The 126,951-nt window shown below is 38.9% G+C and overlaps 1 protein-coding gene across 2 annotated transcripts; it reads right to left on the reverse strand.

Annotated features, from left to right (window-relative positions):
* Window positions 1–18,875: 18,875 nt before the first annotated feature.
* Window positions 18,876–120,170, reverse strand: FRK (fyn related Src family tyrosine kinase). Of its 2 annotated transcripts, none has more exons than XM_032846423.1 (8): window positions 120,136–120,170; window positions 66,584–66,705; window positions 38,592–38,755; window positions 36,105–36,273; window positions 31,453–31,611; window positions 22,095–22,276; window positions 20,816–20,981; window positions 18,876–20,430 (listed from the first exon to the last, which is right to left on the reverse strand). In XM_032846423.1, exons 1-8 carry the CDS (start codon window positions 120,153–120,155, stop codon window positions 20,219–20,221), a joined length of 1,194 nt encoding a protein of 397 aa, XP_032702314.1. In that variant the 5' UTR covers window positions 120,156–120,170; the 3' UTR covers window positions 18,876–20,218. The 2 variants fall into 2 exon arrangements, with proteins under 2 accessions (XP_032702314.1, XP_032702313.1); XM_032846422.1 differs by lacking the exon at window positions 120,136–120,170 and adding an exon at window positions 118,184–118,558.
* Window positions 120,171–126,951: the final 6,781 nt, after the last annotated feature.

Here is a 126,951-nt window from a genome sequence, read left to right on the forward strand (position 1 = left end):
CGCCAGGTTTACACACTTCACAGCACTCACCATAGCACATACCCTCCCCAATGTCCATAACCCCACACCCCCTCTCCCAACACCCCTCCCCCCATCAGCCCTCAGTTTGTTTTGTGAGATTAAGAGTCACTTATGGTTTGTCTCCCTCCCAATCCCATCTTGTTTCATTTACTCTTCTCCTACCACCTTAACCCCCCATGTTGCATCTCCTTTCCCTCATATCAGGGAGATCATATGAGAGTTGTCTTTCTTCGATTGACTTATCTCGCTAAGCATGATACCCTCTAGTTCCATCCACGTCGTCGCAAATGGCAAGATTTCATTTCTTTTGATGGCTGCATAGTATTCCATTGTGTATATATACCACATCTTCTTTATCCATTCGTCTGTTGATGGACATCTAGGTTCTTTCCATAGTTTGGCTATTGTAGACATTGCTGCTATAAACATTCGGGTGCACGTGCCCCTTCGGATCACTGTATTTGTATCTTTAGAGTAAATACCCAGTAATGCAATTGCTGGGTCATAGGGTAGTTCTATTTTCAACATTTTGAGGAACCTCCATGCTGTTTTCCAGAGTGGTTGCACCAGCTTGCATTCCCACCAACAGTGTAGGAAGGTTCCCCTTTCTCCACCTCCTCGCCAGCATCTGTCATTTCCTGACTTGTTAATTTTAGCCATTCTGACTGGTGTGAGGTGATATCTCATTGTGGTTTTGATTTGTATTTCCCTGATGCCGAGTGATATGGAGCACTTTTTCATGTGTCTGCTGGCCATCTGGATGTCTTCTTTGCAGAAATGCCTGTTCATGTCTTCTGCCCATTTCTTGATTGGATTATTTGTTCTTTGGGTGTTGAGTTTGCTAAGTTCTTTATAGATTTTGGACACTAGTCCTTTATCTGATATGTCGTTTGCAAATATCTTTTCCCATTCTGTCAGTTGTCTTTTGGTTTTGTTAACTGTTTCCTTTGCTGTGCAAAAGCTTTTGATCTTGATAAAATCCCAATAGTTCATTTTTGCCCTTGCTTCCCTTGCCTTTGGCGATGTTCCTAGGAAGATGTTGCTGCGGCTGAGGTCGAAGAGGTTGCTGCCTGTGTTCTCCTCAAGGATTTTGATGGATTCCTTTCTCACATTGAGGTTCTTCATCCATTTTGAGTCTATTTTCGTGTGTGGTGTAAGGAAATGATCCAATTTCATTTTTCTGCATGTGGCTGTCCGATTTTCCCAACACCATTTATTGAAGAGGCTGTCTTTTTTCCATTGGACATTCTTTCCTGCTTTGTCGAAGATTAGTTGACCATAGAGATGAGGGTCTATTTCTGGGCTCTCTATTCTGTTCCATTGATCTATGTGTCTGTTTTTGTGCCAGGACCATGCTGTCTTGATGATGACAGCTTTGTAATAGAGCTTGAAGTCCGGAATTGTGATGCCACCAACCTTGGCTTTCTTTTTCAATATTCTTTTGGCTATTCGAGGTCTTTTCTGGTTTCATATAAATTTTAGGATTATTTGTTCCATTTCTTTGAAAAAAATGGATGGTACTTTGATAGGAATTGCAATAAATGTGTAGATTGCTTTAGGTAGCATAGACATTTTCACAATATTTATTCTTCCAGTCCAGGAGCATGGAACATTTTTCCATTTCTTCGTGTCTTCCTCAATTTCTTTCATGAGTACTTTATAGTTTTCTGTGTATAGATTCTTAGCCTCTTTGGTTAGGTTTATTCCTAGGTATCTTATAGCTTTGGGTGCAACTGTAAATGGGATTGACTCCTTAATTTCTCTTTCTTCTGTCTTGTTGTTGGTGTATAGAAATGCAACTGATTTCTGTGCATTGATTTTATATCCTGAACTTTACTGAATTCCTGTACAAGTTCTAGCAGTTTTGGAGTGGAGTCTTTTGGGTTTTCCACATATAGTATCATATCATCTGCGAAGAGTGATAGTTTGACTTCTTCTTTGCCGATTTGGATGCCTTTAATTTCCTTTTGTTGTCTGATTGCTGAGGCTAGGACTTCTAGTACTATGTTGAATACCAGTGGTGATAATGGACATCCCTGCCGTGTTCCTGACCTTAGCGGAAAAGCTTTCAGTTTTTCTCCATTGAGAATGATATTTGCGATGGGTTTTTCATAGATGGCTTTGATAATATTGAGGTATGTGCCCTCTATCCCTACACTTTGAAGAGTTTTGATCAGGAAGGGATGCTGTACTTTGTCAAATGCTTTTTCAGCATCTATGGAGAGTATCATATGGTACTTGTTCTTTCTTTTATTAATGTGTTGTATCACATTGATTGATTTGCGGATGTTGAACCAACCTTGCAGCCCTGGAATAAATCCCACTTGGTCGTGGTGAATAATCCTTTTAATGTACTGTTGAATCCTATTGGCTAGTATTTTGGTGAGAATTTTTGCATCTGTGTTCATCAAGGATATTGGTCTGTAGTTCTCTTTTTTGATGGGATCCTTGTCTGGTTTTGGGATCAAGGTGATGCTGGCCTCATAAAATGAGTTTGGAAGTTTTCCTTCCATTTCTATTTTTTGGAACAGTTTCAGGAGAATAGGAATTAGTTCTTCCTTAAATGTTTGGTAGAATTCCCCCGGGAAGCCATCTGGCCCTGGGCTTTTGTTTGTTTGGAGATTTTTGATGACTGTTTCAATCTCCTTATTGGTTATGGATCTGTTCAGGCTTTCTATTTCTTCCTGGTTCAGTTGTGGTAGTTTATATGTCTCTAGGAATGCATCCATTTCTTCCAGATTGTCAAATTTCTTGGCGTAGAGTTGCTCATAGTATGTTCTTATAATTGTCTGTATTTCTTTGGTGTTAGTTGTGATCTCTCCTCTTTCATTCATGATTTTATTTATTTGGGTCCTTTCTCTTTTCTTTTTGATAAGTCTGGCCAGGGGTTTATCAATCTTATTAATTCTTTCAAAGAACCAGCTCCTAGTTTCGTTGATTTGTTCTATTGTTTTTTTGGTTTCTATTTCATTGATTTCTGCTCTGCTCTTTATGATTTCTCTTCTCCTGCTGGGTTTAGGGTTTCTTTCTTGTTCTTCCTCCAGCTCCTTTAGGTGTAGGGTTAGGTTGTATACTTGAGACCTTTCTTGTTTCTTGAGAAAGGCTTGTACCGCTATAGATTTTCCTCTCAGGACTGCCTTTGTTGTGTCCCACAGGTTTTGAACCGTTGTGTTTTCATTATCATTTATTTCCATGAATTTTTTCAATTCTTCTTTAATTTCCTGGTTGACCCATTCATTCTTTAGAAAGATGCTGTTTAGTCTCCATGTATTTGGGTTCTTTCCAAATTTCCTCTTGTGATTGAGTTCTAGCTTCAGAGCATTGTGGTCTGAAAATATGCAGGGAATGATCCCAATCTTTTGATACCGGTTGAGACCTGATTTAGGACCGAGGATGTGATCTATTCTGGAGAATGTTCCATGGGCACTAGAGAAGAATGTGTATTCTGTTGCTTTGGGATGAAATGTTCTGAATATATCTGTGATGTCCATCTGGTCCAGTGTGTCATTTAAGGCCTTTATTTCCTCGTTGATCTTTTGCTTGGATGATCTGTCCATTTCAGTGAGGGGAGGGTTAAAGTCCCCTACTATTATTGTATTATTGTCGATGTGTTTCTTTGATTTTGTTATTAATTGGTTTATATAGTTGGCTGCTCCCACGTTAGGGGCATAGATATTTAAAATTGTTAGATCTTCTTGTTGGACAGACCCTTTGAGTATGATATAGTGTCCTTCCTCATCTCTTATTATAGTCTTTGGCTTAAAATCTAATTGATCTGATATAAGGATTGACAATCCTGCTTTCTTCTGATGTCCATTAGCATGGTAAATTCTTTTCCACCCCCTCACTTTAAATCTGGAGGTGTCTTTGGGTTTAAAATGAGTTTCTTGTAGGCAACATATAGATGGGTTTTGGTTTTTTATCCATTCTGATACCCTGTGTCTTTTGATTGGGGCATTTAGCCCATTCACATTCAGGGTAACTATTGAGAGAGAGATATGAATTTAGTGCCATTGTGTTGCCTGTAAGGTGACTGTGATTCTATATTGTCTCTGTTCCTTTCTGATCTACTACTTTTAGTCTCTCTCTTTGCTTAGAGGACCCCTTTCAATATTTCCTGTAGAGCTGGTTTGGTGTTTGCAAATTCTTTCAATTTTTGTTTGTCCTGGAAGCTTTTAATCTCTCCTTCTATTTTCAATGATAGCCTAGCTGGATATAGTATTCTTGGCTGCATGTTTTTCTCGTTTAGTGCTCTGAATATATCACGCGAGCTCTCTCTGGCCTGCCAGGTCTCTGTGGATAAGTCTGCTGCCAATCTAATATTTTTACCATTGTATGTTACAGACTTCTTTTCCCAGGCTGCTTTCAGGAAAAATGGGTGTATTCAGGAATAGCAGAGATTTGTAATCATTCCAGGGACCAAAAGAGAGGACCACTCTTTTATGGAGGAAAGGAGGGAGTTAGGAGGGGCTATTAGAAACTGAAAGTCTAGTTATCAAATTATCTCTCTGATATGAGGCATTTGAGAGGAAGGATGGGGTTTGTGGCAGGTAGGGAAAGGAAAAATGAAACAAGATGGGATCTGGAGGGAGACAAACCATAAGAGACTCTTAATCTCACAAAACAAACTGAGGGTTGCTGGGGGGGTGGGGGGATAGGGAGAGGGAGGTTGGGTTATGGACACTGAGAAGGGTATGTGTTACGGTGAGTGCTGTGAAGTGTGTAAGCCTGATGATACACAGACCTGTACCCCTGGAGCAAATAATACATTATATGTTAATAAAAATAATTTTTAAAAAGAGAAGAAAAAAGAAAAGAAACTGAAAGTCCAATGGAGTAAACTAGAGCTGAAATAGAGTGGCTTTTCATTGGCTGAATGTGACTGTCTCTCAGGGGCTGCGCTGTGGCCCAGCCAACTTCCTTCCTCCTACTGAGATAAAAAAGCTAGTTTCTTTCATATAAAAACTTCTGATATAATTAAACGAAATGTATCCTAAGCTGACAGAAGGATTTCCTTCATGATGGGACAATTAGGAAGAGAGAGAGAGACAGAGTGTGTGTGTGTGTGTGTGTGTGTGTGTGTGTGTGTGTGTGTGTGTGATTTTTAGAATTTTGCCTTTTTTTCCCCTCACTGTGGGTATCCTTGGTCTATAACCGTAGCAGTTGTAATCAGAAATGATGTATGGCCATAAGAATGATTGTATTACCCAATATGAAGTAAACTTTGCACTTTTCAAAAAAAGAAAAGAAGAAGAAGAAGGAAGAAAGGAAGGAAGGAAGGAAGGAAGGAAGGAAGGAAGGAAGGAAGGAAGGAGTTAGTTTCCAGAGCAAGGTCCCTCTCTTCCCATTGGCGCTGCAATTGATGGGAGGTAGGGGGATGAGAGCTCCCCCTACTGGCCTCCCGACTCCATTCTAAATGAGGTTTCTTTTTCTTAATTTTCGCAAAGGAGATGCTTCTCAACTTGGAGATGGAGTAAGCTATACACGGAGTCACTGTAAGGGAATCATATCTATGCAGTACAATTGCTATCTAGAGTACAATATTTACACAGAGTTAATTAGAATGTTTGCAAAGGTTTGAAGATCCACAACCCAAGGTAGGTTTGAAGTTTCTTGGCAACAAGGAGTCTCATAAGGTTCATCAAAGCTTTGGTCTACTGATCAGATATTTAAAAGAACACAAGAATTTTGTGGCTGTTGTCATTGTTGTTATAGCTACAGAAACGCTGCAACTGACAAAACTCAGATGGCTTTTCACAGCAGAACTGAGGGAAATGTTTGTCCAGACATCAACAGGATTTGTATTTTCAATTTGTCTTTAAAAAGATCTACCATTGCCAACCGTACCCTGTTGTCATTCCACTAATGTAAACTACGATAACCTAAGCTTGAAACATTCCATGTTTTTGCAAAAATATTTAAACGTAAGCGCCTAGATCATTTCATATAAATTCTACCTTAAAAGTTTTCTAGAATTAAAAAAAAAAAAAACCTAGGAATTATTTAACTAAGAGATGGGACTGTTAATTCTGTTTTCCAGACATGGGACAGTTGAGATTGGTTTCAAAGAATCATCAAGCCTTTGGAATTTAGTTTGAAAAAAAAAGCTCAACCATATGTAAGTGGACAATTGGAGTCTTCTGGAACTTTGGAGAATAACTACATAATTAGAAATATTTTAGCTCCGCTTCATTCTTATATACCCATAATATTGCCCTTCTGGTTATGGAAACTGCAGGATTCAGGCAGGAATTCTAGGTCAGAATAAGGCTAAGGGTGAAGTCATACTTAGAATATGGGACAGAGACCTATTCTATTTTGTTTGCTCCATTATCCCCAGAGCCTAGAAAATACCTGCTACATAAGTACTCAAGAAATAGTTGCTGGATGAAAATGAGTAAGTGAATGGTCACTTTAACCTGATCTAAAACATCTGTCTCCAGAATGGAGAGAAGAACTCATGGTAAATCATTCGGAACCTTAAATGAGGACTTAGCCTGAGGGTAGCTCAATTAGACTATAATATTAGAATCTGTGTGACCTGAAAATTTCCTTTATGGTTCAGGAAGCACTTCTTCTAGAACCAGCCCTTAGTGTGGAAACTTCTCAGTTCAAGATTTGCCAAAGCATTTTCTATGCTGACATTCAAGTTTTCTCAAATTATTAAGTCACAAGCCCGACAAACTGATATCAACCACAACAGGCTTCCTGTGGACTTAATTTTTGTCTTAGCACAGATAAAATTGAGACAATAAAAATTCGTCTTTTATGTGGTTTATATGAGATGATCCATCTTCGTACTAAATTTGGTCTCTATTGATCCCAACCACAGGTGACGTCTTTGATTCTACACTGAGAGTAGAGAATGGAGATAAAGCATTCCTAAAAATTCAGTCCTGAAGGAAAATGAATGTAATCCATTTGGTTTTGCTTATTCTGGAAGCAGGTATCCTAGTGACTCAATTAGGAACCCTATCCTGTGCTTCTCCTCAGAAAGCTTTCATGGAAAGTTTCAGCACCACGTGAGTTTTTGTAGAAACAGAATTGTGAGGAGATGACTAGTGGAGAATATCTTTGGACTTGGTTTCAGGCTCCTTCTTCCCATTTACTGTACGGCTCCCGCTGCATGATGGAGCCAGGCGGTTGGACGTCTGCATGTCTGCCTCCTAACCTGCCCCCTTGACCACTGGGCACCAGCCCATCTGGGTATTAGCAAACCAGGCAATCTCCAGTGTGCTCTTAGGGAAATGTTTAACTTGCCACCTGCTGGGAAGCCAGAAGCTGTGATTTTAGTTGTGGAGGTTCTGGTTATCCCATTCTTTTATCTGTTCATGCACATGATATATTTTAATTGCCAACTATGTGCCAGTGCTATGCTAACATTAAGTATTTGTGATGTAGAAGCCCGCTCCCCCTGGGACAAGCAAATCCTCGTAAACCCCAGGGTGGGTTCTGTTCATGACCATGAACTAGATTTAGCTTAGATTGTTCAGAATACTCTGTATGCGGTCTATTTCCATATTCATTATTCCATGGGATACCCATATTTTAGAAAGTTTTTTAAATGAGTTTGAGTAATTAATTAGGCAGTTCAAGGTCACAGAATGAAGGAACAGGCCTCCTCCTCCACATACAGAGTTCGCTCTACCAAACCCCATTATGCATTGCCGTTACTACCCTGGAACCAGCTCTCCTAAAACCAGTGCTTTCTCTTCTATAATACCTGCCAGACCTGAAGAAAAATGTGAGGCAAATAAACATATTTTATAAGGACCAAGAAATTCCAAAATTCTCTAAAGAAAGAGATTAAATTTTTAAAATAGGAATAAAGTGCAAAGAGTAGGTAGTAATTTGAGAAATATGGTTAATGAATAAAAAATAGGTTAAACGTAAAGCTAATTTTTAAAATTTTGACAACATAAAGAGATCCCTTAGAACAAAACCTAATCTCTGATGGACTAAAAGGGTCAAAAGCTAAAGATGTAAAACTAAGTTCTTCCATGTCTTAAGAGAAATGTTGATCCCAGGTTGAAAACCCTAATGAGTTTCTTGGGCAAAGATCTCCTGAGTTTGAAGCTCAGATTAGAAGCCTATACACTGCACCCATATTTCTTTTCAGACTACAGTACAGGACCTTGGCTTAGCATGCAATTCTCTTCAAAACCTGGTGTTGACTTCCTTTTCCAACCTGGACCAACCCTCCAGACTGATTTCTGTGTGTCTCCTGGGCCCTCATAAAGGCCCATGCAGATCTGGGTTACCATACTATGTTGTAGTGATTTATTCCTTACCCACAGTGCCCCTTAGATGACTGTCTTGGAGGACAGAGACCGGATCTTCACAGGTAACATGCCCTGAGTACACAGCCATGTGCCGGTATCTGACTCTTCTTGCTCTACTCACCTAATTTTCAAAACAAGTCTCTCACCTAGGTGATGTCCCCATTTTGCAGATAAGAAAACAGATGAAAGGGATTAAATAAATGCTCAAGGCTAGTCCCTAGTAACCCAAATCTAGAATTCAAATCCAGAAAGCCTAGCTCCAAAGCCTTATCACACGATGAAACAAGCTTTTCTCTATTACTTGTATTTTTATTTGCAAACCCTAATTTGGTCTCACGCGTGGAGCAGATGCCCAATAAGTGTGGAAATGATGATTGAATGAAAGCCCAAAGCAGTTCCTCGTCACCCCCCCCACCCCACCTCCTTCCATCTCAACCTTCACAGCAGAAGATTTAGTGTCCAGACTGAAATTAAATTAGATTGCTTTCCTTAACTACACACTGACAAACTTGTAAAAGGAGACAGCTCAGAAATATATTATGTGGCAAGAGGATTTCAGTCCAGAACTAAAGTTCTCCACATGTAACCCACTAAGTGGGATTTGAGAGTTGGCTGTCTTTGGTAACCATACTTAGATGGAAATATCTCAAGATCTTCATGAAATATTCATGGCTTTATGTTTCTGAAGCCCTGGTTGCAATTCATAAACACTAACAATAATATCTTTAAAAGAGCAAAAAAGGAGGGGGGAGGGCTTCTGGAATTAAGTGATTTGATTTGGCAAAGATCTGTCAGTAAATCTCTGGCTAAGGCTAAAATAGAGACTATAAATCTGACTATGTAGTCTCGGGAGGGAAGAGCTAGTTTCCGCCCCCTGGCTCACCATCTTGATGCTTCTCTGCATTATTTCTTCTTTCAGTTCCCTTTTTTCTTCTCCTTTCCCTTATCTCATTTGTACCCTCCACCAACCATAGGAAGTATGAAGTAGAGAAAAAGAGGACAACCCCTGTGGAATGCATAAAGAAGAAAATCCCTTAATTTCTCAGAGAACATTCCCCTTTTTCAGTTCCGCTCTCCCTGTCTTTTCCTGAAACCAGTTAGTATTTTATAAAGGTGTTACTGAAAACTTGCTCTGTAGGTAAATCAAGTGTTCTCTTAAATGGTCCCAGAGGCAAATTTTCTCTTAGCACAGCAGTCTGTCAGAACCATACTGGGATTCTAACATTCTATATTTTTCTCATCCATTTTACTGCAGAAACGATAAGACCAACCAGACATGAAGTCAACCTTCCAAATGGCATTTTTCCAGCAGTAATCAAGTAATGCCTTCCTTTCTTAAAACCTTCTCATTGTGTAAGAGACTGCCAGAATTTAACCAAGTAAGGTCAAAATGAAAAAGAAAATATAATTGTATCATTCACACAGAAAAAGTGCATGAATCTTTCTAAGTCTTCTTCACAGTATTAGAAATCTGATTATCATAACAGAATGAACCTGAAGGACATAATTCTTTTTTAGTCAACAAATGAACTTAAGATCATAATATCGAGCAGATAATAAAGTACACATCAACTGGTTTTCAGATCCACCAAAAAGTATCGGTGTGATTTAGATAGCCTTAAAATGTTAACATAAAATCAATACTTGACATATTAATATATTTAAATTTTTTGCTGAAAGTGCATTAAAGATTTAGTGGAAGAAAATAAAATTATTCTAAGGTTCCAAATTAAGTGGAGTTAATGCCATGAACAACATATCATTTTCACTGTTTCCTAAACTAAAAGTTCTAAAGCACAGTAGGGAGAAAAAAATGTGCAATTTTTCACCGGTATACAAATAATTTACCTCTCCTATGATTGAAAAAAATGAACTATGATTAGTTGTCAGTTTTGCAAGGTCGTATTGAAAATGTTTTACTTTTGTATTAATAACAATCAACATGCCTATAATTTTTAAAAATTCATTTCACAGAAGTTTACTCATACCTCTTTGTTATAAGAGTGAATAAGCAAAGAAAGCAAGCAACACTATATAAAGGGTATGTCAGTGCGTTTGTAATATAATTGGGCATGTGGGAAGATATTCAGGGCATATCATAAAAATACATATAAAAAGGAGAGCTAAAATATTAAAATCTATCCATCAAAAAGGGAACATTCATGAAGGCTACGTGCCATTAACTCTACTTTGGTGAGCACTCGAAGTTACTTTGGTAATTAGAGTTTGGGGAGGAGTGAGCTACGTGTAACTGTGCATTTCTTGAAACTGTGGGGCCCTGTGTTGTCATCCACAATTGGTGTCTTCATGCAGGTCTGAGCATAGGGACTTAGGATCACATGAGCATACTCCGCTATTTTTTATTACACAAACTAAATATGAGATGAGAATTTTAGCTTATTTTCAAGGTTCTTTTCTTCTCTTCCCCCCAGTCCTCAACTGGAGCTCTTCAGCTGTGATCTGGGCCCCCATCTGCTGGTGAGCCTGAGAACTTGTGGACTTCATTTTTCCTGGTGCTCGGTTTCTGCTGTTACTTGATGTTGGCACCCACTCCCATTTGCACAACGTTGCACATCTTGCGCGCTTTCGGATACCTTTAATGTGCAGCCACAAAATCAAATCTCGAATTTCATCTTTGGTTTTCTCTAAATTAAGTACCATAAGTTTCTCTAACACACAGGAGAAAGATAATTAACTTGAGGCAATCTTATTTATGCTGAGTCTTTTCTTGAAGATTTTCAAATAATTCTACAAGGATTTAAAGAGTCTAGGAAGCATTTTAATTTGAAGAAAACTATCTCTCAAATAACTAAATACCCCTTGCTTTTTATTATTTTTGCTTCTGAGTTTTCATTTCAAAAGAAGAAAAGAACTCCTGCGAGACCAACTATATGATCTCAAAGGTGCCTACCAGCTCTCCAATTCTGCGGTTTTATGAAAATAGGTTGATGAAGATAATGCCCAAGAAAGATTTTATTGTGAAATCACATCTGTCTGACTCAAGTCCAAAAACCTAAGGTTTGAACTAAGGCTATTTTAAAGCCAAATAAGTACATTTCTGCATTATTCATAAGCCGATTAGCAGGATAAATGAAGAAATATTTCTCCTAAGATTTTGATGATATGTTTTCTTAAAATAGCCTTGCCTTTCTTTGTTGAATTTTTCTTTTGTTTTCTCTTTTATTCTTTATGATTATCTTCTTTGGGTGTGGTTCAAATGCCTTCCCCCTGAAATATTAACCCTCCAGCTTTGTATCACCTCCCTGACATTACTGTAACGTGCTCTTAAATGGATTTCATAATTCATCCGCAATGAGCCATAGTGTTTCATTTTGAACAATTAGACCAGACATTCAAGGAAAAAGACATCCAAGGAAAATGAATAGATATTTTACTTGGGATTACTTGAAATTTTTTTTCCTGTCTCTCTAATCCTGTTAAAAGTTATATTTCTAAGAAAAGTCAATCTTGGAGAAACAATCAGTCTTGGAGAAACAGGTAAGAAAATTTCACCATGAAATTTTCATTCAAACAAAGTAAATTGTTCTGGAATAGGAGATATATTCATTCAAAGATGTTTCTACTACATTCCAGACTTTATTTCCCTTAAGGCAAGGATATTTAGCTTAACTAAATTAAATATCCATATAAATATCAATATTATAGAATCCATACAAATTTAGTGAGCAAGCCAGCAGTTATTCTTTAAGATTTATTTTAGTTGCAAAATGTTTCCAGACTACGTTCTCACTCTTGCTACAATAACCTCTAGAAGCCATCCTAACAGCACTCAAACAAGATCTAGTCTCTGATTTTTAGAACCGCCTCTGAGTCCCACAGTCACTGTTCGATGCTTCCTGTCATTTCCTGCGTGCACACTGCCCTATGGAGAAAGGCTGTCCAGGCCCTAAGTGTCCTCACCCATCTTGTGTTTGTGCCTCAGCTCCCTACAATCTCAGTTTTGATCCCACTTCTCTGGTGAACTTGCACTTTCAGAGGACTGCTGTGTTTCTAAGAGCTCAAGGAAACTCACCTCCCAGGTCTTTGACTCTCGTTAAGGTTCAGTACAATTGGCACTCCTTAATTCTTGGCTTCCTGTAATAACACACTCTTGATTTCCCACCCATTTCTCTGGCTTTTTCTCTACCCACATTTAAAGGCCCATCTCCTCAGAACGAATCCTCTTTGTTTCTCCTTCTCTGCTCTTTCTCTGAGGGGGTTTTCCTTTCCTGACATGGTTTCCTTATACCAAAGTCTTCCTAAGTTTACATTTGGCTTCGTACTTCACTTCTGGGCTCCGGGTCCAAATACTGAACTCTAATTAACATCTCAAGTTGGATGATTCTTCTCTTTATTTTTTTTTAAGATTTTATTTGTTTGAGGGAGAGAATGTTAGAGAGCAATGAGAGGGGAGAAGATCAGAAGGAGAAGCAGACTCCCTGCTGGGTGGGAGCCCCATGGGGGACTCGATTCTGGGACTCCAGATTGCTGAAGGCAATCACTCAACCAGCTGCACCACACAGGCTCCCTCAAGTTGGATGTTTCACGACAGCTGATCAGCTAACCAACTCTTCTGATTGTTGTTCTCCTGACCTGCTTCCTTTCCACTGTTTCACATCGAGCTGCTCCTAGAGGACATATAGGGTCATCCTTGATACGTAATTATTCCTTGCCCACATGCCCAGTTATCAAGAGCTCCTTGTTTTACCTCCAAACATCTCACGTGTTTTCAGTTTTCTAGATCCCCTTCCATCCACTCCTCTGGCCCACTATCATCTCCCTCCCAGACAAATGGACCTCCTAACTGTCTCCTCATAGCCATTCTCCATTCGCTAGTGAAAACAGTATTTTAAAAATCCCAAATAGGTCATGCTACCAATTTAAATATGTCAATGTCTGCCCATTAGGATTAAAAATAAGATTACTAACCTGTGACTACACAGCCCCCATTACTGGTAAAGAACTTGCCTGGCCGGTCTTGTGAACCATTCCCCCTCACTCCACGCATTCCAGGCCAACTAGATTTCTTTTAGTTCTTCAGTTGTCCCACACTCTTTGTCTTTGTTGTGCCCATTTCCTTCCTGGAGTCAATAAACACCTTCTTTTCCTTCAGACCACAGTAAGACATCATGTCTCTATTTCTCCCCAACTCTCCAGACCTAGTTATGGGGACATTTATTCATTGTCACAGCACCATACATTTCTCCTTCATGATCTCAGCACAACCACAGTCAAGTAGTTATTTATGTATTTTTTGTTTGTTTGTTTAATTTCCATGTGTGGCAGGATACTATTTTAAGATATTAATTGATATTTTTTCCCAGGTATTTTTATTATGCTTTGGTCCTGCCATATCAGGCAACTAGACCATGAGACATCTATTATCAAAAAAAAAAAAATTACGGTGGAAAACAAAAGTCAAATTCTTGTCTTTTAAAATTCAAGGCTTTTCAAATGCAGTCATCAGCCTTCTGGTCCACCCCACCCAACCCTACAACTCTAAAAGACTAAAGATATCAAGGACAAGGGAAGAATGGGGCCAAAAGGATGCACATGAGGTTTGTAAGGCCCCATTCTGATATGTGAGGAGGGAAAATAGGAGGAACTTCCAGATGGCTTGGGGAATCTGAGAGCAGAATTCCCAAGTAGAGCATGCAAGGGAGGAAAGCACTGGCGTATTCCCAACACACGTCCTGGTGAAGGAGAGAACAGCTCCTGCTATTAGTGAGGGGATCTGGACAGATGGGTCAAAAGTTTCTGTTGGACCCAGGGAGAGCAGAAAAATAGAGGAGAAAGAGCTGAGACCAAGAGGTCCCTTCAGATGGGAGAAAAGATATCTCAGGGGTTGGGCACATGGACAGCTGATGACCTGATATCAGCCCTAAACAATTAAAACTCTTCCCAAATCTAACCATATCATGAACACCCAGTACTTAGGCGAAAATCCTAGCAGTATCTGAGAAGTTATTTTCCAATACCTGGTGGAAGGGAAGTTTTAAGTAGACAACGTGCCATTCAGAAATTGTTCCAATCTCTAGAGAGAGAAATTGGAAATAACATCTGCTTGCATAATGTTCTCTCCCTCTCCTGTAGTAGAATTTCTGAGGTCAGCCATCCAAGGCAAGTATGACAGCTGCCCTCTTGTCAAGAACCCAGACTCTACTGATAAGTGATTTCCATCTATAATGCTTCTTTACAATCTAAGACAGTTATTGGATTTTAGGCTTAAAATAGTACAAGAGAGGAAAAGAAAGAAAAAGCCCATCCGGTTCTCTGTCCACCTCTTATGGAGGCTTCCTAGAAGTCCCTCGAGCAATTTTCTCTTACATCTCTTACATCTCCTTAGCTACAGAAAAGGCTGAGAAATGTGATCTTTTAGCTGGGTTCCAAGAAAAGAGGTGCTTCTATTTTAAGAAGCAAGGAGAGAACGGACATAGGATAGTAGCTTACCACAGGCTAGCAGCTTACAGACCTTAAGTTCATTCTTCGGGAGAATATGGGAAAATAAAATTGTGCACATAGATTTGTGAGTCACATACTCCAATCCATCTCCCCGGATAGATTGTAACCTGAGAGAAAGCAGGGTCCATTTCCCCCTTGTTCACAACTTTATTCAGTTATGTAGCCCAATGTGTGTTACTCAGTAGCAATCTACATTTGTTTAATGAATAAATAAAAGAATGAAGGGAAAGGAATGGGTAAATAAGTATAAGTGGCCTTCCAACACTCAGCTTCATGTAAAACTTTAGGTTCTAATGTAGTGTGATAGCGTTTAGTGTTGTTCCCTGAGTATTTCTGGTGCCCTCACTCTTGGTACATGGTAAGATTATACACCCAGTGCTCCTTGTGTCTCGGTAAAGCCATGTGATTATGGTCAATAAGTTAGTTGTGAGTAGAAGCAACATATGTATCTTCTGGGCCCAAGGATTCAGTTGTCAACATGAGACCCATTAGAGCTCTCATTCCCACTGCTACAGCAATGGACAATGTCAGAGCTGGGGTCTCTCCATCAGCTTGGGTCTCTGATAAAGGTGACATGAAGCAGGTGACCAGCAGTGAATGTGTAGCAAGGTCTCTTTCCTGGATTCACCAACTTATTTCACCCATCACATAAATGTAAGCCCTTTTAATGTAGTCAACCAAGGAAACATTTTAAATGCTATAAAATACATCAAATTTATGTCATGGGTCCACAACCAACTTGACCTCTGAAACAATGAAGTCAATTTTTAAAAGTTAAGTTAAAAGTAATTAGTTTGATATAACTGGCATAATGAAAACATCCAGCATAAATAAAGATAGAACACTTAGAGTAAAATGTATTTTCAAGAAAAGCCTTTGCCTTAGTATTTTGAAGAACCCAGAAGTAGAAATTTTTCAAATATTGGTTGCATTTAAGCCAAGATAAGGAATAGCGCTGTAACAAGTGGACCAATTAAAAGAAGTCTTTTCTTTTTCTTTTAAGTAGGCTCCACACCCAATGTGGGGCTTGAACTCACGACCCTGAAATACAGTCACATGCCCTACTAACTGAGCCAGCCAGGTGCCCCGGAAAGAAGTCTCTTTTATCTTTTTTTGATACATATATTAATCACGTGTAAATACATTTGCATGTAATCATACAATGTATTATTAAAGCATATAACATAAAAATACTCATTTTTTAGAGACAAATTTTTAGAGACTATGGTACCTTTAAAGTATAGAATCTGGCTAATTGGCTTTCTTTCCCACTTTCTGAATCTATAATTAAATGCAGATTCTGAAAAATGATTAAAAGCTCTAATATCCTTTACCCTGAAATTGTGTGGACCGTAAACATTAAAGCAATTTGGTTAATATCAAGCAACCTTATCTTTCACATAAAGTACAATCAAACCTCTATTCTAAAATCCCAGAGAATTATTACAAGACAATGTTTAGCTTCTTCCAAACCAAGCAATTTTAGTTGCTTTTAGCATTTTCCCCTAACATATGATTTCAGGGTTATTATGTTCTATGACTTGAATCCCCTGCACAGAAATATACATAACTAGATACTTAACACAGGTATGAGATTTGTTACCCTTTTCTGGAAGAGCTGATTATATTCCAAGAGGATGAAAAAGATGTTACATTGAAGTCTGTTACTTCAGATGACTAATGGATAAACTACTCAGGCAAGAAGAGTAAATGGAAATAATTGGGTGTTTCTGTCCTTATAACTGAATCTTGTAACTTCGATGTAGATAGTGTCATCCGGGTGCAGATCGAAGCTTAACTTGTAACAGGCTCTGAAATTCAGGGTTTGCATGCTATTTTTATTCTCCAGTTTATGTCCAAATGAAATAAATAATTTAAGAGATTTACCATCACTTCCTTCATAAAAAAAAAAAAAGGAAAAATCTGAAGGAGTTTAATGGTGTAGTGTAGGCAGTAAAAAGATGACACTATGAAAATTAAAATATTACTGGAGCCATGGATTTAAAAGATTTATAAGTTTTCCCTCACCACCAAACTACCCAGCCTTTTCTCTTTTTTTTAATGTTACAACATTAAATTTTTCGATCATATTGGAGACTATAGACCAAAACTTCTCCATAACAATGCCAAAGAAATACCAGAGAACTGAACATTTCCAGATGAGCCCACAGGCAATTCCAGTACCCAGGCATTCAACCCTCATTTACCATTTTTTTTTTTTTTTGAGAGTAGGTGTTTTCAATGGGAGAAAACGGTAACACAAGGTGAATAATTACCCATGTTATCACCATTCTGGTTTGCAGAATGTATCATTGCAGGGTCCTTAAAAATCACCACAGACACTCTATCAGACAGGCTTTTTGGTCCAGAAACCGTATGCTCAACTAGACTATGAAAAACCTTATTGCAGATAGGGCATGTGCTTGGCAAAGGCAAGGATCACCAGCAGGGTGCTGCTTCCTCAAGAAAGCTCCAGCTGGGGGACATGATGGCATCCTTCCAAGGGCAATGGTTCCCTTTGGGCCATCAGAGAGAGAATCAAGAGCTTTGGCCCCTTACAATTGAGTTGATCCATGCAGTCACCATGTAGACATATATTATGAGAGGATGGAAACGGGCTTAGCCTGATATTTCCCCATGCCTGGTCTTTGTTGTCCTTTGAGACACCCTGCCCACCATGGCCCAGTTAGCAGATTGCCGGTCACTTCCATTTTACTTAGTTTTCAATGATACAATATTCAGGTTCCACAGCTATTAGGAATCCACTCTATGCCTCTTTTGACCTTAGGTAATATATACCTATGTCCTTCCTAACCTTCTTAAAAGAGGCTTAATGGAATTTTGAATTTTTCCCATTGCAAAAATTCTTAGGTTTTTGTCAAAAGAGATTTAAAATACCACATGGAATGATGTACTCACATCCTTCACCACCACCTCCAAATAACTGAATTACATAAATAAAACATTACCTAGAAAAGAGCTTTGCTACAATTTATGGGAGGTAAATTTAACAAGAACTGGCTCATTGTAGGAAAATTCAACTTATCTTTTCCCGATCCTTTTATTCTATACAGGGAAAGAAATTTATGTCATCTTAAAAAAAATCTATTACTGCTTCTCATAACTGAATCCATTATTTTTCTCTATGATCCATCAGGCAAAAACAAGAATAATAGATTGCTTTGACAAAACCTTGAACATAAACGTCTCCAAGAACCAAACGTAGTAAGTTAAACTGGTTTCAGGTGTTATTAAAACAAGAAAGGATAGCCTTCTCTATACATTTCAAAATCAGATCTTACTAAGCAAGTTATTATTATCAGCTTCTACAAAAAAGATTATACAGTAGTTGAATTTTCACAATTAGACTCTGACTTTACACAAATAAAGTTGTCCTATACATAGGCAACTGATTTAAACAATTTGTGTGGACTTTATCTTGTAAGTCTTTCCCGTTTATAAAAAAAAAGTCAAGGCGCTCTATGATCAATAGCTCCACATGACCCATTTCAGTTTCAGAGAAGTCTGAATGTATGTACACACACCAACCTACATCTGGGATTTTCTCCTTAATGGATACCTATCCAGCATCTAATTTTATTCTGATAAGCCAACCTTCCAACTGTCTCCGGGAAGAATCGCCACATTTCCGGCTTCAGTGGCAGAACTTATTCTAAGCCAATTGGCACATAACATTACAATAAGTCTATTATGTGTCAGCATATGCCCCAACTTGCCTACAGAGAAAAAAGAATGATGTTCTTTAAAGATTTATTTATTTATTTACTTGAGGGAGAGAGAGCAGGGGGAGAAGAGCAGACAGAGAGGGAGAGAGCATCTTAGGCCGACTCTGCGCTGAGCACGGAGCCCGAGTTGGGGCTTGATCTCATGGCCCTGAGATCACGACATGAGCGGAAACCAAGAGTCGGAGGCTTAACTGACTGCACCACCCAGGTGCCCCCAAAAAGAATCCTTTATGCCAGCTGAAAATGCAGAGAGAGAGGTTTCCCATTTTCTGCTACCAGGGAGCCCCAGCTGCTACTGAGCCATCTGTGACTTTGAGAATGAGGACAATGCTGGTGACAGAGAAGACAAATGGAAAGAACGCAGGTCCCCATGACTACCAGTGAAGTGGTGATGGTGTGGAACCAGCCTTCCAGGTAGAGCTCAGACACTTTCTTCTTAGCCCTTCCTCTACTTTGGATTTCGGTTTCCAAAACTGTTCGGATATGTTCCTCTTTTCCTTTAAAGATGAGAGAATGTACTCAGAATCTTATGCTTCCTTGTGGTTTGTTTCATTCATATTGCTTTACAGCAGAGATCTCTGAATATATACTTGATTCTGAAACTGCCTCTGAGAACCCTCCCTAATCACCTAATGGGGCACAAAATTTTATCTACCCATTGCTTAAGAAGACAGTAACATTCTTACAAAGGTTAATGCACATATAAGATGAGTAAAAACCCCTTTTATCGTGCCAGACAGAAAAATACAGCTTCATAACCCAAGTCAGACATTATTCCTAGCCTCTAGATCTAAACTGACCTTGACCTGTACCATAATCAATTTAAAACTCTGGCCTATAAGCCAAAGGTCCATCTTCTTAAAATTATTCAGAAATCCAAGCCATAGCAATCCTACTGCTCTCCTCTCATTTTCCTAAACGATTTTATAGTTATTTCTCAGATTTTTCAGGCTATTAGATGTTTCTCACATATTTCCAGAGATAATAACTCATCCGCTTTGCAATCTGATTCTTAACATTAGGAGATTAAAACTAATGTAGATGATTCTCAGATGACACATACTGAGGTACAGAAAAATCCCATCATTTCCTTCTACAAAATGAGAGAAATTCTAATTCTTTTTCTCAACAGCTGCTTCATTTTTTTATGCATAGGAAAAAAATATGTGCAATTACTCCAAGTACAATCAAGTCATTTCACATGGCTTTACCATCATTGTAGTTACAGGATATTTTAAAAGAGAAAAAAAAAATCTCAAAGCACAGGTCCTGCTGTGCAGCAAAGCAATCAGATTCCTTCATAATAACAGCCTGATGGGATTCAGCAATCCGAGGAATAATGAATAACTACTTTAATCAGTAAACAGGAAAATGCTACAACAGTCACTGAGTAAAAATTGACTATCATCTGTTGATCCTCTTGATCAGTATTTCAAACAATAAATAGAAATGTATTTTTTTAAAAAAGAAAACTGTGTTTATGTGTTTGATTTTTTGCCAGACAGTGATAAAATATCATCTTAGACTGTCCTGCAGTATTGCCCAGTCAATGAAGTGCACATATAATCTTCATAATACATGGCCAAGTTGACCCTCTCACTTGAATATGTCAAGGTAAGCTCTTCTGGCAGTCGATTAATAAGGTTATTTCTGGACTGATTATTGAACTCTTTTGTTACTTCATTATTGAATGTTCTTCTTCAGTGTTCATCTTACAAAGTTGTTTGTATCCGAAAATGAAAAGTCTGTTTCAAAATAGTCTTCAAGTTTCCAATGCAGTTTCTCAAATGTTGGCCGTTCCTTGGGGTCTGCGTTCCAACACTCCCACATGATGTTGTAGAACTGTGATGGACAGTTAGGTGGTTGAGGGAGTCTATAGTTTTGACCCAATATCTGGATTACCTGAGCACCTGTCATGCCTAAATAGCATAGAACAGAACAAACAAAAAATAAGTTAAAGATCAGGGTCTTAAATTCATCGATAATTATATTCAAGATTACAAAGCAAACTGATTTCCTTGGTGAAGATGTGAGGTCTACCATCCCCTTCCCTGGCTGCAGATATTAAACTAAATCTTGCAGCAAGTAATGGCTATAAGACCACAATTCAAGAGCAAAGGAGAAAGAGGCAATAAACTACCTCATTAATGCAAATCATCATCATCAAATTTTATCTATTATGCTCCCACAGGCACATGGTGTGGTCAGCCCCATAACTCTGCCCTCTAAGTCTGGGCAAAGCAGTTAAAGTCACACCTAAGTAAGTGACCTGCAGAAAAGCCCACTTCAGAATTAATTACTCACCACTATAAGGCATTTTGCCATAAGTAATGATTTCATAAAGAAGGATTCCAAATGACCACACATCAGACTTAATGCTGAATTTATTAGCATGAATGGCTTCAGGCGCAGTCCACTTCACTGGCAGCTTTATTTCATGTTTGGGTTCATAGATGTCTTCATTACCTACCTGTTAATGCATTGAGGAATCAAGCCAAGTTCAAGTGAGATATATATATATAGATATATATAGATTTTTTTTTGCTACCCTCGTTCATCTCTAACCTGCTTCACATTAAAATTTAGAGGGAAAGCATTCAAAATGATCTAGTTCAATAGATAATTATAGTAGCAAATTCCAAATCTGGCTTATAAGACTGAGAAATCTAGGAGAAAACATTAATAAAATATTATTTAAGAGCCTACTATGTGCTAAACATAGCACTGACAGGAGCACGCTGCTACACATGGTAGAACTCACATGTGATGGTCTTTGGCATCTGGTCTTCAGCAAATTAAAAAAAGAAAAAATGAAGGCAAAGTCTGCTTCCAGACTTACTGCTGTTATTGGAGAGCCACTGACTTTAATAATTACCATGTTTCACTTTCTAACATTGAAAAGTAGAATCCAAATGATTTAAATTAATATATCAAGTCACTGGGGTTCTAATTAACTTATTTAAAAAAGAGATAATGAATTCATGAAGATCAAAAGAGAATCACTTATACGTTGTGTTTCGTGTTCCACACCCCTATTTGTAGGGCATGATGTAGAAAGTAAAAATTAAATTCAGAGAAAAACACCTAATACTATGTCACTTATGTCAGTGTCTTTTGGCCTGATGTCATGACACGGGGTGAGGGCCAGGAATTAAAAAGTCAGTGATTGCAAAGAATTCTGGCAACGTGAATATTAATTTGGCAGAAAGTGAGCAAAGGTGGATGGAGTGACTATACAAAATGTACTGCTTTTTGTAAGGAAAATCGAGGCAAACCAAGAGAGGCTACTGCACTGAAAGGCAGATCATTAATCCAACCACAAACTTAATCAAGTACTTTCCCATCTGGTTAGGCATCATTTTCTCTGTTTCTCCTTGGTGAAGAAAGAAAAACAGGAGGTGGTTTATCTGAAAGGCCTTGGGTTACCGAAGTGTTCTACGGACCACCGAACTTGGAGAAATATTATTTTTTGGATAAACTTGGATAAACATTATTTTGAGGAACAACAGTAAATCTATCAGTCTGCTGATATGTTAGACTTTTGACCCGTGACAAAACCTAATTAAAACAAAACATGATTCACCTTAAAAACTCTTGCAAGTCCAAAATCTGCAACTTTGTAGATATTATGTTCACCAACCAGGACATTTCTGGCAGCCAGATCTCTATGAATGTAGTTCTGGGACTCCAGATAAGCCATCCCAGAGGCAACCTGTGCGGCCATGTCCACCTGCTGAGTCAGATGGATTTTTGTTCCAGCATCATCTGAGCAGTAAGAGAAAGTAAAACGTTGACTTTGGAAATCAAGTGAATTATTGAAGTGAATTTTGAGAATTTTGATGAATGAGCTGTCGGTGGGATTAAGTGTCATAGCACTGATCTGTTGAGCAAAGAAACATAATCAATACAGACCATTCATTTACTTTAAAGGGTTAATGAGGCAACACTTTTCAGAGTCCAAACACAGCTGTGGCCCTCACTCCCTTGAAGGAACATTCCACAGAGAAGGAAACAACAGCAACACATAATTCGAAAACAACTCCAAAGATCTGAAGAGTCCAGGTATTACCATATTTCCACTGCACGCATCCCTGACTCATCTCTTTGTGGAAATTGTTTACTTGGTTGCCTCTAGATTTCCTTCAAACATTTCATAGTTTGTTCTAGTCTTTAGGGCTATAAGATGATACCAATTTGCATAGTGGAGCTGATGAAAAGTTCTCATTCTTCCATCATATTGGTATTTTTTTTCTATCATATTGTTCTTAAAAACTAGCTCACTAACAAAAATGAAAGGTCTAGCAGTAGTTATAAAATGAGTATGTCACATTTGTACTCCATTAAGCTTGATACACATTTTTTTTTTACTTCCCTTTTTAATCCTGTTATTCTTAGAAATAGTTCACACATCTCTCCAGGCATGGACATGACTTTAATAGACATAGTTTTGGGTGCCTGGGTGGCTCAATCATTAAGCGGCTGCCTTGGGCTCACATCATGATCCCAGGGTCCTGGGATTGAAGTCCACATCGGGCTCCCTGCTCGGCGGTAACCCTGCTTCTCCCTCTCCCACTCCCCCTGTTGTGTTCCCTCTCTCTGTGTGTCTCTGTCAAATAAATAAATAAAATCTAAAAAAAAAAACAAAAACCCTTTAATAGACATAGTTTTTACCACCACTACTCATCCTATATAACTAAGTATAGGAAAGTTAGGCAGTAGACTCAGTTTGATCATTAGTAGAGAGGTTAGTGTTATTCTGGGCTGACTCTGTGAGGCGGGGTCAGCCATCCCTGGATACTTGTTAGCTGCCATACTGTTAGTAGATGTCTTCAGATTTCTGGAGAATTAAAAAGGTCTATAAATCCAAACTACCAGCACCCCTGACTCAATAAGCCAAATATTACCAAAAGTATATTGAATTCACAGTCAAGAGTCTTAGATACAACTTGACTTGAAAGAACCAAGATGCCCTTCAATGGACGAATGGGTAAGGAAGATGTGGTCCATATATACAATGGAGTATTATGCCTCCATCAGAAAGGTTGAATACCCAACTTTTGTATCAATATGGATGGGACTGGAGGAGATTATGCTGAGTGAAATAAGTCAAGCAGAGAGAGTCAATTATCGTATGGTTTCACTTTCTTGTGGAGCATAAGGAATAACACGGAGGACACTGGGAGATGGAGAGAAGTGAGATGGGGAAATCGGAGGGGGAGATGAACCATGAGAGACTGTGGACTCTGAGAAACAAACTGAGGGTTTTGGAGGGGAGGGGGGTTGGGTGAGCCAGGTGGTGGGTATTATGGAGGGCACGTATTGCATGGAGCACTGGGTGTGGTGCATAAACAATGAATTCTGGAACACTGAAAATAAAATAAAATAAAATTTAAAAAAAGAAAAGAAAAGAAAGACAACTATTGCTCAGGGGTTAGAAAACTGACTTGAAGCTAGAGTGCCAGGATCTGGATCAGAGCTTTGTCTCACATTTCTTCCTGACCTCAGGCAAGCTGCTTAACACCCCTGTGCCTCCGTTTCTTCATCTATACAGTGGTCATTGTAATTTCCTTATGGTATCAGTTGTTAAAATGAGTTAATTCATATAAAGCACTTAAAGCAGAGCCTGGCACCTAGAAAGAACTGAGTAAATCTGTTTTTATTTATCTGACTACCTGTTTTTACTATCATTGCTGCTGCCTAAACAGAACTAAACAGTTTAAGAATTGTTAAGGTAGAGATGCATATGGATTGCCTAAATGGAAATGCCTAAATGAAGACAAACATATGGGTCTGGAGCACACATGCAGGGGAAGATATCAACTTAACAGTCATAGTTTGTGGGTAAGAGTTAAACATTAAAAGTGAATAAGACTGTTAGGAAGTGACAGAATCATGACAAACACCAACATTTAGGGTGGACAGAGGAAGATAAACCTATGAGAAGACTGAGAAGAATCAGCCAGAAGAATGAAACAAAAACCAGAAGACAGCATCCTAACAAAGGTTTTGAGAAAGTCACCACCATTGTCAAATTCCACAGGTCCAGCAAGATAAGGTCTAAAAGGTATTTATTAAATATTACTAGGGAGTCATTGGTGACCTCAGTGGCAGGAAGAGCATTTTCATGGCAGATGTGGGATAGAGGGCAGAACGGGAGCTGAGGATATGGAGACAGCAAGAGGAGATGTCAATTTCCAAACCCTGGTTAAGAAGGGAAGGCAACAGGGAGTTGGCAGAGGAGAGTGTAAGTCAAGGGAAAGCAACTAGCAGGAAATTCACGATTGTGAGGGGCTGTCAATGATATGGTACTCAGGGAGTTTCTGGATCGCTAGCCACATTCGCATTGTTGGTTTGTACAGTGGCTGTCCCATTGTTCACTGGCTCACTCTGAATTAACGATAAATTATACTAAATGACGTATGTTATTTATGTGTGCCGTCTTTTCGATTAAAAAATGAAATAAATAAGGGTGCGTGGGTGGCTCTGTAGGTTAAGCATCTGCCTTTGGCTCAGGTCATGATCCCAGGGTCCTGGGATCGAGTCCCGCATTGAGCTTCCTGCTCAGTGCTTCTCCTCTGCCTGCGGATCCCCTGGCTTGTGCTCTCTGTCAAATAAATAAAAATCTTAAAAATAAATGAAATAAATAGAGTTGAGTCCATTTTTTAAAATGGTATAGATCTAAGCACTGTGTGTGTGTGTGTGTGCGCGCACGCGCATGTGTGTACATACATGTATATTTGTTTTTTTAACACAAGCAGCACATTTAAGTACAATGTGTGGTGAAACTAAGTACTCATGGACCTATCTGTCCTTTTCTTCCTGGGCAAACACTATGTTCCCCATCTTCCCTAGAAGTTAAATTGGGCCATGTCACTAATTCTGTGCCCTGCAACATGTGTAAGAGAGGACTTTTGTCACTTTAGGCCTGATCCTTAAAATCTCTGTTTTTGTAGCTAGAAGAAATAAATTTTGAAATGGCAGAACCACATGATGAAAGGAGTCTAAATCCCTATGTCACTATTTAAAGAGAGTCATGTAGAAGGGCAAGTCTGATGCATATCAAAAATGCATATATTTGTTATGTCACTAAGATATTTGAATTGTATATTATAGCAGCTAACATCAATTATTCAGTTTAAAATGAAATGTAAGCAAAAAGACAAAACATAACTTTTTTTTAAAAGACTTTATTTATTGGGGCACGTGGGTGGCTCAGTCGGTTAAGTGTCTGCCTTCTCCTTGGGTCATGATCTCAGGGTCCTGGGATCAAGTCCCAAGTCGGGCTCCCTGCTCAGTCAGGAGTCTGTGTCTCCCTCTCCCTCTGTCCTTCTTCTCTGCTTGTGCTCTCTCTCTCAAGTACGTAAAAAGATTTTATTTATTTACTTATTTACTTATTTATTGAAAGAGAGAGAGTGCACAGGGGGAGAGGTAGAGGGAGAGAGAAAATCTCAAGCAGACTCCACCCAAACACGGAGCCCATTACAGGCTCGATCTCATACCTGAGATCATGACCTGAGCCAAAATCCAGAGTCAGATGTTTCACTGACTGAGCCACCCAGGCACCCCAAAGACAAAGCATAACTTAGTGTGCAGCATAATGAGAAAGCATTGCTACTGTGTTAGCCAAAATAGCTATGTCTTTCGATACCAGATTAACTCAATATGGAAAGAAACATTAAAAAGTCAAGATACACTGGTGACCAGTCCTACACCAAGTGACAGTTTCTAAAATGGTTTCTCATATTCTCTATCTCCTGGTATTTGAGCTTTTATGAAATCCCCTTCCATTAAATATGGTTTGGAACACCAATTCACTTTTAAACAAATACAATACGGCAAAAGGGATGGGGTATCTCTTCCAAGATAAGTGATCAAAGACAGTGTCTTCATCTTGCAGGAACTCTCCTCTCTTGCTCTCTCACTTGCTCACTCTGATGAAGCCAACTGCCATGTTGTAAGTTGCCCTGTGGAGAGGGCCATGTACCAAGGATCATAGGGCAGCTTTGGGCCAAAACCCAGCAAGGAACAGGCTTCCTCGGTCCAACAGCCCCGGAGAAACCAATTCCTGCCAACAATCACATGGGTGAGCTTGGGAATAGATCAGCCTTCCCTAGAGCCTTCGGATAACTGAAGCACCTGCCAACACCTCACTGCAGCCTTGGGAGAAACCGGACGTAGAAGACCCAGCTCAGGGGCGCCTGGGTGGCTCAGTGGGTTAAAGCCTCTGCCTTCAGCTCGGGTCATGATCCCAGGGTCCTGGGATTGAGCCCCACATTGGGCTCTTTGCTCAGCAGGGAGCCTATTTCCTTCTCTCTCTGCCTGCCTCTCTGCCTACTTGTGATCTTTGTCTGTCAAATAAATAAATCAAATCTTTAAAAAAAAAAAAAAAAAAGAAGAAGAAGAAGACGACGACCCCAGCTCAGCTGTACCTGGATTCCTGACCACAGAAACTAAGGTAATAAGTGCTGCTATTTTAAGCCACTACGTTTTGGGTAACTTGTAGCACAGCAATAAATCGTGAATACAGGTTCACAATAAGAAAATAATGCCAGTGCTATGCATATGGTTAAAAGCATAAGGTATGGAACCAGACTTCTGGGTTTAAATTCTGGCTCAACCACCTCAGGTAAGTTATTCACCTCTCCATCCCTCAGTTTCTTCCACCATAAGGAGGAAATGATGATAATCATAATAATACTCATTTCATCAGGTTTTTAGAAGAATGAACTAAGTTAATAAATTGTACACCACTTAGAAAAATGCCTGGCAGGGGCGCCTGCATGGTTAAACAGGTGATTAACCTTCATCAGTCAGTTAAGCATCCGATTCTTGGTATCAGCTCCAGTCATGATCGCAGGGTCGTGGGATGGAGAGCCCCGCATCTGGCCTCGTGCTCAGTGCAGAGTCTGCTTGCGCCTCTCCCTCTCCCCGGGTTCCTCCTCTCCTTCCCCTGCCACTCACGTGCTCTCTCTCTCTCTGAAATTGATCAATCAATCAGTCAAGGAAGGAAGGAAGGAAGGAAGGAAGGAAGGAAGGAAGGAAGATGCGTGGCACATCATAAATACCATATAGTGTTTTTTTTTTAAAGAAAAAAAATTGAATATATATGCACCTCTCTTACCACTATCCCATATGGTTGATTTTCACCACATCACCTCATTTTGTATTTAGAACTATATGAAGTAGTATCATTATTATTTGCTCCCTTTCATAGCAGTTTCTGCCACTTAGAAGAACAGGTAATAAGTTGTAGAGTGGAAAGTCAAGTTCAGGCATGTCTGAGGTTGAAATTTCATGCTCTTAAAAACTATTCCATCCTCCTCCCTAAGACCAACCTTACCCATGATTCCCGAGCACCTGAATGCTGGGGCTACACTTACGGTCAGCTAAAGAGTATCTCACTGAAAACACTCCTGTCTACTTCAGTGCACCTAAGTGAACTCCCCAAGAGATCGATGAACAACATGTAGGACTTTATTTATTTCAAAAATATGTATGTATATAAAAAATGTAGATATTTATTCTCTTTAAATTTCAGTAAGAGATATTCGATATCACTTACCCTCAATGCTTAAGTTTTTTGACAAGCCTCTTCCATTTTGGAGAAATTAATTACAAAAAAATATTTAGCCAAGCTTAGGGACTACAAAGATGGTTCTATGGAAGAATATGTATGTCATTCCCACTATCAAATACGACATCTAATCCTATTATAGTGGATATAAAAAGTTTTCACTGACAGGCACAACAGAGAAGAAAATTGAGTAATAACACATTTTCTACCCTGAAATACTGCAGTGGCCTAGGAACTGCCTAAGTAAACCTCGGAACACACTTCTGATACAACAGCCAGTTGTCAAAACTGATATAAAGGTTCACAGGCCTGTGACAATTTATATCTGCAACAAGAAAATATTTTCAATTATGTTCCATTATTCAAGAGTCTTACATCTTACAACAGTTACTGTGATGGGCTGTTTAAGAGCGGCAGATTCATTTTAACATCACTTTGTTGAATGTAAGCCCTCTTCATTGGGAAAGGATTGTCTGTAATGAGCATCTCTTCATTACTCCTCATGGCTACTAAGTATCTTGGCAAATGAAGGCCTTGGTAAACTTGACCCTGAAGGCCCAACTCAGCATATGACAGGGTTTGTGCTCACCTCTGAATAAAACACATCAACACACCACCAAAAAAACTCATTGTCAAAGGAGTTTGTAATTAATAAGCAGATCTTGTCAAGCTGACACCAAGGGTCTCAAAACAAACTCAACCCCAAGTCTTGATATTAGGTTCAGAATAGCCCCCACTTAATTTCTCCATTCATTTTCTCATTCAGTCAGTCAACACAGAATTAGTGCACACCTTCTATGTGCCTGACACTGTTCTATCACTAAAACAAAAATCTCCGTCCTCGTGGAGTTGTATTCTAGAAGATACTTACTATAAGCCACATAACAAAGTCACACATTATAGGATGACCAGCAGCTAAGAAAATAAAAAAGCATACAAAGAGGCAGAAGAAGGAGAATAAATTTAGAATTCAGAGGGTGACCAGCAAAGGACTCACCATTGTGGGAATGTCTGAGGAAAGACTTGGCAGAAGTGAGGAAGTGAGCTATGTGGATATTAATGGGGCGGGGGGCGGGGGGTAGGAATTCAGATAGAGGACGGAGCAAGTGCAAAGGGCCTGAATGAAGAGCAGCAAAGGACAGTGAGACCGACACAGAGTCAAGGGAGACAAGGGAGATGTTGGGGGAGATGTGGTCAGTAAGGTAATGGAGAGCTGAGCCACGTAGGATTTTAGAGGTCATACACGCAGAACCCACGGGAGTCAGTGAGGCTTTGAGCTGAGGAGAGACACGATCTGACTGACATTTTAACAGGAGATCTCCAACTCCTGCATTGAGAAGACTGCGAGGAACAAGAACCAAAAGAGGGAGACCACTTAGGAAGCTCCTGCACCATCCAGGAGAGAGCTGATGACGGCTTGGACCAGGGTGTGTGGGCAGAGAGGGGGCAAAATCCTGGGTATACTTTGAAAAAAGTCAATTGGATTTGCTAAGTGGTTAGCTGGAAGCTGTGAGAAGAAGTAGAGATGATCCAAGAGATTAGGCTGAGTGTTAACATCGTCTAAGAAGGAAAGAGCACAAGAGTAGCAGATTATTGAGGATAACATACGATCAGTTTTGGACACGTTGTTTTGAGATCTTTTTTTAATGGACATATGGAGTAGAAATTCTTGCTGTTCACAAACATTTTTTTTTTCCTCCTTTCAGCCAGGTTAGCGGATTATACTTCGCTATTCCCTCTGACTTGATTTGACCAAATGAACAGGCACAGGAGTTATCTCTGCATCTCCCAGGTGGAGCTCTAAGAGCCAGAACAAGATTAGTCCCATCACCTTCCCCTTCCAAGGTGATGAAAAGACTTGAGGCGTCAACCAATCTATTTTTCACACATGCTTGAGCAAGAAATAAAGGTCTCTGGGACTTGGAAGGGGGGTGTTGCTGCATCACACCGAGGTTATCCAGAGAAGCACTGAAGTAGAGTAGTCAAGAAGGCAGTTGGATTTATGATTCTGAAGTAATGAAGGGATATAGTTTGAGAAATCTTTGATACATAAATGTTATTTAACCCTGAGACTGACTGAGATTAGCAAGGGAACTAGTGATGTTGCAAAATTCCAAGATATTGAGAGATCTGAGAGATGAGGGAAATCACATCGATGGGAGAAGGGACCAACGAAAAAGACAGGAGGAAAAGCCACTGACTGATGTGTCTTGGAAGCCAAATGAAGGAAGTGTTTCCATTCATTCAAGTCCATTGAAATAAAAGCTCTGAATAGGTCTGAGGACTGAGAATTGACTATTAGATTTACCACCATGAATCTTACAAGTGATCATTTTTGTTAAACCTGACCCAAGATGGCTACTGTACTTTTGTCCCTGGGAATAAAGCAAAAAGGGTCAATGGCTGAGGTCAGTCTTACTCTGATGGCTAATATATTCTGATACGGTTAAATTTGCTCTCTTTATGCAAAGGAGCTAAGCATATCTTTTTTTAACAGCATTTAACAGGCCCACGTTCTTTTTTCCCCTTCTCCACTTTTGCCATTTAATACCAACAGCTTCACAAGTCACCCTGAAATCCGAGAACACTCTTATCTTTCCAATATCTTATCTCACCTCCCTTTACCTGTATGCGTTCCATCAACGCCACTCTGTCATTTTAGGAAAGCATAGAAAAAAGTCTCTTTTTTAGGCATGAATTATTCTCTCAGTACTTGATCTCCACTACTTTGAACATCTCATTTTAATACTCATTATATTGTTGCGTATTAAATTATTCATTTGCAATAAACATCAAAATTTCACAATGCCCTTAAGTCTTCTCTTACTATAGGAAGCAGATGTAGAAATAAAGCAATAGTATATTTCCGCTTTTTAGTCTAAAAATTCTAATGTTGCCTAGCAGTGGATGTATTTTAAACACCAACAGGTACAATGTTGTCAAACACTGGCAAAGGAAAAAGAATGAAGGTACCGCTCCCTCTATTGCCCCAAAAGTATTCCACATCCCCTAATTCTGGGCCATAGAACAAATTGGTCCATGACTGATAATGCTCCATTAGTTATTATAGGAAACAATGCATCATGTAAAACATCTATTCCTCAGTTTTCTACATTACATTTACGTACTCCACTATGTCATTTGTGAACAATTTGTTCTTTGCTACATAAATATTTTTCCTCCTTTTGGCACACAGTATATCTCCTATTAAAATGTAGTCGAGCCTTTCAATGTTGAGACATTCATTCTCACAGATACACACATTGTAAATATCCTCTGGGTTACAGAAGGCTTGCTAAATTGACATTTATAGGACTAGCTAAACTAAATTCCTCTTTTTCTTCCTTTTATTAAGTCTTTAGCTTACTTTGGAGATATTCTTGCAGACTTCCATGTCTCATCAACTCTGTAATAATATAAATTGGATCTTCCAAAGTGCAAACAGCATAAAGCTGGATAAGCTTTGGATGTCTTAGGTTCTTCATTATCTGTGCCTCCCTCAGGAAGTCATTTGGATCCATTGAACCTGAAACAAGAAAAGGAGGAAATCACTTTATGTTATTGAGGCATTCCTATCCTCACAGCAGTCTGGTGGGAATCACTAAGATTGCTTCCTGCTTCTCCATAAAGTAAGAGCACTGGTGTCACAAATCTTCAGATTTATCAAAGAAAAGAATCAATCCAGCCAGGGCAACCTAATAACTAATGTGTGGGTACACCAAGGGGGTGTAATTTATGGGTTATGACCTGTAGGTGAAAAGAGGTGGACGCAGGTCCATATGAAAAATGAAGGGAAAAGGAGTGACTGACAGTCTAATTGATAAAACAAGGCCAGCAAATTAAGAACACAGAGAGAAGACATTCTGTTACCATGAATGCTGGAGGACACTGAATGTTTAATTACCGCAGCCAGACCTTTTTGGTCCAGGATCCAGAGAAGACTGATAGTTGCCCTGTCCTTGGTACCCACTGTGGGAACAGCTGGGCAACAACCCTGAAGCAATGACATTCTGCCATATTTATGTTCTTAATTCTATAGGGATATATGGTATCGGCCAAGCAGAAAACATTTAAGGGCTACACCCAAAACTTAGAGGTTGCTTTTTGTTTTGTTTTTTTTTCCCACCAATCTTCTATGTCTAACTTCAAACTGGTCTTCAACATTTTCTCTCATATTAATACATCTGTAGTCACACTCTTAAGAGCTTAACAGAACAATAAGGGAGACAGTATTGGGACCTATTTGGAAGAGTCACCTACAATTAAATTGTATCTTAATGGCTCAACTGTTACCATGAAAAGTGCCCGTAATTAACAAATAAAGTCTAAGAGGAGGAAGGACACCCGGAGCTTACATTTCATCGGTAATTTTTTAAAATCTTTCATATTTTTTTAGGATATGATGTTTCAGAGACATTACTGTAACTGAAGGAATCCTGTCACTTCACATCTCAGTATTCACTGCGGACAGTGCAAATAACATTTCCACTGACGCTCCAAGGGACGGTTCCATTCATCTAACTCATGATGAAGACTTCACAACTGATATTGGAACCCAGGCATGGGCAAGCTTGGACGTTCTAAGACCACACTCCAACTGGTTTATTAACATCACGTTAAGAAGAGTTAGATGTGACTTGCAGATCATTTCACATAAAGCATTTAGGCAGTCTGTCCTTTGGTATTCCCTTGAGTGTAGAAGTTCAGAACACAGGCTTGGTCAAACTCGGATTCTGATCAAATCTTAGCTCACTCGTGTGATCTTTAGTAAGTTCCAAATGTCTCTGAACTTCAATTTCTTCATCTGTAAAACATGGCTAATAACCCTACTGATATCCTAATATCATCACCAGGAAATAGCAATATCTGGCATAAATATGCATATAGGTATATATACATATTTCAATGACTATTGGTTATGATTTATATTATTATTAATATGCATACTTCACAAAAAAGCCAAACACATCAACTCTAAGTATTTTCTCACAGACTGAGGAGGGAAAGGGGCAAGGACTTGAAAGAGGGCAAATAGAGAAAAAGGACCTATACTCATTTCCATCATGATTTTCTCTGTTCCTCCATTCCATCCCTACCACTGGTTTGCTCCACATAATCAAATAGTGGTGAAATGAAGCTCAGAAGAAAAGAGGCACTTGAAACATAATAAAGGACTTCTTGTTACAATTAGTTTGGTCTATGGTCAAATATGGATATACTTGGATTCTCCCCACCCCACCCCAAAATAATCTGATTCATGAAGCTTCCAGTGATAAAAGCAATTATGATGATTGTATACATAAATTGCCATTCAGGCAATTTATGTATACAGTATGCTTCTACACAAATGCTTTGGTCGCCATCAGATCCGTGGAATGCAGGACACTCAAATCATCGCCAAATCAGACTATGCACAAGAGCTGGACCCACGGGGGACTTCAGGAGCCTCTGCAGGTGACGTCTGCTCAGAACATTCCACGGCTACGCTGGTTACAGCTGACCAGCTGCACAGCAGAGACCCAATTTCAATTCAGCTAGTAATGCAACATTAAATATTAATTTTTGCCTGTCATAGCTACTGTGGGAGTTGATTTCAGGCTCGTCTTTATTGCGTGGTAGTCTGCTAAGCAATAAATAGCTGTTGAGATTGATTAATGGCCCCGGTGAAGTGAAGACATTTAACCAATCACCAAAGCTGTTTGCTGCTATTACACTGTAAATCAATAATAATTATTCCTGTTGGAGAGAAAACTATCGTGGCTTTTTTTTTTTTTTTTAATATAAGAAATGCAGTTTTTTTTGTTGTTGTTCTCTTTTGACCTCCAGAAGGCCTTCCTTAAAGAACAATGTTGGGATGAATAGCTAGCAGCTTCATTTTTGGAAAAGAATGATTAGATTGGGAAATAAAGCTGAGGCTCAACTGTCAACAAGATTAGAATTCAAAATAACATATATGCAGTGATTGGGAACATCTCAGGTGCTGGAATAGATCGTCCTCACCTGGAGTGCTCAACATGACATCTGGCCACTCAGAAGTGCTTCTCCATCACTTGAGAAGGCAGGTGTAGATGCTGAGACAGAAGGACTGTACTAGCAAATTGCATGTCAGTGGACATCTGCCAGCAGCTCCACCGAAGCTAACATTTAGTAATAAGAACTCACTGCCTGTATTTTATACACATTGACTCAATTTGTCCTTATAAAACCCTGTGAATTAGGAACTATTATAATTCCCACTTCCAAATGAGGAGATTCAATAGATTAATAAATCGTCTGATGTCACAGAAGCCAGAGCCAAGACTGAAATCAGGTCTAACTTAGACCAAACTTTATGCTCCTACTATCACACCAAAGAGGCCCAACTTTCTCGCTTCATGGCACCTTCACTGTCTCAAGAACTTTTTTCATGTTGCCCCTAAGCCAATATCTAACGGTTCTATTGATTCCTTGGTTAAATCAAAGCAACTTTAAAAGTATTTGTGTTCCAATAAGTTAATACCCATTTTGAAAAGTAATACAGATAAATCAAAAGAAGAAATAATTTTTATTTCATTCTTCACCACAATTACTTACTAAAGAGATACATACATTTATGGGACACAACACAATTTTTCAAGTCTTGGAAGCAGAGAAAATGTGGCTCTGCTCATTTCCTGCCCCACATTGATTTCTGCTTGGATCTTGCTTATGATCCCAGTCCCCACCAAAAACCTATTTTCACAAAGATATGATGTCAGCAAAAGAATGTAACATGATCTAATACTGAACTGTGTGGTATTCAAGTTTACCTCAAAACTTTTAAATATCCAGTGACAGTCCTGTGAATTCACTGTGATGCCCCAATGTGCCTTGGCACACAGTTTGGGAACCATGGTGTTACACCAGACTGCTAACCAGCAGCACCCAGAGGCTCCAGCTCTGCCACTGGGTGGTTTACTAAATCCTTAAGGATTCTGGGTTCGGTAAAGAAGGAAGGTCCCCCAAAGAACCATACTCTAGCTTCTGGTTATTATTCCTGCTTATGTTATTAGAAGTAGTTGTGAGGCAACTATAGTAAAGTCACACTGTCATAGAATGTCACTTCCCTAGGGAGACGCAGCAGCGATAGATGTGGGTTCGAATTCCAGCTCTGCCACTGAATGACCTTACAGTAACAATAACAATAATAATAATAATTAAAATAAGAACAGCTTTTCCTGGTCACTTACTGTGAACCAGACTTTATTCAAAGCATTTGCACTAATGACCCTCTTCTTTTTTTTCATTTTTATTTTTTTATCTTTTTTTATTAACATATAATGTATTATTAGCCTCAGGGATACAGGTCTGTGAATCACCAGGTTTACACACTTCACGGCACTCACCATAGCACACACAACCTTCTTTTTTATAAATGATAAAACTGAGACTTTGTTTTATACGACTAGTAAGTTTTAGAAAGTTACTTAATCTTTCTAAATTTTCTTATCCTGCTTTTAAAATGGAGGGGATAATGCCTGCCTGAATAAATATGATTTTAGTGTACTTCTAATTTCTATGATAGGAAAAAGGAAGATGGAAGAAAAAAATAGTTCTTACATTTCCAAATATGAGGGCTTTTAGATGGACCCTTTTACCTTTTAACCATAAATAATTAGTGTTTAATAAAACTGTTTCTCCCTTCAGATCCCTGAAGATCTCCAAGGTTCCACTGATTTAAGTATTTTCAGTGAAGTCAGTATTTGTAATGAGGCTAGGAAAAAATGGGAAGAGGGATAATCCGAATTCTAGAGAAGAGATACTTTGTTGAAATCTTGCCCTGGGGATATCTTAAGCATTAGCTGATCACAGGCATTTGCTCTTGCCTTTATAATCTAAAGCATGTTGTCCTTTATTGTCATCTGGTCCAGAGAAGGTGATCAGAACACTTGCTTGGTGCCTTCATTGGTTGTCCTGTGACCCCTTGGACATTGACAGTAGCAAGTTGAGCTTCTAAAAATCAACGTATGACATTTCACCTTTGACATTCTCTGTCCATACCTGGTTTTAATGTTTTCACTGCTACTGAGGTGGTGTGGTTCCACAGTCCTTCCCACACTTCACCAAACTGCCCAGATCCTAATCGCTTCAGAAGCTGTATAGACTTGCGGTCTATCTCCCACTGGTCCACGGTTTTATATGACAAATCAAAAGGCACTGGCACTTGTATCTGTTTCACAGAATAATTAGAGTAAGTATAAGAAAAAGATTTGACAATTTTTTTGGTTGAAAATAATAGTCGAGGCACTTTTTTAAAAAGACACCATTTTTCTGGCGATTCACAGACCTGTACCCCTGGGGAAAAAAAATATATGTTTATAAAAAATCAAATCCAAAAAAAAAAAAAAAAAAAAGAAAGATGGATAGAGGTGTTGGAATATGTAGACATATAGAGAGACTATGGCTCAACACAGTGGCGTATACTTGTGAATTTCTTGCTTACATTTGGCATACATAGATTTATGTATGTGTACTACAGTGAGCATACATATTTGCATCTTATAAAATCTCATCCTCTTTGGGGCACCTGGGTGGTTCAGTGGGTTAAAGCCTCTGCCTTCAGCTCGGATCATGATCCCAGAGTCCTGGGATCGAGCCCCGAATCGGGCTCTCTGCTCTCTCTATCTGATAAATAAATAAAATCTTAAAAAAAAAAAAAAAAAAGACACCATTTTTAAAACCAAAACATTGTACATTTTACTCTCATTGCTTTAAAATGAAAAGGCAATCGTGGCAGAACCTGTATCCTTGCTATTTGAGCTGGTCTCCCCCCAATGCTTGCTGCATCAGGCACCCTGCTGTCCATCTGACCCACTCCACATCCACATGACTTTCCTCTGACTTTTTGCCTAGCTAAATCCTCCCAAATTTAAGGCCCATTTGAAGTTCCACCTGATTTGCAATTAATTCCCAAATTCTTTGGCCTATAACATTTACCCTATGTATCATATATTTTTGCATAATTAAAATGTCCATCTTATTTCAAATTCATTTATTTATTTGTTCATTCACTCATGTACTTGTTCATTTAGTAAATACATATCCCATTCAGTAAACAAACATTTAGTAAATACATATCCCATTCAGTAAACAAACATTTAGTAAATACATATCCCATTCAGTAAACAAAACAGACAAGACCCCTGCCCTCCTAGAGTCCATCGTCTAGTTCATTATCTACCATCAGAAATTATCTTAGTGGGGCGCCTGGGTGGCTCAGGGAGTTAAGCCTCTACTTTCAGCTCAGGTCATGGTCTCAGGGTCCTGGGATCAAGCGCTGCATCGGGCTCTCTGCTCAGCGGGGAGCCTGCTTCCCTTCCTCTCTCTCTGCCTCTCTGCCTATTTGTGATCTCTCTCTCTGTCAAATAAATAAATAAAATCTTTAAAAAAAATAAAAGAAATTATCTTAGCTCCTATGCCAAATCATCAGCACATTGAATACACAGAAGGTATATGCTTCTTTGTGAACATTTGTCCCCAGCAGAATCCAACAATATTGGTTAAATTGAGTATTTTTTAAGCCACATCTTTGCATCAGGTAAGCTATTCTTAGCATGAGCTTACACATTCTTGTGGGTCATGCCTACACCATCTAAGATGCATGCACTTATACCAAAATTGCACATTCACTTGGCAAGATTTAAGTCAATGAATTCCCTACATATACATACTGAACAAAATTCTTCAGCTTCTACCTGTCCATAAAATTCTGGTCAGGTGTTACCAGGAGCCTTTCACTCATCATCCAGACATAAACCACAGGGCTGGCTGTCCCGTTGACAGGACACAAGACCTGAACTCTGATGAGGAGCTGAGGTTTTGTCCCACACCAGTGCCAGACCACTCTACAATTTTAAATAAGTCTAGGTTAGACATGCCACAACTGATAGATGTAGATAAATTCTATCAATGTTTGGCCCAGCCAAACTGTTAGAACAGTTAGTTAAATGACATCTCTATGCAGACCAGCTAATGAGTCTAGTATTTTCATATTAATACTCTTGAATACAGATCTAAATAAGAATTATATTCGGGCACTTTTTTCCCCGTCCAGACATATCATTAAGTGCTCCAGTGGCAGGACACCAGATTAATTTCCTAGTGCAAAGAATGAATACTTTCTGTCTTGAGTGAGTGCCTTAGGTCAGGGGTTGGCAAACTTTTTCTAAAAAGAATGAGATAGTAAGTATTTTAGTCTTTGTGGGCCATGAAGTTTCTGTTGCAATTATTAAATGCTGCTAGTACAGAGAAAAGTCAAAGACAATTTAGTAAATGAAGGAACATGCCCATGTTCCAATAAATATTTAGTATTTAAAAAATAAGTGTGGGACAATATGGGCTTGTAGGCCATAGTTTTTCTATCCATGCCTCAGGTAATCAAATGACCTTTTTCCCCCACCTCCTGAACAGACATATCACATGAGAGATACTCCAATAACTGAAGGCAAAAGGTTAACTTCAAAATGAACCATCTTGAAAGCATTTCACCTTTAAACATGGTTTTCCCAGCTGGACACACAGGCCATCACTTGTCTTGGTGTAGTAGCTCACAAATTCATTCAGTGTTGAAAAGGTTCTTCTCTGGGTAAGGAAAAATGCCCCTTCATCCAGCCTTCTGATTCTGTAGTGTTTCACAGCCCTCTCATCTAAAACTGGAACACAAAGTAAGTCCTATTAATACACTTCTTGCCAAAGCCAAGCAGATTTACTCATTTTGCGGTGATAGTTTCAATACATGGAATACAATTTTCTTAAGTTCTATTTATTTCACAACTTGGTTTCAGAAAAGACTTCAGGAAGTTTACAAAAAATATATAGCAGAAGAAAAAGGAAAAAGAACTGGGAAATCACATTTTAAAGGAAATATAAAATAAAAATAAAGGAGTGAGGTCACCACTAAAAAAGCTAGGCTTAGAGGTCTATTGGACTTGATTAAAACAAGCCATAAAACTAACTCTATCATTCTAGGGGCACCTGGTTGGCTCAGTCAGTAGAGTATGTAAATCTTGATCTTGGGGTCATGAATTCAAGCCCTACACTGGGTGTAGAGCTCAGTTTAAAAAAAAATTGACTCTCATACTAGCAACTCAAAGAAAGAACATTATCAGTTTCAGAAATACCACAAGATAAAATCATAAAAGTTGTTTAGAAACAGTTCAACTCTGGGTGTCTGGGTGGTGCAGTGGGTTAAAGCCTCTGCCTTCAGCTCGGGTTATGATCCCAGGGTCCTGGGATCTATCACCACATCAGGCTCTCTGCTCAGCGGGGAGCCTGCTTCCCTTCTTCTCTCTCTGCCTGCCTCTCTGCCTACTTGTGATCTCTGTCAAATAAATAAATAAAATCTTTAAAAAAAAAGAAACTGTTCAACTCTTCCTGGTACAGAGGCCACAGAGAATATTCTCCCATGAAATCCTATGAACTGGAGAGTAAAACAGTGTCCTCAGTACTACCTGACAGTAATATAAGGAAATCCGCAGGGCAGCTCATTATACTGTCTCTAAATGCAGGCCGAGAACAGAATGTCCAAGTACAGTTCAATAAAAGCAATTCCCCGGGGCCCCAAATAATGCAATCCATGTATACAACCTTCCAGAAAGATCACTTGATCCAAGGGCAACTTCTGTATTAGCTAAAGGAATAAACAGACCGCACACCCTTTTACAAATCATCTGACTCAGAGAGGATGTTGATTTTGCCTGCCACCAACCATCCTCCCGTCTTCTGGTATCAGAACCCCACTTTCTCCGGAGAATCACTGCTCCTTTAAGAGCATGTGGTCCTGGGGTATGGATGCCAACCCTGAGCCAAGGAATGAACAAGAGCCAAGAAGACTCAGTTGCAGGACGTGGGTTATAGAGCTCGAGGAAAACAGGAAGAAGTCTATCGTTATAGTTGTTGTTTTGGTTTGGTTTCTGTTTAACTGCTGGGAGTTTAAAGCTCCTGGCAAAATCTTGTCCCCAGACAGGGAGAGAGCTTGCCTGAGAAGCTCTTTCCGGGATATGGAAAGCAAAGCTTAGTCCCTAGAGCCCCCCAAGCTTGGATTCTCAGCCAGAAGAGTCAACCATGTTTTTCACTTAAACTAGTTTGAATCGGTGGCTTTATTAAAGCACTTGCATTCAGTATACTGACTAATGCACTTCATAAACTCACCTTTCATTTAGCATAATTACTTGTAAGTACTGAGCGCATTTACCAGAAATACAGATATTCTGAATTCCCTGCAAAATACAGAAACTTGTGCTCCAGTAATCAGTCAACTGGAGCAACACTCTCACAAAAGGAAAGAAGACCAAGTAGAAAACAGCTCAGTCCCAGCACGGAGGTTTACTGAGGGCACGCTGCCGGCGAGGACAATGTTTTCCTCACAGAATAATCAATGCACCTCACAACGGCTAAAATAAAAAACAGATAATAGCAAGGGGTGACAAGGAAGCAGAGTAACTGGAATTCTCCTGCACAGATGATGGAGGTGTAATTTTCACACTCACTTTAGAAAACTGTCATCATCTACTAAAGTTGAACATAATCCTACCTAGAGTATAGTGATTCCACGCCAATATATGTAATCAACAAAAGTCACAATATATGTGCCAAAGCACACGTGCAAGAATGCTTTTAGCAGCATTGAGAGAGTCTAACCCTAGAAACAATCCAAATGTCCATCACCTGTAGAAGAGACTAAGAAATTATTGTATGTTTGTCCAGGGAATACTGTACAGACATGTAAATAAACAAACCAAATACACACATGAACATGAATGAATCTCACAAAAATTATTTACAACGATTATTTAAAACCATTAGTTAAAAACTAGCAAATCTACTGATATTTGGAGTCAGACTGGTGTATTGCTAAGAATCTCTTTCTTGACTGGGTGCTGGTTTACATGGGTGTATTCACCTTCTGAATGCTCATCAGATCAAACTCTTACAAACTGTGTAGTTTTGTGACATATGTCACACATCAATTTAAAAGAATTTTCTTAGCGGTGCCTGGGTGGCTCAGTCGGTTAAGTGTCTGCCTTCGGCTCAGGTCATGATCCCAGGGTCCTGGGATCGAGTCCCACATCAGGCTCCCTGCTCAGCAAGGAGTCTGCTTCTCACTCTGCCTCCCATTCCCCCCTGCTATGCGCGCATGCTCTCTCTCTCTCAAACAAATAAATAAAATCTTTGCGGAAAAAAAAAACTTCAATGTTCTTTTACCAAATAAAGGTAAAGATGTGAGGTGATGAATATATTAATTAACTCAGTGGGAGTAATCCTTTCACAAAGTATACGTATATCAAATCATCACATGTACACTTTAAATACTTTACAATTTTCTTGATTTTTCCTCAATAACTGAAAAAAAAGATCACATCACTTCTGCATACAGAAAAATATTTTAGTTTCTTATAATACAGAGGGTGGGAGTACATTTAGATACTCCAAAAGCCATATAAGTTTATTTAATTACAATTTCTGAAGTATCTGTAACATATTTTTCTACTCTCTGATCTGTCAGGTTACCATTCCCCCTGACTGTGACTCTTGGGACAATGTTAGTTGTCCTATATAATAATCACCAAATGGAAGGGTTTTACCATGATGTAGAGCTAAGCTCATAACAATTCCTATATATGGATTAAAAGGCTAACAGAAAAATCAAGGAGAGCTGAAAACAGTATTAGCGCAATTCATTTCTCCACAGAGTAACAAAAATATTAGAAGCAGAAAGGTAGCTAAATAGAAAGCATACCAGCAATTTATATAAATGGCTGGCTTGAAAATTCAAGCTTTGCCATTTATCAAACAGGAAAGTGCATAAATTATAGAAATGTATAGCAAGCCAATAGGGTTATAATTGGAAATGATTGGAAGCAATAAAAACATTCCCCTCTTTTAAACAAGATGGACAATATCTAGTTTCAAACTAAAGTGGACTGTATGGAAATTAAACAGAAACAGGAATTCCTTTTTTTTTTTTTTAAGATTTTATTTATTTCTTTGACAGAGAGATCACAAGTAGGCAGAGAGTCAGGCAGAGAGAGAGGGGGAAGCAGGCTCCCTGCTGAGCAGAGAGCCGGAAGGTAGGGCTGATCCCAGGACCTGAGATCATGACCTGAGCCTAAGGCAGTGGCTTAATCCACTGAGCCACCCACGCACCCCCAGGAATTCCTTTTTGATGCACCACAAAAGAGCTAAAGATTTCCAAGCTAGAGACTAAAATCAATAAATGACTGAAGGGGTAAAGTACTTCCTGTGATTTTCTTAATAAGGGATGGAAATCACAATGATTGATATGGCTTTGGCAATTGTTATTGATTATAAAGAAAGCCTAAATAAATGTTTACCAACTCTGTAACTCTCAACTATAAAAACCAAATACTTTGCAATACATTTAGAGTTCTTAAGCACAACAAAAGTAATTTCGTTCAATAGAAAAAACAATAGATCTGGAAATGGGAGACCTGAGTGACAATTTAACTTGTGTATGACCAAAAACACATCAATCTCACCTGGCCTCTGTTTCCCCATCATTAAAATAAAAGAGCAGGCTTTGAGAAATCTCCAAATTTCCAATTGTTTCCCGCTTAGTAATCAAACATCTCTGATGGCTGTTGCTTTCTCTCCCTGAATTCCCATTTTTTTGTGGTAGTCCTTTTAAAAACAAGTAATGGGATGCCTGGATGGCTCAGTTGGTTAAGCGTCTGCCTTTGGCTCAGGTCATGATCCCAGTGTCCTGGGATGGAGTCCCACCTCTGTCTCCTTGCTTGGCAGAGAGCCTGCTTCTCCCTCTGTCTGCTGTTCCCCCTGCTTGTACTCTCTCTCTCTCACAAATAAATAAATAAATCTCAAAAAAAAAAAAAAAAGGAAAGAAAGAAAGAAAACAAAAAGCAAAAAAAGCCAACTTAAATAATTCTCACCTCAGAGCTTTGAACACCACTTGGTTGCTTTTCCTAAGAATCTGAATCTTCTCCTGGTAGCTGGTCCCTTCCTTCCGATCTCAGTTTAAATTCTCTGAACCACCCTTCTCCGCCCACCCTATCAAATTCACCTCTCCCTACCTCCCTCCTATCACCCAGTTTAACTCTGAAACTATTTATCTCCATAGAGGTAGCTCCCTGCTGGCACCGGCTCTGCTGTTTCCACCCCATAGCGACTCAGAGCTTGGCACAGAGTAACGGCTAACATAAACATCTGCTTGATGAACGGACGGTGATGCACCAACTCTTGAATCTGAAGTGAAATCCAAGCTTCTGAAATGTCTGCTACAAAATTAAAAAGTTAAGTATACAAATATTTCAAGACACACGTCCCTGGAACTTTATTTTTAAAAGGAGGAAAACACACTTAGCCCCAGAATATAGATACTTTCAGAGGACTGTCATTCAAATTTATATCTTTTTTTTTAATTCCGCAACATAACACAGAAATAACTACTCTATCTCTAACTGACAGCATGGATATTTCTATTTGGTTAATTAAAGTTTTCAACCTAAATAAGACTGAAAGACTATCTATCCATCCATCTATCTCTCTCTATATATATATGATGTACAAATTAGACCACAGAAACTACATCAGGGAAATTCAATACATTGTAGTCAAGATGAAGGCCCTTTCAGTATTGAGTAATCAATATTGAATAATCAAATCCAAAATATACGATTGTTTTTTAAAAGTGGTTTTAATTTGTTAGTAGTGAGCCCAGACGTTTGCAAGTTGTCATTCCTAATAAAGATTGAACTGGGGTGGGGGGAGGGGTCTCACAACTAGGGAGAAATGAATTTTCTATTCCTTTTCTGGCTGATTGTGATCTTTATTATTGGACCAAACCTATCCCAAACTCTACAGATAATAAGTGAATGATAATGTTTGTGCCGTTCTTATTGTGAATGACTGAGTTCAGACTAATTAAGCATTCTAGTAGTTCATCAGCAAAAACCATAAGGCTAACTATAAAATATAATGGAACCATCCATCAACAAACTCAGCAGCATCATGATTGAATGAATTTAGCTAAAAGGCCAGGCATCCTGAGTTTATATCTTGACTCTCATTTATGCTATTTGACCTACGGGAAAATGTTTCACCTGTCAACAGATTAATCTACTAGAACATGCCCAAGAATTGGGATATATTTCAGAGATGTAGGTAAGCATGTAGGAGGAGTACAATAAAAGTTTGTTGAATGTTGAAAGAATTCAACTATTTCTCCCCCATGAACTTCTGTAAGGGCTGTGACATGGGTCACGTGATTATCTGGTCCCCTTCACTTCCAGAGTCACTAATTCTGGGGGGAAACTGTGTGATCGGGATGGAATCTTAGGACTACAGTCCTATTTGCCAGACTCAAATGCTTTTCTAAGTGGTCGATAGCAGATACAGAAGTCCAGCTTTCTCCTAAAGGTGAGATCTTCCTTTATTTCGTCTCTCTTGGTGGGAGTGTTTGTGCAGGAAGTAGTGCTGTGAGCTTCCAAGGAGTCCCGTCCCCATTCTACCACATCACTAATACAGTATTCAGTACATATTAAAGCATTAGAATTACAAGATATTCCAAAGTCAGATTTTTAAAAGACAGAACCTCCAGAAATGAGCTTTAGAATACAATATGAAGGTAAAGTTGGAGACTGTCTACAAGACAAGAAGGCAAGCTAGTGGCTCAGTGAAAAATACCAGTGAAATGAGTAGCTTGGCACTTTACAGATAAACGAATGGTTGATTGAGCAGATTCCCATTTTTCAGCTGGTCTCCTGGCATCATCTGGGCACAGCCTTATTTCCTCTTGACTGATAATAATCTGTTCCCATACTGAGTAAAACACTATGACTTAGATGATTGAACAAAGGACTGAAAATCAAGAACTCACGGCCCTAATCTTATTCCGCCAGTGATTTGTTCTTTGACCTTAGGCAAGGAATTTCATTTCAGTTTCCTTATCTAGAAAATGAGAATAATGATCTTATCTATATATACCCCCAGGGATAGTTTGAGTGTCATTATTCACAAAGGATGATAGATATATCTAAATGTGCAATGTGTGAGTACTATATTAGAATATCTGTAGTATCAAAAAGCTTTGTCAACAAAAGAGAACCACTTTCAAAGTAAAATTTTCCACTCTTTGCACAATGATGGCTACACAACATAGTGGCCACCACGTGTATTAAATGAGGAAATTGCTGTTAATTCTGTGTGACAGAGCTCTTGCACTTGTAAATTCCCATTTATTTGTACTTTTCAAAACTATTACAGGGGCATCTGGGTGGCTCAGTGGGTTAAAGCCTCTGCCTTCGGCTCAGGTCATGATCTCAGGGTCCTGGAATCCAGCCCCGCATCAGGAATCTCTGCTCAGCAGGGAGTCTGCTTCCCCCACCCTCTCTCTGCCTGCTTCTCTGCCTACTTGTGATCTATCTCTCTGTCAAATAAATAAATAAAATCTTTAAAAAACAAAACAAACAAACAAACAAAAAAAAAACTATTACAAACAAAGATAGCCATGATAACTCCTCCAAATGGCAATTACTCCGCCATTGCCTCAGAAATCATGCTAAGACGGGTCTACACCAGTAAGTAACACTTAATTGAATTATTATACTGTATCCCCATTAAAACAGAATTCAAGAAACACACTTATTTTACACTCTATTTTGTTCTATAGTAGATAGAGTAGGATCCCAGTATGAATAGTTTTGAAAGGATAACGTACAGCCTTCTTAAAATATTAAAGCAGGATCACGCAGAAGAATTGTTAACTCCTTTTCAGGGGAAAGAACTCACACAATACAACCAAAGGAACAAACAGAACTACTTTCCTGCGTACACCTCTGCTAGTGGGCCCCCAAGGACATCTGCCTTTCAGCCAGGCATATTTGGGAGTGCTGTGGACCTTGGTCAGTAATTCTATTAAACTGGTGAGCTAAGTGAAGCCCGATTAAGAGAAGGTTTTCATTAGTTGACTCAAAAAAACATACTGAAAATATTATTTGAGGACACATCCAATTACTATGCACCTTTTTAAGTCAAAGATGACATCATCAGTTTACACATAAGTCAACTCTCTCTCCCATATTATATAGCAGAGAAATCATTAGCCTGACCCATAAACTGTACAAATACTTATGACATCTTTGAGAAAAATGTCAGTCTTATCCTCAAGACCCTATGGTCTGAGTCTTTCTAAAAGTAAGTCAATTCCCTATCAAAGGTGGCTCTTAAATTTTCAGAACAGAATGTCAATTTTACTGTTTATACATATGTTATCTTAAGAAGATGAGTATCTCAGGACACCTGACTGGCTCAGTCGGTGGAGCATGCGAAGTATGTGACTCTTGTTCTCAGGGTTGTGAGTTCAAGCCCTACATTGGGTAGAGAGCCTACTTTAAAACACACACACACACACACACACACACACACAGAGAAATTAAAAAAAAAGAAAATGAGTATCTTTTTAATTAATAGTACATAATTGTAACATTGAATATTTTGCTAGATAACTGGGAGTTTCTCCCATAGTTTCATATGAAAACAGCATTTGCAGCGTCGAATATTGCAGAGAAAGTCTCCAGGAAACAAGTTGACTCTTTATTCCTCTCGGGACTCTAACAACTCACTCAGTATTATATCTGCAATAAATCACCCGGAATTTACATGCTTGGATTATAGTATCTCAGTTTCCTACAGAAAATCTTTCACTGGGCTAAGATTTAATGTGACATGAGAGCCAGTGCTTCCACTTTTCAAAACTTACCCTAAGGAAATAATCCAAATATTGACATGCATTTATTTAGCTCTATCCCTGCTTTGTTCCAGAAAGACTCAAAGGCTTACACGAATTATCAAAATAAAAGAAAACTTAGAGTAAGTAGGTAAAGGAAAGAGGACAGAAGGGAAAGGGGAGGAGGACACTCTGGGAACAAGGCTGGTATCCTTTATGTAAGGTGTTCTTTATAGTCCTGTCCAGGTTTGCTAGAAGCAGGCCAAAGATTTGACTCTGCATTTCTGGCAGCTCATAGCTCTGAAGGAAACACATCCAGCTACCTGATTCCCTGAAGAACACAGTAACATTAACTGAACATAGTAACATTAACATTACTCAAAAACAAAACCAAACAAAACAAAAAACAAAACAAAACAAAACAAAAACCCCAAAACCAAAACAAAAAAACAACTATTCCTGCAATTGAAATGAGAGGAATTTCTCAGGTGGGTCCTCATAAAGAAAACACAGAACATGAGAAAGAAAGAAAGAGAGAGAGAAAAGAAAACACAGAAAATGTAATAAGTAATATAAGCAGCAGCATTCTTGATATAAATACACAGACACACTGCAAAGGGGTGGCTCTTATCATGTCCATTAGTGTGGGTCCACTTCCAACATGAAATTCAATAAAAGTGTTTCTATGGGAAACTAAATGCAGTTCATCATCCAGAATAGGAAAAGCAAGATGTATAAGGATGTTCACTGCAGCATTTTTATAGCGCTAAACGACTGTTAAATTGCAGTAAATCTGAAAATTGAGAGTTAAAAATATAATCACAAAAATTATGTAGTAACAAGAAAAAACATAATGTGTTAAGGAATAAGTGGGACAAAAAATTAAGAGAATAGTATAATTGCAAAACGAGGCTGCATCTGGCGGTTCCCATATCCCCAGGGCCCTTTACCGCTAAGGGAACCCAGCTGAGGTTCCCTGTGAAAACCATAATTGCATAAGGGCAAAGATGATTACATTTGCCAACATGAAAAGATTGGCAGATTTGTATTTTACTCCCTCTGTTTTCCTAACCAACACTAATAAAGGTACAGTGACTTTGAAATAAGAACAAATACATAATGCTTCCAGTTTTTTAGAGAAGCCATATAAGAATTGACTCTGTGAGACACCGTGCACACATTCAGCTCAAGACAGTCCAGTCTGATACTTAGTATTCTTTATATAAAGACCCCCACGAACTCATTTCTCTTGGAACTTAATGCTTAAAATCAGAATGCATCTCCTCCTACAGAAGCCAGTACGCAGCACAACGTGCTTTCCTTTTTGCCTTATCTGCCAGGGAATCCTTACCTAAACTGACTTCTAAACTGTGATAATTATCTCCCATTAGAGGCTCAGCAAAATCTATTTCTCTGTTCTTTTTCATTGATTTTGTCTTTTTTATGTTTAGCTGTATTTTCCGCTGTTTCCGCACCGTAAGCCAACTTAAAAACCTTTTGTAGAAGTAAGCAAACACATGCACATACGAAATGGTAATCAAAGAAAGGTGCATCTACTGAACATAAGAAGGAATTCCTAACAGAATGAGCTGGCCAACGACGGAAGAGGCTAGTTCTCTGGGGTTTCTGTCCACAAGAGGTTTGCAGTTCCTTTTCAAATTATAAAAGCGTCCTCAGAAAGAACAATATTAGACTAGACAGTCTTGGCAAATTCTACTAGTCTTATCAACAAAGAGAATGTGATATGTGAACAAGAAGAAATTTTAAAGGTGCTTTAGTCCCAATCCCTCCTTTACTGATGGGAAAAACAAAGGCCCGAGTTCAGAAACAAACTGCTAGCTGTGTGCAGGGCTGGAAGCCACGTCCAGTCACCTGGGGTGTCAGCAAATGACAGTAGGAACAGCAAAACTTTCAACCTCTTATTTCCCGATTCCTGATTTTGTTTGTTTTAACCAAGTAATAATTTACTAACTCCTCAGGAGACTGTTTTAGATCTCAACGCTTTCTGAATGGCATCTTTCTGGAAAACTCTCTGGAGGGGCGCCTGGGTGGCTCAGTGGTTTAAAGCCTCTGGCCTTCCGCTTGGTCATGATCCCAGAGTCTGGGGATCCAGCCCTGAGTCGGGCTCTCTGCTCAGCGGAGAGCCTGCCTCCTCCTCTCTCTCTCTCTCTCTCTCTCTCTCTCTGCCTGCCTCTTTGCCTACTTGTGGTCTCTGTCTGTCAAATAAATAAAATCTTAAAAAAAAAAAAAAAATCTCTTGGGAAACTTTCCCCATGCTGGAGAACTTGGGTTCTGAAATCCTCTTGCCCCCACCCACTTTCAGTAACTACCAGACATATTAAACACAGTGACCATGAAAGTCACTGTGGAATGTAATAAATGATAATCAAAATACCTTGAAATCAATTTTTATCTTCTTGCGAAAATACAAAGGACCTTCTTGTGTATTAGCTAATTTATTTTCACACCATACTGTCTTCTTCCACTTTTTTTCACTGTTTTTACATACGCATGACAACTATTGGTAATTTGCTCTTTATTCATTGACATTTCCAAGAGGTGATAGCTCTCATTCTTGAAAATTTCTTTATATTGAATGAGGACCCATGATATATAAGATAGGTTCCTGCTGTTTATTTTAGATAAGGATTTGATGACGGTTACACAAGGCTCTGTCTGTCTGGTTACATTTCCTTTGTCATCACTTGGTGCTCACATAGTTCAGGCCATATTCAGGTAAACCCTTCACATAAAGACATACCATCCCCTAGTGACAGGCTGCACTGGGAAGGCTGGCCAACAATCCTCCTGATGACTCACGAGCTCAGGGGTGACACAGGTGAACAACTGCAAATATTCCTCATGACCCGTCACTACTCCCAGAAAAAGTTCAAAGCACACGTTCCAGTGCAAGGTGGGCTGACGCCTCCATTCTTCTGTGCAAAAGGCAGCGCTCTTTATGCATAAGAACAAAATGCAATTGGATTATTATTGAGCAGATGCCTCAAGCACGCAGTGTGCTCTGTGCTTTTTTATGTAATATTTTATTTAATCCTGATAACAACCCTGTGGGATATGGATATTATTTTCATCACATTACAGAGGAGAAACTGAAGTGTATAGAAAGATTAAGTAATTTGCCCCTGGAAACAAAGCAGATAAGTATTAGTGCTATGATTCAAAAGCAGGTGATAAAACTCTGCATCCCACACTCTTATACCAACTGATCCCTACTCCAGCTGTCTCCCTTGACTGCCAAACAGTAAGTATTTTCAGGCAGCTCCCAAACGGCAGTGCTCACAGCTCTGGAAGCAAGTAAATGTAGTGCTACTCTTGAATCAGGAGATGACGGTAATGCCGCAGATAAAGCCTATTTCTGCAACTGACATCTTTTAAAGGGAAACAGAGGTTGAAATTTCCTCCTTGAAACATTGTACTCCTTCCATTACCACGATTCTACTCTCTCTTTCTCATTGTGTCTCAGGCTTCTCCACCTGCATCTGCTCCTTCAATATTGGTTCTGACCCGGGACATCACATCATCTGCCCCACCCAGTTTTTTGAGCTACTGCAGACGTCCAGCTTCTGATAATATAATGCACATCGGCGATTCCCTCTGTAATGCTGCCCTCACTCTTGCCTTCTAGATCCCTCAGGCATCTCTAATGTACCAAATCGAAACTCACTCCTCAAGTTTCCTCCCCGCTGGAATATTCTCTCAGTGAAATGGCACTGCCGTCCTGAAACCCTGAGAGTTAAACTAGAGATCTGGGGGTCACCTTGGCTTCCTCTCTCCTCCAGACTTCTCATCCCTGACGGAGCACAACGCCTGATCCGTACTCCCCACCACCATCACCTTGTGAAGCACCCCCGCGGCCAAGTTTCTCTCTCCTTGACTATTGCCGTCAGCTCAGATGCTGGTTTCCCTGCCTTCATCATCACTGTCCTTCTGCCACAGTCACCCAAGCAGTCTTCTAAAACCTAAGTCTGAACCTGTCATTCTCCTTTTGAAAGCTTTTCAAGTGTTTCCTGTTGCCTAAGTTCAGATGCCCTGAGACAATTCTCTGCTGTACCCTATCTTCAAGGTTTAAACACTTATCTGTAGTTTCGCAAATGCACTATGCTGCTTCCTGTTTTTGTGCATTTGTACAAACCACTAACTCCAATTAGAATGCCATTCTATTCATGTATTAGAAAGAGATTCATTTTTCAAGGCCCTGCCCAGGCATCTCCTCCTCTGTTAAGCCTCTTGGTCTAAGCAAGCAGACTGTCTCAAAGGTCCTTCCACCTGGACTAAGAATCAAATTGACATGAGACAGATTCACAGGAGAAAAACAGATTTAATATAAGCATACATATGGGGAATTCACGCGGACATGGAAATTCCAAAGACAGCCAAGCTAGCTGAGGTATATATGTCATTCTGAACTAAAGAGAAGGGGGTAGGGGTCTGAGATTTCAGAGGAAATAAATGTACTTCACAGAGTGATAAAAAGAGCAGATGCTTCGTAATTAGTTTGCCCTGTCATACAGATAAGTCACCCAGATAAAATGTATCTTTGTTAATGACCCGTATTTTGGAAAGGCCCAAATTCAGATTCTTCTGTGTGCTCAAGGGAGGGACAAAAGTTTCTCTTGAACCCACAGGGTCTCAAGTGCCTTCAGCTCAAAATAATCCACATGCCAAAGTGGCACATTGTGGGGGTGGGGGGAGGGCAGGACCTGTCCTGAACCCCTTCAGTATTTACAGTGTACCTCTGTAATACCAATACCTCTTCTATTGGATCCTGAGCCTTCAACTGCATTTATTGCAAAAGGCATGTCAACGAAGTATTCTTTCTTGGCCTTTGCCGTGGCTTCCAATAGGTGTAACATCTTTTCCCATCTCACTGACTTAGGATGAGGCTGTGTGATTCCTTTGGTGTGGAGGCAAACACAATATATGGCACATCCTCACAGAAGCTTTAAGTAATCTGAATAGTTTGCTCTCCTCTTCTTTGCTCTGCCCCCATCTTCTGCTCTGTACTCTGAGAGTGCTGCACCCCACACAGCCACTGCTGCTCCCTGGGCAGGAGTCGCAGCATGAAAGCTGCATGGACCTGAACCCAGGGCTGGTACCATGGACAGAGCCTTGCCAAGCACAAAGAACAGTGCTCATGCAAATGAGTAAACCACTGAATTTTAGGGGCAAAAACTAGCTAACAGAGGGCACTTTAAAGAAAGCGGCATGATTTCTGAGTAATATTTAAAAGATGTCAAAAGATCCCATTTTGGAGGTGGCTACACCTTGCTCACACCGACTTGTGTTACCCTGGCCAAGTAACTTACACTCTCTGACCTCCAATTCCTTCAATTATAAAATGAGTGTTGTGACTAGATGATCTGAAGGTCCTTTTCTGTTCAAATTCTCTAATTCTACTGTTCTAGCAGGAAGTTTTACAGTAATAAATATAGTCATTGCAACATTTGAATGTGGTGGAGAAAAATTGTAATTTCTACTTTCTGGAGGGGAAAACTAAGACACAAACTTAAACAGTTAGATAAAACACGAAAATCCTGGGGGTTCGGCGTTGTGACAAAGCCCCATTCAGGAAAATGTGATGGGTTATACATATTTATATATGATGATAAACATGCTTGATACTTGAGATTCTACCCCATTTGCTGGGCATCCCTCCCACTCCCAGCAGCTCCATTATTGTACCTAATCCTTGTTTTCTACAACCTATATTACCAAAACTAAAAAAAAAAAAAAAAAAAAAAATGCTGAAACTACATCACAAATTTCAAAGAGAAAAGAACAAAACCAGTATCTTCTTAGGTCCATCCTACACAGCAATTAATATAGTTTCACGGTCCCTTTGTTATGTCTTGACTGCAAGCTGCCAAGATGGGTCAAATAGTCTGAGAGCTCATTATTGCTCAGGCTTGACTGCTAATGACAATGGCAAATATATTGCTTTCTCTGTGCCAGGCAATGTCCTAAGTACCTTTCCTGTACTATATTAACTCATCTAATCCAAAGAACAGTACCAAGAGGTAAATACTGTATATTTTTAAAAGACTTTATTTATTTATTTATTTATTTATTTAAGAGAGAGAACATGAGCCATGGGGCTGCGGTGGGGAGGGCGGGAAGCAGACTCCCCACTCCCCCACTGCCCACTGAGCAGGGAGCCAGATTTGGGGCTGGATCCCAGGATTCTAAGATCATGGCCTGATCCAAAGGCCGACGCTTAACTGACTGAGCCACCCAGGTACCCTGGTAGATACTATTGTCAATCCTCATTTTGCTAAAGAGGGAACTGAGGCACAGGGAAGCTGAGTGATTTGCCAAAAGCCACCCCGTATAAAAGGAAGAATCCAAACCCAAACAACCAGGCTACGGAGCTCATAATCACAAACTGTAAAACCTTGAATGGGAGAATCCAACTGAAGCTCTGATTGACCTCATCTTCCCAGCCTAGATATTCTTAGCATAAAATCCTGCTTCCAGATTTCTTTCCAATTGCCAATGTAAAAAAGTGATTCTCATTTCTACTCCAACCATCATTATTATGTATAGTAAAACAAAGTGTTTTCCTTGATTTTAATGATTTGCTTACTCTTGTAGAAACCAGAGTAACACAGCAAATATATAAATATCTTTTCTATATGAGCGTGTCTTTTATATTTAGTTGGCACTTGTCTCCCACTGTCAACTAGGGTGTACAATTCATGAGAGCAGAGACTGTTGTTCATTGTAGCTCAGCCCTCTGAACACTAACTGCACATAGTGGCCATTTAATAAGGATTGATTAAATGAATGAATGAATGAATGAATGAATGAATCACAAGTTCCTGAAGGCCTGGGTTATCATTTTGTTCAGGATTATATACATAATAGATAAACAGAAAATGATGCTTACTAAAATTATATAAAAATATGAATATAACTTTTGTTTATCTCCTTTTATACTTTTGCCTCCTCCATGTTTTACTCCTAGCAAAACACTTTTTAAAGCCTCTGAAGGTGATAAGGAGCTAACTCTGCAGAGAGAAGGAATTTAAAGAAAGTTCCTGTCCTGCTAACACAAGTAGGAAAATAAATTTAGTACCTGCCATACATAGGCTTTTAAGACAACAGAACACTTTCTCAGATTGTAGCTTCTGTGCCAAAGTTTCTAACAACTTAATGCAAAGCATGTTTCTAAAATGCATTAGAAATGACTTTGTGATTGATGCAATGCTGATAGTTATAAAGTAGCTAATATGCATATTTCATTTTAAATATATAGTTTCAAATTAGAGCTACTAATTTATTAAATTGGATTGTACTTATTTCATTCACTTATTACATCATGAAAACATTTTGGGTAACTATCACCACATAGTACCTAGGTACCTGAATCATTAAGAAAATTTAAACCTTGGTCAATTTTTTGACATGATTAAAGTAAGATTACTGCCAGTCAGATGTGTTTCCATTTATAGCACAGGCTGCTGAATATATTTAAAAATTGTAAACTTGTTTTGACCTGGAATCAGATATTCTTCTCTTTCCTATAAATTAATGGGTCACAAAACCTAAAAACAAAAAAAAAAATCTCCTGTACTGTTTCTGTAATGAGACGTTATCTCATGACGTGCCACTAGAGGGAGCAAATCCCCAAAGCAAGGGTCTGATTGAAAGCCCTCCAATGGCCCATGGTTGCAAAGAGTGCAAGCAGAAAATAGACGACAGCATAGTGTTTTGGTTTTAAAACAAAGACAGACATAAAGCATTCAGTACTGTAGACAGTGTCTCTGTATAAAGAGCATATGAAATATGCTGGTTACGCTTCTACAGGATTCTTCCTACAGGATTTTTTCAAAATTTTTTTTTTACCACTTTGGAATAACTAAAAGAAATTGATTAATATAAGAATCAGGCAGCCTTGAAATGCAAACATTTAGTTATTCCCTGAAGTATACACTGGATGAGAATGCTCAAGACCAGTGGAAAAGAGGAAGAATTAGAAGGCCTGTGGGTCACTGACTCATTTCCAGAGCCAAGATTAATTTCCTATTCGATCCAAAACTCAACATCATGCCTTCTCAAATGTTCTTCTCTCTGCCTCCTGCTGTCTTTCACTGCTCAGCTTTTCTTTTACTCTTTCCCCTTTACCCCAGTTTGTGATCATTAAGTTTATATGTTATTTGGGCCCAAGATCCAGAGAGACCCGGGTTCAAATCTCAGTTCTGGCATTGTCTTGCTATTCAAAAATAAAACTCATGTCAAATTGACCATGATCACATTTATAATAAACAGTTTACTACCTTGATAGTTACTTAAGCATACCGGTAGTAATGGATGAATTATTTACAGATCTCTACTTTGTCAAAGTGTTCAAAATAATTCCCATTTTCATCTAAGGAGCATCATTTGATTTTTTTCAAAGTAAGAAAGATTCTGAATAATGGCCATTATCTGAACAAAAAAACTAATTTTGTGTGCACTATTTTCCATTTACTTCTACTCACTATTAGGTAGTGTTGACTGTTGTCTGATTCCCCGTAATGCCCTCCCTTCTTAGTCCAGGAAATAATTGTTCTCTTCTCTGGGTTCTAAATGCAATTTGCATATAAGTGCTTTATATGCATAATAATCAAATGCTTGTTATAGTCTGAGCTGGTTGTTTATACAGTTATGCCACACAACATACACAAAAGAAAGGTTCATGATGAATGGGTTAATGAATGAATCAATGAATAATAATTTAAAATAGTTCAAAATAAATATTCCTCCCAATATTTTCTTTAAAGATTTTATTTATTTATTTGACAGACAGAGATCACAAATAGGCAGAGCAGCAGTCGGGGGGCGGGGGGGGGTGGGCGGGGAAGCAGGCTCCCTGCTGAGCAGAGAACCCGGGCTCAATCCCAGGACCCTGAGACCATGACCTGAGCCTAAGGCAGAGGCTTAACCCACTGAGCCACCCAGGTGCTCCCCTCCCAATATTTTTTTTTTAAATTGCTTTTCTATATAAAGAAAAGCGAAGGGCAAGTGAATGGCTCAGTCAGTTAAGTGTCCAACTCTTGAGTTTGGCTCAGGTCACGATCTCAGGGTCCTAGGATCAAGATTCTTAGCAAGGAATCTTCTTGTCTTCCTCTCCCTTTGCTCCATGCCCCCCACCCCAGGCTCTTTCTCTTTCACTCTCTTTCTCAAACAAATAAATAAATCTTTTTTTTAAAGAAGAAAGCAAGGCAAAAAAAAAAAAATTAGTAGCAAACTATTAAAATGATTCAACCTTTAGTAAACAAACATTTATCAAAAAGATTTTCTACATGCAACACACTGCTAAGTCTTAAATTAAAGTACCTTGCTCATTTCAGAAAGTAAAAAAAAAAAAAAAATAGGAAGGGGGGAAGTGCAAGGAATGGTCATGTAAGAGCTGGTATTCACCGTGCAGGAAGCACTGTTTGACTACAGAGACTAGGAAAGATTAGGCTTGGAGATGGCTTTGAGCAGTTCTATAAAGTGTCAAAATGTCAAGGTAGATAAAAATTTATGGGGTATGCAAAGGAGAGTTATCAAAGGCTTTGACTCTTCTAGATAAAAGAGACTAATGAGATACAATAACCAAATGCAATGCATGATCATTTATTGCATCAAAACACAAATAAATAAACAAAGGGCTAGCAAGGACACTAGGAGAGATTTGAGTACATACTCTGTAATAGATAATATTGTTCTATCAGTGTGAAATTTCTTGAGTTTAATAACGGTATTGTGGTAATATAAAAGTGTGTCCTTATTCCTAGGACATGCATACTAATACTAAAGGATTTAAAGATGAAATAACATGATATCTGCAACTTCTATATAAATGTCTATATAAAGAGACATATATCAATATATGAATGATGGCGAGAAAGTAAATGTCACAAAGTATTACAACTGGTGGATTAGAGTAAAGGGACAGAGTTACCTTTTTAACTTCATCAACAAGATTAGGGGGAAGACTTTATATTGTGGGTCTTTATTTATTTGTCTTTGACCAGTCGTAAATTTTTTTTCTTTGTTTTAAATGTTTATATTGAGTTTTGGGAAAAGAATGATGTGGAAAAGAATTCTGAAACCAACTCAATCTTCATTCCTTTGAAATTATTTTTTTCCTAGATGCTCACAGAATTCTTGGTTTACACTGATACTAAATTATTTTGAAAAGATACATTAGTTAAGGATCTTTTACATGCAACAATGTAAGTTCTTTTAATTGACAAGCACAGATTATTTTTCTTTAATTCAGGAAAGTTTTCTTCTACTGCATATTTAACTGTTGCTTGCATTTAATTATTCTTATAAATTTCAAGAAAAGTCTCTTGTTTGTGCATTATTTGCCCTTACAAATTTTCACGTGTTTCTTCTGTCTCTGAGAGAATCTCAAGTATCCCTTTACATCCTGAAAGTGACAGTTTTGCTGTTTGGTATCTCCATCTTTTGCCTTTTTGTGCTGCTTCTGATGCCTAATTTCTTGGAATTTGTATTTTCTTGAATTTTATAATTGCAAATCAAATGCTTTCAAGAATTTTCTTCTGTTCCTTTTAGTGAATATGTCTCCAAAAGATGACTTTTCTCTACATCTTCAGATTATCATTTATCATCTCTTATACTATTATTTTTTCCCAAACCACATTTTACAGAAAAAGAAATGGTTCTCTATAATCAAGTGGTTTGGGAAACTCTGGGTTGAAAAGTTAGGCTTCTTTGCTGTAGGGCTTCTAAGACTTGAATGTGCTTTGTCAAGTCAGGGCACAGACAATGTAATACAAGGTGTTCTTCAAATGCATTTTAACCCCTAAGCCTGTTCTATGGGCCACTTTCAGCTTATCAAAGACCTCACCTGCTGGAATAGAAGCTGGGAAAATTTGTTACAGACTCTCATTACTTCTATTTCTCCCCCTCCCCATTATACGCAATGAAAAGAAACTTGGCATTTCAAAAAAAAAAAAAAAAAAGTGCACTGGTCCTCCTCTCCATCCAGTTGAAGGTGTGTATGTTTCCTTCTCAGGGCACACGCGTCAGGGCTGCTAATGCACCAAGCCTCAGAGCAGATTGCCAGTGTTCAGTAGTTGTTCAGCCCTTGTGGCTTTGCTGGAAGAAAGGTGGATCCTCTGTACCCCCGGCATACCTGCTGACTGTAAGGAACAGAATGCAAGTCCTTGATGGATGCTTGTCTGCCCCTCGAATTCACCTGCTGAAGCCCTAATCCCCAGTATGATGCTATTAGGAAGTGGGTTTGGGGAGGTGCTTAAATATAGATGAGGCCGTGAAGGTGGAATCGTCATGAAGGGACAGGGCCTTCAGAAGGAGGGGACGACACCAGAGCTCACATGCCATCTCTCTCTCTGCCATACAAGGATACAGCGAGAAGGCAGCCGGCTACAAACCAGGAACTCTCCTCATCAGACATTCAATCTGCTGGCACCTTGATCTTGGAATTCCCAGACTCCAGAACTGTGTGAAACAAATGCTTGCTGTTTTAAGCCACCCAGTCTATGGTACTCTGTTTAACCAGAAGAATGGGTGACATACACCATCACAAGAGGGAAGAGTTCTCATTTCTTTCTTTCTGTAAGGTTAAATTCACCCAATTTGCAACACACTATCATTGCCTGTCAACTTCCATCTTTATAACATTTACTGTGTGACAAGTGGCTGTCCCCTATGGATGCAGAAAAGGTGGGGGGCGACCAATGGATGCCAAGGGAAGACCCAAACCAGTAAGTCATTCCACTCCGGAGAGCAGTGGCTGCTTGGTTTTCTGGTCGCCACATGTCCTGCCTCTCGAAGGCAGAAACACACCCTGAGCACAGGTCAGAGCCTCCCCACCCCTTCTTCGTGGAGCCCTGACCTGCTGTGAAAGTCGGAATCTGCTCTAGCCATTTCTACGGCATTTCAGCGACATTCACACTGAAGGCAGGAGAGTATCCATCCAGAGTCTAACAAGACAGGCTCAGTTTATAGAGCTGCTCTGATCTGTATCTCATATGTATGTTGTTGTTGTTTTAAGATTTATTTATTTGAGAGACAGAGACAGAGCGAGTGTACGAGCACGAGTTGGGGAGGGGCGGAGGGAGAGGGAGAAGCGGTCTCCCTGCTGAGCAGGGAGCACAAAGCAGGGGTCCATTCCAGGACCCTGAGGTCATGACCTGAGCCAAAGTCAGCTGCTTAACCAACTGAGCCACCCAGGTGACCTTTTACGTATATTCTTAAATAGAAAACAAGAGGATGCTAACTCAAATCATTCTTAGCTAGCTAATATGTCCATCTAGAAGAATAAAATGGGACAAAATGTAAAGAATCAGTTTAATTTGGCAACTAATAAAATGAAAAAAATAACAGAATGTAATACACTTTGAATTACAAAAAGGTAGCAATTTCACCAACCTCCACATGACTTAGCAACTTCCCACTGATTTATTTAGTATCTGGAATTCATTATTATAACATTACATTCAAAAAGCAGTAATAATATGCATTATTTTTTGTGTTTTCCTCTATATAGCTCAAAATATTCACACAGAAAGGGTTTTTTTTTAATAAATGAAATAAGGTAAGCAAAACCAGAAACTAAAATTTAGATGAATTAGTATGTGGTGTTCAGAGACAAGTGGAAAGAAGAAGAAAAAAAATAGAATGCAAGCAGCCTAAAGAATACTGTGTCTTCTAGAAATGTTAGTCATAGATTTTCAATAAGACAGAAGATTTCTCCATGAGCCAGGGCCCTAGAGAAAAGGTTCTCTGCCTGTGCATCTGTGTGTATATGTATACGTACAGACATAAACACAAACACACAAATACGTACTAGATAATAAAATGTTAATTTAAGTTTATAGAGTATTTAAAACATTTGAAATATAATTTATCAGTAGTAATGTTAAGAAAAGGAAATGTTAAGAAATGCCATAACTCACCAAAAAAAGCCACTTGCTATTATAGGCAATGATATTTGCAATTAAGCTGAATACAACTAAATTATGACTTTAATTAAAAGGCATTTTCTAAGATGGCACCAACATGTTTAAAATTTAATACATTTTATATGAGATACTGGAGTTATTAACATAAAAATTTCTTTCTGCAGCATGTGCACTTTTGAAAAGCAAAACATCTCTAACCAATATCAAAATGCTCCCAGAATCCATAGAAGTTTCATTGCATAATAAATTCAAGGAGCAATTTTCTCCAACCTTTAATCCTGACTCCTACTTGGGATATACAATTGTATTTACATTCATGGCTAACAGTAAAAGGGCTGTTGACGCATTCTTGTGGCCACTATGTCCACATTAATTTTAAATGAAGAATGAATGGATGGCTCAGGGGACCGCCCTCTTGCCATTGTGCCAGCAACAGATGAGCAGAGCCAGCAGATCTCAAGATGTCTGGGCGTAATAACAGCTCTTTCGTCAGTGGAAGTGAGTTTGGGTCTGAACCCTGGGTGGGGCAGAGACAGAGGCCACACTACAAGTGTTGTCCTTTTCCAATTTTGTCTCTGTCTACAAAAGTCTTATTACCTGGAAACAACTAACCTGTCAAGGTGAAAAATAGTCTGTTGAAAATAAGCCTGAAGCACAGCAAATAGGATTATTTGTGATCATGCATGGTCCAGCCTTCAGAGGTGGTGACAATGGCCTTGCTTATCTCTGCTCCTGGTGGGCTGTAGGGTAAAGAGGGGAGTGTTTCAGCGTCTGCTGGCTTTGCAAATGATACAACAAATGTGGAGATAGGAAGAACGTAACAGAAGCAAAAAACGTGTGTGTCTTCTGCTCAAGGGGTTTACCATCTGGTTTGAGAAGCACATGTCTACCTATAGTGAAGGAGGTGCTCATAAACACAAATGAATCTTGGAATATGAAAGTTCAATGTGAAGGACAGACACAAGGTCACCACAAAAGGGTGAGCATCTTTCCCTGGCGAAGCTGCTTTTGAGTTACCGACTCATTATTAGCCTTTGAGTTACCCTCAGAATTAATTTATAAGACATGCAGAAATATTTACAAAGTTGTATCACTTTGTACCCACGGTATCACTCAGGCTAACGGTCCATGTTATTCAGAAAGTAGCAACAGAACTCCAGCCACTTTACAGCGTCAAAGCTACTCTCAATGCACAAACACACAGTTGCCCCAGCTAAGGGCGTCTAACAAAAGTGATATCCCTTCTATAAGACACTTCTACCCTTTGTGCAATACTTTAGTCAAGGTCAATCTATTACTCTGAAGGGCAAAAACATTGATTTGGTTCCAATTATATCAGTATATTTACTTTAAAATTAAAATATGTCGCTATGGAGGCTTAGCTTATGTTCTGTTTTTAAATTGACATAATGTATTATTTGTTTTAGGGGTACAGGTCTGTTATCTTATATTCTTAAGAAGCAATCATAAAGTATCGTGCAAGTCGTGCATGTTCCATGAGACGGATACGTTCCCTGTAATGGAAATTTGTCACAGTACGTACTCTGCTCAAATTCAACAGAAACAAGTCAGAAATGAGATAATGGCTACTTGTATGTCCACCATATGTCCATTGCCTCAAACATCTCTAAGCATTCTTGCCTTGGTCTTTTCTCCACTCTCACTGTAAGCCATCTCCTACATATCTTATCTTGATACTAACCCCCCTCACTCAAGTCAGAGACCCAAGAGTCAGCCTAGATTCTACATCCGATGGTACCTTAATTCTGATCGGCTGCCCACTCCTGACAGTTCCATCTTCTAAATATTTCTCACCTCTCTTTCCTACTCTCTATTTGCCGTACCTCTGCTCTGCTTCAGGCTATCATCTGTGGAGATAAGCAGGATTCTCTAGTGAAGAACCCTAGGAGCTCATTCTTGATTGTGTGGCAAGGACCCACTGGGCCTGTTTCACTGTCACCCTCTATCAGGAGGAGGGGTTGCACCTGAACTCCACTTCCAAGAGATCCCACGGTTTCCTTGGACGAAAAAGAAGCGGCAGTTTCCCACCGTGCCCAAAGCCCATAGGTGCTGAGATTTCCAAATAACCTGGCAAATAGTTGATAAAAAGCCAGACTGCTCAACACCAAGGCAAAAACTGCTGTCGTGGATTCTCAGGCGATTCCCACACTTGCCCCATAAGAAAAGCGCAGCAATAGACAGGCCGTGTGGCTTCTAGGCATGCCCTGTGCCAGAGCAGAGCCTCAGTGGAAGCCCTAAGCTTGGGTCCCATTGCCCCGCTGTGTGGGATGATGATGAATTCTGATGCCTTGCACGCACCTAGGATTTCAAACAGGGATGAGAGATGCCACTGTTGTTTGCCCTGTCACTCCTCCGAAGACTATCATCTATAAACCTTGTCCCTTCTCCACATGCTCTCGAAGGTCAGACCAGGTCACTTTCTGCCTAAAACTTCCCCTGTAGAACAAGGTCCAAATTCCTCACATGGTATACAAGGCCCTGAATAGTGTAGCTCCACCTTTCTTTTCCAGGCTCATTTTCTACCATTCCTCCTCTCCTCTCCTATTCTCCATTCCCACTACACACACACACACACACACACCACAGACATAAAACCCTGTGCACTTGCCTTCCTACACTGCTACCTGGCAATAGAAATTAGGCCAGAACACAAATGCTTCCTCCTCTGTGAAACCTCCTTGCCCCCCTCGTTAGAGATGGGTCCCTGTCCCCACCGCTCTCACTAGATAGCTCTGTTATAATCTTCCCAAAGACTGGGTCCCGGGACTGTGCCTTATTGTCTTTGCTGCCCTTCACTGAGCAAAGGCCTGGCCCATGGTAAGCACTTGAATATTTGTTGGAGAAATAAGCAAATATATAAATAAATGATGTCAATTCCTTAAGGCATCTCCCTGAATACCGCTGATGGGCTTTTTTGCTTTGGGTCCTCGATGTCGTCATTTTTCAACTATTTCAGTCTGTTATTGCTTGCTCTTGAAAGGGTTTCACTGATGATGAATCTGGGATCCCCTCTACTACTCTGGAGGTTTCTATATGCAGCGTTGCCCAAAGTAAAATGACAATGTGTAATGCAGAGTCTCTTCTGAAAAACCTACCTACAGCTCAGTTTTAGCCCTCTAAGTGTGTTTTCTTCAAACTGTATTTTAAACAATAATATAAATGTGTATAGAACTCCAAACATCAACTTAATATTAATGGTGATAACAATAATGGTTGCCTTTAAAGGACTCGACTGAAGTAAAAAAATAACCAAGAAAGTTGATGTGCAATTGAAATTTTATATTTTTCATCAGAAAAACAATTCACTATCAGTGACAAACAACAGTAAGGCTACTAAAACTACCTGTCACGCATCTAATGAAGACAGATTCTCTGGCGACCACATATAATATGTAATATCCAAAAGTGCTGCTGTAATTCACAGCTAATTAGTGTCTTGCCATTAAGAGAAGTGTCACGGCCCTAACTCTCTTTCCACATCTACTCAGACCTCCTAAGAGCCGACAGCCATGCAAGGATCACAACAAGCCAATTAGCTCCCACCCAACCCTGGGCTGCCGCTTCTCCAGCCCGCCCCAGCGTCCATAAATCACACTCTGTCATGAAGCTCTTCTGACAGCTGCAAAGCCGTTGCTGCTCAAGGAATAAAGACAAGACTTCCAAGGAAAACGTGTGTGGGAAAGACAGAGCTAGAAAGGGGGTATTATTTGCCTTCCTTTGGCAGCAGAGCAGTCAGCAAAATGGAAGACCATCAATTCAGGCTGATTAAGGGGACAACTGCACTAAGAAATCAATCCATGGTCTATCGGAAGATCCTCAGTGGTAATCAACGGTCAGCAGTGGGGTCGGTTGTTTGTGTGTTTGTTTTAATGTAGACATCTTGAAGACCTTTTTCGTTCCATTTTTCTCTTGGATAGCCCTCCTTCTGGCTAATAAGAAAATGTTCCTTTCAGTAGACTATAATGGTCCGCATTTACTTTGTCCCCCAGTGAATACACAGCAATCAGATAATTTGTTTGAAAGACTCTTGTTTGAAAGATAATTGTTTGACTTCATTCAAAAAGAATCTATAATGATATCCCGGTTTCCAAGCAAGGCCTACAAAGCTTCCTAAATCCATAAGCAAGCGCTAGAGTATTCTCAGCACATAAAAGCCAATATCCTTGTAATTTTGTTCTAAGCCTGTAAAGCTGTTTTGTTCCATAATATTCTACTTGGAAAGTGTTCAGAATAGTCACTGCAGCCTGGGCATCATTCAAAGATATGACTCAAGTCGTTCTTTCAGTTTGTTTTCCTCATGGAAATCTTCTTCTATATGTTTAATGCTAATCTAAAACATTTAATCTCGCTTTTAGCTAAATAATGATTACCTGAATTTGCATATAAATATTGGGAAAGCCAAATAAACAAATGGATACATTTAAATTGGGAATTCTCTTCTATCTCTTATCATGAAGCATAGAGATTTCCAAAAGACTTGTTTTTTCTTCCTCGGAGTATAACATTCTCATGGAAATCTTCCAATATTTATCTATAAGGATGTTCATGGCATCATACTTTATAACAGCAAAATAGCTAAAAAATACATAAAACATGAAATAGGTTAAATGATGAAATTCTCATACAATGGAAGGTTATGTGGTTTCTAAACATAATGATGTAGAAGGATATGAAAGGACATGCAAAATTGTTCACAGGACACTGAGAGACAAATAAGAAAAATGCAGCCTAGGTCCACTGGGTGTGTGTGCACACACAAATATGTGTGTATGTATAAATAAATACAGATAGCATATATACACACTCATATCTATATTTATATTTTTGTTCTTTACAAGATGATCTCCATTTATTTTCTGAATACAAGTGCGTGTTTGTTGGGGCACCTGGGTGGCTCAATGGGTTAAGCCTCTGCTTTCAGCTCAGGTCATGATCTCAGGGTCCTGGGATCAAGCCCCACATCGGGCTCTCTGCACAGCAGGGAGCCTGCTTCCCCCTCTCTCTCTGCCTGCCTCTCTGCCTACTTGTGATCCCACTCTCTCTATCAAATAAATAAATTTTTAAAAAATGTGCGTTTGTTTAAATATACTTACAGTTGAAGTACAGAAAAAAGCTTGCCAGGAAAGGTATTTAGATATGAAAAATGTACCTTCAGAAGGTGATATTTTTGATTCTTCTTTGAGCTTCTCTATTTATATAACAATGCTGATATTCCTTTCATGATCAGAAAAAAGTTATTAGATCTAATAAAATATTCATGTATGTCACCCAGGTGTGGATAGGTGTGCCCTAGTATGAAGTCACAGGCTAATGGGGCATCACTGTCAGTCATGATACTGTTTCATTAACACCTTGGGCATAAGCAAGATTAGGAAGGTCAGTGGTACATTCCAGAAATGGTAATCAGAACAGCATCCCCTACGCACGGGTGGACATGAAGCCAAACAATCTGAGAACACCATATGAACTTGGTGCAGGATGAGGCAGGGGCTGAAGGATGAAGCCTCTGAAAAAAGGTGCTTCAACACCACTGCCCTTACTCCTTTCCAGCTCCCACCCATCTGCCCCAATATTTGCGACTGCCTGGTGTGAGTAAGAAAAATGGGTCCCAAACACACACAGTCTGGCCTGAGTTCAGATCCAATCAAAGTTCCTAGGACATGTTGAGCTCAGGGCTTGCTTCCCTGGTGCACCATGAAGGCTGTCCTGACCTCAGCTCAGTGAGCTAGGCGGACACAATAAGGTACATAGGCATTGTGTTCAATAAACATTTACTGCAGGGCAATAAGGATAAAGGAAGGCAAAATCCTTTCCCCCAAAAGGTTTATATCTAGCCATAGTGCACACTTTAAAGCGGACAATAGCACAAGATGGGCCCAGGCAAAACAGAAGTCAGAGCAGAGCAAGGAGAGAAAAAGTGTCACATGACAGATGGTCTGGTTGGTCTTTAAGAAAGGACGTTCTGTAGCCTTGCAACATACACCAAGAAACAAATTCTTTAAACATTTATTCATTTATTTTAAAGAGAGAGCATGAGCAGGAGGAGGGCAGAGGGAGAGAGAGAGAGAATCCCAAGCAGACTCCCCGCTGAGTAGGGAGTCTGACCCAGAAAGGGGGTTGAGAGGCTCCATCTCATGAACCCCAAGATCAAGACTTGAGCCAAATCCAAGAGTCAGACATTTAACCAACTGAGCCACCCAGGTGCCCCAAGAAACATAGATTCTTGAAGGCAGAGACATGCATGTTAGCACCTGTAACAATTAAAGGCCATTCCCAGGTCTTTCTTCCTTCCTAAGAAAATGTAAAGTAAACACGTATTTTACTCTTAGTTAGAAAACTACATTTGGCTAAATTTTACATGTCATGGAGTTAACTAAATGCAACTGCATCCAGCATTTCAATTCTTTTTTTTTTTTTTAATTTATTTACCAGGCAAAGACAAATGAAACACAAAAAGTCAAACTGTATTGGGGAAAGAACAATTTTTGACAACAGCGTAGTTTTCACTTTGGGCTTATCATTTCCCTAGAAGGACAGACCCCTAGATAATGCAAAAGTGAGAAAATGCAGCCTGATCTATATGATTGTCATTTCATATCCAGAGCGCACATATTTGCTTACAGAGAGTCCTATCACAGACAGAAACTGCTTGCTAATTTCTGCATTACTCTTGGGCAGTTCAGATTTAATTTGGCACTCATTATGAACATAAGAAATAAGGCAAATTTCAAATTAACCTGTCCATGCTCACACAGCAGGTTCATTACTACAGACTCTCAAACCCACACTTAAATCACACAAAACAATGCCCATACCTGAAAGGGCGAAATCTCCTTTCTGGCTTTCACTCTCTCTGATTAGAAAGGCACCAGTCTGATTTTCTGAATATAATAGTTGTTTTTCTGCATCTGTTCTCTTGATTGCTCCAAAGAACCACCTAAAAAAGAGACAGATGTAAACTTTAATTAACCAATCAACAGTCATTTTTTAAGGAGCAGGAAGTTTGGCAAGAAAGTATTCTAACATCAGAAATGTTTGCTATTCTTTACTGAAACTATTACAGGTATAAATGGCACCTTTTGATACTTGAGATGCTTTTTCTGGATGTCTGTAATCCTTACCAGGAGTCTTTTAAAAATTATAGAATAGGGATTTGGCTGATGCCTGCTACTACATCCTTTCTCACATCTGAGTTCTATTCTGTCCGAGAGGTAATGTGTCCTCCTTCTGTCAAGTTCAAAGCCTCCGGGGTGGACCCACCACATTAGCCTGCTGGGTTCCATGCTCTATAATTATTCACCATCACCATCAAACTTTCACCACCTCACCTAACACCTTCTAGGTGCTAGGAGGCAAACACTCCAATCAAAGGAGTCCTACATTTCATATTAAAGTGTGAACAATTAAAAATGTAGTTCTCTGGGCATTAATTTCCCCACCACCACCACCCCACTCCATCCATTACTGCCCAATGGCACCATAATATGAGATGATCTTTGCATGCTTAGGAGGAACTTATCAAATATAAAGGAAATTGTCCTTGGTGGAGAGATGATGTGAAAAAGATGTTTCCACTTGGGAAGTATCTTCCTAGTGCCTCCCCCCACCTCTCATCTTTACCCTTCCATCCTGAACATTCCAGATATATAAAAGTCAGATATTAAACACATATTTGTGAATGTGTTTAATCCCAACAAAGAATTATGGATTTTATTTTATTTTTGAGATTTTATTTATTTATTTGACAGAAAAAGAGAGAGCACAAGCAAGGGGAGTGGCAGGTAGAGGGAGAAGCAGGCTCTCTGCTGAGCAGGGAGCCCTCTGCTGATGCAAGGCTCGATCCCAGGAACCTGAAATCATGATCTGAGCTGAAATCAAGAGTTGGGTGCTTCACTGACTGAGCCACCCAGGTGCCCCAAGAATTATGGATCTTCACATTGGAACCAGTCTAAGATGTAGATAAAGTCTGTAGACACTAATGTGATCATATGAGGAAGTTGAGAAAGTTGAGAAGTTGAGAAAACTTCATGACACCTCACTCTAGAGTCACAAAGTTGATCTTTATCATTTAAAGTTTTAGGTAAAACATTTTATCTTTCCAGGTATCATCTTTAAAAATGAAGGCACTCAAAGAGGGGAAACGTGGGCTTGGGGGAGCTGCAGGCTGAGGGGAGGACATACAGGCCACCAAAAATTGGCTCTAGTTGGCATGACAGGTCATGGACTGGCTTAGCAGGTCATGGATACTGGGGAGTATGAGTCTACTGAGGGTGATACAATCAGAAGGAAGAGGGGAAAGGAAGTAGAAAGAGAGGCACTAAAACACAATCATTACCCTCTAACAAAGGCAAGGTGCTTGTTTACCATTTTGCCAATCATCAAGTTGGAAATACACAATATTAACTATATCAGTTAGGATATGCCAGGTTATATTAATGAACAATGTTAAAAATCTCCATGGTTTAAGACAACAGAGATCTGCTTTTCCCTTAGCTGCATGTCCATGGAAGGTCATGTGGGCTCTGCTCTAGGTCTGTCTCTAGCTCTACCTAGGGCATTTCCATCTCCATGCTTCCACGTTTGCTAAGGCAGGAGTGAAATATGTGGCCAACCACAGGCTGGTTCCTGCAGCTTCTAGTTTAAAGTTTCTATACAAGAATGAAACCATTGCAAATAAGTCATATATTTGTGCCTAAATACAGAGAGTAGGAAACACAATCACACCGTTCTCCAGAAGGCAGAGAGCTGGCATTGTTTGGTAGACGGCACTAAAGACCAGCTCGCTGATTCAATATCAGGGGCCAAATCGATGTCCACAGACTATTGCTTATCTGACAGAAACTATGGCAGGCATGGTGACATTCCAAGGAGCTATTTAATGAATTCACAGAGAAAGAGAAATGCATGTTTTCTATGAGTACAGAAATAAGTCAATAGAACAATGGAAAAAAAAAACCAACAACGACCTCAAACAGACCCAAACACACAAATTAGAGATGAAAGTACAGATTATTCAATAACCAATATTAGTACCATTAAAAATCCATATGGAAAAAATTAATTGATGCTACTTAGAATATACAACATAGTTTTACGTGGATTAATGACCTAAAGCAAGCTTTAAAACTTTCTGAGGATACCAGACTAGGGAGGGTTTCTTAGAAAAGACAAAAAGAAAAGGACATTAAAAACCTTAAGGGGAAAAGATTAATAATATTTCTTATGCCACAATTAAAAGATTATCACGAAATAAAATTAAAATACAAGCCAGAGGGACGCCTGGGTGGCTCAATCAGTTAAGCGTCTGCCTTCGGCTCATGTCCTGTTCTCAGGGTCCTGGAATTGAGCCCCACATAGGGCTCCTTCCTCAGCGGGGATCCTGCTTCTCCCTCTCCCACTACCCCAGCTTGTGTCCTCTCTCTCACTGCATCTCTCTCTGTCAAATAAATAAAAATAAAATCTTTAAAAAAAAAAAAAAACAAGCCACAGACCTGGAGAAAATATTTGCAAAGTATATAACCAAGAAGAGTGTTTGAATTACATAGAGACCTGTAATCAATTAAAAAAAAAAAAAAAGGCAGGGGCACCTGAGTGGCTCTATTGGTTAGGTGCCCACTCTTAATTTTGGCTCAGGTCTTGCATGGTCTCAGTGGCCATGGGATGAAGCCCTGCCTTGGGCTCTGTGCTCAGAGGGGGCTCTGCGCTCAGAGGGGGGCTCTGTTTGGAATTCTGTCCCTCTTCCTCTATTCCACCCCTGCACCGGCATGCTCTTTCTCTCTCTCTCAAAATAAATAAATAAATCTTTACATACTTCTTAAAGGTTTTATTTATTTCTTTGACAGAAAGAGAGAGAAAGAGAGCACAGGCAAGGGGAGCAGCAGAGGGAGAAGTAGGCTCCCTGCTGAGCAGGGCACCCAGTGCGGGGCTCAATCCCAGAACCCTGGGATCAGGCCCTGAGCTGGAGACAGATGCTTAACCCACTGAGCCACCCAGGCACTCCTAAAAGAAATTTTTAAAAACGAGACAACACAGTAGAAAAACTGGAGTAGTATATAATTGTACAGTTCATAGAAAAAGAAAATCCAGTAACTAAGAAAAATAAGAAAAGAAGCACAGTCTCTGTCTGTAGCAATACTATGATCTATACCAATAAATATTAAAACAATGAAATTTCACACTTTTCAGGTTAGACAAAATTTAAAACTTTCACATTCAGTCATTGGGAAAAATGTGAAACAAGAATTTTCCTACAATACTAGAGGCAATATCCTGTGGTACAACTATTTCAGAGAGCAATCTAGCAATATCTAATAATGGTATTTGTATACCATTCAACTTCACTTCTAGATTATATGCCATATGTGCTCAAGGACAAGAATCACAAGAACATTCACTGAAAAATTCTAGCACTGAAACATTGGAAACAACCTAAAAGTCCATTGTAGGGAAAGAGATAAACTTAGTTATAGATATAAGGTAGAATAATACACAGCAGATAAAACAAACTGTTGAGGGATTAAGGGAGTTGAAGAGTTGATACATACTACTGTGATGTCATTGAAGTGAACACATAAAAAACACTATATATTTTCATGGACAGTTGCATGCTGAATGAAAGCCAATAGTTAATAGCTAATAGTATTTTTTTACTCCATTTCCAGAAATGGAAAAATTTCTTTGCACCAACATTTCAAGCACATTAGCAGCACGGATCAAATATACTGATCAACCCCATGCATTTCTTTGATTCTGAGTGTATTGATTATGCATCAGCATTAACATGTTTGCTCAAAATATAAATATTTAAACCTTTACAAGAATTACAATTTATCTGGCAGATTAAATTCTTAGAAGTATGATTATATCTCATCTATCTCATCATTCTCAAGAATAAATTCCATTATATATTTCCTATACATACATTACATTTGTATTTTGTATAATCAAATCTGTAAATGATGTATTTTCTCTGCCCAATATACATATAAGCAAGCAGTTTCTGTAAATCAAAGACAGAGTAATTTTACAACATTTGTAGAGAGGAACTCCGTGGTAATTTTTTTAAAACCCTTTTTGTCTCGCCAATTTTAGATTCTTGCACACACTCACTTTACAAGGCAAATCACACCAGTATTGACTCCACAGTAACAATTAAATGGATATAAATATTTGACTGGATGCATCAGCTCGCTTAATACCTGGAATTTTTCTTGGCTGAGCTACACCAGGAAGTGAATAAAAAGTTGTTTTCTGGATGTAGTGTCATTTTACAATGCCATCTTTCATACTCAGTGATGATGCAACCACGGAGAGCGATAATTCTTTCCTCCCTCCACATATACGAAAAACATGCCTTCATCTGTGGTCTGAGCCTGTGGCAAAACTGTCATTCTTCTCCATTCTGCCTTTTAGAGCCCCATTTGGCCCCATTCTGGAGGGTCACGCACACCCCAGGCCTGCGTGCCCACCACAGCCACTTTCAATGCCCTCTTTCAGCTTTACTTCTTGTGTGCAGTAAACAGTAAGTGCTGAGAGGTAATCAGGGTATCCCAGGACGGATCCAGGGAGAGTCTTACAGGGAAACACCCCGGAAGAGTCTTACAGATCAGTGATCCTTCAAGTGTGGTGCCTGGACCAGAAGCATCCACATCACGTGCAAACTTGTTAGAAAAGGAAATTGGCAGGTATCTCCCATACCTACTAAATCAGAGACTGTGCGGTGGTGCCCAACAATCTGGGTTTCACTAAGTCACCAGATGCATCTGATCCACAGTAAAATCTGAGAACTACTGAGTTATAGGAATAGTAAAAAAAAAAAAAAAAAAAAAAAAAAAAATTAAAAAATTTTATGAGACAGCTGAGAATACTGAGTTTGGTGTTTACCTGTGAAAATTATCCAATAAAATGACCCTACACACACATTTTATTGATCTTTAATGAAACTAATCTTTATTGCTATGCCAGACTTGCCATGAATGAGCTCTTGATTAAGAATACCCAAAAAGGAGAGGAGACTCATAAGAACCTAGGAGAGGGAAGTGCTTCAAATAGATGAAAACGGAGCAAAAAGCATGTTGGTTTTGAATGAAAGGAGTATGTGACTGAAGTCTAAGGTATATTTTGTAAACATTTATCCAGTGTCTACTGTGTATAAATTCTGACCCAGACCCAGAAAGATCTGCAAGACATACTCCTGAACAAAAAAGAGTAAACTGCAGAGTAATCAAAATATTAGTTTTATTCATATTTTAAAAACCAACAAACCAAAACTGATATGTGCTTACTTCTCTGGAGATTAGCAAGAGATAACAAAAACATTGGCAAACAAAAACAAAAACAAAAACCTTCCACTTTTTACTCTGCATTCTTCCCCATAATGTGGATATATTTATAGGAAGAGGTAGTTTTATATTACTTTGCAATCTACTTAAACAGAAAAAACATCTAAGGAAGCGATCAGAAATATGCTATAAAAATCCGCATGCTATATGAGAGCTGAAGTAGAAACTTTGGCAGTTAGAATTGATAGAGACAAGGAAAATCTCAAAGGAGCACGGGACAGGTGCTGATGGATGAGGAGGGAAACAGACAGGAGAGCAAACATAACCCCAGGGTTTCAAGTCTGGATGACTGAAGAACAATAGACCCAGCAACACATTAAAGGCAGAGCACCATAATGATTATGAGCTACAGCATCTCTCTGGGAAAGTCAACCTCTCTATGCCTGGACTGGACTTCGTCATCTGTTAGTGAAAATAATAATAACGGCCAGGTAGGTTTGTTTTGAGAGTTAAAAAAAAAAAAAAAAAAAAAAGATGTGTATCAGGGGCTGGATGCCTGACCACATTCATGCTCAATAAATAGCACCTACATTCAGAAAACTAATTTAAGGGAGAAATTATATATTTGGTTTTAGATGTGTTAGGTGGGAGGTCATGATGAAACGTGAATGAATATGTGGATGTGATCTCACTTCTCTAGACGTGTTTGTACGGCAAGTTTCCTCCCCAGTGGGTCCTGCCTGCTCCGTCTTGACTAGGACATGCTGCCACCAGGTGGCAGTAGGCCATTTTACTAATTCAGAAAGGCTGAAGCTGTAGTGTGATAACTGGAAGTACTTTATTTGACAAAAAAGACAAAATTAGTCCTTAAAAAAAAAAAAAAAAAAACAGAACTTATGCATTGTTACTGAATATCAACATTTCAATAATATAGATATCAATCAAAATTTAGGGAAATCGACAAGTAAATAGATGTGGTACCTCGAGGGGCACCTGGCTCCCTCAGTTGGTAGAGCATAGAATTCTCAATCTCAGCATCCCAAGTTCAAGCCCCACATCAGGCGTGGAGCCTACTTAATTAAAAGAAAATAGTTTTTAAATAAATATGTGGTACCTCCACAAATATGTCCTCATTTCCTCCTAATACTTTTTTCTGTCCACTCTGCTGACTGGCACAAAGTAGATGTCTAGTACTCTCATAATTCTGATCTATGGTGTTAGCTTCCTCCCACATTTTTTTTAAAGTAAGCTCTATGTCCAGTGTGGGGCTTGAACTCACAACCCCAAGATCAGCAGTGGCATGCCCTACTGACTCAGCCAGCCAGGCACCACTCATCCTACATTTTTAAAAAGAGAAAACCTATTCCTAATAACTGCTGGCTAACATTTACAAAGTTTAACATATAATTTCTTTTCCCCATGCCTCCCTAACAACCAAGACAGCTGACCTTAAACCACAGTAGACAGACCCTGAAGAAAAATAAGTTTCTAAAACCAGCCCCCAGAAGAATGCTGGTATCGTCCCAGAAACTGCAGAAAGGAAAATGGGTAGATCAGCTTGGCATAGCCACCCATGAGGGAAGTAACCTGGGGTGCCTGCCCAGGTGGGAACTCGGGGTCAGCTCTGTCTTATTGTTGTTATTGCAGACACAAGTTACAGTGGATAAAACCACCCATCATTGTCACCAGCGTGGCTTGCGGGCATCAGACACTAACATTTGCAAAACACCTATATCTGCAGGGTACGCTCACCATCGCAGTTAGTCCCTTATCATAACTAAATCATTCTCATGGTCCCTGGAGCCATGGCAGTCCCACATGACTGCCCTGCATCTATCTGCATCTGGGCAACACGGCCAGGACAGCCCCTGCGATAGAGCCCCTTCCTGTCCAGGTACACACAGCCCTGCCCTCTACTAAATGTCCCAAGGCTCAGCGGCCCCTTTAGCTCACAGAAAATGAACCCTTTTCCCACTTACAGAGCCTAAGGACAAAGAAAAGGCAAATAATGCTCACGTGTATTTTGTTATTCATTCCCTCCTTCTCATTTCCCTCATCGCGAACTTTGTCCCCTTCATCATCACCACTTAGATTATGGCAACGTTCCACTTTCCGTTCTCCTTAATGTTAACAGCTTCTGCTGTTACTGATCACGTACAAGGAGGCAGGGACTGCTGTTAACAGCATTACACGCATTCCCGTGGACTCCCCAGCGTTGCTCACGCCACCGCCACTAGATGAATCATTTGATCATACGATCAGATACATCTCACCGATGCACACACATTAATAAGTTTTAAGGGTTCCCTTTGCTTAGGGAATAAAATGCTTATTGACCTGGAATTTCAAGCCCTCTGCATTTCTGGATACCAGCCATTTCCTGAGCAGTGTCTTCCCTACCATCAACTCTTCGGCTCTAGCTAAACTCATTCTCTTATGGCTGTTTGCCCTGGCATTGCTTAAATCCGCCTCCCCAGAATTCCCAGTACAGTGACCATCCTTCCGGTTTCTCATGTAGCATACGAAAGTTAGAGCTGCCTTTTTCTTTTTTTCCTAGTTATTCCATGTTCACTTGAGGCTGCAGACCTCCCCGGTACAAAGCCTAACTTTGCCTAGTATGACTTTTTTTTTCTTTTTTTTTGGATTTTATTTATTTATTTGGCAGGCAGAGATCACAAGTAGGCAGAGAGGCAGGCAGAGAGAGAGGGAGGGTGATGCAGGCTCCCCGCTGAGCAGAAAGCCTGATGTGGGGCTCAATTCCAGGACCCTGAGATCATGACTTGAGCCAAAGGCAGAGGCTTAACCCACGGAGCCACCCAGGTGCCCCCCCGCCATATGCCTTTTAGAACAGTTAAATAAATACTTGTTGATGAAACAATACATTGTACCTCAGTGTGGGCATTTATAGGTCTTTCATTTTATCCTGAATGTTGAACTCGATAAAGCCTGTGTTTTCATGTAATCTTTTATTTGCTCTTGCCACATACTTTGGAGTGTTAAGCGCTTTTGGGAGAAGGCTTATCGGCTCTGGGCCAGTTGCAACACAGATTCACATGTTAATTGGCCGCAGACCACTGATTCCAATCTGACCACTCTCTTCCCCCAAAAGAGAACATTTGCCTGTGAACGTAAAGATCAAAAATGAAGCTGATTTTCCTGTCCTCCCAAACACAAGCGTATCAGGGCTCCACACATGTAAAAAATGTGTGATAACGTGACAATGTCGCCTTCGATATCTGAGGTATGACTTGCAGTCACAAAGAAACCAGGAAGCTCCTTGCTGGTTTCATTTGATAAAGCTTTTCTTGTAGTGGTTCACCTCTACGGTCATCATAAAAGGGGAATTTGGAAGGAACTTCTTTAGAAAGGAAGTAAGATAAACTAATTGGTATTTTCACCACTGGGGAAGGTGTGGTGCTATATGTGTGTAAGGATATGATTATAACCTGGACCCACCTGCCAGTGTGAGGTGGTGTCAATACCTCATAAAAAACTGAAGAGCAGAACGAAGTTCAGACAGGGATCCAACCTCAAGACACTGCTTTGGTCTCACAACCATCTCCTATTTGTATAAAAGGAAATGGAAGCTAATACTGATTTCTCCCCTTTTTTTTTTTTTTTAAGATTTTTTTTTTATTTATTTGACAGAGATCACAAGCAGGCAGAAAGGCAGGCAGAGAGAGGGGGAAGCAGGCTCCCTGCTGAGCAGAAAGCCCAAAGGCGGGCTCGATCCCAGAACCCTGGGATCATGACCTGAGCTGAAGGCAGAGGCTTTAACCCACTGAGCCATCCAGGGGCCCCTGATTTCTCTTTTAAGATAAAAAACAAAGAGTGCCTGCTGGCTCAGTCGATGGAGTATGTGACTCTTGATCTCAGGGTCATGAGTTCAAGCCCCACAATGGGCTTGGAGCCTACTTAAAACAAACACACACACACACAAACAAAGTGTGTGAATATATAATGGCATTTCCAATCATCAAGCCTGAAATATAAGTGCAAATTCTGACCTGTCTGCTTTGTTTTTATACACTTTTGATAATGTTTGTCCTAGAAACAAGAGAAATATGGATTAGAGTTAAAAACATTAATCATTAAGGAGTTTCCATCTTTGTCACATCCAAAGATAGTAAATGCAATTGATTTTTATAACATCTAGGAAAATGCCCTATTTCACAGAACACCACAAATGTTCACTCCAATTCTTTATTTGACTAAGCTTTTGGGTACTAGTATAGCTGTTTAATAGTTATAGGGAGCACTAATTTAAGAGGCGACAGCCCTGGGGCACCTGGGTGGCTCAGTAGGTTAAAACCTCTGTCTTCATCTCAGGTCATGATCCCAGGGTTCTGGGATCGAGGGCTCTCTGCTCTGCAGGGAGCCTGCTTCTTTCTCTCTCTCTGCCTGCCTCTCTGCCTACTTGTGATCTCTGTCTGTCAAATAAATTAAAAAAAAAAATCTTTAAAAAAGAAAAAAGAAAAAAAAAAAAAAAAGAGGTGACAGCCCCAATTAGTTTCCTATCCAAAAACAAACAAACAAAAAAACCCCACAATAGTTATCTTCTCTCATGAATCATTTCCTTGCTCACTTCCAAGAAGGAAAAAAATGAAAGGAACTTTTTAATTCACTTAATTTTAAAGAATCTTAATTCCTAGTATCATGAATGACGCGTTACTTAAAGCACTGAGTATTCTTCTTGAAAGATCTCTAAATATGGGGCACCTGGCTGGCTCAGTCACTAGAGCATGCAACTCTTGATCTGGAGGTAGTGAGTTCAAGCCCCACACTGAGCACAGAGTTTACTTAAAAAAATAAAGATCTACAAAATAACTTTTTCGGGCACCTAGGTGGCTCAGTGGGTTAAGCCGCTGCCTTCGGCTCAGGTCATGATCTCAGGGTCCTGGGATCAAGTCCCGCATCAGGCTCTCTGCTCACCAGGGAGCCTGCTTCCCTCTCTCTCTGCCTGCCTCTCTGTCTACTTGTGATCTCTGTCTGTCAAATAAATAAATAAAATCTTTAAAAAATAAATAAATAAATAACTTGTTCTTTGGGAATGTTCACTGAATCAACAAAACCAAATGTTGAGCATAGTGAGCCAGTAGTCCTTGTGTGTACCCTCTTCGAGATGGGTTAATAATGTAACACTCTGTATCACTTACTTCCATTAAATCTTTTATCCCAAATCACATAGTACACAACTTGAAGGTATCTTAACCTTCTTATTACCCTACATGGTCATAGTGATACAGTTTTCTGTGTGCTTCATTTGCTAAAATATATCAGTAACATTCATTTCATACTAACTATATAGAAAACAGATGAAGCAGCTTAGGAGCAAAAGAAGGGTCTATTTCTTGTCCTTTGAGAATTTTAGATTATCAAGGGAGGGATAAGAGATCATTTTAACTGAGTAATCAAAAAGAAAGTAACAAAAACAAGAGGAGTATTTAATTTCTAAGGGAACTGCAATCCAAGAAATAAATAAGCCAGTAGTGTGTCAACAATGGAAGGCATCTTAGAGAAAAGACCCTTGGAATAAGGATTTGGAAGAGAGAAGAAATGCAAAGAAATGAAGGACAAGGGCATGTCACAGGTGAAGAACCAACAGCATGTCTGTGAGCAGACTGGTTTGATGGGCAATGGTGGGGGAAGAGGGTCGATTAAATGTAGAAGAAACAAAACCAGTTCTTTGATGTTTATAGGTACCCCCATGTAGGAACAACTAACTTCACAGTAGAAGTAGCTCTTTGACAAACAGTCAAAAAGTACATCAAGAGGAGGATAAGATAGTTCATTTAAGATTTAACACGGTAAAGAATTTTGAGTTCTGGGCACACCTGCAAAAATGATGGGAAAATCTGACTTGTTTTTTTAAAAATCAGTGAACAAATTTAAGAAGTCAAAGTGTGGAAGGCAGGAGCAAGGGAGAATTATTCTATAGGAGGCACACAGGAGAGGAGATCCGAATTTTAGAAATAGAAAGAAATTTTTATGAGGATCCATGGGGACAGTTCTGAAACTTATTGTAAATGCGTTTTAATTAGTACATGCATTCTCTGGGAAGAGAGTCCAGTGTTTCATTGAATTCTCAATGACGCCTGTGACAGAAACTACACATCTCCTTCAATAAGGCTAAGTGGCTTTTTTTTCCAGGTTCACTCAAGAGCTGGTACCAAGACTTATAACCACAACCTACCACCATAAAATTCCTTCACTCATTCATTTTTCATTCAACAATTATTTATTGAGAGCTTACTATGTTCTCAGTTCCAGTTGGTAGAAATAGAGCAGTGAATGGAACAAACAGGAAGTCCTGACTTTCTAGAACTCCCATACCAATGGGGAAAGATAGACAATAAATAAAATAGATGAATATACAGTATGTTTGAAGGTGATAAGTGCAAAAGAGAAAAAAAAAAAATGAAGTAACATAAGAAGGAGAGTAGGCAGCAACAGGTGGCAGACGGAATTCCAGAGGGTTTGCCTGTGTGTCCCTGAAGTGAAAGGGATCAAAATAAAGTCAGCCGTGGAGAAAAATTGGATAGAATCTTTGGAAGGAGTTGACGAATAAGGACCCTAATCCATTCTAGGATTGAGACAATATCCAGATTTCTCAACTGTAGCTTGGCCAATATCTATTTGCATTTTTTAAGGTAAGAAATAAATGATACCCATCAATTTCATTGTTATCACCAATATTTATGGAAATGCAAAACACCAGAAGCTTTAAGTATCCTCCAAGGGTCTCCTTGGGTGCTATGGCTCTTTAATCAAAGAAAAATGAGCCATCTGTTGAGCAGGAAGAGAACCCTTTTATTTAAAAGAAAAAAAAAACTATACATAGAATAGAAATAATATTTCTGATTATATAGGAATTGTGGATGTAAGATTTCTTTCCAGATAGCTCTTAAATCCATATAAAAATCAATATGTTTAAGTGAAATCTTAAAATCTTTCCATTTGGCAAACATACAATGAAAAACAAAATCTATTCTCTTAACCTACACACGGCACAAAGACACAGGCATATATGTGGATGTGGTTGTGGATATATAGGGTGCGTGCGTGTGTGGGGGTGTGTGTGGGTGTGGGTGTGGGTGTGTACCTACTGCCACCAACACAGATGTGTACTAGATTCACTGACTTTTAGAGGCTGAAATGAAGCAGGTGTCCCAAGCCAGACAAGAGGTGAGACAGAGTCCACAAAGGTCCCAATGGACACACACATTCTCTTTTTCTTTTCCTTTCATTTTAATAATCTGATCCTGCTCACCCACCTACCAACTAAACATTGCTGTCATTAATACTTACCAATAATCACACCAGTATTAATAACTGAAGGATTTATAACCTACATAAATGCCCCCACTGCACTCCGAGATGGAAGACGATGAACCTCTCCACAAAGCAGCTGGTTCTTGTCAAAAGGAAAGCCAGAAACAGTGCCAGAAAACACACCTTTTGTTTTCAGTGTCAACAAGCTGTTTGTCAGGAAACAAAAGGAAGGTCTGCCAGCACCCTGGGGGATTTTTCTAAAACCTGAAAATTAGCTCTCTGCTTGTTTTTGCTGAGAGTTACAGGAAAGGGCAGTCGCACAAGAGTATCAGGGCCCCACTCCTCGGAACTGCTCTGGGGAAAGCCTGCCTCAGGTGAGAGAAGGAAAAGGGTCCCTCCCCACCCACCCCGCCACACTTCTTAACCTCCTCGAGGGCCTCCGTTCTCAAACTCCAGTTTGCTAAGAGAGCCCAGGAAGAATGTGGACAAAGCAAATGCTCCCAGCTCAGAGGTGGGGCTCCCGATGCTACAGCTTCCCAAGTGCCCCCCGAGAATGAATTCTGAGGCTGGGAAGCCAGGAGTGAGTTTGGAAAAGCACAGCTGTTCTCTGAAAGGAAAGAATTTCTCTCATGTCTGCCATCGTCCACACCAAACCCCGGTTCTCTCTGGTCCACTCTGCCCCACACCAGACCCCACTCTCTTATTTTCATCCCAACCAAAAGATATAAATTCAGCCCAAACTTTGTGTAAAATTGGTGGAGAGCCAAGTGCAGTCTAGAGTAACAAGTTCAAATACATTAGAAATCTCTTTCCTCGAAACTTAGTATCAAGTGCCCTGAAGAAGGAATTTCCCAAAATGCTCTTTTCCCCTACCAGGTTGCTAAGGCCCCTCTCCTCTTCCCCTCTCCTCTGGATCACGTTTTTACAACAAAATGCCCCAGATTTTATATGCAAAGCAATTTAGTTCTGAATCCCACCCGCACTCCAAAGGAGCATTCTGGGCCTCCTTCTGTCTTCTCCAACAGACATTCCATTGTTCTGCTCCATAAAGGCCCATCCACTCTAGGTCTTGTTTCTCAACAGCACAAACAACCAGAGCTTTGAAAACAGAATTTTTTTTAAGCAAGATAAATCCTTAGGCAGAGCACCTCTCACACCATCCTCCACAGCAGAGGGTAGTGACAGAATTACACGTACTCTTGCTGTCAAAAACTAGTCCACGTCTGAAGATAAGGGTGAGCGGGCAGAGTTGGGTTGTTGTTTTTTGGGTTTTTTTCCAGTTACATTTATGTTTTAAAGAATGTAGTTTATTAAAATTATGAACTTCTTAAACTAGGTTAAAATATTTGCTCTCTCAAAGTGTCTTCAGAAGAGGATAAACTCAGGGCACCTGGACAGCTTAACTGCTTAAGTGTCTACTTTTGGCTCAGGTCATGATCTTGGTGTCTTGGGATGAGCACCCCCAGAGGGGAGTCTGCTTCTCCCTCTGTTCCTCCCCCAGCTCTTGCTCTCTTTCTCTCAAATAAATAAATAAAATCTTTTTTTTTTTTTTAAAGAGGACAAACTCTAATGACACACAAAGTAAATATTAATTGTAAGTAGCACATGAACTATTTGCATGCAAGTTTGTGTTCAGAGAAACTGAGCTATATCCTGCCTCAATGGCCACCTTACTAATCATCAAATTGCAATTACATAAGGTTTGTTCCATAACTTTGGTGATACAAAAAATGATCTAGGTACGAAAATGCTACCTTCTTTTACTGGGACTAGCTGAAGAAAGAACTCAGTGAAACACACAGAGTATAGTAAATTCTAACTTGTCAAGTTGCGACGCAGAGAAGAGATTTTTTAAATCTTATAGATTTGAAAAGACTGCTGTTGGGATGAGAGCACAGGACAGGAACACCCTAAAGCCTTGGAAGTGGGATCCCCCACCACCACCCCAGTAAGCCTGAGAAGCAGGTATTCCTAAAACTGAGGGAAGAGAGATTCATTACACACCAGAGCTTCCCTTCCCTTAACTTCTCAACCTTTAGATTACAGGCAGAGCAGGTGAGACAGAACACCCCGTTCCTTCCTTCACACCCCTTTCCTTGGGTTCCTCTTTCTGGTATTATTCGATTAGTTCTTACTTCCCAACTACTCTTATAAGCTCCAAGAGCAAAACCCTATCTTTTTGCTCATTACTGCAATTCTCAGAGTCTAGCACAGCACCAGATATTAAACATGCACTCAACAAATATCTTTGAATGAATACATGAATGAATGAACAAATGATTGCTTGGGGGCATGAGTCTCACTGTTAAACGTTAAAGCTGACCAAACAACTCTAAACAAAATAAGACAAGAATATAGAATCATCTGAAAATATGGAACAGAGGGCAAAAGAAGAAGTCAGATTTTATCCGTCGTGAATATCCTCAGAGCTAATCAAATGATCACAGTCCGAAAAGGAAGGTGACAATAATAGCAATCACAGTAAGACTAACATTTGGATTCTACTTTACAACTCCCAGTGTCATCACTGACATTACGGCGCTCGCTCTCATGGCAAATCTTGGGGCCATCAGAGCGGGCGCTTCAGTAGCTCTACTTTGTCGAGTTAGAAACTAGAGCTGAGCGGAGAGCACAAGCAAGGCCAGTGTGTTGGCGGATATGCCACGAGTGTGCCCACTGTGCACAGCAGGACATACGGAGGTGTCCTCACCTCATAATCCCACTCTACAGAGCAGGTCAGAAATATAAAGAAACCATGGCAGAAAGAGGAACACCAGGTTGAAAACGTTATAAATAGGTATCAACATAGTTTCACCTAAATTCATAGAAAACTACCCCACAATGTGACCATAATTTAAAAAGGGGTGGGGGGTGCTTGGTGGCACACCCCTTTCACTGGGAGTTGATAAGCTCTTTTATTATATCTCTCAGGTGGAATGCTGAACAGAGTACACCATTGGTTTGCACAAGTGTAACAAGTCACATATTTTCATTTTTAAAATTTCTCTTTAACTTCACTGATTTTCCAGGGAAAAAAAGAAAACCATGAGATTTACCCTTTATTCTCTTTAACATTTTGCCTGAAAATATATGTACAACACAAAGGATGGATCACTTTCAATAGGCAGGAAGCACGAAATTTGTTTCTAAAAATGTTCCCATAGAATAATAAAATAAACTTTTATGAAGTTAAACACTAATTCCTGTTTGTTATTTAGAGATAGGCTTGGTTGCACAAGGATCAAAATTTAAAAATGAAATGCACAAACTAAGATTCAAATAAATATTTAAATAAGCAAAGCAATCCCCAAATTTAAATGATATTACAAATAATGAACTATGAAGCTCAATGCTTTAAGTTTTTCCTAAACCGTCAACAAAAAAATGTGATCAAACATTTCAAAAGTAAGATCAAGTTGTCATTTATTCTTTCTATGGAAAATGGTATTACAAAATCATTATCATATCAAGAGTCAATCAAAGAAAATGAGTCAAAAATAAAGGGGAAAATTTATATAGAAGGCAGTTCATTAATATTTCACTATGGTTAGGTTTATTATTTGTCAGCTTCTTTAAGTAGTTTGTAGTGATTTCTGTTCTAAATATTCTCCTTTTTAAAAAAATATTTTATTTATTTATTTGTCAGAAAGAGCCAGGGCACAAGCAGGGGGAGGGACAGGCAGAGGGAGAAGCAGGCTCCTCTCCGAACAAGGAGCCCAGCGCAGGACTCCATCCCAGGACATAGGATCATGACCTGATAAGGAAGACGCTTACTGACTGAGCAATCTGGGCATTCCTAAATATTCCCTTTCTTACCAAATTCTGTTCACACAGTTTTGTACTTATTTTCTTAAAGAGAACCTTCCCCTCCAATCCATATTAGCTGTAGGCCCATGAAACCAAGATCCATCCATGTTTGAAAATACTATCTTAGATAGGAAATCTCAATGACAAGATACTATTTTCCCATCTCCTTGAGTTTCCATACATGCATTCATAATAGACATTCTTAAACTTTCCATTCATATTCCAAAGTGGAGATAATAGTATAATGACCCACTTTTATTCAACAATTCAATCCAACTTCAATAATTATCAACATTTTTCTGATCTTATTTCTTCCTATATATTTAATTGATCTGCATTCACATGGTTTCCAAATCTTAGTTGGAAAACTGGAGTGAAAAAAAGAACTACTAAATGGTTTCGTGTTCATTTTTTTAAAATGATATCTTACGCTCAATTAATTTTTAAAATCAGATTCTCATTCTTTAGAAACTAAAAGGATAGTTTTTTTAAATGTTTCAAACGCTGAGAAACATCAATCTAAAAGAAAAAACACTACAATAAACATTTATTGAATCTACAATAAGCTACAGGAATAACAAAAAAAGACAATATGTCTGCTTACAAGTTTACATTGCAACTGGAAAAACACACATGTAGCCCAGCATAAAAAGAAAACACAAAAGTCAAAAAAATATAAGCTATCTAACCACACCATACATCATTTTGATGTCAGATAATTGAAGAAATGTATTTTAAAAGAAATGCATTGTGAGGAAATGTTTCATAATTGACATGAATGTGATCAATATGTCAATGGTGCAGACAAAATTTCACATATAATAGTTAATAAGGCAGAGACTATGAAAAAAAGACCTATGCAGTGTAACTGACTGAAAAATATAACTATACTTCTACCTCTACATTAAAGTACTATTTTTAGGAGTTTGGTTTGACAAGGATTTTCCACCTCACAATTTTTCTATGTGCCTCAAATGTCCTTTACGTACAATTAATTGAGATTAAATTTACAACAACATTTAATTTTTTTTTTTAAATCCCTTGTTAGGGGCACCTTGGTGGCTCAGTCGTCAAGTGTCTGCCTTTGGCTCAGGACGTGATTCCAGGGTCCTGGGATCGAGCCCCACATCGGGCTCCCTGTTTGGTGGGAAGCCTGCATCTCCCTCTCCCACTCCCACTGCTTGTATTCCCTCTCTCACTGTATCTCTCTCTGTGTGTCAAATAAATAAATAAAATCTTTTAAAGAAAGAAAAAATAGAAAAAATCCACAAGGACAAAAATTGATTTTTCAAAAGATTAATAAGAGGTGTAAGCAAGCCTCTAGCAACATCATTCAAGAAAAAAATCAAAAACACATTATCAATATCTGCAGTTGAACAGGGGACCATCACAGATTCACACCAATATTAACGTAAAATAAAGGAATATTGTTAACAACTATATGCCAATAATTTTGACAACTTGGATGAAATAGACATGTCCTTTGATAAATACATCTTACACAAACTACCACAAAGAGAAAGAGAAAACCTTAATAACCATGAAGAAGGTTTGTGGAAGAAATTGTATTCATAATTTAAAACCTCCCCACAAAGAAAACTCCATGTCTCTAGTGCTTCACAGGAGAATGCTACCAAAATTTAAGAAAGAAATAGTATCAATATTATACCCAAGCTCTCTCAGAAAATTCAAGAAAAAGAATATATTCCAATTTACTTTATGAGGCCAGAATTACCCTGATATCAAAAATCAAAGACATTTCAAGAAAATCACAGATAAATATCTCTCGTGAACACAGATGCAAAAATCCTTAAAATATACTAATAAATCAAATCCAAGAATCTATAAAATAAAAAATGCATATCATAACCAAATGGGGTTTGTCCCAGGAAGAAGCTGATTGATATTTAAATATCAATGTAATTGACCATGTTAATAGACAAAAAATAAAAACTACAGAATCAAATCAAAAGACACAGAATACTTTTGAAAAATGCAACACCTATTCATGATTAAAAGCAAAAACACTTAGCAAATTGGCAACAGAAGAAAACTTCCTCCATCTTAAAAAGGGCAACGATGACAGACCTTCACCCAATGTCACACTTACTTAGAGGCAAGATAAAATAAAACCAAGATAGGAGCAGTTACATATCTTAAAGGAAACAAAGTTTGCACCTAGATTCCAGGCTACTATCTACTAAACTATCTACCAAAAGAGAAAGCCAGTGATTCTCAGAAGAATGTGATAGAATCTAGAGTAGCTCCAACAATGTCCTGCATGCAACCAAAAATCAGCAGTATTGCAAAGAAAAAGGAAAGTGTGATCCATGCTCAGGGGAAAATGCAGTCAAAAGAAAGTAACTCCAAGTAGGCCCAGATGTTGGATTTTAAAAATGAGCAAAAGACTTGAGCAAACACTTCACAAAAGGAAACACAAAATTGGCCAGTATGCATGGGGAAAAGGTGCTGGATATCATCAGTCATTAAGGAAATGCAAATTAAGGGGCGCCTGGGTGGCTCAGTGGGTTTAGCCTCTGCCCTCAGCTCAGGTCATGATCTCAAGGTCCTGGGATCGAGTCCCACTTGGCTCTCTGCTCAGCAGGGAGTCTGCTTCTCCCTCTCATTCTGCCTGCTGCTTTGCCTACTTGTGATCTCACTCTCTCTGTCAAATAAATAAAATTTAAAAAAAAATAAGGAAATGAAAATTAAAATAAAGTAAGATAAAACCAGAGAGGGAGACAAATCAGAAGAGACTCTTAACTCTAGGAAACAAACTGAGATTTGCTGGAGGAGAGAGGGTGGAGAGGGATGGGGTAACTGGATGATGGGCATTAAGGAGGGCATTGATGGTATGAGCACTGGGTGTTATATGCCACTGATGAATCACTGACCTCTACCTCTGAAACTCATAATACACTACATGTTAACTACTTGGATTTAAAAAATGAAATAAATTCACAGTGAGATATATCATACCTAGGAGAATGGCTAAAATAAAAAAAAGACTAAGATTATCCAGTGCTGGCAAGCTATGAAGCCTCTCTCATATGTTGTTGCAAGAGTGTGAAATAGTGCAAACCCTTTGGAGGACTATGTGACAATTCTTTATACCCTTAAACACACATTAATCCTAAGGCACAGCAGTTCCACTCTCAGGTATTTACTTAAGAAAAATGAAAACATATGTCCACAAATAGACTATCACAAAAATGTTGAGAGTCGTTTTACTCATCATGGGCAAAAACAGGAAACGACCCAAATGCCTATCAAGAAGATGAAAAACAAACTGTGGTATAGTCACACAATAAACAAGTACGCAGCACTGAAAGTCAACCTAATGACACAGCCAACAACATGGCTGAATCTCAACACCATTACGATGAGCAAAAGCAGTTAAGACAGAGCAAAGTAAGTGTTGTAAGATTGCATTTACATGAAGTACCAGTTTAGGCACAACTATTGTCCAGGAGCAGGGAAGGGGGCGGGGGCGGTGTCTGGAAAGGGACGATGAGGAAATTCTGAGGTGTTGGAACGTTCTACATCTTAACTGCTGTGTTCTTCATATGGCCATATATATTTATCAAACTTTATCAAAATGTAAGCTCAAGATCTGTGCATTTTACTGCAAATAAAATGTGCTTGATAAAATTTATTTTTTAAAAACTATACTATGTGGCTTTTATAACCCCACTATTTCCCTAGTTAGAATTGCAAATAACTAGGTTGGCATTTGCAAAAACAAATCAACTGGAAGGCTGGACCTCAGAAATCTTCCTTTCATAAAGTCTGTGTCTGTGCTGCCATGGGCACCTGAAAATGTCCCCCATTCCTTCCCCACCTTATTTGACTGCCTCACTTGAATATAACTGTTCTAGCTTCTGCTTCCTTAGGGCCCTACTCTCACCTAAGCGTGGGTGTAGAAATGTGAGTCACTTGAGAATATTCTGCTTCCTTCATTAAGATACTAACCTCTTTAAAACAGATCTTCTGGATGGAGGACTTTAACTTAAAGGATAGCAAAAGTTTTAGGTTTGGGCGTCTGGGTGGCTCAGTGGGTTAAGCCTCTGCCTTCGGCTCAGGTCATGATCTCAGGGTTCTGGGATCAAGCCCCACATCGGGCTCTCTGCTCAGCAAGGAGCCTGTTTCCCTTCCTATCTTTCTGCCTGCCTCTCTGCCTACTTGTGATCTCTGTCTGTCAAATAAATAAATAAAATCTTTAAAAAAAAGAAAAGAAAAAGTTTTAGGTTCCAGGAACAGGAGAAATTGGGATTAGTGAGGCCCTGAAACATCTGCCAAATGATACCACATAGACTGCCACTGCTTCTTTTTTTCCTAAAGGTATAGACTGGCACAATTTTCAGAGGACTAGCTAAGGCTCCAAGCCTGGCATAAAGAATGCAAATATCTAATCTGCAATTGTTATGCAAACCTATGCTTCTGAGTAGCTAGCTTCTTGAGAAAAGAAGTATAAAGACAGGAACATAAGAAAAATGTATTTTTTTAAATTTTAGTAGAGAAAAATTAACTATAAACATCTTAAAATATACATATAGAATCTACATTATTTAACTGTAAAAAGTTATCTTAAATTTCAGAGGTTTTAAAAAGATTTCATTTATTTATTTGAGAGAGAGAGAGAGCGCACACAAGCTGGGGGGTAAGGGAGTGGGGAAGGGAAAGGAGCTGGTGGAGGGAGAGAGAGACTCTCAAGGAGAATCCACACTGAGCATGGAGCCTGATGGGGGACTTAATCTCATGACCTCAATCTCGGGATCGTGACCCAATCCAAAATCAAGAGTCAGATGCTTAACCAACTAAGCCACCCAGGTGCCCTAAATCTCATTTCTTTTTTTTTTTTTTTAAGATTTTATTTATTTATTTGACAGACAGAGATCACAAGTAGGCAGAGAGCCAGGCAGAGAGAGAGGGGGAAGCAGGCTCCCCACTGAGCAGAGAGCCTGATGCGGGGCTCGATCCCAGGACCCTGAGACCATGACCTGAGCTGAAGGCAGAGGCTTTAACCCACTGAGCCACCCAGGCGCCCTAAATCTCATTTCTAAAAAGAAACTCCTACCACTACTTGTGAAATCATCATGAACTTATGCATGGATCATAAACTTTCAAAGTAAGCAAGGCTTTTCTAGAAATAATAAAGCTTGAAGCCACACCCTTAAAATTTGACCTTTATTTTAATTTTGACCTTTAAAAAGACAAGAATTATTAGAAGACCCAAATACCCAAGGTATGTGGTTATATCTTTCTTAGTTATCATCTATTTCTCAACAATGTCCTTACCTATTACCGACATTCTGTGTGTTCTAATCCTTTGTTAATATTATGAGTCATCTACCATTGGTTCTATAATCCAGGACGGTAAATAAGGAGAACCACCTACAGTTCTCTATCCTTAACTCCAAAGTAGGCCATTTATTCACTCTACGAGTATGTTTCACATGTTGCATGACCTCTGGCCTCAGTTTCCTCCTGACATTTCTACTGGATGCCCCTCATTCTAGGAATCGGCTAATAACTCTATAAGGCACCTAGAACAGGAGTCCTATGTTTCCATGCTCTCCTTATTTCATGACAGTACTTACAGAAGTGTTTCTTTATAATGCTGGAGCCATCAAAAATACCTTTTAAAGATCCAGCTACATACTCTATGGCTAATTCACCCATGTATTCATTTATATAGTTTTAAACTTTGGCATCAAGACTTCTGATTTCAGCTGAGAAGAGTGCAGCAAGCAATTCTCTAAGTAAAATGCATGGTTGTAAAAAAACAAACAAACAAACAAACAAACAAACAAAAACAAGAAGCAAATCTTCAGGATCTACAGCTAGGCAAAGAGACCTAAACTTTTCACCAAATTACGATTCATCATCGGAAAACATGATAAATTGAACATCCGCAAAATTAAAAATTTGTACTCTGTGAAAGATCCTATTAAGAGGATAAAAAAGCAATCTCCAGGCCGGGGGAAAATATGTGAAGTATCTGGAAATCACATATGTGGGACTGGTGTCTAGAATAAGTAAAGAACTCTCAAGACTCAGCAGAAGAAAACAAATCCATTGCAATCCTAGACATTCATCCCAGAAAAATGAAAACTTATACTGATACAAAAACCTGTATAAGAAGTTCATAGAAGTTTTATTTGTAATAGCAAAAATATGGAAATCACTCAGATGCCATTCAATGGGTAAATGGTTAAACAAATTGTGTACTCCATACCGTGGAACACTATTCCATGCAATAAATACATAGCAGTAGCAATAAAAAGGAATAAACTGATCCACACACAACTTGAACAAATTTCCAGGGAATTATACTGAGTGGGGGGAAAGGCCAGTCTCAAAATGTCTGATTCCATTTATACAACATTCTTGAAAAATAATTAAAGAAATGAGATCAGTAGTTGTCAGGGTTCAGGACCAGGACTGGAGGGAGGGTCAGGGTGCTGGGGTAGTGGGAAGCAGGGTGGTGGTTGACTATTTATTAAAGAGTAAGAAGAGAAAAAAAGTAAAAAGGGAGAGCCTCATGGTAATAGAACTACCTGTATCTCAACTATCAATACCTCAGTTCCATATTGCAGTACAGTTTTAAAAGATGTTATCATTAGGCAAAAGGGGGTAAAGGGCATACCAAATCTTTCTATATTTTTTCTATCAAAATGCCCATGAATCTTCCATTATCTCATAATTAAAAGTTTAATTTTTAAAAAGGCACTAATGTCTACAAATTACTCACTCTTCTAAAACTCAGAGCAGAATCAGTTATCCCACTTGATTATGTTTCAGTGTGCTTTCTTGTTTGAGAAATAAAAGAGCTAGAAAAAAGAAATTAGGTCTATTTTATCTAGGCTGCAGGCGTTAATGGTTGTAGCAATTACAAATTACCATGGCACCAGATGTCAAAATGTCAATTGTGTTGTATTTAAAAGTAATCAAATTATTAGTTGTAACTGAGTTCCTGCTAACCTCAAGGAACAGAATTTGAATAGCAAGCAAAAATAACATATGGTAAAGTAAAAAAAAAAAAGAAAAAGAACAGGGAGGACATAAATATCCACTTCTAGAAAGGAGGTAGAGAAAAAGTCACAGGGCACCAATCCCTGTGCTCCAGTTTTCCAATAAAAGATTTAAATTCAATGAGATGATAAACGAGACATACTAATTATAAGGAAATTCTAAGTGACCAAAGAAGAAATGAGCGTAGAGTAATTAAGTTATAGTATCAGAAATTTGTTGTTGTTTTTATTTTTTTAAGATTTTATTTATTTATTTGAGAGACAGAGATCACAAGTAGGCAGAGAGGCAGGCAGAGACAAAGGAGGAAGCAGGCTCCCTGCTGAGCAGAGAGCTGGATGCTGCTCTATCCCAGGACCCTGGGATCATGACCTGAGCCAAAGGCAGAGGCTTTAACCCACTGAGCCACCCAGGTGCCCCAGTTGTTGTTGTTTTTAAATCGTCCCTACATACATGGCTGAAACAAACAGGAACAATTAGAAGGGCCAAAGTAGATCAAACAACAGGTACCATAAGAATGCAATAGATGATAGATAGATAGAAGATAGATACAGTAGACAGACTGATTATCAGATTTGCTTTTATTGATGAAAAACTGTCAGGAATATAAATAAGGTGTCCTTCAAGAAGCGAAGTTCTTTGGGATTCAAGTTAAAGAGAGCTGGCTGCTCTTCCTACAAGAGTAATCAGGAAAGACAAGCTTTTGAGAAGGTATTATTAGAGAGGTAACTGTCACAAATGATTTGCCAGAAGAAAGGAAACGCTGCATAAAAGTGAAGGATGATGACATGACTTGGGACCTAGAGAAACCTGAGAACAATGTGTCAAAATGGAGCAAGAAATAGAGAATGGAGTAGGAAAGAGATGGTAAAAAGTTCGTAATAAATGGCAGAAAGTGTTGAACATTGTCCATGATGTTTGCATTAGTCAGAATCATGTGCTCCTACAGGGATAGAATCAGGAAGAGTTAACCATGGACCATCCGGACTGTCAGATGTGTTGAAGCTCAACTACTTCTCATGGTGACTGTGACCAAAGAGGGAACATACTGAAGTCATCTAGCAGTGTTCAAACACGCTTACACTTTAAGATGAAAGAGTATCCTTCCATCATCCTAGTAAAGTGAAAAAACAAAAAGAGTCCCAAATAAAGACCCTCAATAGAAGAGACAAGGAGGTATAATTTTTAACATGTCATATAGGATGATAGATAATAATACTTAAATAATAAAGATTATATAAGCAAATGAATATTATATAATGACTATAAGCAGCCTAAATGGCCCGTCAAGTCATAAAATTTAAGACTGGTTTAAAAAATAAATCTGTCTGTTTATTATTTGAGGCATCAAAGATAGAAAGACACAGAAATGAAAACAGTAAAATGTTAGATAAAAACATATCAATTTAATTTGTTTTCATCTAGAAAAAAATATTAACTTAGGGAAAAAAAAGGTCATTCTAATTGAGAAGTCATAATTAAACCTTAAAAATGTTAATATATAAAAATAGGATAAATCAGAGTAACATAAAGAAAGAACTATTTAAAATGAGAAGGGAAAATAGGAGGTTTTTAATCCAGTACTATAGGTCTACAATAGACTCAGTTATAAAAATTTTCAATGGCTTAAAGAAGAAAAAAATATGATTAAAAAGATTCAGGTTAAAGATAGTAGGAGAAAACTTGAGGATGGAGCTAGAACCTTGAAGGTTTTTTAAATGCTAACATACACGAGTGCTGGGACAAGATTGTAACAGACGCTGGCAGAAAGGGCTGTTGAGAGAGACGATCAGGGCTGAAAGGAGGAGCCAGACAGCCCAGAAGGGGAACACTGAAAATCATTCTGATATTCACAAGAAGTGTTGAAGGCAGGAACGGTGCAACATATCACAAGAAGATGGTCAGCTCAGGCACAGAGCCATTCCAGCCTCGAGTTGCTTGAAGGGAAATGAACAACACGGGTATTCTGAATGAACAGAATCCACAGACAGCACCGCCTGGGAAAGTCAGCAGTCCCAGAGAGGCTGGGCTTACCACACCAAAAGAAACAGCATTTTGTGGGACACCGGATGGATCATTCTTCCATCTGTCCTTCCCCACTTTGGCATTTAAGAGAAATTCTTTGAGAGGGGCTGTACTGTATTGGCTGTACTTTGAGAGGGGCTGGCTCATTATCGTCTCATACTCTGCACCACGATGAGGCAGGGAGAACCAATTCTATATCCTACCCATCTGCATTAAATCTTCTTAGGGAAGGTGTGTGGCTCGCAGGTAAAAACAGATCATGGTAGGCCACTAAGAAATTCAATAAAGGAAAGAGTAGGAATTGACATACTACTTTTTGAGATGGTCAGAAATTATGGCCTGAAATTAATGAGCTAAGCTAAAACAAACAATAAAAGTTATAAATAACTGGAAAATAAAGTTTTCCTAAGAGAAGTCAGGTTAAAGAAGACATTAAGAATATAACAGCAGAGGATTATCTCTAGGAGAATCATGCCCAATAGAAGACTCCACATAGAGTGAGAGGGGTGACTAACACATCTGGATTTGCCTTCCAGTCCTTAGACTTGCTACTTCTCAGCTTCCTTCTCTATAAAGTGAGGATAAGGGAGCCTCCCTCGTACAGTTGTTCTGCAGAACTACTGAATAATTAATGTAAATAACTCAGGCAGTGCCTGAATCTTCCCTAATGCAATAGAATATTGGGTACCTTCCCAGATCCCTAAAAGCAATACTCAGAGGCAAATTCATGATTTAGGAGAGTTATTCTTAAGGGAAAGAGAGAATTAAAAACAACAACAACAATTGAAGTAGGTATTGGTCATGACTACACATGCACTATCTAAACAGGTGTTCAATAAATAGTTACAAAATAAGTAGTCAACTGAAAACATTAACTATGATACTATCACTTTCATTAGTGCTCCAGAAAATGAAATACCTAGGTATAAATCTAACAAAATATGTACAAGATCTACATAAAGAAAACTACAAAACTCCGATGAATGAAATCAAAGAAGAACCAAATAAATGGAGAAATATTCCATGTTAATGGAAAGACCTAACATTGTGAAGATCTCACTTCTTCCCAACTTAACCCACAGATGCAATGCAGACCCAATCAAAGTCACAGAATGTTATTTTTTGCCAGCAACAACTGCATTCTATAGTTTATGTAGAGAGGCAAAAAACTCCAGGAGCTGCCATAATTCTGAAGAAGAACAAAGTTGTGGGACTGACACGGTCCAACCTCAAGGCTTACTATAAAGCTAAAGTGTAGTACTGGACAAAGTACAGACAAATAGATCAATGGAACTGAACAGAGACCCAGAAATAAACCCTCACGAATACAGTCAAGTAATCTTTAGAAAAGGAGCAAAAACAATACAACGGAGCAAAGGTAGTTTTTTCAACAAATGGTTCTGGAACAACTTGACATCCACATTCATAAAAATGAATATACACACGGACCTTGTACCCTTCACAAAAATTAACTCAAAACTGATCAGACTTAAACTTAAAACACAAAATTGTAAAAACAGCTAGAAGATAACATGGCGGTGGGGGGGACCTATATGACTTTGGATTTGGTAATGACTTTTAAGATGTAATACCGAATACATGTACCATGAAAAAAACAACAACTGATAAACTGATGTTCATTAAAATTAAAAATTTCCCTGTGAAAGACAACGTGAAGAGAAAGAGAAGACAAACCACACAAGGGGAGAAAAAAAATATGCAAGATACATCTGCTAAAGCACTGTTACCTCAAATGTATTTAACTCCTGAAACTCAAAAATAAGAAAACAAAAAGTGGGGGGAGCACCTGCATGGCTCAGTGGGTTAAAGCCTCTTGCCTTCGGCTCAGGTCATGATCCTCGGGGCCTGGGATCGGGCCACGCATCAGGCTCTCTGCTGGGCGAGGGACCCGCTTCCCCCACCCCTCTGCCTGCTTGTGATCTCTCTCTGTCAAATAAATAAATAAAATCTTTTTAAAAAATTAAAAAATTAAAAGAAAACAAAAAGTGGTGCTAAGATCTTAGCAGATACCTCACCAAAGGTTATGTACGAATGGCAAATAATCATATGAAAAGAACTCTTCACATCAAATGTCATCAGGGAAATGCAATCTAAATAATGAAATACCACTACACACCTATTAGAATGGCCAAAATCTGGAACACCGGTAATACTGAAATGCTGACAAGGACCTGGAGCAGCAGGAACTCTCACTCACTGATGGTGGAGATGCACAATGGTACAGCCACTTTGGGGGACAGCTTGGCAGTATGTTACCAAACTAAACAAACACTTATCATACAATCCAGCAATCACACTATTTGAGGTTGAAAATTTATGTCTAAAACCTGCACATGAATGCTTATAGCAGCTTTGTTCATAACTGTCAAAACTTGTAAGCAACCAAAGTATCCTTCAGCAGCTGGATAACCAGTGCTGTATCCAGACAGTGGAATATTATTCAGTGCTAGAAAGAAAGAAAGAGGATGCGGGGGGAGAAGGAAGGCGGGGAGGGAAGGCATGAGGAAGGAAGGAGCCAAAAAGCTATAAAAAGACATGGATGAAACCTAAATGCATATGTGAAACAAGCCAATCTGGAAAGGCTTGATACCATATGATTCCAATTCTATGACATTCTGGAAAAGGCAAACATACAGAGAAAATGAAAAGATCAGAGGTTGACTGACGGGGTGGAAAGGTGGAGAAAGGGATAAACAGGTGGAGAACAGAGATGTATTAGGCAATGAAAACACTCAGCATATCATAATGATGAGCACATGCCATTATACATTTATCCATACCCGTAAAATGTGCAACACAAGAACTAAACATTAACGTGAACTACGGACTTTGGGTGATCACGATGTGTTGATATAGGTTCATTGGTTCTAACAAACGTAGCACTGTAGTAGGGAATGTTGATAACAGAGAAGGCTATGCATGTTGTGGGGACAGAGAATATACGTGAATCCCTGTACCTACCCCTTAATTTTGCTGTGAATCTAAAACTGCTCTAAAAAGTGAAGTGTGAAGTCTTAATAATAATAAAAATGCAATCAAATAGTAGAAGCTTAACACTGTAGTACCTTCTAATCCACTGGATCATAATTTTCTCTTCATTCATTCATTGCATATTGACCGAACACTGTCCTTAGAATACAATAGTGAATAAAACAGACAAAAATCCCTGTCTTTAAGCCATTTGTTTTCTAGTGGAAAGGCAAACAATAAACTAAATAAATAAGTAAATTGTAGACCACAATCTTAGAAGGTGATGAGAAATTTTGAGAAGGTAAATGCGGGAAAGAGAAATAGGCCATGCGAGATGCACAGTGTCACCACTTCAAATAGGACAGTCAGAGAAGGCCCCACACAGCTGATGACATTCGAGCAGAGAATTGAAGGAGGGAAAGAAGCGGGCCCCACGACATCCAGTGGAAGAATATTTCAGGCAGAGGACAGAGAAAGTGCAAAGTCCCTGTGTGTCCTGAACCACGGAGACCACTCTCCTGGAGCAGTCAGTAACACATAGAGGTAAGGTCCACATCGAAACTTCCAGCAGTTCCATGAGGACAGGAACTGCGTCTTTCATCTTATTTCCAGTGATTAGCATGAGACTTAACATTGCAGGAATCACTGTATAAATGTTCTTGCCTAAATTACCAATAGATCGATAAGTGAATTACTAAATGTTATGAGTTGAATTATGCCCCCCTCAATTTCATATGTTGAAGTCCTACTTGCCTGTACCGCAGAATATGACCTACTTGCAAATAGGGTCGTTACAGATGTTTTAGTTAAGATGAGGTCATATGGAGCAGAATGGGCTCATAATCCAATATGACTCTTGTTTTTATAAAAAGCGACAATTTGGACACTCAGATACACACACATGCTACGCGAATATCAAGGCAGAGATGGAGATGAGAATTCTCCAGGAGAATCCAAGCCGACGATCGCCAGCAAGGCCGCAGAAGCTAGGAGAGGGGCATAAAACATGGTTCCCAGAAGGAACCAACCTGCCAACATCTTGATCTCAGACTTACAGCCTCGAGAACTGGGAGACAGGACACTTCTGTTGTCTAAGCCACCCGCCTGGAGGCACCATGTTCTAGCAGCTCTAGTTGAATATACTGACCCGTTTCCTTCTGACAAAGCCCATACACGACGCTAAGGAAAACAAAAGAGATCCAATTTTTAAGTGGCCATAGGACTAAAAATTCATGAGGAAAACAGAATTAGTAAAAGAACATACAGAAAAAGTTCAAAAGTCACTCTGCCTACTGGGTTGAGCATAGACTATATTTAGGGCAACAGTTAGTGTAGAAAAAATTTTTTTTTAAAATTGTGATTTCCGGTCACTAGAAAAAAAACAATGATGATACTGTGTAATGACTATGGTTCTTTAAGAATGTAAGCATTTCCTTCTGCGTCAGTGGCATCCTTTTGAATCCTTTTGAATGAAATTTGGCAGTAAGCATTAAGAGCCACAGAACTGTTCATTACCTTTGGCTCTGTAATTTAGATTCTGGGAATCTGTCCTAAAGAAATGATACAAAACATGGTAATATCTTTACGTAGAAAAATATTCATTGCTATGCTATTCAGAACACTATAAAACTTAAAAATGGGGGGGCACCTGGGTGACTCAGTAAGTTAAACATCTGTCTTTGGCTCAGGTCATGATTCCAGGGTCCTGGGATCCAGTCCCAGCATCCAGGCTCCCTGCTGAGCAGAGAGCTTGCTTCCCCCTCTCCGTCTGCCCTTCCCGCCACCCCCCCAACTCTCATTTGTGCTCTCTCTCAAATAGATAAATAAAATCTTAAAAAAAAAAAAAATTAAAACTGGAAGAAGACCAAAGTGCTAACTATTAAGGGTTAAACAAACTATGCTACATTCACTGACAAGAATATCATGGAAATTTGAAAAATTAATGTAAAGACTCTATAGTACTGTAAAATGCAGTGAAGTAAAAAATCAGAATATATACACTGATTACTTTTATACAGAACATAATGCATAAGAAAACTTAGAAAACATTTTTTATATTTTTGTATTTGTTATATATATGTATCACTTGGCAAATGTTTTTAATAATATTCAAGATTAGCTGCATAAGACAACATATGATTAAGTGCCAAAAATACTTAAGAGAATTTCTGAGAAGAGGAAAATCACATTTAGCTGTAGTGGTTAAGGGGACATACAATGTAGCAAGTGGGTTTATTTAGAGATATACAGATAACATATATAGAGATAGGGAGAAAGGAAGGGAGAGAGAATTCCTAAAAGACTGATATGGAACAAAGGAAGAATTTCTAAAAGATGATACACATCAAAAATGTGGACAGTTACTATGTCTGGATGTTTCAGAGGAGAGGAAATTTTTCTTCACATTTTTCAGTGTTGTCTGAAACATTTTATAGTAAGCCTTTATTAGTTTCTGCAATCAGAAAAAAAGTAAACTTCTGTCCATTTTGGAAAAAAAGAAAAAAAAAAAAAAACTAACATAACCAAACCAAAGCCAGATGGCAGCTTTACTTCTCCCAGAACCATACCTAAAATCAGCTTCTCCCTCTCTAGCTGTACCTGTCTCACTCCTGCTGACTCCGACCACAGAACTTGTCCCTAACACCACCATTTCTTAAGGAAGAAGTAATATCTACAGGTGAATAAAAGAGAAAACTCAAAATTCATGATGACAGACATAATAAACTTGTTTAATAAAAGAAATCATTAATAGGCATGAGGTTTACTGATGAATGTACCTAATCTACTCTAGATAACTAATACTTGTTATTATGTTCCCTGTTTAAGCATGTTACATTGTTAATCAATGTTGGTAAATACTAGAAATCCTGTTAATTACAACTTAAATTCCAAGTAGCATTACAGCAAACATATATTCATTTATACTTAATGTCTTTGTTTAAGTTCTTAGGGGAGGGGGAAACATATTTGAGTTGCAGAGGGTAATTTTCAACAGAGAACGGACTCATCATTTTTTGTGTTTAGAATTATTTTTAGATGTACATATATTGCATTGAATTCATTAAGAAAAATTCTTCATTAAAGACATAAATAAGAGAATAAAATCATTGTCCAGAATTTTTGCAATGCCTAGAACTGAAATCTAGATATATGTCCATTAATGATACAGACTTTTGTTGATGTCTTTAGAGGTACAAGAGACCACTTTGGTTCAACTCCCAGATTTTCCCTTCTTATACTTAATATCCTTGAGCAAGAAAGACTGTGTTCTCAAGGCCATGCCATGGAACACGGGCTACCACTTACTAATAAGAATGAGTTTGAAATGCCTAACGCAGATGAGATATCAGCACTAGCTAATTAAAGCCTATTTTTCAATTCCAAGGTCTAAGTGAAAATACTAAAAAAGTCCTGTGGCGGAAATAGAAGAAGCCAGGGAGGGACTGATGAGGAATGGAGTCAGAAAGGAAGGTTAATAGTGGAAACAGGGGATCCTTCTCAGCTTCCAGGAAGCTGCTGGAGAATTCTGAGCAGAGAAGTAATTTTAATATTTTGTCATTTACACAGAGTCACTCTGCCTGTTGGGTTGAGCAGAGACTCCATTAGGGCAACAGTCACAAACTATAGAAATGATCCCTGAAAGTATAATCTTTTAGGGCAACAGTCAAATCAGAAAGGCTAGTTAGGAGAGTATCCCACAAAGCCAGATTGAAAGATTAAGGTGGGTTGGACTACATAGTAGCCAGACCTGTCAGAGATGGTTGCCTTGTGGACATATATTCCAAGTAGAGGCAAATGATGTGCTGATTGACCGGAAGTAAAGTATAAAGAAAAAGTGGGAGTCAGGGTGAGTACAAGATATTTGGCCTAAGCAAATGGAGGCCTAGTTGCTATTGACAGAGCAGGGGAAGGCTTTATGCGGTAGCTTCAGGAGCTCAGTCTTAGAAGAGTTAGAAATAGCTGGAATCTGGAGAGTTCCACGTAGCTACAGAGAAGTCAAGTAGATCATTGAACACATGTGTCTCAAATTAAAGGAGATGACCAAGAAAGTGAGGGGACTCTGGGCACTCTGACATTAGTGGTCAGGGAGAAGAGAAGGAACCAGGCCAAAATGTCTCAGTTGGAGGTATAGGAGGAAACCAGATGAGTGGCTGCCCTGGAGATCGATTAAAGGAGTTTATTAAGGCTAGCAGAGTCATCATGTATGTTAAATAGTGTTAATAAAATAATTAAAAAGAAGACTAAGAACTGACCAATGGATTTTACAATGTGGAGTTTTCTGAGTGACCTTTGATCACCAAAGTCAAACCAGCAGGTTCCCAGAATGATAAGAGTAAAAGTCTAATAGCAAGCAGCTCAAGAGATAATCAGCCAGCAAAATTTAGATGGTGGGGAACTCTACAGGCAAAGGGAATAAATTTCAAGGAACTAAACCTAGAGGAGGGATCCATGTTAAAAGATTTAAATGAGACAAATTAACAATTGTAATGTATGGACATCATTCGGATTCACACACAAACCATAAAATAAATCCACCAAATCTACATTCAAACAAAGTATCAAAAAAGGTTTATAAAAGGTTTTATAAACCTATAAACTATGGGAAGTTTCTCAGTGACTGAATATTTGATGATATTAGGAATTTTTTTAAAAATTTTTAAGAGTAATCATTATAATTATGTTTAAGAGTACTTCAGTTTGGGGTGCCTGGGTGGCTCAGTGGGTTAAAGCCTCTGCCTTGGGCTCGGGTCATGATCCTAGGGTCCGGGGATTGAGCCCTGCATCAGGCTCTCCGCTCAGCGGGGAGCCTGCTTCCTCCTCTCTCTCTGCCTGCCTCTCTCCCTACTTGTGATCTCTGTCAAATAAATAAATAAAATCTTTAAAAAAAAAAAAAAGAGTACTTCAGTTTGTTTACAGATGCCTACAAAAAGAATTTACAAGAAGAATTATAGGATCTCTAGAATTTGCTTCAAAACAACCCAATGGTGGAGTGGGAGTAAGGGTTGGAAGAAGGAATATGAGGATGAGATAAAATTGCCATGTGTTGGTAACTGTTAAAGCTGAGTGAGGAGACATGGGGGTGGGAGGGGGCGGATACTGTTTTCTATATTTAGGTAAAAAAATTTAAAAAAATGAGAGAGAGAGAAGAGAAAGAAAGAAACCCAAGTATAGGCAACTTTTTCAAAGCTGTGCTGTACAGGAGAGATTAAGTGCAATAGCCCAAGGGGAAGATGAGTTAAGAGTGGTTTTTAAGAGTTAAGAATGTTGATCTCGTTTGCTGCTACATAGCTTTCCAAGAAGAAATTAGGTCTGAAAATCATTTAATTCTTTACTAACTAGAATTTAAATTGTAGTGATGAATTTAAATAATTTTTATAAGAAATCCATACCCGTTATTCAATTTCAGCTGAACCCCCAGCAAGCTTAAGAATCAGGGCCATTCTAAACCTGCTAAAGCTTTGATTCTTTTCTAATATGACCACAGTTATTACTCACTCTTACACATCCATCAAAAACATACTTTCAGAAACCGTTTCCTAATAATACTGATTGAAAAACCTGCTTCAAAGTTATTATCCAGTAGCATGTTTGATTAGCAAACTACCGTGCATGGTGGCTAATAAATTTGGATTAAATGTAACAACCGCCCGAACCAAAGAAAGGAAGAAATAAGGAAAATTATCATACAATTCATGTAGCTACTCCTTAAAATCAAACTTTCCAACTCATTAACCTTTTGGCAGAATTATTATTAAATGTCTTCCTTAATTCTCCACTATACTGATTATTGTTTCCAATACCGGTAGCCAAGCTAACAAGTACTGAGTTTTTGTGTTGCAACAACTACTCATGAATAAATAGTGAGCAGGTGAGTGTCTGTTTCTATGGTTTCTATTTACAGTAGAGAAGAACACTCACAGTGATCTTTGGCATTTGTTACTGTCCTTTGTAATAGAAATGTAAGTATTGTTTTCTCCTCCCTCATTCCTATCCTTAGTTTCCTTCATCTTGTCCTTATTTTGTCAACAATTTTCATTCCTTTTTTCTGGCTTTCTTTCTCAAGGATCATTACTTCTAAGTTTCATTAAACATGATACCATTTCAATTTTCCATTGTTGGAAAAGTGTCTGGATAGAAAAGGGACATGCAGTAGATTTATCTGCTCTTTTTTAATAAGTTTGTCTGAACAAATACTTGGTTTCTGAAAATAGATCAGAGAGTTAAGAAGAAATAACAAAGTTTCCTTCTGTGCTTGTACAAAGCCTCCTTCCATGACAAATCCTCCAGTAACAGGAATAGTTTCCCCCCTCTTTCAGCAGTGGCTGAGATCCCATTAGATAAGGTGAGCTCCAGGAATGCAGTGAACCTTGCCAATTCCTTGGGTTGCCCTCAGCAAATAGATTTAACCTTCTGCTGGATCAAACTATTATTCATTACTTAGACTCTTTTATTTCTTTACAATGGTACAAAATTATAGCAACCAAAAGTTGCTAAAATATGTTTAAATGCATAAAACCATAGGTTTGAAAAACAAGTTGGGATCATTTTTCTCATAATACCTACTGTACTAAACTAAATCACTCGGTGTGCATAGTAATTTCCATCAGATATGACAATGTACTTAGAATGTTAAACCAAAATGCTTGTTGACGTATTTTATATCCCCAGAATTGCTGAGCAAAGATGCCTGGGAGATATTCCTTCTTTGCATTTGAAGAAGATCAACTTTGTTAAATTACTCAAAATTCAAATAAACTGAAAAGACTCCCTTGCAAAAGATTTTTTTCATTGCATTTTGTCAATTTAATAAATGAAATAGCTGTACAAGATAACTATCAGTCTACTTAACTGTAAATATAAATGAATGAATAAGATGAGCAAAATAATTGTGCTCTGTCTTAGGAAAAGTCACCCTGGAATCATGCAGAAGCTTATGGAAGGCTTCCTCAGCATCCGTTCACCTATTTTTTTCTTTTAACTCCTCAAAAAGTAATTTCATATTCTGTATGTGAACATGTCATCAGAAAAAAAAGTTGTCACTATTATTATTAACATGGAACTTTTTTAAACTATACACCAACAAAGAACAAAGTCTTCAGGTTTCCCTAAGGGAGAATGTAACACACCCAAATGTGTCAGTACTTTGTGAGACTTTCTTAATCACTGGAGCTAAGCAAGGCTATTAAATTCCTCTAATCCCCCACAAAAGTCTTTTATTTTACCACCTTGCCTGTACAGTCCATTTCCCATTGGCCAATGTTAAAGACTTCTTATATCACTATTAAGTTGCTTTAACCCAATTTGCACACAGTATAGGAGGTCAATTTATTTTCAGGTCCCAGAAGTTACTTATTTGGTTTCACTTTCTGTATGATGTGTGTATTTTTGTGGGTTGTTTTCTTTTTACTTTGTGAAAGACAATGTACACTAAAGTGTAATACATCACCGGATAGTAAAAGAAGAAGAAAAGGATTTAACTCACTTTCATCTATAATAATGAGCATTTTCTTTTTTTCAGTGTAGCCCCAAAAGGAAAGCCTGGGATGAAGAATCTAATCTTGTGATAGTCTCCTTAGTATAAATGTTATGTAACACAAACATAAAAGCCCCTGGCCTTAATTTTTTAAACAGTTAACATAAGCCTAGAATCACGAATTTCCCTATATGTTCGTATTTGTCCAACTTATGTCCGTTCCTAGCAAGACATCTTTATCTAGTCTTCCCTCAATGGCAAACCAAGCCTTGCTATTATCTACCTGCTCAAACTCTCTCTTATCCCACTTTCTCACAGTTTCACTTCCTTTAATTTCCTTAAACACCAGCATTATATTCTTTTACATTTGCTTATGGGATCTTCTGTTTGTTCCTTACATCTTCTTTTCTGATGCTTATTAAAGACTCATCTGCCCTTTTACCCACATTTTATTTTATTTTTTAAGATTTTATTTATTTATTTGACAGAGAGGGACACAGCGAGAGAGGGAACACAAGCAGAGGGAGTGGGAGAGGGAGATACAGGCTTCCCGCTGACCAGGGAGCCCGATGAGGGGCTCGATCCCAGAGTCCTGGGATCATGACCTGAGCCAAAGGCAGATGCTTAACAACTGAGCCACCCAGGAGGCCCCTATCCACATTTTAAACCTCTGACTTCCCTCCTTCCCTTTGTTTCAATCCTTCTCTTCATGCCTTGTGCGTTTCTCCTCAAATGCACGTGGGTCTCACATGGGGCTGAAGACCTCCTGGTGGCACATTCCTGCCTCACTCTGCAGAATGAATCTGACTCCGGTACAAACACACACTGCCTGCAAGCCCAGGAGCAAGGAGAAAGGCCAGGGAGGTTGTGTCAAATTCTCCAGCAAACAAAGATATACGCCTGATTGAAGCTTAGAAGGGAACAGATGAGGTAAGAGGCAGGGGAGACAGCACCAACCAATGTTGGAACCTCAAAAAAAAAAAAAATGGGGAGAAATGAAATGGAGTAGTGAGGTTGGGTTTTGGCCAACAATCATTAATTGTATTCCATCCAACAACTTGTCATGTTTGCCTTAGAATTAGTCTCTCAATCAAGTTCACAAAGCTGATTTTAAAATGTATTCTTTAATTAGTATATAGATTAAGATATAAAATTACTTTTTTCTTTCTAATTTAAGGTTTTAAAATGCAAAAGATGTCTAGAATGATAATTATTATTTATATATTAAAGTAGGTTATATAACAGACCCCTATTAAACTCAATATTTGTTCTATAAAATAAGAACAAAAAAAAGGATTCAAAAAAAAGAAGAGAGAAGGTAGAAAATAAGCCAGACTTAAGGTCAAAAATGGTTATCGTGAACAAGCATTCAACAGACTCTGAGCTTTCCAGGACCTAAGAATTAAAAAAAAAAAAAAAAAAAAAAAAAAGCAATGTATAATTAAATTCTTATTAAGTGATATAAGGAAATAATTTTTCAGGAGAAACCAGCACATTTTGCCTGTGCTAATTTTGTAACACAGGTTCCTACACTTTTTTTTTTTTTTAGCATGGTTCCCTTTAGAATATCATAAAACCTATAACCCCTTATCCTAAAAAATGCACAAACCTACATCACACAGATTTGACATGCAGTTTCAGAGGATTCACGGACTGTCTCAAGCCTATCTCTGGAGCCTCTAGGAGTCCATGGTCTACAGGTTTAAGGATTCTTGTCACTGAAATTTGGGGGAATGACATCTTAAAAGTCATAGTGGATAATGACAACAAAAATTGCAAAAGCTGTATGTTTTTATATCTTTCTTATGTAAGTTAGGAGGGTAATATTAAAGGATAATTCTGTGAAAGTAATTTTATAAGGAAGGTAAAATCATCAACTATGTATGTTCAATCACAATATTTGTATGTGACCTTTTGGCCCGTACGTTGGCTACCCTTTATTTCTCATGACGCAGGTAACTTCTAATCACTTCTTTAAGTGTTCTACAGAAGTACAGAATTTACGATATTCAGATGAGTAAACAGATAGCTACTGTTAATAATTCCCTTACTTTATTTTATAGTTTATTAACTTCTGTGCCTACCCAAACAATATGTTATTTGGTTTCCCTTACTTGTAGATGTTATCAGATAAAATCATATTATATGCAATCTCTTGAAATTACTTGACATTATGCTTCCAAAATTCATCCACGCTGTTGCGTACCACTCAATTCATCATTTTCACTACTGTATAATATTCCATTGAGTAAACAAACCACAAATTGTCCCTTCTTATTAATCGACATTTGGAGTAATCCTAGTCTTTTGCTATTAGAAACTGAGTTGCAATTAACATGTACTAGGAAAAAGATTTTACTCTGAGGATGGGGCAGGGGAGGAATTCATAGGCCCAACAGTAGTTGTCCAGCTCATGGACTAGCTGGTTATGTGGATGTTTATTAAGCATTATACTTTAAAATTTACCATAAACTTGCACATATTATTTTGTAGTTCTGAAACATGTTTTCAAAAAAATAAGGTTTTTTTTTAAGCCATTGATAAACTAGAATATTTTATAATATTAAAATGTTGGAGAAATGGGCAATTATGCTTTTAAAACTATCAGGAACTTCATTAAGCACCAAAATGATCATATGTGAAAAATCACCCTGTTGGAATTCTTCAATCCTCACTTATTACCATGAAGCTATTTTGCTTTCTACCACTTTACCAGGACCTACTAAGTCAACAGCATGACTTTCTATTTTGTTAAACTATTACTTCCTTAAGTTAAGCTCTTGATAAGAGCACAGAGTTCAAAGTGATTCAGCAGCAAAACCAGTATCTGCCTGTTTCCTATAAACTATTGCATAATACAGATACAAGATACTGAGTCCCTTTTGTATTGCTTTTTTCTGAAATATCACTGTACTCACTATATTATGACAGCCTAAAGTTACACAGAGGAATATTCTATAACTGTAGTTTATGACAGAAGACAGACAAGGCTTGCCTGACCCACGACTCCTCATCTGTCTTCTAAGAGAATACAGAGAGGACCATATATTGTGTTTTGTATATAAAACATTACTGGAGGAGATGGATCTGAGTGCATTCTTTTTTATTTTGTAAAACAGTACTATTACTATACCACAGAAAATAAGTACTAAATGTGTAGATGCAAAAAAAATTAAAAGGGTGAAAGCTGAAACCAAATAAACATAGTCCTTAGGACAATGCACACTCTGTTCATCTGGGTTCCAACTCTCTCTTTTGATTTTGCTTTCCCTTAGCTGAGTGTCAGGATGGACCTAGTCCCATGTGTAGAGCCCTATCATACAGTATCCTTTCCTATGGCTCAGCTCAGCCTAACCTTCCCAGTGCAAAGTCCTAGATGAAGCATGAAGTTCCTCATTAAACTCTCTTCACCCAATGACATCACCCATAATTACTTTATGAAACTTCTTTTTAATTTTTTTCTTTCCAAGAAATTTGAATCATTTTTACCTCTTTTTCATTACTCTGATCATTCTTTAGCATCTCCTTCCTGACATTCTATTTTCTTATTTTGAAAAATATCCTATTTGTTTTTGCTCTACTTTCATGAATTCATCACTGTTTCTTTCAGTGGCTCTTCTTCTTCCTTGTATTAGTTAGTTTTGCTTCAAAACAACTATTCAGTTAACTCACGAATCTAGAGGTGAGTGATTTGGAATGGGCTCTGTTGATCTTAGCTGGGCTTGACCATGAGTCTGCAATCAGCTGGAAAATCAGCTGGGACAAATAAGGCCTTTCTTCACACAGTCTCTTCCTTTCCTTGGGTTATTCTCATGGTACTTGCAGAACTCCAAGAACAATAAGAAAGCAAGTCCCAAGGTGGAAGTGCTTTACGATCTCTGTTTTTGTCACATGTACCATCGTTCCATTGGCCAAAACAAGTCAGTTGACCAAACTGAGAGTTTGTGTGGGAGGAAACTTCCAAAGTGTGTGGATGCAAGGAGGTGTGAACCAATGGGGCCATTCCTGGGATCTACACACTGCCCTTACTCACCCAAAATATGATCATTTCTAAAGAGCTGATCTTTGGCCCCTTCTACTTCTTAGACTCACACTGTATGTTTCTTATAATCCTTCTGAAGTCTACAGTATTCTGCAATTTTTATTCTTGTGACATCTATAACACCTCTGTGTGAATGCCTTCAAAATTCAAAATTCTATCTTTATATCCATCACTCTATTAACAAGAAATACAAAATCATAAGAAGAACTTATGAATTCTTCTTATGAAGGTTAGACAAACCTTCTTAGAAAAGGTTCTTAAGAGCCTGAACCCTGAAAGAAAAGTGTGATTTTTCCCAAACCAGAACTGATCAATGTGTTTGTTTCCTCATGCATTCACTAAATAGCAATTTTTTTAAGGGCATGCCACATGACAATTTGTGCTACTCTTATTGTATTTATCAGCATCTGTCTTATGCTAGTTGAGAAAACCAGCCCCTGACATCCAAGGGCTGGCCTTTTGCTATAAGTAGGCCTTGGTGTTCTTCTGTTGAACATAACCTCACAGACTATCAACATCAGATGAGGCCACTCTGTGACTACGATGAGGAAGTCCAACACAAGATCAGATCACTCTTAATCACATCTGAATACCAACAAAGACACGGACATGGTCTAACCACAAAAATGACCAAACATCCACTTATCTTGGCTACCCCGAGTGACTGTTGTTTCTTTACCAATCACAGCCTTAATCTTGAACTAGTCTTCCCTCCTTCTCAACAAAATTTATTAAAATACCCAATCATACAGTTATCCCTACTTCCTGACAGTAGTCAATCCGGTTTGCTTCTTTCAACCCTCCCCAAAATTATACCCCCAAATTCTATAATGCATCCTTTCTAACATGCTCTTACTGAGATGGCCCACTGTGGTCCATGCTGTGTTCTCCTACCTCTCACTGAGTAATAAACCAGCACAGGAGTATTCCTGATGGTCTTTGGCTGACAAGCACTGACATATCTTCTTGGCTTATTTGTCTTACCTCCAGAGATTATTAAAATTCCCTGACAAGAATCACTGTCTTGTTCATTTTGGTATTTGGTATCTCCCGCTACCCAAAAACAGTCCCTTTAATCATGTAAATATACACCAAATGCTTACTGAATGGATACATGAATCCCATAGACGCTCTCTTTCTCAATGACTAGAAATGTTGAGGAGATTTTGGAGAAAGTGTCCTGAATCCTACTTCATAGAAATAACACAGGCACCCTCCAGAGATGACTTCCTAGAAAGGACTTTGCCAGCAGCAAAATTCTGGGGCTTACATGATGATGCCCCTCCTGTAATGAGAAGCTTGGTATGTCATAATTGATTAACACTCAGATGTAGAAGAAAAGATATATATCAGAGGGACTTTAAATCTACCAGCACCACCGGCCTTTTATAGGAACCATCCGACATTCTTCTGAATCATGCTGCCAATGGGATATGCAATATTTGTGTTAATAGAAATATTTATTTTGATTTAAGATTCTAAATGCCTTTCAAAACAGATAACTAATATAAATTTTAAAATTTCTCAGTAATAGTATTTCTCGAGTTACAAATGTTCTTAGTTACAGCAGTCTTTGAATTGCATCCTCATTTTACCCTTCAAAAGGCACAAAATTCATCAAAAAACCTCTGAGAAATTAGTCTGAATTTAAAGGCACTACAAAATATACATATCAATAAAAAAGAAGACAAGTAAAAACATAAAAGAATCTAACACTAAAATTAATTCAATTTTTAAATAGGAAGAAATCTAATTGAAAAGCTTTGTGGAAAAAAATGACATCAGGACAAAAAGATCATACACAAGGGACAGTCTATATGGCATCTCAGATTAGTTAAATAAGTACAGAGATGTATAATATAGATCACATGATCTACATCTGCATTTATATGGTTTAGCAAAATTCTTGTTTCGTTAATCTTCAAAAAGATCCACATAAACTAATACTAAAGTTGCAGGCTTCAGGAAAACAGCCGTAAGGAGGTCTTAACAAAATACCATCAATCTGCATAATTGCCTTCCCCCAGAAACACTGGTCCAACCTTCCCAGTGACAGTAAGTGTTAAGAATTCCCATTAGAAATGGGAGTCAGCAAATGCTGCAGAGAAATTAGCAGCTCATTAGTAAGAAAACTAGTAAAAAGGACACATAATTATTGTGTTTGGTAATGTTTTAGGATGTGACAGTGAAAATCTATTAATATTCAGTAAAAGCATCAAACTTTCAGCGTGCACAATCTGAAAAATATTTCATATACATAATGATTTGAAATTATGTCTGTTAAGCATAAAAACTGAAATTACAAGTCTGGCCCCATGACATTAATTTTGTAAATTGGGTTTTGGTTTTCTGTCCATTTAAAAGCTCAGGCCAATAATTCCTTTACTCTAAATATAACCACAATATGGTTTAATTTGTATATACGTGATTTTTAAATACCATTTCAATAAGACTCACAATCTGTTTCTGGCTTGATATTCATTCTACATTATAGATAATATTCAAATCGATCTGTGACCCCTCAGTATTTTGTCCCAAGGAGTGGATTAGAGCCACTAATTTCTGGGACCTGGAAGTTATGCCATTCTGACTATGAGTCTAACCAAATATTAAGACATGAACAATTCATTGAGAAAAGAATGCAAAATGCCCTGTGCCTCTAGAAACTCATTAGCTTTTTCTGGTAGGTAAAACAACAAGAAAGAGTTATTTTGAATGGCATACTGCAATTGAAACTTTCAAAGTATTGGGGCACCTGGGTGGCTCAGTCGTTAAGTGTCCGCCTTCTGCTCAGGTCATGATCCCATGGTCCCTCAAGGAGTCCCACATGGAGCCCTGCATCAGGTTCCCTGTTCAGCAGGAAGCCTGCTTCTCCCTCTCCCACACCCCCTGCTTGTGTTCCCTCTCTTGCTGTGTCTCTCTCTGTCAGATAAACAAATAAAATCTTTAAAAGAAAAGAAACTTTCAAAGTATTATCAATTTAATCAATTTTCTTAGAAAATATTAAGAATTACTCCTAACTCATTTTAATGACTCTGTACCATGTCACTTTACTGCCTCTCAAAGATATCATGTCACTTCATGGCTTCTCAAAGACATCATGTCATTTCATTGCTTCTCAAAGATATCTGGAGATACATGTAATCAAATTCTACTATTCAGCAAATACTTTAAACTGCTATTAATTACACTTACACTTTAAGTGTGATTTTTTTTTCTTTCTTTCTTTTTTTTTTTTTTTTTTGTTTTTTTTGTTTTTTTAGAGAGGGGTAGGCTAGGGAAGGGACAGAGGGAGTGGGAGAGAGAGAGAGAATCTTAAGCAGCCTCCACACCCAGCAAGAGCGCAACAGTACCCTGAGCTTATGACCTGAGCCAAAATCAAGAGTCAGATGTTGAAACAACAGAGCCACCCAGGAGCCCCTCAACTGTGATTTTAGTTCAGTTGATTCCTCTTCTCCTCACTTCTATGACTTTGCCATTATTCTCATAAAATGTATTTTAATTTAGCAGTCAATTATCATTTTTCTTGAAAATATGACAATTTACATAAAATTCATTATATAACAAATTAAGAGAAACACAATTATGCTGACATAGGCATAACAGTTATATTAATATGACCAACCAATCATATAATATTATATCTGAGATGTAATGTTTTATAAATTAATCATTTTAGCACCATATTTGTTATTTTACATCAAAGGATTAGGAGAAAATACATCATAATTCTATGGGTAATACAGTCATTCAATAATACATTTTTCTAATTAAATTATTTGTCCTAAAATTCTTATATTGGATTTATCTGAAACATTTATTTTAATAAGTTATGTTATTCTTACAATATACTTTACTTATATATGGAAATCTCTTTTTTACTTAGTTTCTAAAACAATGATATTTATACCTTGTCTTAGGAGAAGAAACTAAAAATGCATTATTTTCACTTTCCATATATATACACTTAGTCTCCTTAAAAACTATCACAAAGGGAAAGAAATAAATGATTTGGAAAAAGAACAATTATAGGATGACTTGCCTATAGGTGATTTTCTAGTGATTTAAACTACTCAAAGTAGATATGTCAGATTGGTTTGTGAATATACTGATGCCTTTGGTACAGCCACTGTGGAAAATAGTATGAAAGTTACTCAAGAAATTAAAAACAGAAATATTATATGATCAAAAAATTCTACTAATAGGTATTTACCCCAAAAAATGAAAACCCGAATTTGAAAAGACATATGTACTCCTATATTTATTACAGCATAATTTACAATAACCAAAATATGGAAGCAACCTAAGTGTCCATCAATAAACGAACAGATAAGGAAGATGCGAGGTATCTAAAATATTATGAACTCATCAAAAAGTTGAGATCATGCCATTTGAGACAACATGGATTGACCTTGAGGGTATTATGATCAGTGAAGTAAGTCAGGGTAAGAAAGACAAATAGCATATGATTTCACTCACAAAAAGTAAAACAAAATGAAAAATAAATGAATAAACAAAAAGCAGAATCAGACCTATAAACATAGAGAACAAACTGATGGCTACCAGAGGGGAGGTGGAGGGGGGTTGGGCAAAATGTGTGCAGGAGAGTGGGAGAAACAGGCTTCTAGTTATGAAATGAATACGTTATAGGGATAAAGGGCAAGGCATCAGAAATATAATCAATGGTATTGTAATAGCAATATATGTGGACAGAGGGTAGCTATACTTATGGTCAACAGAGCATAACGTATAAACTTTGTCGAATTACTATGTTGTACACCTGCAACCAATGTTAAATTGTATGTCAATTATACTCAAATAATATACATATATTCTGATGCCTTCATTTATTTATGTATTAATAATAATTTTAATTTTTAAACTACATAATTCGCTAGAAAGATTCAAAAGTTGGCTTCATTTCCCAGCTGAGAAAGAAGTCTACTGACATCTAGTTTGAAAATAACTAGGAACACTACATACAGCTTGTATTGATAGTTATCAAATTCAGCAGTATTCAAATCACCAAATAGTGAAGCTCCAATTGTATTTTAAATGGTGGGGCAAAAGAATTCTCTTCCTGAGACTACACCACTTTATTTTTCAATGCTACTTTCTTCAAGCCAGACAATGGCAACTACCTTAAATTAGATAAAATTTTGATGGAACTCTAGTTTGACACATTAAAGAGGAGCATAATTAAGAAAATATGCCCTAAACAGATGGGGAGAAATTCCATTACCTTTATACTTCATAAAATTCTAACACTTTTATTTCATAGCATAAACTACCAACAAAGTTACAAGGTATTTTTTTGTTTTCCCAAAGCAGCTCCTAAAATGGTGACTAGGAGAGGAACTGGAAAAAATCTGCCTTTATGTAGCAATTGAAAGGAGGAGAAAAAGCTTTCCACTGAATGCTTTCATAGTTTAATTTGGTATAAAGTATGTGAGTACCACCTAAAGCACACTTAGACAATTAGGCAAAGAAATTTTTAAGCCCTTTGCAGATAAATGACTTGCCATGTGCAAATTAGCCACTGACCATTTTGCTTTCTATCACTATATTGTATTAGTTAAAAATTTTTATGGTAAAAACATGGGATTTAAAGCCATTGTTCTTGGCTCCAAGATTTATATGTAATTTCCATGCCATTATTTTCTGGGTAAACTTTATCTCTAAAAACACTATGAATAAAAATTGTAAATGAATGGAATACTACTCAGCCATCAAAAAAATGAAATCTTGCCATTTGCAACAACGTGGATGGAACTAGAGGGTGTTATGCTAAATGAAATACGTTAATCAGAGAAAGACAATTATCATATGATCTCGCTGATTTGTGGAATTTAAGAAACAAAACAGAGGATCATAGGGGAAGAGGGGGGAAAAAGTAAAACAAGATGAAATTAGAAGGAGACAAACCATAAAATAAGAGATTCTTAATCACAGGAAACAAACTGAGGGTTGCTAGAGGGGAGGGGGGCAGAGGTATGGGGTAACTGGGTGATGGACATGAAGGAGGGCACGTGATGTAATGAGCACTGGGTACCATACGAGACTGATGAATCACTGACCTCTACCTCTGAAACCAGTAACATATTATATGTTAATTGAATTTAAAGAAAAATAAATACATTTTTTCAAAAAAAAGAAAAAAATGTAAACGGAGTTCTAAGTAATCAGACTCTAAGAGCAAGGGTTTTGAGAATTTCCATGTTGAAAATGTTGAAGAATAGCTCTCATCTATGAAAGGACCTAGGAGTTCAAATTGAACGTAGGAGTGTCAAACTGAAGTTAAGCTAAATATAATAATTTTTCCTACAGGCAAAATAAGTCATTAAGAATGGGTTTATTATATCACTTAATGCAAGAGATTCAGAAAAGGTATTTCAAGAAGGAATACCAATCAAGTATCAAATTGGTTTATCTTTTAATAATAGTATTGTTCTTTTATTAACATCTCTACTTCTCAGTATTAAAAAAACAAACAAAAATGCTAAAACCTTCAACTGATTTGCCCTGACCCTGATTAACTCCATAAGTATTTGCATTGTTTTCTTATTTCTGCAAGTCAAGAAATAAAAACGCAAATGGACAAATACTAGTATGAATGCATTAAACTAATCTACTTAGGAATGAGATGACCCAGTCTTCACTGGTTTCCCCTTGCCTCCCATCTCACACATGTAAATAAAAACAATAATCTTTACTTAGTACTATATACTGAGCTCCCTATAAAATAAACTACATTAACGTCCACGGTATTTGAAAGGAAAAAATGAAAGACTCAATGAAGAAAGATACTAAAAGACATCTTTGTGTAATTCCCTGGGTATTTTGGCACTGTGAGGGCCACTTGGACACCCTCACTCAGAAGACTGTTAACTGCTTCACTGTTAAGTTTCAAACACTACCAGTTGAAATAGACTGTAAGGCTCAAGACTGCAGCTACCTGCACTGAAAGTATTGAAGGAGTTTAGCCATTTGATGGCAAGAACCCTCATTACTCATCTCTGTTCATAGATGAAGGCCAGGTGTACACTTAAATGAAAAGAAATGGCCCATGCTGACCGAGACGCACAGTGGCAATATCTTTTGGCCACCAAGCTTTTATTCCAGTGGATGTGAAGATCCCAAGGGGAGCCCACTATAGGTCAATAGTGACACACGGGAATACTGCTGAGAACCAATTCCAAGAGGAAAAATGTTGTGCAGGAAAGAAAAAGTATTCTTGGTTACAGATAGCCCATGAGAATAAAAAAAAATAGCCATGATATTTTAGTCATCTTATTTTGTGTTTGTTAGGCAAATATAACCTAAATAAGCAACAGACACTGTACTGGAGCCTGTTACCCAGAATGTTATCACTTGAATTGTCTTATTTCAGTTTACTTGTTTTCTTCAGCATTTACGGTTTTATCAAGTAGGAATGCAACTAAACCACTACATATGAAACATTAAGAGTTCATTTTACCAGACCATCAGGGAACCCAGAGATCTATGTGACCCCAGGGACTCTAGAGATGAGCAAACAAAGGTCCTAAGCAATTATATATATTGAATACATTTAAAATTAGTAGATTACGGTTTTCAGAGTACAGGTCTTTCACCTCTTTGGTTAAGTTTATTCCTAGATATTTTATTGTTTTGGGTGCAATTATAAATGGGATTGTTTTCTTAATTTCATTTTCTGCTGCTTCATTATTAGTGTATAGGAATTCAACAGATTTCCGTACATTGATTTTGTATCCTGAGACTTACTGAATTTATTTATCAGTTCTAGTAGTTTTTGTTTTGGGGGGTTTTTTGGTTCTTTGGTTTTTTTGGTGGAGACTTTAGGGTTTTCTATATATAGTATCATGTCATCTGCAAATATAAAACTATAAAACACTGATGAAAGAAATTCAAGATGACATAAAGAAATGGAAAGACATTCCATGCTCCTGGGTTAGAAGAACAAATATTGTTAAAATGTCTATACTATCCAAAGCAATCTACACATTCAATGCAATCTGTATCAAAATACCAACAGCATTTTCACAGCGCTAGAACAAGGAATCCTAAAATTTGTATGGAACCAAAAAAGACTTCAAATAGCCAAAGCAATCTTGAAAAAGAAACACAAAACTAGAGGTATCACAATTCCAGATTTCAAATCTAGTACAAAGTAATTAAAACAGTATAGTACTGATGTAAAAACAGACACATAAATCAATGTAATAGAACAGAAAACCCAAAATAAACCCACATATATATGGTCAGTTAATCTTCAAAAACAGAGGAATGAATATACAGTGGTAAAAAGACAGTCTCTTCAACAAATGGTGTTGGGAAAACTGGACAGCAACATGAAAAAGAATGAAATTGGGCCACTTTCTTTCACCATACACAAAAATTAACTCAAAATGGATTAAAGACCTAAATGTGAGACCTGAAACCATAAAAATCCTAGAAGAGAGTATAGGCAGTAATCTCTCTGACATTTGCTCTAGCAACATTTTTCTAGCTATGTCTCCTGAAGCAAAGGAAATTAAAGCAAAACCTATGGGGACTACATCAAAATAACAAGTTCTGGGGGTGCCTGGGTGGCTCAGTGGGTTAAAGCCTCTGCCTTCAGCTCAGGTCATGATCTCAGGGTCCTGGGATCGAGCCCCACATTGGGCTCTCTGCTCAGCAGGGAACCTGCTTCCTCCTCTCTCTCTGCCTGCCTCTCTGTCTACTTGTGATCTCTGGCAAGTAAATAAATAAAATCTTTAAAAAAAAATAACAAGTTTCTGCACAGAGAAGGAAATAACAAAATTAAAAGACAACTGACAGAAAGGGAGAAGATATTTGCAAATGACACATCAGATAAAGGGCTAGTATACAAAATCTACAAAGAACTTACCAAACTCAACACCCAAAGAACAAATAATCCAGTCAAGAAATGGGCAAAAGATATGAACAGGCATTTCTACAAAGAAGACAAACAGACAGCCAACAGACATATGAAAAGATGCTCAACATCACTTATCATCAGAAAAATGTATATCAAAACTACAACGAGATATCACTGCACACCTGTCAGAATGGCTAAAACCAAAAACACAAGAAACAACAAGTGTTAGTGAGAATGTGGAGAAAAAGGAACCCTCCTGCACTGTTGGTGAAAATGCAGACTAGTGAAAAACAACCGTGGAAAACTATATGGAGCTTCCTCAATTAAAAATAAAACTATTTTATAATCCAGTAATCATACTACTGTGTATTTACCAAAAAAATATACAAAAACACTAATTCATTACATCCCTATATTTGTTGCAGCATTATTTATAATAGCCAAACTATGGAAGCAGACCAAGTGTCCACTGGTAGATGAATAAATAAAGATGAGATAGATAGATAGATAGATACAGATATTTACATAGATATCTAGAGAGAGAGAGAGATGACAGATAGATAGAATATTATATACCTATAAAAAGAATGAAATCTTGCCATTTGCAACATGGATAGAGCAAAAGAATATAAAGCTAAGGGAAATCAGTAAGTCAGAGAAAGACAAATACCGTATCATCTCACTCATAGGTGAAATTTAAGAAACAAAACAAATGAGCAAAGGGGAAAAGAGAGAGAAAGCAAAATCAACAAAGAGATTCTTAACTAGAGAGAACAAACCGGTGGTTACTAGAGGGGATGTGGATGGGTGGATGGGGGAAATATGGGGTGTGGGTTAGAGAGTACACTTATCATGATGAATAAAAAATAGAATGATAAAAATATTAGATTATGAGTTCAAGACTCTAATATAAATATTCTAGTATTCATTCATACAGTATGCATGTCTTATGCTGAATATAAAATATAATAGCATACTACCACATCATACCATAATACCATATCATGTCTGTAAATCATATAGTAGTGAAAACATAAATGCACATAAGTAAGCATTCAATGAATAAGGTATTTCCTATAAATTAACACAGAAAACAAATGTCTATGCAGATGACTTTCTCATGTGAGAACCATTCCATTCATCAAAAGTCTAGGTTTCAATTCATTTCTAGGCATAAAATTTAGGCATAAATAAGAGCCTTCTTAACATGTATAGGTTCCTGGTGTTGGAAAGAATCTCAAAAATAATCAAATCTCCTTCTGCATTTGTATCTGAGTTTAGCAAGCAGCAGTACTACCCCAAGAGCACTTCCTTGCCATTTCATTCCCTGGGCTAGTAAATGATGCTGCAGCTCTCATAGAAAAGGAGAACCATATGAGAGACTGAGTGAATCCCCAGTGGTTCATTCCTCTACTAAGGATCCATTCTATAAAATGAGTCCTGGGACATATTCCCAGTCTTGGGTTTCACGGAAACCAGGTGGGAACAAAGTTAGGGCCAGTAACAGTCCCCACATGCTTCTCAACCCACCAAACCTCAAATATCCACTATCAAGACTGTGTTTTACCTCCTTTATATTCAACCACCACTAGCATAACCTCCCTCCTCCCCCACTCACCATGCCACTACTGTGCCTGGCACTTGCCTGGATGGATAGATGCATGCATGCATGCATGCATGGATGCACAGATGCACGGACGGGTGGATGGATGGATGGATGGATGGATGGGTGGGTGGATGGATGGATGGATGGATGGATGCATGGATGGATGGATGGATGGATGCATGCATGGATGGGTGGATGGATGGATGCATGCATGGATGCATGGACGGATGGATGGATGGATGGATGGACGGATGAATGGAAAAGTATATGTAATTGTCCTCTGTGGGTTCATCATAATTCATAGGATTTTTTTCAAATATCAGAGTAGTCTTTATCACCTCCTCTCTACCATTACTAAATATCTGTAGCTGGCCAGTTTCTAATCATAACAAAAGCTCCAAACGATCACAATTTGGGTAGCATAAGTCCATATCTGGTACTCAAAGAAAAAAGTCTAGTCATGATTTCAGTGGGAAAAAGTAGTGAAAAATTAGCATCTTCTAAATGTTAAACCCTGTATGTTAGTTGGCCCTGTGTGTGCCTAACAGAATGAAAAAGGATTAAAATTAGAGTTAGGGTTGGGGGTTGATCCTTCAAAAGTTTTAAAAGCAAGAGGGCTGGACTTCAGATTTGAAAGGGTGATGTAAGGAAGATCTATGACCTACCTGCCAATGAAATGCAGTTCTGTTACTCAAGTGAGGCATGATTTATTTTACAGCCAAAGCAAAGGTAGGGCCTTAAATGCACTATTTGTTTACATTGATGAAGAGGCACCCTGGGCCCCTGGGTTTACATATTGTAATAGATGTCATTTCCACAACAATTACCTGCCAGTTTCACTCTCACTGAGCAGGAAAGGTGTGTTTCAATGAGAAGGTTCCTGCCAGGACTTCCTCATATTTTCTGGGTGGCTCTTTGGAAATTAGGGAGTTGCAGATAGGTAAGAAGGAAAGCTCATCCGCCCCCAGAGAGTTGAGAAACAAGTGTGGATTTGTACTACTCACGGCTCTGCCTGCAGGCTCCTGTCCTCAGCCACATAGTTGGAAGGAATATAGCCCTGCAGCGGCTGGCCAGAGCCATCTCCCCTTTTCTCCAAGTGCCTGGCGAACCACCAGCCCTCCCGGGAAGTGTCCAGGACTTGGAGCTTGTCGCCCGTGCGGAAGCTAAGGTCCTCTGCGGTCCGAGCTTGGTAGTCAAACAGAGCCACAAAGTAGTGGCCTTGGCTTCTCCCAGGCTCCTGACTCTGCAGCTGGGGAGGACCGGGGGAGCAGCAAGCCATGGGGTTCTCAATCACCACTCCTGGCTTGTCGGCCTCCTGGAACAAGCAGGGGAGACAGGGCCGCAAGCATGCCCAGAACCTCAGACCAACGTTGCCCATGGTGCTGTGGTAGGGGGGAGGGGAGAGGGCCCTCTCCCCTGAAGGTCTGCAGATGAACTTTCTCTTCTTCCACCAGGCAGCTTGGAAGTCAGCACCAATTCCCCGGGCTTCAGAAAGTGTGCAAAGCCCCGTTTCACAACGAGGGGCAGATCTGCCTGCAGTGACCCCCGCTTGGGGACACACTCACCGGGTTGCTTTCTGTGGCTGGAGCTGCTGCCCCAGTACCAAACTGAATGGGAGCTGGGAGGCTGCTCAGGGGAAGATGCCTTTTCTTCTTCTCTGCTTAGGAGTCCCAGAGCAAAAATGAAATCAAGAGAGCTTCATTTAGACAAACGTCTAAGAACAGAAGAGTCATCTTGCTTTAGGTCCCGAGGTAAAGTCAGTAAAAGAAAGAGGTGAACTGCAGGTAAGATCACTTCTTGCCTCTGCCAGGAGCTCTCTCCCTGCTTGAGTCGGTCTCTGTGGTCTGGCCGGTCCTGACCCCCACAGAGCTTTCCTTTTTGCTAATGATTAACCAACCAGGGGAGCCTATTGCCTTTAACATCTTGAGCTATGAGCAGTAATTTCTCCTGACTTCCTGGTTTCCTTTTGTCTGTGATTTAAAAGAGATTCCTGTCCTCTCTACCTCTCCCTTCCCACACCAGCGCCCTCACCAGGGAGCTGCCAAAGTCCTTACCACTGGATAAACAGGCTAGCCCAGGGAGATTTTTGTCTTGCTATGTTCCCAGCACAGACTTTTTGCTCCCCTCATGAAGACGAGTAGGATTATCCTGCCACCACTAAGGGAAATTAAAAGGATAATTAAAGTGTTTAGATATTTGTTTTTGGACAAATGGCAACTGGGAAAGAACTATCGAGTTCCTACCTTTTTTCATCACGATGAACAGATTTTTAATAGCTTAATAATATATTTACAGTCTGGAAAAATACGAGAGCAGCTGACTAAAATGCTGAGAACCTGAAACACTGCTTTTTCCCACAGAGACATTTAATTTCCCATCTCGCATGTACTATTTCTGAAATGCGCACACACACACGCACACACGCACACACGCGCGTGCGCGCGCGCGCACACACACACACACACACACACACTAGGGGACCAGTAGAGAGAAGGAGTAGAAGGACCGCATGTGAGCTGCTGTGGGTCTACAGGAATTCTAACTTTATTGGTGGGACCTCAGGAGCTAATGATGCTGAGATCAGACAGCCATCCTGAGGGGCAGGTGCGTTTTCTCTACGTCCTCTTGTTTGCGACAGCTGACTCCCAACAATCAGGCAGAGACTGTGGACAGATCTACACACTGCCATTTTCACTAGTAGAGACCAACTCTCAACTTGTTTACCATGTGTCACTTGTTTTCGTATAAGATATTTATTAAAATTTTCCACTCTAAAACACAATCTCTATATATATTACTGGAGACTTGACCTGGCTAACCGAGCCTCAGCACTCTCAAAATTCCTGTTTTTTGACAAACAGCAGGGCATTTTTAGTAATCAGAATAATCAAACTCAAGGGAAAAAAAAGAAAACCCAGAGAATGATGGCCATGGCTTCAGCCCCACCTGTTCTTACCTGGTACTAAAATCAGTCATTCATGGTGGACAGATGACCTGGCTAGAACAAGACCTCATGTCAAATTCCCAGGTTTTTCCAAATGTCTTCTGAGTTAGAGGGGAAGCACCAATTAGCCAGAAAAGAAAAGCCAAAAGCTGAGCCAGTTTTGGTTGTCTGTTTGTTTGTGACATGGGACCAAAAATACAATTCCATATATGAGGGAAAATGACAATTATATAATACTGAGAAGCCATAAAAATATTTTGTTTCAGACACAATATTAATTGTAAAAGTATGGGATCCTATTAACCCCCGCACATAGAGGCATAGGATGCTAGTCTTTCCAAAGACATCTATAGGATCTAAAAATGAAATGAGGTTTGGAAGGAGTTAGAGAGACGTGTTCAAGACCAATTTGTAAGTGGAGTCTGAGGCTTTAAAAAGTTGAAGTTTTTAAATTCAGATATGCTTCCATTATGGTTATGACAAGGCATTCTGGAAAAAGACAAAGTGGCAGACACGCACAGCACAATCACTGGGCGAATAAATGAAATTGAAAAAGCGGGTGACCACCGGAAGGTGTCAGGCGAACAATGGTCTGAGAAAGCTGAGCCATGGGATGGGGAGAGAAAGGGTTTCTTTGTGTTAACAGCACCAGAACTCTGCAGTCACCCAACCTTGAAGCCTTAAAGTCATCTTTTATTCTCTCCTGGTTTCTCTGAGCTAATCAATCAGTAAATTCTGCTCAGTCTTCCTTTTAATTTAGTCCACAAACTTTTTTTATTCCTTCTGAACGACAGCTGTGTACTGGAAAGAAAGAAGGAAGGAAGGAAGGAAAGAAAGAAAGAAAAGTAAGAAAGTTAGTTAGTTTTTCCCTGGATTCTTCCAGAAGCATCCTAAGTAGTCTCCCTTCCTCCAGCTTACCCCCTACCTCTGCCACACCTTGCATACCACTCCCAGATCAATTTTTACAATCATAATAATGATATGAGTGCTGGTAGAGAGTAGCCATCAGGATTGGAGGGCTTTCTATGTGCCAGGCCCTGTGCTAAGAATGTTACAAATGGTATTCATTTAATCCTCTTGGCAAATAAAAACAATAGTACCTATGAGGAAGTTGGGTTTGTTTGTTTTCGATTTTAAAGAAGAAACCTAGGCTTCACGCCATTAAGTAAATTGTCCAAACTCACACAGCCACCAAGTGGCTGAACCAAGAGTAACACTCGGTCTCAATCTGTCTTCAAAGCCTGAGTTTTGATGACTCTAAAAAGAAGTTAATGTCATCCTTCTGTGTAAAATCCACCAGGACCACCCAGCGTGTTTGGAATAAAACCCAAATTCTTTATCAGGACACAGAAAGCCCTCTCTGATCTCATGGCCCTTCCCATTCTCTCTCTCTCTCTCTCTCTCTCTCACACACACACACACACACACACACACACACACTCTGGGATGCAGTTTCCCCAGGCAACCAAAGCTCCTGAAGCCCTCCCTGCTACCCTACCCCACCCTGTGACCTCCTCCTGGTTTTTCCAGGCTGAGTTCAATTGATACTTTCTCTGGATTAGAGGCCCCCTACTCTGTGTACCCTTAAAACCTGACACACACTTTTACTTGGTCACCTGCTAAATGTCACTTGGTTCTCTTGTTTGCTAAGGAATCAGATTTCCTTCTCTGAGTCTTTAGTGCCTTATACAACATCCAGTATGTAAGCAGTAAATACTCTGTAAGTATTGAGGAAAGAGGGAAGGAAGGAAAGAAGGAAGGAGGTGGGGGAGGCAGGGAGGAATGGGGAGGGAGGAAAGAAGAGGGGCTCCTGGGTGTCTCAGTTGGTTAAATGACTCTAGATATCAGCTCATGTCATGATCTCAGGGTTGTGAGATCAAGCCACACGTCAGGCTCCTCACTGATCTGATCATGGAGCCTGCTTAAGAGTCTCTCTCCTTCTCAGGCACATGCACCCGAATGTCTATAACAGCAATGTCCATAACAGCCAAATTATGGAAAGAACCTAGATGTCCATCAACAGATGAATGGATAAAGAAGATGTGGTATATATACACAATGGAATACTATGCAGCCATCAAAAAAACGAAATCTTGCCATTTGCAACAATGTGGATGGAACTAGAGGGTATTATGCTACGTGAAATGTCAATCAGAGAAAGACAATTATCATATAATCTCTCTGATATGAAGAATTTGAGAGGCAGGGCAGAGGCTCACGGAGGGTAGGGAGGGAAAAAATGAAATAAGGTGGGATTAGGAGGGAGACAAACCATAAGACACTCTTAATCTCACAAAACAAACTGAAGGTTGCTGGGGGGTAGGGGGATAGGGATAGGGATAGGGTGGCTGGGTGATGGACATCAGGGAGGGTATGTGCTATGGTGAGTGCCGTGAAATGCGTAAGCCTGATGATTCACAGACCTGCACCCCTGGAGCAAATAATACATTATATGTTAATAAAAAAAAGTGTCTCTCTCCTTCTCTCTCTGCACACCCCCCCCCCCCGTGTACATGCGTTCGCTCGCATATGCGCTCTCTCTCTCTCTCGTCTCTCTTTCCCTCTCTGGAAAGAAAGAAAGAACACAGAAGGGAGAAAGGGAAGGAAGAAGGAAGGAAGGGAAGGAGGAAAGAAGGAAGATGAAGGAGAGAAGAGGAAAGGAAAGGAGAAAGAGAAAGAAAAAAAGAAGGGAAAGGAGGGAGGGAGGGGAAGGAAGGAATGGAGGGAGAGAGGAGTCTCATGGGGTGAGAGAAACTATGCAAGTCACTCACATTTGAGAACGAGAATTCTGTAGTGTGAGAAGTACAGGGAGCAGAGTGAGGGCAACTTTTTGTCCTTTGCCTCTAACCCTCTTTCCTCTCTTACTGTTTCCTGAATGTCAGATTCCTTTGCCAGCCTCCTAGACCAGTTTTCCTGCCTCCAGCCGATCTCCCTCTCCCATCTCTGGATGGAGCAGACTGCTACCACGTTAATCGTCTTAAATCACTCTCCTGCACAATAACCTTCATCAGATCCCCACTGCCTGGAAGATATGGCGTGGACTTGGAGGCTAGAGAGTTTGTACTTTACCTGATCTTTGTCAGATGGGCCCTTTTCACACCCTCCTTCCATGCTGGCCTTTCTGCAGCCCTCCCATTCGGCCAGATTGCTTTACTGTGTCTTGTAACATGCTCGGTCCATTCCCACCTCTGATCCCACCTCCTGTGTCATTCCTCTGCTTACTACTCCTTTCCCTCCCGACAGACTCCCGCCTGCAATTTGCGATCTGAACAAAAATCCCACACATTCTCTAGGCTTTCTTTGTCAAAATAGTATTTCCTTCCATTGAGTTTTTCTAGCTTATGCAACCCTCACACCCGGCACATACATCATGTGAAATGAATCTAACCATGCTCCTGTATTCTATTTGCTGAATACTGCAACAGAAAATCCCACAGCTACTCAGTTTTATACCTAGACAAATTAATGATCTCCAACTCCTGCTAAGCCCTTAGCGAGGCTCAACATTGTTTTATATGCTAGTCTGGTCAGCTGCTGTTCCCTTCATTTCCTGGTAACACTGTAGCAAATTTGTCCACCATTCTTTGCAGCGTCTCTATGGATATCCTCTTTCTCCAGTGATGACCTTGCTGCCGACATTCACAGACATTCCCAGTCTATTCAACATTAACAAATTCAATTTCCTTTTCTTGCATCAAAAAAATACATCTAAATCTGTAAATCCTCGTACGTTCTTTCCTTTTGGGACAGAAACTTCTACTTCTCTACCCTATATCCAGTTTCTCCTTCCTTACTAACAGAACCTTAATTTTATGGAAACAAAATCTAAAGATACATTTCTCAACCCTCCTTATAGCTAGAAGTGGCCAGTAAATAAGTAAGCAGAAATCCTCAGGTGGGGTTTCGGGATAGTGGCCCAAAAGAGCTGTACTTAGCTGGGAGGTCCATTCCTTTTTTCCTTTCCTCTTTTCTCTTTCTGCTTCCCTGGAACTCAGGTGAGATGGCTGGGCCTCCAGCAGACATCTTGGACCATAAGGTGACCTTAAAAATGTAAAGAGTAAAAGAAAAAAGGAACTTGTGTCTTAGAAGTACCTACCTTCAGACTTGTTTGCAATATGGGAGACAAATTAACTGCTATCTATCTATGCAAGGTGTAATTATTTTGACTTTTTATTATAGGTACCTAAGACTAATTCTGTTATGTTTTCAGTGAAGGAAAAGGAGGTTAAAGTCCATGTCTTGTGCTCTTGATATTAGTCCTTTGTATGATTAGTCAATTCCATCTCCTCTTGCCTTTCTTGGTAGGTACCTTCCCCAAAATCTATAATCAAGCGGAAGTCTCTCAAGCATTAAAAAGAAAAGAATAGAAGAAAAGAAAAAGAAAGGGAAAAAAGGAGAAAAATAGAAAACAACTGTTAAATCCTTTATCTCACTGTAGGAACCACCTCTCTTTTTTTTTCTTCAGCCACATTTCTCAGAGCAATAGTGAATGTTTCTTCTTTACCACTTTGCTCTTCCTTCCCCACTAATAGACTGCAATCTGGCTTCACCTCATGCTGCATCAGTGTACTTGGTACACTTGATGTCACCAATATCTTGCCATTTGTCAAATCAAATCACTCCTTTTCCATCCTCATTCCATTTGACCAGTCTTCACTGGCAAAGATCGTTTTTAAGCCTCTTACAACGTTGTCTTCTTGATTTTCTCCTTTATTCAACAATTCTACTCAGTAATTTGCAGATTGTTCTTCCTCCACCTATCCCTGGAGTGAATGTTACCTGAGTACCTGGGCTAGAACCCTTCACTGGGTATACACACTACTGGGTGGTCCCACACTCTGCATCTGTGGCTTCAGTTACTGAAAACTTTCAAACCTTCATCTCCATCCCAGTCTTATCTGTTATCAAACTAGATAGTCATGGTCTATATAGAATGCCCCAAAGGCACCTTAATTTCAAATTCAAATATAACATTCAAAATAATGTTTTTCCAAAATATTTGGAATGTTATTCCAAAATAACATTCAAAACCTTTCATTTTTATGTATTCTCTGCCTAAGTCAAAATCGTGTCAAATTAGTACCTTAAGTAAGAAGCACCCTAAACTCCTCTTTTTTCCTTTCCCCCCAGCTGATCACTGAACAAATGCTGGAAATTTAAACTGTTTAACATCTGCTTTCCTTATTGACTTCCTCTCCAGCCCACTGACACTTCCTTAACTCAAGACATCTTTGGCTCTTTCCGACTCTCTAATAATCTTCCTCTTTCCAATCCCATGTTTCCCATCCATCCTCCACTCCGTAGGCAGAGTGATCATACCAGAGTATAAACCTGTTAATACTGCACCCTTTTAAAAACACTTTGATGAAAAGAATAAAGTAGGAGTAATCAGTCTACCTGATATTCAACATATTACATAGCTATAGTAATCAAGACCATGTGGAATCATTAGAAGAATAAACACACAGATCAGTGAAACAGAATAGAGTACCCAGAAAGAGACCCATGTAAATATGCACAACTGATTTTTGTTAAAGATGGAAAAGTAATTCAATTGAGGAAAGATAACTTCTTCAAAAAATGGTATTGAACCAATTGGACAGGCACAGACCACAAAAAAAAAAAAAAACCTTCAACCTAAGTCTTATATTTTCCACAAAAATTAACTTAAAAGATCATGAACTTGAATGTAAAATGTCCAACTATAAAACTTTCAGGGGGAGGAGTCAAGATGGCGGAGAAGTAGCAGCTGAGACTACTTCGGGTAGCGGGAGATCAGCTAGTTAACTTATCTAAAGATTGCAAGCACCTACAAATCCAACGGGAGATCGAAGAGAAGAAGAACAGCAATTCTCGAAACAGAAAATCAACCACTTTCTGAAAGGTAGGACTGGCGGAGAAGTGAATCCAAAGGGACGGGAAGATAGACTGCGGGGGGAGGGGCCGGCTCCCGGCAAGCGGCGGAGCCACGGAGCACAAAATCGGGACTTTTAAAAGTCTGTTCCGCTGAGGGACATCGCTCCAGAGGCTTAACTGGGGTGAAGCCCACGCGGGGCCAGTGTGGCCTCAGGTCCCGCAGGGTCACAGAAGGATCGGGGTGTCTGAGTGTTGCAGAGCTTGCAGGTATTAGAACAGGGAAGCCGGCTACAGAGATGGAGCTGAGGAGTGACTCTCAGCTCGGGGTTACCTTGAACCGGTCGCAGGCTCGGTGAGCTCGGAGCGCGGCCGGAGGCCAGGCAGACGGGAGCAATTGGACGCTGTTCCCTGAGGGCGCACTGAGGAGTGGGACCCCGAGCTCTCGGCTCCTCCGGGCCGGAGACTGGGCGGCCGCCATCTTCATTCCCGTCCTCCGGACTCTACGGAAAGCGCTCAGGGAACAAAAGCTCCGAAAGCAAACCAGAGCGGATTACTCAGCCCGGCCCCTGGTAAGGGCGGTGCGACTCCGCCTGGGGCAAAGACACTTGAGAATCACTACAACAGGCCCCTCCCCCAGAAGATCAACAAGAAACCCAGCCAGGACCAAGTTCACTTACGAGGAGTGCAGTTTCAATACCAAGGAGAGCCGCGGAATTCCAGAGGAGGAGAAAGCAAAGCACGGAGCTCATGGCTTTCTCCCCATGATTCTTTAGCCTTGCAGTTAATTTAATTTTTTTTTCTTTTTCAATTTTTTTCTCTTCTTCTGCTAAATTTTTTTAAACTTTTACCCATTTCTTTTTTAACGTTTTTTAACTAGTTTATCTAATATATATATATTTTTTCCTTTTTATATTTTTTTCATTATTGGTTTTCTTTTTTTATTTGTTTCTTTTTTCTTTTTTCTTTTTTTTT

The sequence above is a fragment of the Lontra canadensis genome, unplaced genomic scaffold, assembly GCF_010015895.1.
Source record: "Lontra canadensis isolate GAN:19392208 unplaced genomic scaffold, GSC_riverotter_1.0 scaffold175, whole genome shotgun sequence".
NCBI lineage: Eukaryota > Metazoa > Chordata > Mammalia > Carnivora > Mustelidae > Lontra > Lontra canadensis.

What these genes read in the sequence shown, in the direction of transcription:
- FRK (XM_032846422.1), bottom strand. Translation starts at nt 118,557, where the DNA reads ATGGGCAACGTTGGTCTGAGGTTCTGGGCATGCTTGCGGCCCTGTCTC. An exon ending in TCTGCAAGAATATCTCCAAA is followed by an intron (nt 22,277 to 31,452) that starts GTAAGCTAAAGA and finishes CTTACTGCTCAG; the next exon opens with ATGATGCTGGAACAAAAATC. An exon ending in GACTTGCAAGAGTTTTTAAG is followed by an intron (nt 20,982 to 22,094) that starts GTGAATCATGTT and finishes ATGCATTAACAG; the next exon opens with GTAGGTAATGAAGACATCTA.